This window comes from Lacerta agilis, chromosome 6 (genome assembly GCF_009819535.1).
Source record: "Lacerta agilis isolate rLacAgi1 chromosome 6, rLacAgi1.pri, whole genome shotgun sequence".
NCBI lineage: Eukaryota > Metazoa > Chordata > Lepidosauria > Squamata > Lacertidae > Lacerta > Lacerta agilis.
In genome coordinates, this window is record NC_046317.1 from 80,239,043 (window position 1) to 80,383,221 (window position 144,179).

At 43.6% G+C, this 144,179-nt stretch overlaps 3 protein-coding genes across 4 annotated transcripts; 1 reads left to right on the top strand and 2 right to left on the bottom strand.

Moving 5' to 3' along the window:
* Positions 1-3,357: 3,357 nt before the first annotated feature.
* Positions 3,358-26,540, bottom strand: CBLN4 (cerebellin 4 precursor). The gene is made up of 3 exons (XM_033153579.1): positions 26,006-26,540; positions 15,846-15,962; positions 3,358-4,961 (listed from the first exon to the last, which is right to left on the bottom strand). The coding sequence occupies exons 1-3, from the start codon at positions 26,294-26,296 to the stop codon at positions 4,764-4,766; spliced, it is 606 nt and encodes a 201-aa protein (XP_033009470.1). The 5' UTR covers positions 26,297-26,540; the 3' UTR covers positions 3,358-4,763.
* A 19,714-nt stretch (positions 26,541-46,254) lies between these two features.
* Positions 46,255-119,127, bottom strand: LOC117049020 (disheveled-associated activator of morphogenesis 2-like). Of its 2 annotated transcripts, XM_033153580.1 has the most exons (17): positions 118,984-119,127; positions 94,200-94,334; positions 92,043-92,129; positions 85,166-85,339; positions 84,814-84,962; positions 78,825-78,998; positions 76,733-77,132; positions 72,251-72,413; positions 67,965-68,076; positions 66,363-66,453; positions 64,681-64,767; positions 61,682-61,834; positions 59,523-59,652; positions 59,361-59,393; positions 57,111-57,214; positions 54,317-54,400; positions 46,255-47,191 (listed from the first exon to the last, which is right to left on the bottom strand). In XM_033153580.1, exons 1-17 carry the CDS (start codon positions 119,017-119,019, stop codon positions 47,087-47,089), a joined length of 2,217 nt encoding a protein of 738 aa, XP_033009471.1. In that variant the 5' UTR covers positions 119,020-119,127; the 3' UTR covers positions 46,255-47,086. The 2 variants fall into 2 exon arrangements, 1 of the variants encoding a protein (XP_033009471.1); XR_004426908.1 differs by lacking the exon at positions 57,111-57,214.
* A 15,985-nt stretch (positions 119,128-135,112) lies between these two features.
* Positions 135,113-136,149, top strand: MC3R (melanocortin 3 receptor). Its single transcript, XM_033153581.1, has one exon. The coding sequence runs from the start codon at positions 135,166-135,168 to the stop codon at positions 136,147-136,149; it is 984 nt and encodes a 327-aa protein (XP_033009472.1). The 5' UTR covers positions 135,113-135,165.
* Positions 136,150-144,179: the final 8,030 nt, after the last annotated feature.

The window sequence follows — 144,179 nt, forward strand, 5'->3', positions numbered from 1 at the left end:
TTATATAAAGCTGTTCTTCGAGAAGTCAAAAATTACCATGCCTCATAGCTCATTCAATTATGTGTTGCAATCCTACTTTAATTAACATATATCCTTTTAGAACTTGGTGATGAAGTTTGATGAGATGTAATTACAAATGTGTCAGTGTTTTATTTCTTTTGCAAAATGTAAATCATTGAAAATTCAGCCAGTGTGTTACCTTTCTAGCAACAGAACTTTGCTTGAAAGTTATGGTGCACTTTTTATTTCCCCTGAAAACCTGTAAATACATATAAAATTGCTCCCATTCAGAGTATAGCGCTTCACATTTCATATAAACTTAACGTTTCATTTTTAGTCAATATTCCTCTGCTGAAATCACTGGACATATGAACAAATCTATGAAATGGACAGGGCTTCTGGGGGGGGGGAGTATTTTGTGGGATTGTGCATCAGCTCTCCATGTCCCCAGAATAATGAGGTGAATTGTGATGATTTGGGTCATGATCTCACATTCCAGAGTAATATTGCACCATTAACAAAGCATCTTGAGGTGGATTGGAAACTCCCGAAGTTGCCAACTCACTCTGTGGCCTCATTTCCCCCCCAAAAAAAGTTAAATGCACAGTGCATTTGCACTGCTCTCACAGCCCTAAATCCACCCCAGACCTTTTTCTCCATGGAGTTCAAAATGGCTTCCATGGGACTCTTCCGCTCCTCATTTAATCCCCACAACAACAACAACCTTGTGAGGTAAATTAGGCTTAGAGGCAGTGACAGGCCCGAGGTCACCCAGTGAGCTTCGTGGCCAAATGGGGATTTGAACCCAGATCTCCCAGGTCCTAGTCCAACACTCTAACCCCTACACCACACTGTAGATCCATTGATATCAGATTTTCCTTTTTATATAAAAAGCAGCTTTTTGTTTTGTGTAGAATTTTTTTAATGTTTTTAGAGGCGTTGCCCTAAAAGAAGGATAATTTTTACCAAAATGCTATTGCTAGCATTAACAACCCCCATAAACTTAGGTGGAACACTTTGAATTTTTCTTTTTCTTTTTTTCTAAAAATTTTTTGGACATGAGTTTGGATTAGTATGATGTGAAATTTTTCTGTTATGCTTCATTCTTTTCTTTTTGTTTTTATGTATTATGTTGTTATTACTAATAAAGTTATATTTTAAAATGTTAAAAAACCTTTATTTTGTCTTCTATTATTCTAAAGCATATCGTATATATTTATCAGCTCATCCATTTGTCTGCTAGACTTTTTTAAAAAAATGACACACAGTTGTTGTTGTTTAAAAAATAGCTCCAGCAGATCAATCACTGTCCATAGGCAGCTCGCCCTCACTCAGATTAATCATTTGGAAAAAGTTGCCGAACAGCACAGAAAAAGGTACATTTGAATTTAATCTGGTGAGACCAAATCACCCTTAACGCACTATAAACGTTATATTTTTGTCATCACCCCAAGTCATTTCAGTTTAATCATGTGAAGACATTACTGTCATCAAACCCCTACAGAAACGCCATCTGTATAGTACCACAGTTCCAAACTACAATTAAACCCTGGTGCATTTGGGTGTGCACAGAAAGAGTCGATATTTGTATAACCATCAGGTGTCTTCTTAAATTAATCTAAGCCGGTGTATGCACTGCTGCCTTCTTCCACCTGCAATAATACCAGTTCCTTATGTGCTTCATACCATTTGTAGAGAACTCAGGCTGCTGCAGCTCATAGATACAATAATGTCCAGCAGCTTATAATTAGCTAGACACAGAAAACCCAGGGTCTCCATTTCTTCCTGCTATGAATGGTAACTGATTTATCTTGTATACATTTGAACTTTGCATCTGGCTTTGAGGTGGGGGTAGCACATGTATGTAATGAGGTGGACCCTATTCCACAAAACTATATATGTCACACAGAACATGCTTTTTTGTTTTTGTTTTTACTTTAAGGTGCTACAAGATTATTTTGCTGTTATTGTTGCAGTTCTAACTTTGTCATCCCTCCGGAATATAGTCCCTGTCAACTCTGTGCCTATCACTCTGGTCACTATGCTTAGAAGATCTGAGCTACAGTACCACTTAAGTCCATAAGGTCAAGCTTATGCAAATTTTCTGCTGACCATAGGACATGTGAACACCATGCAACAGGGGCAGCCCAAAACATTTTGCCGCCTGAGGCAAGCCACAAAATGGTGCTCGCAACCCACCCTGGCCAGGAAAGAAGAGGTGAGTGAAGATCTACATCGGAAACAAGGGGAGGAATCAAATCAACATTACCTGATGCTTGAAGTGGGAATCAAAGGCTATCGTGGGCAGGAAAAGGGGCCAGGCAGGTGTAGAACCCAGGAGACCACAGAGGGTGGTCCCCACCATTTCCTCCTTAGAGGTGGGAGGAGAACAGCAGCACCTCTTATTCACTGAGGCTGCTGTATAGGAGGCATTTGGGGCGAGCTGCTAAGGAGGCAGAAAATCTGACCTTGCTACTCCTTTGGGTGGAAATGTGGGATCTAATTTTAAATCCTCATTGTCATCATCTGAGTGGGCTTATGGGTTTATGAGTGCCTGGCCCATGCTGGGTGGAGACTTTGAGTGGTAGGAAGTATGAAAGCAAAACGTGTTCGAATGCATGGTTTCTCTTGTCCATCTATTACACATTCACCCTTCCTCTACAGACCTTAGAGCAATATGCATAATCCCCATCTCCGCCAAAAGAATACTGTGAGGTCAGTTAAGCTAAGAGACTGTGAGGAAGTTTGGGTTCTCGCCCTTTCTCATTAACTCTGAAAGCACTTGGGATTTTTCAAGTATATACCAGTCAGATACATCAAAGGCTTTCTCAAGCATATTAGAAGAACATACATTGAAGCCAGGGGGCGACCACCACTGCCTCTGCCTCCGCTTTCTCTACCCCAAAGCAAAAAACAACACATACCTTAGGGAAGGAGAAGTGGTGGTTCCTCCCATAGACATATGAAGTTCTGACTCTTCTCTCCAGGATTTCTACTTGGAACTGATCCTTGTTATGTCATTTGTTGCCAAGTAGGTGGTCCAAGTTTTTAAAGTTACTGTTCTTCTGCCTCATTTCCCTACTCACAGTGGATTCATGGTGGTTTAATGAGCAGAACTGCTGCACAGGCAAGTACAATTAGAAGACTGTCAAACAGTTCATCAGCCAGTGGGTCTTTGTGAGCTATAAAATTTTAGTTGCTTTGATCGCATGCTGGTTTGCTTTCTGGGATTTGACAGAGTGGACTGGAAAATCTCAGCTGTTTCCTAGAGTTGTTCTTTTATCTTGCACAAAATAATGCTAATTGATACCGTTTTAAAACAATATTTTTTTCAAGAAGCCCAAGGATTTAAAAAAATACACTAACATATATTAACTTTTATTATGTAACAGCAACATAATAAATAAATTTATGAATTCATATGGCCTTTACAAAAAGACAGAAAAGATATTGCACCAAGTTCAGGTACCGGCTATTTGGATTGAATATTTGCTAAACAAATGAGGCTCAGTGCAGTCAAAGCTAAGCACATTTAAGACCTATTGATGTTATTGGAAGAATTAGCTGTACACTTTAACCTCTCCCATTGAGATCAATAGGGCTGCAATTCTATATACACTAACCTGGGAGTAAGTCCCATTGTACTCAGTGAGACTAACTTCCAGGTACATGTGCCTGGGACTGAGCTGTAAAAATGCTTAACTTTGCCTGGACAACGCCCACAATATCTATCATCATATATACATTTGCGGAGTTAAGGCAAAACCAGATGATACCTCAAAATACAACAGAAGGCTTGAGAAACAGACATAATTAAAAACAAGAGGGGAGCATTTCCATCTCCGACTAATGAATTAGCTGTGTCTAAGGAACAAATCCCTTCGGTTTTTTAATAAAGTGGTTATTATCAATCATGTTAATTAAAGGTGAAGAACAAGTGTAATTTTCCTATAGAGCAAGGCTGTTTTGCAGAGCTTTGCCAAAATGATCCCATTTAACCCTGGTAAGCATTTTTTTTTGTTAGCATGATAATCTCTTCCTGTTACTAGAAAATACTTTCTGCAGAATATAAACTCCATCCATGTGCAAATAACATCCATCTGTGACCTACAGACTTTCAGTCGGGTGGTCCTCTTTGAGATACATTATCTGAAGGAAAACATCTAAGTGAATCATCCAACACACTGTACAAAGAGGAGTAATGAAATCAATGACTTATCAATAACCATTATCTATTCCTTCCCAACTGAACATGATGGATTTATGTTAATTTTTAGAGCGAGGGGAACAAAGACATGATATAACTAATATATCAATGAACGGTTCTTTGGCAGCTATGTATTAATCTTGATTGAAGACTGAACTCAAAGATTCTTAAATTATAGACCTGGTTGCCAGTCTTTTAAAAATATAATTGGGGGAAGGGGGAGAGACAACAATAATGATCCACTTCTCCCACAAATCCCATATGTCCAGTAAAGGAACTCTGAATAAATCTTGCAGGCAGCTTTATTCGGCAACATCAAGCATAGATATTTACTGTCTGCTTTAGGTCGTAATCCAAATGCACCGTATTTTAAACACACAAAATTCGGTGAAATCTCAAAGGAGTTCAGAAAGGGTCAAATGCCATAAATAGAATCCATATTCACCCATGAGAAACCAAGAAAGAAAACATCGATCCAAAGGATGAGAAGATGATCTTCGGAGAACAGAAGCAATGACTGGTCCACACCTGGGTGAATGTCATGAAGAAATTGACCTTACAGGGGAAAGACCAGGAAGCCAGAAAATGTAGAATACTGCCATCCACCAACCAGATTACCTTTCTCCAGTTTCAGGTAAACCTTGTCTTCCTTGTCTAGATAAAGTAGGACTCCATTTGTAGCAGCTTCACGAGTGACATCCTTGTCCCCAGCAAAAGCAGAAATGACTGGTTTTCCATTGAGCATCAGGTTAACCTGCAAAAGAGAAAAATCACTGAAAAAAAGCTCAAGGTAACTGGGAAACCCATCTATCATTAGCAAATTCTATGCAAAGGGTCGTTTAAAAGCCACAGATACCTGGAGTCCACAGACTGTTTGCTGCTCTTCCAGCATCCTTTTGGGAAATAGCAGTTACAAATACTTAAGGTATTCCAAATGTGGAAGGAGAGGGACAGGGCAAAATGTGTTGGTGACTATGGGTCTACAACAGGCTCACCGAAGGAATAAAAATGCAAGAAGAGTCCTGCTGAATTAGGTCAAAGGCCCATCTAGTCCAGCATCTTGTTCTCACACTGGCCAACCAGATGCCCATCAGAATCCTGCAAATCAGAGCACAGTACAGCACTTTCCCCACCTTTCATTTCCCTCCTGACACCAATCCCTTTGTAAACAATTTTGCATCTTTTCAAAATGGTGTGCAAAAGCTGCTGACCAGCTGCTGGCCTCATATTGTGGAGGCCAAAATGATCACCAAAGTTTCTTTGTGGCTTAACCAGAGAGATAACAATGTCAGGCCAGTGATGGCTCACTGTTATAAGCAAGCAATTGTGTACAGGTATCTAAGCACACCCTGGAAGGACGCCCAAATGACCGGGTGCCAATGAAATAGCCGTAAGGAAAAAAATGCACACATAACGGCAAACACCCAAAATATGTTAAAAGATATAGGTGTTTATAAGCTAGTGCTAGAATCCTAAAAACCCAAATGGCAAAAGTAGAGTCTCTGATACGAAGGCCTCATCTGCACTATAAATTTAAAGTACTGTATATTGTACCATTGTAAACATTCGTGGCTTTCCCCCAAAGAACTGTAGCTGTTAGGAGACACCTGTTGCTCTCACAGAATTGCCGTTCTCAGAACTCCCAAAGAAGAGGGGTTGATTATTAAACTGCTGCGCTGATTGTAGTACTGGGAGGGGAATTGAGGTCTCCTAACAATGCCCAGCACCCTTAACAAACTACAGTTCTTTTTATTTTGGAGGGAAAGCCAAAAGTGATATGAAAGTGCTTTAAATGTATTGTGTGGATGGGCCCTAAAAGAGAATGTAGTAAATGAGAAACCTGGTAGATCACTGAAATAAAGTGAGTACATGTAACTGAAAAGTCACACTATGTTATTCTGGAGGTGAGAGCAGAGTGTCCAAAACATTTATAATTATAATTATGATTATAATTATAATTATTATTTATTTATACCCCACCCATCTGACTAGGTTGCCCTAGCAAAAATGTCAAACATTAAAAACTTCCTGATTAGAAATCTTTAGTGAAACAAGCTTATCTACAGAATCATGAGGGTAGGAATGATCCCAGGTGCCAAGGTAGGTATTGGAGCATACAATCAAGTCACTCTAACCAAAACTCTAAAATGGATCTTGGGATATAGAATGAAATGAAAAGCAGAAGGGAGGCACTATAGCTCAGCAGTGCATCACCTGATTTACATGAAGAAGATCTCCAGTTCTGCTCCTAGCATATCTTCTTCTTACTTAAGGACTCTTATAAATCCAGATGGTTCTAACTCTTACATAGCAAAATCAGACCTATTGGTATTGACTTGGAACTCAAGTGAGCCATATATTCATCACAATATTCAAACCAGATTAAGGGACATTGAAAAATAAAACACACTGAGTCAGCTGTAAATAAAATGTGCTCCCCCAAGTTCTATAGTTTAAATATGACAGAAAACAGGGTCACTTATATCTCGAAATTAATAATTCCAGTCCAACGACTGAACGTTTCCCCCTCAGCTTTTGTCAAGGGCGGATATTCAAACATCCCCAGAAATGATAGACATTGTGGGTGTTCTTTGAACATGCCGGACATTGTAGAACATATTCTTTTCTACTTTCCATTGTACAACCAGCTATGCAAACACGTGCTATCCCCTTTTTGGGGTAGTCTAACATGAATGAAAATCTAAGATTCTATCTGTCTGACAGTAACCCAGAAGTAACTAACAGGGTGGGTGAGTTTTTGTCAATAGAGTGGTGAATGGCACTATTTAGCAGGAAGAAATTCCAATGAAAATCCTCATTAGTACATATTTTACATGGCTGTTTATTTGTATATTGAAATATACTCAGAGTCAAGTGTGAATTTCATGCTCTTTATTCAGCTCATAGTAGTGAGGAATGCAGTTCCCCAAAAACGTCTGCTTATATACACTATTTACACAATGGGCCCCACGTGATTGGCTAATTCCGGGATACTCCTGTATGCCAATCGGGTTGCGGATTTACTTCCACCTGGAGCTGGATTGGGTGGCTCCTGCGGACCAATCAGACTGCTGCAATCTCAATCCTATTGTTCTAGGACCAATCAGACTGCTGCAATCTCAATCCTATTGTTCTAGGACTAATCAGACTGCTGCAATCTCAATCCTATTGTTCTAGGACCAATCAGGCTGCTGCATTTTGGATCCTATTCAACTCAGTACATAACATATATATATTTAAAATTTTATATATGGATGTTTTATGATGGCCTATACCTGTATTGCCTAATAAAGGTTTGGCTAAGTAAGTAAGTATATCATGTTAGCAGGATCAGGCAGTGGGAAAGACCTCTGACTGAGATTTTAGGGCACAGATGGCCAATGTGGTGCAAATTAGATATAATTATACAACTCTCATCAAACCCAGCCAATGTGTTAGGCGTCACAGTCCATTGACATCTGGAGCACACAGTATTGGTTACCTCTGCCTTAGAAAGCTATCCATAGTCAATAATAGTGATTTAGATCAGGGTAGCTAATATGGTGCCCTCCAGATATTTGCTGGACTACAACTCCCATCATCCTTGATCATTGGCTTTGCTGGTTGGGACTTATGGGAGCTGGAGTCCAATAACATACAGAGTTATTGGCTATCCCTTATATGAGTGGAACCAATGGCCTGGCCTGATATAAGGATGCTTCCTCTGTTCTTAAACTGCGGGGAAGGGCAAAGTAGAAAATGTACTAACAAGTGATTATTTCAATTACTCTCAGATTGACTGGCTAATTGTAAATTTGTGTCACAGCAAGCTGGCAAATAAATAGGCTTAAACATGCTTAGCTCTAAATTGGACAGTGCCCAAGAGTTTTAGCTATAATGAATAAGTGTGCCTTTACCAACACTGAGTCATGGAGCCAGCAACAAAGGAAATGACACTTGATTTAATCCTAAATTATTCCCAGAGCAGTACAAGAAGCTATAAACACTGTTGAACTTCCTGCAAACAGTGAATACAGCACTACCAAGTTCACCATATTATATGACTGGAAAATTGCCCAGAAAATCCAACAGAGTCATATTTCATTCCAAAAGGGGGGTTTTTATTGTCAAAAGTGAGAAGGTTAGCTATGAGGAAACTGGAAAGGTAATGTCAGAAGGGTAAAATCTCTCAAGGGAGCATGGGTACTATTTTAATGCAATGTAACAGAAGTTCGAATAAAATGTATAGCACAGCTTAGAAAACAATCCTAAAGGGATACTTAAGTGAATTGCATTGAAAAGGCACAAAAATTAGCTGTAAGTTCTAAAAGGTGAGAAATCTCACATTACAAAATGGAAGGCTGATAAAAATGAGAGAACTCAGGCAAACCTACAGTAAGACAAACCCAGAAGAAATTTGGGAAGCAAATGCCAAAAGTATATAGAAATAAGAATAAGAATAAAAGAATTTAAATACAACAGAAGCAGGAAACCAGCAAGATTTCCTGCAAGATAAAGTTAGCATAACTTGTTAGCAGGATAAAGTTGGAAATAGTTAAAAGGAGCATTCAATTTCAGTGAAGATGCCCAAATTCTTTGCATCAACCTTCACTGCAGATGTTGGCCGGATGAACTCACCTGTACAGGTGAAAATGTTTGTGAAAGCTTTTAGCTCAGCACTAACCTGAACTGACAGGAGCTGATAATATAAAGTGTCAAAAGAAGGTTTACAACTAATTGAATTAAAAAAAAAAAAAACCCCGGCCATAGGGCTAGGTGGCACTCAGCCAAGATTTCTTAAAGAACTCAGATTAACAACATTTTCTCATAATGCAGTTGCTACAACCCATTGATCATTTTGGTTCACTGAGATGCACAAAGAAGGGTATAAGGATCCTTGAAATTTGCTGCCCAGGATTGTGGTTCTTTGAGAGCAGAGAGCATGACTTCTCTGGGGCACACCTGCATCATTTACTCAGGCCTAGGAGGTTGTAACTCAAGTGGCCACCCTCAACACCAAAAAGATGTGGCTGAGAGGGCAGGGACAAGCAGTGCTCTTCTGTGTATGTTCCTAAAAGCAGGAGTCGGGGTGCATGTGAGAACTGCAGGCTTACATGGAAACTATTGCTTAATGGCACAATGTGTGTTAACTGACTGAAGGTATGGCAGGAAGGCCTTTGCTAAAGTGTTGTGATCACAGAACCTGGGGATAAACCAATGTTGTACCCTCCAGAAAGTTGTGCCCTCCCATCATTGTAAACCATCAGCTTTCTTGCCTGGGGCTAATGAGAGTTGTAGTTCAGCGACTTCTGGAGCTAACCCTGGCCTACGTGATGTGTAGGAAAGACAAGGAATAACAATCAAATAAAATAGGACAACACCCTAGCCAATCAGGGCTGTAAACAGCAGCAAGGAGGCATTTTACTCCTGCTCCAGAGGGTAAGACCTGAACCAACAGCTTCAAGTTACGAGAACGGAGAATCCCACTAAACATCAGGAAGAACTTTCTGATGGTAAGGTCTGTTCAACAGTGAAACGGACTCCATCGGAAGGTGGTGGACTCTCCTTCCTTGGAGGTTTTAAAGCAGAGGTTGGGAGGCCATCTGTCACGGATGCTTTAGCTGAGATTCCTGCATGGCAGGGGGTTGGACCAGATGACCCCCAGGGTCCCTTCCAACTGTACAATCCTATGGTTTCATGAGTCACTGCCATACCATCCTAGCAACTGACGTGTTTCCTCCATATCTAAACATTACTGGAGCAGCAGGAGACTAGGTGACGTAGAAATAGATCGCACACTGCAGTGGCAATATATTCAGTGAGCCAGAGATAGGCTTGGCAAGAGCAGAAGAAAATATGCTGCATGTGACCATTCATTTTTGCAGAGACATCTCCACATTCTTATCTTAGGCAATCTTGCTATTTTCTCCAAATGAGGCAATTGCCTGAATATAGCAAGGGCACGAGGTCTTCCCATAGCTGGTATTTATGATGCTTTTGAGCATGATTTCAGTGTGCACATTACATAGTCTGGAAAGGCACCAAAGGAGAAGTGCAAAGGGGCCTTTAATCTTGCACCAAAGAACACAGTGAAATTTAAGCAAGCAACCCAGGCAGCCGGGATTTTCTTTTAGCATATCACCATCACTTGCAATACCAGCAAAATTTCATAATCATTCTTGATAGCCATGGGTCAAAACAAAGCAAATACACAAGCAGGTGTCGGGTTCTGTGCTCTCAAAGGTATATGAGCATGTTTTGAGAAGTTTGCCTCGAATGGAGTTTAAAATCCTATTAAAATAAAAGGACATTTTAAGAACACGAGGGTGGGCCTTTCTCCACTTACAATTTACAGTGGTGTAGTTGCTGTTTGATCTGATCTTTTTTAAATTTTGCAGCTGATTCGTAGCACCTTTGGTCACATGTTGCTGTTGGCAGTGACTGGGTGTGAGGTCTCCCTTTCTATTCTAGAAGCAGCTTGTATCCGAACTGAGAAAAGCTCCATGGCTGTAGCCACGCCCCTTGCATTCCTCCAACCAATAAATGTTGGCATTATGAGATTGTGCCCTTTTGCAGATTTTATTCAAACAGAAACTATCTAGGCTGGATCTAGACACATAGAAGAAGTGTTTCAGTTTAAAGTGTTGTAAATTTAAACAGGGAAAACAGGTAGAGAAAAATGGGACTCCGTTTCGCCTTGTGGTGGCACAATATTATATCACACATACAACGCATGTAAATCGCTTTTTATTTACCAGTCTAGCTGAGTCATATATGTGCCAGTTGTTGTGCTACACCAAACCTCGTTGGTGTAATGACATTTTGTCTGCAGCCAATGGTGGCTGTTCGTGGGCAGCGCCTTGACTCTGCAGCAGCATCTCAATCTGCTGAGATGTCTCAGGGCCATCAGCTCAGTCTGCGGTCTCCTCTGAACTGAGCTTGTAAACGGGCAGGCCAGAGGGTAGTGGCACAAAGCAGATGCCTCACAAGCCATGCCCATCAGCCCCAACCCCCAACCCCCACTCAGAAAGCAGGATCCATTCTGGATTATTATTATTATTATTATTATTATTATTATTATTATTGCAGTAGAGGAAAAATCTGCTTTTAAAAAGGTAAAATGGGAGGAATTCAATGTCACACTAAGGCAACTGTTCCTTCAGGGGAAGCATTTCAGCTTACTTGAGAGTAGAACCACTCTCCTCCTCCTATATACTGTTCTGGAGGTCCTTCCCTCCGACCTAATTTTGGAGGGTACATGGGAAGAGGAGAGAGAGAGAGAGCAGCTGTACTACTATAAATGGGAAGCATGGGAAGACAATAAGATGATCTCTGTTGTGTAAGTCCAAAGGCTCATCTAGCCTAGCATCCTCTTTCCATCATTGTGGTCTGCCAGATGCATGCAGACATTCTGTGCAAGAATATTCAGAAGTACAAGTGGCATAGGCAACAAAATGTTGCAGTATGAACTAATGCTGATAAGGATTCCAGCCACTCCATTCCATTCCACTTCCCATATTTTCTGTCCCCCTCCACAACAACAACAACCATGAGTCAAAATTCCATGGCCACTGAGCATGTTCAGTTCTCGCTGGTCTGTTATTCTTTGGAAGGGTCCCCGGATTTAAGTCTATTATTATTAAAGACTTGAACATGAGCAGAGGGGGCATGTTCACCACCATCCACACTAGTCAACCTTTGGTGCTGACAATGCTCCACAACCCAGAGATACAATGAGGTGAATGATAAACCTGCCCCTTCACCCTCCAGGGGTCTCAGGGTGTTGCTCAGCTGACCATATCTGAATCTGTGCCTGAACCCCGTGCCAGCATGACCCAACAAATACTTAATTCACAAAGCCATCCCAACTGGCTCGAAAAAGTGGACATGCCCCCAAGCCAACTGGATACAGCCTGAGCAACCCATGGCACACACATCAATCAGTCAGACTAATAATCCAGCTTCTTAATATTTGCCAATTTGGAGTAGGTGAAAAAAGGTACATTCCAGGCACATTGCTGCAAACTTTATTTTATATCCTATTCAGACATGTCATTAAGGAATCCATGTTCATTTTAAAGGTTTAACTGATTCTTTCTGTGTTTTGTTGAAAATTATCTAGCATATGCTCTGGGTTTTTTAACAGCTTTGTGGGTTTTAGATGGGGTTTTTTAAATCCACCACTGTATTATGAACATTTCTTTGAGAGTTTGGGATCAGGTGGCCTATACCAGTGTTTTTCAACCACTGTTCTGCGGCACACTAGTGTGCCGCGAGATGTTGCCTGGTGTGCCGTGGGAAAAAATTGTGTTTATTTGATTCCTATTCAAGAGAATTACTTTATATATAGTCAATATAGGCACAGAGTTAAATTTTTTAACATTTTCTAATGGTGGTGTGCCTCGTGATTTTTTTCATAAAACAAGTGTGCCCTTGCCCAAAAAAGGTTGAAAAACACTGGCCTATACATCTTTCTAAATAAAATTAAAAAAATACAAAATAGTTAATGTGGGTGCTGGAGGAGACTCTTGATAGTCCCATGGACTGCAAAAAGATCAAACTTATCCATCCTTAAAGAAATCAGCCCTGAGTACTCACTGGAAGGACAGATCCTGAAATTGAGGCTCCAGTACTTTGGCTACCTCATGAGAAGAGAAGACTCCCTAGAAAAGACCCTGATGTTGGGAAAGATAGAGGGCACAAGGTGAAGGGGACGACAAAGGATGAGATGGTTGGACAGTGTTCTCGAAGTGACTAGCCTGAGTTTGGCCAAACTGCGGGAGGCAGTGAAAGATAAGCGTGCCTGGCGTGCTCTGGTCCATGGGGTCACGAAGAGTCGGACACGACTGAACAACAACAGCCAAAAAAAGTCCTACGCAGCCCCTTGGAGTGATTGGTTATTCCCACATGATACTAGGCACTAGGGGGAAGGGGTGTCCCACAGGAAACCAAGAGAAAGTGGGACTGGTTTCTAAGGCTGGCTATGTGACTGAGGCCAGCATCACCCCAACATCAGACTGCTAGAGTGAGGAGACCTTCCTTCCCCTACTTTCCTGATGTTCCACCAATCTCCTGCCATAGGCTTACCACTAGGATTCTTCCTCTCAGGCCTTGACTTCAATATCTGTTTCTGGTTGCATTCTCAGTTGCCCAAAATGTGAGGGATCCCCATTCCAAAATGCTCTTCTCCTCTCACCTTTCTTTGGATGCTGCTTTAGAAGGTGCTTGTTAGGATGTTGGACTAGGACCTCGGGGGTAAAGGTAAAGGACCCCTGACAGTTAAGTCCAGTCGCAGATGACTCTGGGGTTGCTGCGCTCATCTTGCTTTACAGGCCGAGAAAGCTGGTGTTTGTCCACAGACAGTTTTTCTGGGTCATGTGGCCAGCATGACTAAGCCGCTTCTGGCAAAACCATAGCAGCGCACGGAAACGCCATTTACCTTTCCGACGGAGCGGTACCTATTTATCTACTTGCACTTTGATGTGCTTTCGAACTGCTAGGTTGGCAGGAGCAGGGACAGAGCAACGGGAGCTCACCCCATCACGGGGATTCGAACCGCCAACCTTCCGATCGGCAAGCCTTAGGCTCAGTGGTTTAGACCACAGCGCCACCCACGTCCTGGTAGGCCCTCGGGGGACCGGGGTTCAAATCCCCACTTGGCCATAAATCTCAGTGGGTGACACTGGGTCAGTCACTGCCTCTTAGCCTAGCCCTACCACACAGGGTTGTTGTGAGGATTAAACAAAGAGGAGGAAGAGCACCCTGAGCTCCTTGGAGGAAAAGGTAGGCTATAAATGCAAAATAATAATAAATAAATAATAATAAATAATAATAATAGTATCTGAAGAAGTGTGCATGCACATGAAAGCTCATACCAAGAACAAACTCAGTTGGTCTCTAAGGTGCTACTGGAAAGAATTTTCTATTTTGTTTCAAATAATAATAAATTATCTCTGTTCCCCCAAATTGCTCTCTCTGCAAATGGGATGGAATGCATTTCCACAATCCATCTCTTTCTCACTCTCTTCATTCTCCCAAGTTTCCTCCTCCTAATGCCTCATCAAGTCCATACATCCCTCTCTACATTCCTGCATCATCTCTGCACCCTGAGAGGAGAAGTGTGATAGCCAGCCTGAGCTCATTTACTGCTGGCGAGCCCTTCTGCAAATATGTGCATAGGCAGAGCAGCACAGTTCTGCTCACACAGGAGAGAGGGGAAAGGGAAGTGGCTTTCATGAATCCCATTCTCTCTCTGCAATATAAGGTAAATGACCCCCTGGATGGTTAAGTCCAGTCAAAGGTTACTATGGGGTTGCAGCGCACATCTCGCTTTCAGGCCGAGGGAGCCAGCGTTTGTCCACAGACAGCTTTCCTGGTCATGTGGCCAGCATCACTAAACTGCTTCTGGCGCAACAGAACACCATGACGGAAGCCAGAGTGCACAGAAATGCTGTTTACCTTCCTGCCTCAGCAGTACCTATTTATCTACTTGCACTGGTATGCTTTCGAACCGCTAGGTTGGCAGGAGCCCAAGAGGCTCCGTGGTTTGGACCACAGCCCTACCCGTGATACTCTGTGTCCCTCAGAAAGGGGTACTTTGGAACAGCACTCCAAGCTTTAGGGCCAAAGGGGAATTGTTTCCCCACATCCTTCTTCCATTATGTAAAGGTAAAGGTAAAGGGACCCCTGACTGTTAGGTCCAGTCGCAGACGACTCTGGGGTTGCAGCGCTCATCTCGCTTTACTGGCCGAGGAAGCCGGCATACAGCTTCCAGGTCATGTGGCCAGCATGACTAAGCCGCTTCTGGTGAACCAGAGCAACGCACAGAAGTCCCTGGAGCAGTACCTATTTATCTACTTGCACTTTGACGTCCTTTTGAACTGCTAGATGGGCAGGAGCAGGGACTGAGCAACAGGAGCTCACCTCATCGCGGTGATTCGAACCACCAACCTTCTGATCGGCAAGTCCTAGGCTCAGTGGTTTAACCCACAGTGCCGCCCATGTCCCACCCTTCCATTATGTAGGCTCCACCATATTCCAGTTCCTTCTGTGAATGGAAAGATCCCTTCTGTTCACAAAGGGGCAAGGCTGGGTCAAACACAGTCACTTTTTAGTCCTACTGATTTCAATAAGAGAGGTCTTTTGCAACCAAATCTTGCTCATGGGCTTCTCGGGCGCATCTGAATGTCCATTGAATTGGACAAGGGACTAGATGTGTGTTTGGCCTGATCCAGAAAGCTGTTCTTATGCTTTTACATCCAGAGCATGCTTCTTTTCATTGTGCTCATAGCATTTATTATCATGAAATTATTTCCAACAATCCCCAATGTGAGATTCACAGAAAAGTTGTATCACATAATTAGAATGCAAGGACTCTCTTTATTTTGAACTCTCAAGGCCGTATCTTGAACTGGTGAGCAACGTTGTTATCTTAAAATGTCACTGAAATCCATTTGTTATTGGCCAAGTTGAGCTATTTGCTGTTTCCTAACTCATCAACATGAGTGCATTTAAACTATTTCTATTTACAATAGAAAATGGATTTTCAGCTATTATCTATTTATCTATTTTTTTATTTTTTTAGGGAAATGGGGAAGGGGAGAAGGGAGGAATGAAATGCTAACAAATGTGTTCCAACAGATTTTTTGAATCAACATACCTGGATTGTTTGGCTCTGGTAGACTTTAATTACATGAAAATTAAAACTGTAAATTCCTTTTCTTGGTGCTACAAAGACAGACTCCAGCGTAAAGAAGTTCCCCACGTTTACTAGGATCTACAAATTAAAGAGAGAGGAAATAAGAATTAATGGAAACATTCTGTGTTCTTGGGGGGAAATATAATTAATTTGCAACAGACACAAATTTCTCACCATGCCTACACATCTAAAGCCAAGGTGTTAATTTTTAACCCCAATATTTATTTATACTAATTTATTGTGTGTAAAATCAAGATTTCCAGACATAAGAAATATTTTCCCCAGCAAGATTAAACAGGCCTAGACATCTTTTCTTTAAGGTTACAATTCTCTGCATGCTTAGTTCATACCCTCCAACATTTCTCCGATGAAAATAGGGACATGCCTTTTGATAATGATAATTTTACTATAGACACCTCACACATCTTACTGGGTTGCCCCAGCCACTCTGGGCAGCTTCCAACATATATAAAAATGTTTAACATTTTTTTTTTAAATTCCCTATACAGGATTGCCTTCAGACAGCTCGGGGGTCAGATAACTCCATACCCTCCTACATTTCTCCAATGAAAATAGGGACATCCTGAAGAAAAGTGGGACATTCTGGGATCAAATCAGAAACCGGGATGGCATCTCTAAATCAGGGGAGTCCCTGGAAAATAGGGACACTTGGAAGGTCTGTTAGTTCAGGTCAATTGGGCCTGCTTTTGAGTTTGCCAGGATAAGGCCCACAATGCACAGGCTGTGCCCTGCAAACTGAGCAGCTCCTTAGTTCCACTAAAGCTCACCTCATCATAGTGAGGGGAGCAGCTCATGTTTTTAAAATCTGTTTTGCAGCACAATTCTGGTGATGTAAGCCCCACCACAGTCGCCAGGTAGGCACAAGCAGGGCACACAGAATGCCGGCAACTACATCATCAGCAAAAGGCATGATGTTACACCAGCATCACAGTGATGCAGCACAATGCTTCTGATACTGCAGGATGATCTGTCTGTGCAAATATTTACAATTAGGGCATACTCCTCAAACCAATTATGTCCTGATGCTTGATGTCAATGGTCCATACCCAGAGTAAAGAAGTGAGCTGCTTGCACATCGGGTTCACCAGGGACATAACTTTAAATACAGCATGGGAGATTTGCAGAATTACTGTAAACTTGTAAAAGAATGATTTAACAAGACAATCCAAGCCCCAGCTAGTAGGCCATGGCAGGACATGGCAAAACTCTGGGTGTATATAGGCTTTTTCTTTCTTTCTTTCTTTCTTTCTTTCTTTCTTTCTTTCTTTCTTTCTTTTTATGTCTATTTATGGATATATATATTTTTGAGTCCAAGTCTCACAGGTAAGTAACAGTGCTGCTACAAAAATTTAGGCACATCTAATAGCTGTAACATTATGCTCGAAAGATGCTTCCCACGTTCTCTGCTGTTGTGCCCAACCTGTTCTGTTAGGTAGATGTCACCACACACTAGTTGCCAATAGCACCACCCAGCGCTGAATAGGTGTGGAGGTAACTGTTTCCCTTATGGCAATCTGATCCATAAAGTGACCCAGAAACTACAACTAATCCAGAAGTGGCAGCTAGACCGGTGACTGGGAGTGGCCGCCGAGACCTTATAACACTGGTCTTGAAAGACCTACATTGACTCCCAGTACGTTTCCGGGCACAATTCAAAGTGTAGGGGCTGACTTTTAAAGCCCTAAACAGCCTCGGCCCAGTATACCTGAAGGAGTGTCTCCACCCCTGTCATTTAGACCAGACACTGAGGTCCAGCTCCAAAGGCCTTCTGGTAGTTCCTTCCCTGCGAGAAGTGAGGTTACAGGGAACCAGGCAGAGGGCCTTCTTGGTAGTAGCACCCGCCCTGAGGAACACCCTCCCATCAGATGTCAAGGAAATAAACAACTATCTGACTTTTAGAATACATGTGAAAGCAGCCCAGTTTAGAGATACCTAGCCAGATGGGCGGGTACTAATAATAATAATAATAATAATAATAATAATAATAATAATAATTTAATATATATGGAGAGATGAGTGGGAACCAATAAGGATCCAAAGAGGTGGATGAGGTTAGGATCTTTTATGCCCCCCCACTATCTCCATCCCACATTGGTTGGTGTGTGGGAACATCCCCACAATAGCCCTTGCATGCCCCTCACCACTTTACCACCCCCACCCCAAGAAGAAGAAGAGTTTGGATTTGATATCTTGCTTTATCACTACCCGAAGGAGTCTCAAAGTGGCTAACATTCTCCTTTCCCTTCCTCCCCCACAACAAACACTCTGTGAGGTGAATAGGACTGAGAGACTTCAAAGAAGTGTGACTAGCCAAAGGTCACCCAGCAGCTGCATGTGGAGGAGTGGAGACACGAACCCGGTTCACCAGATTACGAGTCTACCACTCTTAACCACTACACCACACTGGCTCTCAGAAAGACATCTTTCCAGATTGGAAAAGCAGTGTGATTATTGGGAAGGAAGACCTTCTGATGTCCAGTGGAGTACAGAGCCAATTTGCATTATCTCCAGTGTGGTAAAAGTACTAGATGTGCAGGGGGTATGGGCATGCATGCACACGCACTGCTATGCATGTGTGTAATGTGCCATCCATCACATGTCTATCAGGCAGTACACACATCTGTCTGCTTCACACAGTCTTTCCATGCCCTTGCTGAAATCTGCACGTGCATTTCCTGTATTGCAACACAGAGTGTTTGCATATATCAAATGATGCACTTGTGACATCATATATATTCCTGGTGAGAGCTGCATGCATAAGTCCAAATCACACTCTGTGTAATAGTACACTTGAGCCATGGGAGCACTTATTTTCATAGAATAGCCCCGATTAGCTGACTTCCAGTAAACAAAGGGATTCGGGGATTTATTTGAAGTGCTTTGACTTAGAAGAGCTTGAATGGAAAGGGCAGTTGTGCTTCCAAAGGGATAATAATAATAATAATAATAATAATAATAATAATAAGTGCATGGAACTGAATGGGAAAGCCAATTTCTGCAGGAACTTCACAGGTATATCTGAGCAAGCAACGGTTTTTGGAGCATGGGGAACAATGATCATTAAGGGGACTGCAGGTGTAGTCAACTACAGAAAGATAAGATCCCCTTGTGTCTCTTGCAGACATAAATCCTGGCCTTTCTTTGGGTAGCTTTGGGAATGGCTGGGTTGTGTTACAAATGGGTCCAATCCACAGAAAGTCAGGCATGTGTGAGCCCTATTGATTTTAATGGAATTTATTCCTCAGTCCTAAACACAGCCTTTAAAAATTAGCCTCATTGATCTCAAGGAGGTGTACTTCCCAATAAGTGGCTTTGGGCTGCAGTTTATAACTGGAAAAGCAAACCTATTGATCAAAATGGGGCATGTGTATATATATCGTTCAAGATTCTGACCTTTAAATCCTTGCATAACTTTGGTGTGATTTGCTCTAGTAGATATCTCCCCCTGCCCTTATATCATCAAATGAAGCCCTCATTTTACCCAGCTTTAAACTACAAAGGAGCACAGCTGGACCATTTAAGGTGTTCTTCCCATGGAGGTTAGGATGCCCCCTCCCTCTCAAAACATTTCACCCTCCACTAAAGAAAACTATTTGTTTTCTTAGGCATAAGCTGGGCTTGGAAGAGGTTGTGGGCGGTGCTTTGTTGGTCACTTTGCAGCATTCTGTTTCGTTTTTTATTGTGGATTTTGTTGTGTTTTATTATTATGTACATTGTTGATTTGAGCGCTTCTTGGTTGGAAATTAAGAAAAGGGAGAGAGGGAGGGAGTGAGAAATCTTGATCTGAATTGCAGTACAAAACCTCCCCAGTGTATATGCATGGCTTCCACAGCTGACTATGGGGGTGGCAGGCAAAGATCTATAAACACTCAGGGTGCTTTTCCTTTCTGTAGCCATTGATCAAAGCATCCTTCTTAGGTAAGTTACTTTGCTGAATCATGGGTCAATGTGTTCAGGATTGTGGAACTAAATTGGAGAAATCACTGACTAGCCCCAGGGTCTTCAGTCTGGCTCCAGGAAAAGGATCTGAGGGTAAATTCTTTCATAATATTCTCTCCAATTATGAGAAAAGAGGTGGGCATGTTAATAAAACCCACAAGCTTCACTCTTATCCTGTCTCAATTTTAACCATATTATGGTCCCCAGGTCTTGGCGGTGGCAGCTCAGATGATAAGGACTTTAAGCTCCTCTAGACCCCTATAATTCTAGCACAGCTAGTCTGTTAGACAAGGTGAAATGATCCAGTGCTTCCAAAACTGATCCCTGCATCCAGATATTCTTTCAGATTTAAAAATAAAATAAAAACTATTAATATTTGGCACCCAGGACATGATGGGGTTGTTTCCCCAAGACGAACATTTCCCCCAGACAACAGTGGTCATTCAAAAAGAAAGTGTTCCATGCAGAAAAGTCATCCTGTTTTGTCATCTGTTAAGACTGTCTGCAGATATGCAGTTGAAGACAACTGAGATCAAACTGGATCTGGGAGCATTATATACAACATGTGCTGTAAAATCAGCCCAAGCTTATCAACCTGAGTGGTCTCAGGAGGCCTGTTTGCATCAGATCCCAAAATGCTTCAGTAATAGTGCACATTAATGCACTGTAACAAGGGTGGGGAACATGTGGTCCTCATGGTGTTGCTAAACAGTTCTCATCAATGGCAATGCTGGGTGCAACTGAGGAGGAGCAGGCAGTCCAACCATATCTAGACAGCCACAGGTTCTCCATTCCCCGCTCCAATGAAATTATATTGACATGGCACCTGGCGTGCCCACCTTGAGCTTGCCCATGCTGACCTTAGGATAAGTCTATCTCTATCTGCCTCCTTCACTTATCTCTAATAAAAGCATATTTTCTTAAATTAGCAACAACAGCAACAACAACCCTTGATTTTGCTCTAGGGTATCTCCCACCACCTACTAGGAATCTTTCATGATGAAATGTTCCTTTTCTTTGTTGGTCTCAATTTAAAATGAAAGAAGCAATGAAAATCAACTCAATTGTTGTTTTTTCATTAGATATACATACTTGGGAGACAGGCTACTTATTAGCCACAGAGGAAGGGACCATGATTCAGTGGTAAAACTGCTTGGAATAATTTCATTGAATTTCAAAGTAATGTCACCTTCCCCTTTTTCTTCAAGACCCTCCTTAAAATCCACCTTCCCATGAAGTCTAGAGCTTAACTCAGGGGTGGAGCTCATGTGTGCAGTTCTCCAGACTCTGAATCCCATCATCCCAAGTGAGCAGCGCTAAAGGATGGGGGTGATGGGAGCTGTAGTCCATGTCTGGAGAGCCCCCAGTCCCTCAGCCCTGTCTTAACTCCTTACTGCTCGGCCTCTGCTCAAACGATGGCTAGGTACATATAAGAACCTAAGAAGCGCCTGCTGGATCAGGCCAATTACAGCATCCTGTTCTCACAGTGGCCAACCAGATGCCTGTGGGAAGCATACAAACTGAGCACAACAACATTCTGCGCAACTGCAGTTTCCAGTTACTGGAATTCAGGAGCCACTCAAGTTGATGGCCACCACTGCCTCTAGTGGGAGCAAATTTCATAGTTTAACTATGAGCTGGCTAGAGAAGTACTTTATTTTGCCTTGTGTATTTATTTTATTGCATTTATACCCCACCTTTTTCTCCATGGAGTACAATGTAGCAGCAGCAGCAGCAGTAACAACAACAACAACAACAATTTATACCCCACCCATCTGACTGGGTGGCCCCAACCACCCTGGGCAGCTTCCAGCATAATAAAATGGTTCTCCCCTTCCGCATTTAATCCTCAACAACAACCCTGTGAGGTGAATAGTCTGGGAGACAATGACTGGCCCAAAGTCTGGCATAAAGCTCACTGTGCCAAGATTTGAACCCAGGTCTCACAGGTCCTAGTCTGACTCTCTAACCACTACACCCTACTGGCTCTATAGTTGTATTTGCTCACTTTCATCACTTGTTAGCCATACAGTACTTCTCTTCCCTCTCTGCTCCTTTTTTCTTTCTTGCCAACTGAGGCAGCAATCTTATGCCCACCTGTCTGGAAGTAAACCACATTGAACTCAATAGCACTACTTCTAAGTACACATGAATCGGATCACATTGTCAGTGTAATATGGCAATATAGTGAGAAGGTAAGAAACTGAGCAGTGATTCATGCATTCCTTGGTTTGAATCTCACCTCTGCCAAAAGCTCATCCGATGGCCAGGGGCACACTTTTCTACGCAGCCTCCCACCTGCAACATGGGGGTGATTGTGCTGATCTACCTACCCTACAAGGTTGTTGTACAGATTATCAGGACTGACCCAAGACATTTTGCAGCCTGAAGCAATGAAGAAAATGGTGCCCTCCACTCCACGTTAAGATGCATAATACCACTAACACAAAGATAACTAGCTTTAAAAGAACATGATCATTTAAACCAGTGTTTTTCAACCACTGTTCCGCGGCACACTAGTGTGCTGCGAGATGTTGCCTGGTGTGCCGTGGGAAAAATTGAAAAATTACTTTATATATAGTCAATATAGGCACAGAGTTAAATTTTTTAACATTTTCTAATGGTGGTGTGCCTCGTGATTTTTTTCATGAAACAAGTGTGCCTTTGCCCAAAAAAGGTTGAAAAACACTGATTTAAACCAGTAGATAGGGTAAACATAATCCACTGTAATCCTCCTCTTGCCATAAATTTATGGATAAAATATTCCAAAACCGAAAGAACTGAGGTGGGTCCAGAGATAAAATATTTGCTATGAGGTATAGTATGTTTCTGCATCACACCCCTTTTGCTGCATGCCCAACACACGCTGCTTGAGGTGGCCACCTCCTTTTGTCTAATGGTAGGATTGGCCCTGAAGATTGCAACCAATGTATTACAGTTATTCCGCTTCTTATATTGTAAGCTCCTTGGAGAAGTTCCAATATCTGTATGTTACCTTGTGAAGTTCTCAGTATACACTGATGACATCATAATATATTGATAACACTCTTGAGAAGAAGAAAAGGAAGAGGTAGAAGAGGAGGAGGGGAAAATGGTAGCAACATACATTTTTAACCTAAAGTCTGAGGCCCAATCTACAGCGTCTTTTGTGGAAGACTGGAAGGGACTTAGGAACATAGGAAGCTGACGCATACAGAGTCAGACCAATGGTCCACCTTAGCACTGTCTACTCTAAACTGTTGACGTGGCATATTTAGGGGGAGATGGGAATTCATGTTACACATTTTATATGCTTGTACTTTTGTAATATTTTTGGGAACTGCAAGAATTAATATTATATTTTTTAAAGTATTGTCTGCTCTGACTAGCAGTGACTCTCCAGGGATTCAGACAGGGGACACTTCCAGAGGTACCTGGAGATGCCAGAGATTGAACCCATGGCCTGCATGCAAAGAGGATGTGCTGTCACTGAGTCATGGCCTTTGTGCCATGAGAGCTGCTGGCAATCTGGGCAGACCATACTGAGCTAGATGGCCTGTTAACATGAAACAGTCAAATGCAGCTTCATCACATTTCTGACTCTGCAGAAGTCCAGGGGAAATATTTACAGGAGTTGCACCTTGGTCATTCTTAGGAGACAGCTCACGTACCCCTCTACATGCACTGCTGTCAGCCACACACTATACTGGTGAAAGTGATCTGTCATCCCCCCCCCATTACATCTCAGTCCTAAGTACATTTGTATGAGTTCAGTGGAAAGTCAGTTTTAGTAAGCTTTGCCACTGCCAGCTTCCAACAAATCAGTTGGAATTTCTTCCAAACATAAACGCGCTTTCAGATCTGTTAGTGTGGGGATGGATTCCAGTTGTCGTGGCAATTGAGGAAAAACAATGCCTTCACATACATCACACAACATATGTTGGCTCCTTGCTCAGTCTTGATTGGAATGAGTGTGAAGGCATGAGAGGTGAGTGGGTAGTTTCTCACAAGAAAGCAGGAAGCAAAGAACTTAGTAGGAAGAGGAGAAATTAATTGCATGGCACTTCTAGGTTCTGCACAAGTAATGGGTGGGCACAAACACTTTTAAAATTCAAGGCTCATAACCTGTACCTAAGGGGGAGAAAAGCCCTGTATCTTGCCTTGCACTCCTTTTCAAAAGATACAGGCAGCTGTCTGATGCCCTGGCCATCTCCATGTCTCTTACATATCCACCTGTCTCCTGGCATCTTGAAAAGGTTAATGGCAGTGCAACTGAGCAAGGTACAATATTCCCAGAACTCTTTGTAGTCATGGGAGAGAGTGAAGATCCATCATTCTCTCTGAAGAATATGCTGTGAAAGACTAAAGAGCAACTTCCTGGGGCTTAATTAACCCACTGCGCTAATATTTGCAAAGATAGGCTATTCCACCTGCTATCATACATAATCAGAAGGGGGTGACAGAGAAAATAGCTGAGGGTAGAGTATTAAACAATTCCCAAGAAGGCAGAGACATTTCAAACTGGAGCTGACATGACATAATTACAATGCCTTCCACCACCATTTCTTTCTTTCTTTTAAAAATACATATGTATCTGATCCAGCCCAAACTGCACTCTTGTATATCATATAGATTTTAATGGGAGAAACTGACACACATTTTAAACTCTTGCATTAAAACAAATGGACTTTTTAAAAAAGTAGTGGCATTATCTCGTAGATAGCTGAAAATATAAAGTGTGTTGTTGTTGCTGTTGCTGCTGCTGTTTTAAAAATTCTTCCTTTGTTAAAGGATTCATTCTTATTTATAAATGACTTAACACTGACAATGCAATACCTTACTTTGGAGTGGAGATGAATAACTCTTTTTGTTTTGTCTAACCATTGGTAATATGCCTGGACAAAGGGTATGCTTCGTGTTTGTCTCTGAGAGGTAGGTCAGGGAAAAGTGAAACAGGGTGTCTTTCCAATATTGCAACATTCTGCAGTGGTACAATAAAGGTGCAGTGGATTGCACTCCATATTCCTCTGTTACCTGACTGTGTTTGATTGCTATATACATGGCAATGTGATTGCACCAGAATAAATAGATTGTGGGTTACGAGAGGTGCCTAAATTCCACTTATGGATTTTGACACTTTATAAAGTGATAAAAGGTTTGCACTGCTGTGAAAAGGTGGCTGGAAAGCAAATAGGAATATCCCACAGCGTTAGATAGGATATTTGGCAACTGCACACAATGCCCCTCCTTAGAATCTTAAAAATCTCCACACTTTTCCTTCAGGTATCAAATAATCTGAGCTGGAAGGCTGTAATCCTATGCACACTTAACATGCCCACAGTGGGGCTTACTTCTGGGTGAATATTCTCAGGACTGGGCTACAAGAGTGCAGAAACAATAAGGTCTCTGCATTGGCGACTACCATCACCAATGACTGCAAATAATCTAAAATTGGAGGCATTCCTGAGCAGTCTGGTCTTCCTTCATTAATCTCAGATACACAGACCTTGTTTAAACATCATACCTTTTTTTCATAAGAATGCGAACTTTTAGGTAGTAGGTGATTGTCATTTCTGAATACTGAACTCTGGAAACTTATGTAACCCTGCATGAGTTATAAGAGAGTGGAATGGTAGGAATCTAAATCAATAAGTAGTATAACAAACTGCTGGATTCTCAGAGCAAAGCAGTCTGCATCTTCCTGGTTACAGCCTTATGATTAATTCAACCCAGAGACTTATAATGTGCAAATGCACTCTTGCATGGTAAAGTGGAATGGCTATCAAACTTCACTGGAAAGGCAAGGAAGTGTCGGTTGGAAGGAAATGAGCCTATTGACCGAGAGTTTCCGATGCCACTTGGTAAGTTTCAGCCCACTGCTTGTAAAGGAGCATTAAAGAGTTCACAGTTCGACTCCCACCTGTTGATCCCCACCTCCTCCCCTGAACTGATCTCGTCTCAGCTCTATGACCGGTTGTCTCGCCACTCCACTTCTAATCGAATCCCTTTCCCAAATGATAACTCTTCTATATATATTAAAAATTGCTCCTCCCTTGATCAAAACTACTCATCCTTTGACCGATTCTTCTCTCGCTCTTTTTCTTAACCTCTTGGCAGGGGGAAATGATGAGAATGTCCTGCCTTTTAAGTAAGAGTATGCATTCATTCACTTCCTATATTACCTGATCGAAGTAGATTATCCTGGTTTTGTTGCTCATCTCGGAAGGTTCGTGGTTGGTACTCCTGACTGCCGAGAAAGCAACCTTGGAATTAGCAGCCCGTACGGAGATCCCCAGAGGAGAAGAAGACGATCCCTTAGAATCGGTAGCCGGGTTGGAATCGCACACGACCAAGCATTTCCCTTCCAGGACGATGGGCTCCGTGTCGTTCTGCGCCCAGACGGGGAAAGTGGGAAGCGCCAACGCCAGGAGGACGGTAGGCACCACGGACAGCGCCCTGCTTGAAGCGCCCATGTTCAGCACCAAGAGAGGCGGACAGCGAAGCCTTGCTAAGAGCGCCCCAGCGACGCCTCTCGTTCCTCCTCTCCACGCTTACACACCAAGCTAGCGGTAGCAGCCCTACCAGCAGTTGGGGGGGAAAGGGGGAGAAGAAAGCACACCCGCTACCCGGCGCACCAGCAGCGAAATCTTCCTCTTTTTCACTCTTCCAGCAATTCCATCAAAAAAAGTCAGTCTTCCCTCTTCCTTTTTTCTTCTTTCTTTCTTTCTTTCTTTCTTTCTTTCTTTCTTTCTTTCTTTCCTTCTTTTTTGTAATTTAAAGAGCTCTTGGAAATCCCGGACAAAATCAGCACTTCCCAAAAACCCTGTTCTTCCCGGTCCAACCCCCCCTCCACTATCCACAAGGAGCAGAGAGGGGGGAAGCCCTACGGTGAATTATTGATGAGTGAGAGAGAGAGAGAGAGAGAGAGAGAGAGAGAGAGAGAGAGATCAGGAAGAAATAAAAACATTTGACGTAGCCATGATTCGTTGCATGGCGAGCCTGTCTCCTTTTCTTGTCCTGCAGGAATCTGAGCAGACGTGCCCAGCTCCTGACGGCGGGAGCTTGCCCTCTACGCTGGCTCAGGCACTGCTGGCTGAGCTCATTTGCCAGGATGCTTGCAAAAAACGGAGTTCCCTCGCTCTTTACCACAATTCCCCCCCAGCGTCATGGCACACAGAAGCACGCCCAGCCCTCTCTCTTCCCCTCTCCCTCTCCTCCGCACACCCCGTTGCATTTTAAGCTTTGTGCATCTACCAGCCTTTCCCCGGGATTGCCCTCCTATGCTGTCGTCCCAGACAGAACTCCCACCCCCACCCCAAACAAACAAATAAAATATTTTGGAGAGTGCAGAACAGGATGATTTAACCCCAATGAAACGTTGGCTACGTGCCTTAGGTGTATGGGTGTGTGTGTGTGTGTGTGTGTATATATATATATAGTGGCAAGCCTTTAAAATATTGACCCAATGATCAGGGAGGTCTTTATAGGACTACAACAGCCCGGCAGGCAAATTAACCCTTTCAGGACTGTAGAATAGCTTGCACTCAATGAGACACAAAGTGTGGTGCTCTGCAATACATAACATGTGTAAGAGAAACACACACACACCATGTATCTCATTTAAAAATAGATGAGGAACATTACACTTAAAATCTTCAGCTTCTTGGTAAAACATCCCCAAAATGTCCTGTGTCATACAAAAGTAATACAGTGTTCCAGTGTTCTCCCACTTTTGGAACAGGCTTGGTGAGGTTGTACTCTTAGTGCACTGCCTAGTGGCTCTTGTTTGGAAATGTTACCAGGTGATGCAGGGATTTATTTCCTTAATGTGTGCTGTGTAAGAGAATGGTAAGGTCTACTGACGAAATCTGACAATGGCAATATTTGTGCTTACAGTTTCATTACAAGGCTGGCTCTTTTAGTTTAGCTTCCCCCCTCCTCATATCTGAATAATTATTCAGTCTTTCTATATCACATCCTTCCAGCCACTGACATAAATAAAGTTAACATCTGTTTAAGTCTTTGAAAGAGGCAGCAGGGAGTGTTCATTTATTATTAACATGTTTATGGCCTACCTCTCATTCAAAGATCCCCAAGGTGGTTAAATACTTATGTAAAAATAATAACACACTAAAAATCCACTGTGAAATTGAAAACAGTGCAGTGCAATGGTTAGAGTATTGTACTAAGGTGGCAGAGATGAGGGTAGTAGACTCCACTCAGCCATAAACTCACAGAATCATCCTGGGCTATCTCTCAGCCTCCCGGGACTGAAATGGAGGTGAGGGGAGAACATTGTACAACACTTTGAGCAACTTAGAGGAAAAGCAGGATACAAATGCAGCAAGCAGGTAAATAAAACAAACAAAACACAGAATGACAGAATTCATAGATCCAATATTGTAAGATCTTTACATGTCTCCTAAGCAACCATCAGCAAACACATTTGGTGAGTGAATAAGCGAAGGAATTCCAAAGATGGGGTGCAAAATCTGAGAACACCCAACTCTTCATTGCTACCTATTGTGCCTCCGAAAATGAGGGTACTCTGAACAAGACTTCCAAAGAGGAACTTAGTATTTAGCCAGATTCAAATTGGAGAAGATAACCCTACAAGTGCACTAGGCCGAGGCTGTCTAGGCCTGGGTGTAGAGGACAGTTCTTTGGAATTGTACTAGGAAACAGATGTTCAGCACTTCCCCTAAATGCTAGGGTTTCATTTCCCCTAAATGATCATGCTCACAGTCTTGAGGTGCTTATTGATCCACAACTGCCATTAAAGGCTCAAGTGACCTCTGCGGGCCTGAAGCACCTTTTATCAGCTTAGGCTAATATGCTAGCTGTGACCGCAATTACCCATAATCCAGTAACAATTTATTTAGACTATTGTAATATACATGGCCTTTAAAAATAGTTCAGAAACTGTAGCTGTGGAATAGAGTGTTGTGTCAGCTGCACTGGCCCCTAGCCTGTTTCCAGGTTCGACTTAAAGTGCTAGTTACCAGTAGTTTTAACTGTTAAAGTCCCAAATGAATTGGGATTAGGCTACCTGAAAGAATGCCTTCTCCCACATTTACTTACCTGAACCGTAACATCTTCTTTGGGCATCCTGCTCTGCGGTTTACTGGTGAATGAAGAAGTATGTTCAGTTTAGATTCTTGAATGATTTAATTTTAGAGATGAGAAGTTACTAAAGTAAATTAGATTTGGAACCAAAGGGGAGAAGACGGGGGAAGTCACCAAGTAGTGATTTGAACAAGAAAAGGTTTTTTTTGTGTAAACAAGAATAAGAATTTTTGGTGTGTTTTGTTTTGTTGTGGTTTGATTGTGGGGTTTGTGTTTGGGTTTGTGTTGTGTAGGTGTTATATTGTTCTTTGTTTTGTAAAAACCAATAAATTCTTTAAAAAAAAAAAAGCTTCCCAGAGAAGTTCACCTGGTATTAGGTGAAGCCTTTTTGTTTCACAGACTACGTGAAATAATTCATGTAATCTGGTTCTCCCAAGTTTTCAAATCTATATTTTAACTTTTGGCTTCTTGTGGGTTTTATTTTCTTGCTGCATTTTTGGTGGATCCTGGCTTAATGTTGTATTTTATATTTGAATTTTTTTCACACTCACTTATTGTAAGCTATCCAGAGAACTTTATGGTATCAGACACTATACATTTGTGTGTGTGTATTTATAGATGATAGGTGATAGATAGATGATAGATGGGACTCCTGACCATTAGGTCCAGTCGTGGCCGACTCTGGGGTTGCGGCGCTCATCTCGTGTTACTGGCCGAGGGAGCCGGCGTACAGCTTCCGGGTCTTGTGGCCAGCATGACTAAGCCACTTCTGGCGAACCAGAACAACGCACAGAAATGCCATTTACCTTCCTGCTGGAGAGGTACCTATTTATCTACTTGCACTTTGACGTGCTTTCAAACTGCTAGGTGGGCAGGAGCAGGGACCGAACAACGGGAGCTCATCCCGTTGCAGGGATTCGAACCACCAACCTTCTGATCAGCAAGCCCTAGGCTCTGTGGTTTAACCCAGAGCATCACCTGCATCCCATTTAGGGTTTAAGCACCTGTAATTAAATATTAACCTGATCCCACAATTAGATTCTAGACTGGATTAAAGCTGGATCAAATGTTTCCCAGGTCATCCCAAATCAGGGACTATATTGGGTTGGGGTCTAGCATAAATAATTTTGTGACATAATTACAGGATCAATGCATTCTCTGCATCAAGTAGACAGTGTTTCAAAACTTTCAGTATACAGCTAACAAAAGAACAAGCAAAGGGTAGAAGGACACATTTCAATTTAATTCTTTCCCAGCAACTTTTCCCTTCTATAACTTTAGAATAAAATACAGCTTTGCATCAATAGTGTTCAGGGTGATTTCTAAATCACTTGGGGAAGTGCTTTGAAACATTAACCTCAAAGGTTGCAGCCCCAGCACCACCTTTCCTTTAAAGTAATCCCATTGGCTTCAGAGGATGGCTCTTGAGTAAGATGCTTGAAGTTTGCTTTTTTTTTTAAAGAGGAATCAATCCCAAACTTACCCTCTGTGTTCTATGATCCTAATTTGTTCCTAAGGGCCTTAACAATCCTGCTTACTTTTGGGTAACACGAACCTTGGTTCCTTTCTCATTCCCAAGCTGCCAGCTCCTTTCATCTCATCACATTTCTCTCGTCTTGAGTTGCAAGTTTCTGGCCTTACTGAATTTTTTAACTTTCTTAGCTACATGACTATTCACTATCAGTTAGATGAAATGACCTGGCTTTTCAATAAGTTGGCTTTCCACAGTGTGCATGGGATGATGAAGGGCAAGGGTGAAGAACCTGTGGCCTTCCAGGTGGTTTGAGCTACAGTTCCCATCATCCCCTGCCAGCATAGTCCATGGTCAGAGATGATAGGTTTTGTAGTCCACTAATTCCTATTTGTATTTACTTGCGACTCAACTCCACTAGACTCAGGGGGACTTATTTCCCATAAACATGCATGGGAATAGGTGGCAAAAGTAGGAGCTGTGTGTTCAAATCTTAATGCATAAAAAAAATGTTCTAGGTACCCTTGACTAAACCTCCACTTTCTCTCATGAAGCAGTGTGGATTTAGGGTGATGCAGATAGGTCCCACACACAGGGCACCAAGCTGAGGGGGTGCAAAAGTGAGACAACCCATAACAGAGAAATCCATTTGGGGTCACCAAATTTTGACCTTGCTCAGAGTGCCATATTACCAAAGATTTGCAAACTCCACCATTGCGTGGAACATAGTGATAATATTGTTAATGTATATTATTTTTGTAAGAAACAGAATGTTATGTAATAATAATAATAATAATAATAATAATAATAATAATAATAATTTATTTGTACCCCGCCCATCTGGCAGGATTTCCCCAGCCACTCTGGGCAGCTTCCAACAAAGATTAAAAATACATTAAAATGTTGCACATTAAAAACTTCCCTAAACAGGGCTGCCTTCAGATGTAATGGTGATGAAGATGATGATTTGGGCCCTAAATTGTTTTGCAGTGGGTGTTGATGTGCATATGAATCAAAGAATCCTACAGTGTGGAGAAAGTGAAAAGGGGACATCTCAAAAGCCAATCAGGTCTCTTCTCTCCCCCCCCCCCGCCCCCAAAATTTTTCTTAGCCCCTGGAAAAGCCCACATTGTAGAGGGAGTGAAGCTGGGTGCTGCAAAAGAAGGTGGATGGGTGGAGCAGGATTCAATAACATCCAGATTGCTCCCCTCCCATTAAGCATTCCTGCCCATGTGATCCCCAACACCCTTTCCCTATGAGAGAGAAGCAAATTCACCCCTGCTAAAGAGCAGGAATATCATTACCAGGAAGAAAAAGGCAGCACAGAATGACTGTGTTTCTTCTATGTGGCTTATAATGTCTCGTCCTGAATCTTCCCTGATTGACAATCAACTTTAGTTAAGTATATCTGCCAAAGGTGAAATTCAGCACTTTCCCCAGTTTGGCTTGCACTTCAAGTAGAATATTACTTCCCCAAGCCAAAGTGATTAGTGGCTAATATCACTGGACAGATGGTAATGTTGTCTAAGCAAATATTGCTCGTTAGATCTCCATCCTGAACGCATTTATGTATGTAGTTTACTTTGTAAATATGAGCTGATAATGAGATGTGCCAAGATGCCATGTGTGTAAAGTGGGGCAAACTGGTTTCACTGGCATGCATCCCAAACAAGAGACTTCGGAAAGGGCCTTCTACCACATAAGAGTCACAACAACCCTCACAAAACCACCATCTCCATGGTTGATGTTGATTTAATTGGGGGTGGGGGGTGGGGACATTTTCAGGACAATCAAAGTACTCTGAATTCTTGTTCCAGTTTGTAGCACAGATGAGCACTGAAGCAGCAGTCCTGATCTCACTTACACTGCTAGCATACATATATCTGTCTGAACCTTCATTCCAAAGAGTTCTGGGCAGTATGTAGTAGATTTCTCCTTCCTTCTTTTATCTTCAAAGTAACACTGTAGGTTAGATGGCCCAAGGTCATGTAGGCAGGGTTTGTGTGTCTGAGCAAGAATTTGAATAGGTGTCTTTGTCCTAAGTGCAATTTTCTGACCATCACATCACCTGGGTTTTAATGCTAAAAGAGATTATTGTCATTGATGATCTGAGAAGAGCCCTGTGTGGCTTGGGACCCACCAAGCCAAAAGCAATCTCCTCAATGACCATGTGTGGTTGGCTGCTGGGTGCTTGCTTATTGCTTGCTAGCTAGCTTGCTCATTGGTTGATTGGGCTTACGTATTGCTTCTTGTCAACAAAACTCCCTCTCAAAGCAGTATTACAATCAAATAAGCACATATCAATAAAACATCGAGTAAAAGAGAGAGGTGGGGGTTATGCATAATGACTAGAGAATGTTGAGATAGGCACATTCCCCGAGGCTGGGGATATGTGCATATTAGCCAGAGAATATATAAAATGTGGTCAAGCGATGCAGTTTCTTCAAAATCCTTTGGAGAGTACATATAACGACCAGGAAATGTGGAAGATTCCATCTTCATGAGCACTGCACATTCCCTATGTGAACTGAAGAAGTGTGCATGCACACAAAAGCTCATACCAATAACAAACTTAGTTGGTCTCTAAGGTGCTACTGGAAGGATTTTTTGTTTGTTTGTTTCGTCTACAGCAGACCAACACGGCTACCTACCTGTAACTAGAACTAGGGAGAGACAGACAGACAGACATAATACAATGTAATACAAAGTAATTCACTTAAATCAGCAGCATAACATCCAGCACCCTAAATTAATCCCTAAAAGGCAAGGTAAAGAGGTGAAACTTTAAGGCCCATTTTAAAAAGACTAAAGAGGGAGCTGGCCTGACATAATGCAGAACTGAGTTCCATAATTAGGGGAACCACTGTAGAAAAATCTCTCTTCTGTGTGCTGAGTTTGGTGGATCAACAGTCTGACCTGGTATATGTTTTAGCTTTCTATATTCCTACATTGCTGGGTATATATGTGTGTGTGTGTGTGTGTGTGTGTGTGTGTGTGTGTGTGTAAAGAATTCCATTGGGCTGCATGCTTCTTCCCTTTGTAATTTGCCCTACATCTATACGTGTTTACAAATTAGTTACCTGATAAGTTTGGCACATCTTGTGTGAAATGAATATGCTGTGCTGCTTATTAAAAGATTTTATTTATAGAGATTTTTTTCCAGGTTTTTCTGTTAGGCTGTAAAGAAACCCAAGTTGCACAACCTTCTCTTAACCCTGATGAACCCGAAGCAGCTGCCGTCACCAGTGACAATACGCAGGTACATGGCAAATGAGTAGAGAACTACAGCTATTCTGTTTTTATTTGGAAACTGTACAAAGTTGCAGGCATGCCTGAAGCATAATTTTGCCAGGTGATCATCTCTGAAATCTGGGCAGTTTTCCAGTAGCAAGGTGCCGTAGCACAGTGATAGCACATCTGCTTTGCATGCAGAAGGTCGCGGGTCAATCCATGGCATCTCCAGGTAGACCTGCGAAAGACTCCTTTTCTGAAATTCTGGAGAGCTATTGCTAGTCAGTGTAGAAATCACTGACGTAGATTGAGCAATGTTTTGACTTTTAAAAAAGCATCTACATAGAACCCAAAAGGGTTCATTCCTGCCTCAGCTGGGAAATTTGAAATGCTATCAGTGACAGCAGGAGCTTTCATATGCAGGCACTCACATATATTAAAACTTGCTCCACCTTCCATGTGACAGCTCTTCAGATATTTGAAGATGGCTATCAATATCACTTCTCAGTGTTACCTTCTGCAGGCTTAACTTACCCAACTCCCTCAACCAGTGGCATACTTTGGGCTCTCAAATTTCAGTGGCAACCTGTGCAATGCTAAAATTTGCTCACCACCACCTCTGTTCTGCAGCATTGTTGTGACGCTCACTGCAGTGCAGCACCCAGTGCAAAAGCACTGGTCATGCTACCCTAAAACTGCCTCTGAGAGCCAGTGTGGTGTAGTGGTTAAGAGCGGTAGACTCGTTATCTGGGGAACCGGGTTCGTGTCTCCACTCCTCCACATGCAGCTGCTGGGTGACCTTGGGCTAGTCACACTTCTCTGAAGTCTCTCAGCCCCACTCACCTCACAGAGTGTTTGTTGTGGGGGAGGAAGGGAAAGGAGAATGTTAGCCGCTTTGAGACTCCTTTGGGTAGTGAAAAGCGGGATATCAAATCCAAACTCTTCTTCTTCTCTTCTTCTTCTCTGCCCTCAGCCATTCCACATAAAGCTTGGTTTCCAGAGTAGTTTACAACAATCAATGCATTTGTTTCCTTTTCCTGATCCAAAGGAGCCACATGGCCCAATCCATTGTGTCATAGCATTGTGTCACCCCCAATTAAGTTCTATATGACTAGACCCATTGAAATTAATAGGCCAAATTTGTCATGACCATTAATTCAAATGGGCCTGCTTAGGGTACGGCTAGCATGGGATACAACCTGCTATCAATAGTATACAGTATCTGTGCATTAGCCATTTCATCTCAATGTACATTTACTTTTATCTAGCAATTATTGAGTGTTAGATCAAGAAAATGCCTTTCATATTCACAAACTGTCAAATTTCCCTTTCCATCTCTTTGCCTGCAGCCAAAATTTCTGCCTAATGTATTATTATTATTATTATTATTGCTATTATTGCTATTATTATTATTGAAAAAGAATCGCCAACCCCTTTTAGCAAGAAGGCTCATCTGTTGAAATTATTTTTAAAAAGCAAAGCAAAACAAGACTTTTCAAAGTTAACTAGCCCCTGGCAGCCCGAAAAGACTGGCAGAGCGTTGTTTAGCTCAACTGCTGAATACTAATAAAATGGCAGAACTTTTTGTAGCTGAAGCATTTAGCATCCAGGCAAATAATATGCATATTTTGAGCTTTCCATCCACATGCAGAGACTTCCAGTAATACAAGGGCTTTAGCACTTGCAACCCCCCCCCCCTTCCTTCATTTTAATGCATGTTGCTTTTCCTCATAGGAAAACAGCAGTATGAAACAGACTAGAAGAGTGTGCTTGGAGTAGGGATGGTGGAGAAATCTGAATCAGTTCACACAGGGGCGTAGCAAGGGGGTGGGGGTGGGGCGGGCCGCCCCGGGTTCCATAATGGAGGGGGTGACAAATTATCAAGGAACAATTTTTTTTTGGGGGGGGGGGGAATTGAAATATTTTTTTTGAATTTTTTTTTTTGAATTTTTTTTTTAATGCCTGCTCCGAAGGTCTTATCTTACTATACTAGGGATTATATAGCTATATATGAAATTTCATGCATATCGGTTAATATCTTGACCCTCCTCCACCAAAACAGCTGTTCACTTGGCTGTTTTCCTATGTCATGAAGGCTGAAATTTCAGTTCAGAGAACACTTACTGTTCCCAACCCTAACCCTGTGGAAAGCCATCTAATTAGACTTTAATTTGATTATGAGATGTTTTTAGGGGGTAATTTAATTATTGTTTGACTTTATACTAATGTTATGTATCTGATGTTAGCCACCTTGAGCCCGACTTTGGCCGGGGAGGGTGGGATATAAATAAAAGTTTTATTATTATTATTATTGCTTGTTATTATTCCTTTGTAAGAAAATATGAAATAACGTAAAACCACTTTTGCGGGGGGGGGGGGATCAATGGGGGGGTTGACAAGAAATTTTCCGCACTGGGTGTCCACCTGACCTTCCCATGCCTCGGGGGGGGGGGGTTGACAAAAACATTTTTGCCCCTGGGTACCACTTTACCTTGCTACGCCCCTGAGTTCACATTCAAAGCAAGTTATCTAATTTGTACAGTAGATGAATCGAAACACAACTTATCCTTCAAAATTTGAACTTCTCCAATTTGCAGCCAAGAAATGCGTGCAAAAATATTGGAGTCAATTATACATAAAAATGAATATACGGGTTTAAATTGCGCGCGCGCACACACACACACACACACATACACTTATGTATATTAAGAGAAATTTGCACTTAAGCACTGATGAATTTCTATTGGGGCTTTAAAATAAATTCTCAGACTGATGTAAAAATGTAAAGAATTCAGCAAATGAGAAACTGAGAGTGGGGAGCCTAACAGATCCTTAAGAATGTAAGAAGAGCCTGCAGAATCAGGCCAATAGCTCATTTAGTCCAGATCCTATTTTCACTGTGGCCACTCAGATGCAGGACCCAAGCACAAGAGGAATCTCCCCTCTTGTGGTTTTCAGCAACTGGTATTCGGAAGCACTGCTGCCTCCAGTTGTAGAGGCAGTGCATAGCCATCATGGCTAGTGGAGACCCATACATCCCTAGCTGATATATTGCTGGCATCTGTCTGTCTTGGGAGACAATGGAGGAGTGCGCCTTTGAAGATGAAGTCAAACTGCTGGAGAGTTGCAGTGCCTGCTGTAGCTGTAGAAATGCGAGGAGACATGCTTTGTCATAGCTGGGGCAGATGATGGCGTTCAGTTGTGCTGCTGCAGATGCACCATGACATTTCTTCTCTCTGCCCTCCTCCCAATGGTCATTCCTCCTCTGGATTGTCTGTCTCCAGGCCCTGCAGTCATCTGCAAGGGATTCCCACATGGTGGAGTTGATACTGCCAGCCTTCAAGTCTCGTTTGCAGACGTCTTTGTAACGCAGAGTTGATAGCTGCAGCATGGTTGGTAGCCCCGATCAAAATATCACAAAATAATCTGCAAGCTCTGGAACACTTCATCAGGCAAGATGAGGTTGAGTGGGTGGGAAATGAAATCCTTGTGTCTGCATTGGTTCACAGTCTAAAGGTGGAACGGGGGAGGCAATAGTGGACCTTCAAATGAGACTCTTTTTTTGGGTTGCACCAGTTGAACCAAAACCTGATGTAAACAAGAAGCATAACAACACTGGATTCAGAATCTCTGGAAACACAAGAACTGGTAACCCAGGTCTGCCCCCATTCTTCGGTAAAACACACAAGTTCTGTGGCAGAGCAGAAAATGGGGTTCAAAAGAAATGAGGCAGTTTCTCTGATGTGGATGAATGAAGGTTACACCAGGTCTATAGTGTCAGGTCTATAGTGAATATTACGAGCAGGATTTGGACAAAACTAAAGTGGAACATGGGTGATGCTGTGGTCTAAACCAATGAGCCTAGGGCTTGCTGATCAGAAGGTCTGTGGTTCAAATCCCCGTGTTGGGGGGGGGAGCTCCTTTTGTTCGGTCCCAGCTCCTGCCCACCTAGCAGTTCAAAAGCACGTCAAAGTGCAAGTAGATAAATAGGTACCTCTCCAGCGGGAAGGTAAACGGCATTTCCGTGCACTGCTCTGGTTCACCAGAAGCTGCTTAGTCATGCTGGCCACATGACCTGGAAGCTGTCTGCGGACAAATGCCGGCTCCCTTGGTCTATAGAGCAAGATGAGCACCACAACCCCAGAGTCGTCTGCAACTGGACCTAACGGTCAGGGGTACCTTTACCTTTTAAAGCAATGCTAAGTTCCATTGATTTCACTAGGAGAGTTTAAAGCATGTGCTTAAATCAATGGGACAGAAAAGTGCCGAAGTTTGACTATATTGTGCAGATTGTAGAAAAAGTGGAGAGAGGGGGTTGGGGATTTTCCAAGCATGCTAGAAAGAAAGACAGAGAAATAAGGGATAGGGGGAGCAATGTTGCTAGGCAGATAAGTTGAGGAAGGGACATAACCCAGGGATAGAGCAGGTGAGTTGGATGCAAAATGTCCCTGACTGCTTTTATGTTCTTCTTATTATTAATTATTGAATTTATATACTGCCCTATACCTGCAGGTCTCAGGGTGGTTTACATGTTCTTAGCTGGAGTATACAGCATAAAAATTCTGCAAGCAATCCCTGGCCCCATGCAATACAGTATTTTACCATGTGCAACTCATGCAATCAAATGGAGAGATGAGCTTTGGTTTACCTGTGGCATTTGCATTCCAATAGATTTTTTTAAAAAGACAAAAAAAACCCAATCATATTATTCTTTGCAGGTTCCGGTTTTCACATCTGACAATGCACAGCCTTGACTATATGCCAATGAACTAGTTTCATTGTGTCTCCATCGGCTGGTTTCAATGCTGGAAGAAAGTGAGGCAAACAATGAACACTCGGTTCCTTTTTTTGCGTCATTTTACAGAGTGGGTCCTTCAACTCTGCAGTATGTTAGGGATATTTCCCCAACCCCACTCCTCTCTCTCTCTCTCTCTCTCTCTCTCTCTCTCTTTCTCTTGCGCAATAGCTGCCGTTGGTATCCATTCTTGATTTGCTAGCAGTTCCGAGATGCTTCCTGTTGACCCCCAGTCTGCCTCCTAAGGGGAAGAAATAGTTGTATGCCATGACACACCTTAAATTGTAAGAAAGCAGTTTATGTTCGCAACAACTGGCTTTCTTGGGGAATTTGAGTCAAGAGAGTGACCTGCTACTGCGTGATTTGCATTGCTTTAAATATACAGAGAAGCTGTTTTAAATTCATTGCCATATGAACGAAAGGAATTTCTATAGCCTGCCTGCTCCCTGTTTCCTTTATGCCTTTTTTTGTTTGTTTGCAGGGGTCTTTCTGCCAGTCTCTCTCTCTCTCTCTCTCTCTCTCTCTCTCTCTCTCTGTGTGTGTGTGTGTGTGTAGAAAAACATGCCAACTGGTTTCACAACTGTTAAATAAAAATAAACTCCCCCTCCTCCTTTTCTAAAGGGCCTCCTGGTGGTCCCAATAACCCAGAGGAAGGAAGAAAAAAGAAAATTATCATGACCATAGCTTATGCTGTTTGGGGATGTGGGGAATCCGGATACCATGGAAATAGCAATTGTGCTCAGTGTAGTTTTACATGATTCACATATAAATGAAGAGCATTTCAAATGGGAGGAACTTAATGAGCCACAGAAAATAGTGTGCATGTTGAAATCAGCTCAACTTTGATTAAAGGTGGCATATTGCCACAAATGATGGCAATAAAAACAAGGAGGGATATTGGGAAGTGAAAGGCATGGTCCTGGGTGAGGGGAATAACCACCCAGACCCCTGGTGCGGGGCAAAACCTTTTGTATATCTGCTTGTTTTTTTTGTTGGCCAAACCAACATATTGTTACATGTCACCCTAATCTCTGAGTTGGGAGAGATTTCAGGGGTTCCAGGTTTGGCTTCCTTGGAATGAAGGCCAGCAGAGACTGGGGTTTGTCTTTAGGATGTGTGGTTTTGTTTACACATACAGTGGTACCTCGGAAGTTGAACGGAATCCATTCCAGAAGTCCGTTTGACTTCCAAAACATTCGGAAACCAAAGCGTGGCTTCTGAATGGCTGCAGGAAGCTCCTGTTGGACATCCTCAGAAGCCCTGTTGGACATTCAGCTTCCAAAAATAGTTTCGCAACCCGGAACACTCACTTCTGGGTTTGTGGAGTTCGGGAGCCAAAACGTTCGAGAACTAAGCTGTTCAAAAACCAAAGTACGACTGTATATACAAGCTGAGTACCGTGGTACCTCGGGTTAAGAACTTAATTCATTCTGGAAGTCAGTTCTTAACCTGAAACTGTTCTTAACCTGAAGCACCACTTTAGCTAATGGGGCCTCCTGCTGCTGCCATGCCGCCGCTGCCCGATTTCTGTTCTCATCCTGAAGCAAAGTTCTTAACCCGAGGTACTATTTCTGGGTTAGCAGAGTCTGTAACCTGAAGTGTCTGTAACCTGAAGCGTCTGTAACCCAAGGTACCACTGTATAAGATGGGGGCAGGGGCTCACAGCATTTAACACCCTGAAAACATTGCTTCTCCATTAGTTGCAGCTTTGGATCTAGCACTGAACATGCATGTCTTTAGCTTTCACACACTTCTCTGGCTATAGTTCTCCTACCTAGCAGCTAGGTGGGGTGACGGAAAGGCCCACCCACTTGCTCTATGGCTATGCTAATCATGGTGTTTAACCAATTATGGTGTTCATCCAAGCCATTTCCTAGCCAACCTTGCTCTTATGCATTCTACCCCCCACAGGTACAGGATCCCAAGAATTGGAAGGGACTCGGGGGATCATCTGGAGTAACCCTCCTGCCGCAACTTGTAGCATCATGCTTTCATGGCTCCCCTCCACTTCTTTGTGTGTTAAGAAGTTCCAAGGTAATACTATCCATTACTCTTGATGGTAGACAGCCACCCAAAAATGGCATCTTCCTGAAAAGTTATCTGTTCTCTTGCTCATCACATTTCCCCACCTTGATCCAAGTGCTGGAGAAGAACTGTAGCTCAATGGCAGTGCAGGAAGTCCCAAGTTCAATCCCCAGCAGAAAGGGGGGTTGTCTGAAGCCCTGGAGAGGTGCAGTCCATGTGTACACTGCTGGCTAGGGTAGATAATACTGAACCAGGCACACTGATTGTCTGACTTTTAGAAGACAGCTTCCTAAATCTTACCTTGTCTCCCATTGCCATTCAATATAATTGGCCGGCAAAGAAACATCAAATGCAATGAAGAAGGACTAAATGCTATGGGTGGTGAGAGGAAAGAAGGCCTCAGCATATTGCTGTGTGATGTGTCATCCCGACCTGGTGGAGAACTTCCTGGGAGGACAGAGTATTGGAGAACTGTTGTGCTTTGCAGTTTCTGTTTGCTTACAAATATGCAAGTGCAGCATTGGGGATTAGTGGCTGCATAAATACCTAGACTTTTAAAATGCCTCCGTTTCCTCAAAGATAGACACTATGCCTGTATCGCACACGTACCCTGCAAGCACAGCCGTCTCTTCCTGAAAGGAAATGACCTAATTCTGTCATGTTCATCCATTTCAGTGGGTGGCGCTGTGGTCTAAAACACTGAGCCTAGGGCTTGCCGATCAGAAGGTCGGTGGTTCAAATCCCCATGGCGGGGTGAGCTCCTTTTGTTCGGTCCCAGCTCCTGCCCACCTAGCAGTTCAAAAGCATGTCAAAGTGCAAGTAGATAAATAGGTACCTCTCCGGCAGGAAGATAAACGGTGTTTCCGTACGCTGCTCTGGTTTGCCAGAAGCGGCTTAGTCACGCTGGCCACATAACCTGGAAGCTGTACGCCGGCTCCCTCGGCCAATAAAGCAAGATGAGAGCCACAACCCCTTAGTCGTCCGCAACTGGACCTAATGGTCAGGGGTCCCTTTACCTTTACTCCTGAATAAAACCTAGCTGAATAGCACCCAAAGTGTTATGCTTCAGCTTTCACCTTAGCATCTAATTAGCTGTTAGCCACCAACCATCAATGTTCATGTGAGCAAGCACCTTCTAGTCATCAGTGGCTACTCAGGGTACATATTTGGAGGAAAATGTCATTTGCTATCTTTGCATGGTATAAGCATATGAAGATTTCAAACTTTTAACGTGTTCAGATTGTAGTCCTAGCACCACTTTACCTGGGTGTAAGTCCCACTGAATTCAATAGGGCTTAGTTCTGAGTAGGATTGCATAAAGATGCCTAATTCTGGTCCCCTACGCAACGGCATAGCATTCCTCATCCATTCGATGTGAAAGCCTAGAAAATCCTGGTAGATTATTCAATATCTGTATTTATGCCAAACATATTTCAAAATGTATGCTAAAAAGCAAAACATTGCATTGCTTCAGATAACCATGTGCATTAAGGCTGAATGCTAATTTTAGGTCTTCAAAACTCAGCTGCACTTGAAGATTTGAATCTAGTCATCTTAGTAATGCTGCGCAAAAAAAAAATCCCCACATTTTTCTTCTTCTATCAAACCATTATCCATCAATGAATGAAAAAAGAAAGAAATTAAATTCTAAAATTTGCGAAGGGAAAAGAAAAATTTGGATAACTTCTCTTGGGTGGTGTGTTTTTGGTTTTTGGTTTTTGTTGTTGTTGTTGTTGTTGTTGTTGTTGTTGCACCGGCCTTACTCTTGAGGTGGCAAAGGGGTGTTTGTGAGTGCCCTCATTTTCATTCTGCAATCATCTCTCTACATCCTTGATGGCCCCACTTAATGAAAAACCCTGTCACTTCCTCAGCTAAGGTTACCTGTAGAGGTTGGAAGGTGCAGAAGTTGCTTGTCACGCACCCAACAGTTGTCCATTAGTAAAGGACTTCACTTTTTTTAATAAAAAAAAGTTTCCCTGACTTCCCATCCCTCGGTTTAAGCTTAGAGAACGATATCATGAGACATAATCTACTGGATGGCTCGGCTGGTAAGAGCATGGTGCTGATAATGCTAAGCTTGCAGGTTCAATCCCCATTATGTATACAGTGGTACCTCGGGTTACAAATGCTTCGGGTTACAAACTCCACTAACCCGCAAGTAGTTGCTCCGAGTTGTGAACTTTGCCCCAGGATGAGAATAGAAATTGTGCGTCGGCTGCAGCGGAAGGCCCCATTAGCGAAAGCGTGCCTTGGGTTAAGAATGGTTTCAGGTTAAGAACAGACCTCCGGAACGAATTAAATTCATAACCTGAGCTGTATATGTGTGTGTGTGTGTGTGTGTGTGTGTGTGTATCTGGACTAGATCAGAGGTCGGCAACCTAAAACCCATGGGCCGATTCTGGCCCATGAGCTTCCTGGAACCAGCCCACAGCCGTTCCGTGGATCGGTGTGGGGATTCCGTGCCTTTTTCCCCACAGCGCCATTTTTCTCTCGCCGTGGGGACCAACTGCCGGGTTGGAAGAGCGCTGGAAATAGCATGTGCGCATGCACACAGGCGTTCCTCCATCCTGGAAGTGCACTGGAAATAGCATATGCACGGGCGCTCCTCACCCAGACGCACACGCTCCGGCCCACCGAGAGGTCTGCCGGGGAGTGGACCGGACCGGCCTCAAAAAACGTTGCTGACCCCTGAACTAGATGATCCTCAGGGTCCTTTCCAATTCTATGATTCTAACTCCTCCGGGGTTTGGTTTGGTTTTATTTTAATCCATTTTCTTCCATTTATAGTCAACCTTTTTTCCGTCATAGGATCCAGTGTGGTGTAGTGGTTAGAGTGTTGGACTATGGCTAAGACCTGGGAGACCAACATTCAAATCCCCATTCTTCCCTGAAGCTCATTGGGTGACTTTGGATCAGTCACTATCTTTTAGCTGAACCTACCTCACAGGGTTGCTGTGGGGATCAAATGGAGAGCCGGGGAAACCATTCCTGCTGCCACCTTGAGCTACTTAGAGGAAATCTGATAAATAAAGACCTGCGGCTCCCAAGCAGCTTCCCATCCAAGCACTGACCAGACCCAGGGCTGCTTATATCCCTATATCTTCAAACCACACCTCCAACCAGCTGCAGAGGCTGCAGAGAGCTGGCGATGTGCTTAATGGAAAATAACACACACACACACACACACACACAACCCTTGGCCATCTCATACCGCTAATGAAAGCTGAACCCTGCACCCATCCTTTTTAAAAAAAAATAAAATCTAAATCACCCTGCAAATGAGGCAGTAAAACAAAGGCCACTTTCTCAGGGGAAGAAAGCTTCTAAAAAATTGAAGGGCGAAGCACAGAGTAGCTCTACTTCTTAATGTGTGGGTAGATGAACTAAGGTCTTCCGAAATCTGTCTACCGGATATAGCGCCAACCTATCTAGCTATCTTCTTAAGTTTAACGAAGTTTAATTAACACTCCGCTGAGAGTTGAACTTTGATATGATTTAGCAATTGAGGCTCATTTTAGGCTCATTTTAATTAGCTGGCAAGAAGCGGCTTGTTCCACAAAGTGCATAGGTTTGCAGCCAATGATAGTTTTAGTTAGTTAAGATTTACTTGCTACTCTATCCTAGGGGCTCAGGCTGGATTACAGCTAAGTGAAAATTAGCGCTGAGCTAAAACTGCTCACTCTGCGTCATATTCATGATCTCAAGCTAGAAGGATCCATCCGTTCTCAGCAGTTTAGCATGTTCATTTTTTAAATGTTAGCATTGCTTTGGTGCTGCTCAGCACCCTTTTATTACTCTGCCTGCTGGCGCTTCTTGGTGCCCTCAGTGGCGTAGGAAGGGGGGCAAAGGGGGCAGGGCACCCCAGGTTCAAGACTGGAGGGGGTGACACTCTGGACGCCCCCCCCAGCGCGACGCCCCCTCGCCTCCGCTCGAGCCAGAAATAGCAAAGCGCGCACCAAGCAGGTTAGCCGTCAGCGTGAGCTTTGCTGCTTGGGCTGCGGGCGGAGGCGAGCTGCAGGCCAAGCCCTGCCCCTCCCCTCTGCCTGCAGCCCAAGTGGGAAGGAACGAAGCAAAGTGCCGGAGGGGTGGGCTTCTCTCCTCAGAATTACAAACGTGCGCTTTCTCTTTTCTATCTTCCTTTTCCATTGAAGCAAATGAGCCACAGCAACGTGTGGCCGGGTACAGCTAGTCTTTAATAAAAATACATTTTTAAAAAAGAAGGCACCTGCTGAATTTCTATGTTTTTTTTGGGGGGGGGGGTTGGAGGGTAATATGAAGATTGCAGTCTCCTTTTACAACCATCCCAATAGGCACCAAATCAATGAGGTGCTATCTTGCATGAACATCTAAGGGTTAGCAACTGCCCCCTTGTTCATCTGAGGTTCATTCTTCCTATTTCAGGAGCAGGGTAGAAAGACAGGGCAGAACAACATTTCTCAGTTATCTTTTCCAGTCCCTATAAATACCACATGCAACACCCTTTTCCACTCACACGATAAAAATAATTTTCTCTGTTCATTTGCAAGTCCTATGCCCCCTCCCCCTGATCTCACAGGCAATTTGCCGTCCTTCCATTTATTGTGTGATTATTAAAAGCAACACTCAAACTGGCAAATATTTGGGGGAAGTGCAATTTCTTTAGAGAGGCAAGTTAGTTAGCTGTAAAATGCATTGTGACAATTCTGTGAAACTAATTGCTTTTGTAGCTGTTGCTTCTGTTCCTAACATTTTGCCCCTTCCATCAACACAAAACTAGTATATTGAATCACTCCAACAGTGAACTACGCTAAAACTGGTATTAGCTTCTCTCTCTTTTTAATTAAAAAAGGTAGGGCAATATCATGCAATTGGAACCGACAACGAGACATTTCAATGTATCTTTAGTTTCAAGGTGCTCCTCTTCAAGGTTTCTTCCTTCCAACCAGCCATGACCTCCTCCGGATACTTAGTCTTAAACGGAAGCCCAGGATGGGCATTCCACTCCAAGCTTTTTTTTCTGTTCCACCCTGGATCCATTGCATGTGACACTGTGGCTGTTCTGCTGCAATTCGTCTTCCACCCAAAACTATGCTATTCATCTCACTGCCCACTGGTTTGAAATTATGTAACCTACATGATTAAGTGCGTAAGTGACCTTGTTGTTGCATTTTTCCACTCCATTCATTTCAGTGCAAAGGAAACACAATGCCAATGGACAAAGAAAGGTCATCAGTTACGTACTGTTTGCAGACAGAAAGCAACAACAACCAATCACGTTCACTGGATTGATTTCCATTCCAGGCATGGGATTACTAAGCAAACAACAAACCTGAAATGCAATGCCATAGTTTGGAATTCGCTGTGTATGTATTTGTGAATTTGAATTTGAAGTTGACCTGATATGAGAAATGTATTGCACATCTATCACACATTTACTGCTGCTGTACAGTATGTTGGCAGTCAAATGCTGGTGGTTGCAAGTGAGATTTGGTGAAGTCTTGAGCCCTAGACCTGGACATGAGTATTAATAGTGTGTGTATTCAGCAAAACAGGAGCAAGGAGCCTGGTTATGCTGTAAAGACCCACCTTGATGTCAAGGCGGGAGCCAGGAGCTGGTCAGCAATAACTCACATGTCAGTGAAGTGAACTCTTTATTCCAAGAAACAAAAGAGCTCAGGCTTAGTGAGCACAACAACTCTTCCCAGTAGGCTTTGCCACAAAATCTTCCCACTCACCAGGATTCTGTCTAAGATGCTGGGCTTGGGGGTGGAACTCAACAGCTGAAACAACAGCATTTTTTCTTCGTTTGAAAAGATGGCAATACTTTCTTTCGTGATCAGCATTGCGGCATTGTTTACTTTATTATGAGTACATTTTAAAACAACAGTTGCCCATACAGTGGAATCGGCTTGCATTGAAGTGATCTGTGTGCTTGTGGTCAGGGATAGGATGACGGGGACAAGCTATGCATCCAATCTATGCATTAATCAACTGTGCTGTGAATGCAGTCAGAAAAAAGGTATTCATTAGAGGGCCACTGAGGATGTTCCTCACCTGGGGCAGTCTTTGGTCTAGGGACAGCACTGAGGGCACCTGTACACCTGGATGCTGTTTTCTCTAGTTCAGGATCCCTGAAGTCAGTAGAAAGCACTGCTCTGTTGTCCACATACAATAAGGGCAAAGTGACAGATTTTTATAATTTATACCAAAGGTAGTCCATAGAGGGGCTTTATATTGCTTTCAAGTTGCAGGGCTACAGTGGAACATCACTGTTCTTCTGTGTCTGAAAAAACCTCTGTCAAGCTGATGCCTTCTGGATGTTTTTGGACTACAGCTCCAGAACATCTGAAGGGCAGCACACTGGAGAAAGTGGCAAATCATATATAGTCCATGGTCTTTCACAAAGTTAGGAAGTTCTTGGCTTACATTCAGAGACTGGTTCAGGCCTGAGAACAAATCAACTGTCCTGTTTTCCTTAATTTACCTCTAGCTGGGAGAACTATTGTAGATCCCATTTTGGCCTTCCTGGCAGCAGTGTTTTTTCAGCACAGGGTCTGCAAGGTCATTAAGAAAGTTACATTCAAGCAGAAATTCATTGATGTACAAATGACTAAAACAATAACCCCACAAATCATCCGATTTCTGCTGACACCCTCAAGGCAACACTGTTCAGTTTTGCCGATTCAGTTACTGCACTCATGGTATAATCTCGGCTGAGACTCTTCTGAAATCACTGATAAAAGTTGAAATCCAGGCAAAAAGCTCTTCTGAGTCTCGATCTTCTGCTTCCCCAAATTTCATCTGCAAGATAATAACAATAATAATGACTACTGGTAGCTGTTTAATGTTATTCACATATGAGCCATGTACTGTAAAGATTATTGTGGATTGGCAAAATCAGGCAAGAGTGACGAGCTGAAATATAGCCTGCTTCCTCTATGTGAGTGTAGGATTTGTCACAATGAAGGAAGCAAAATGGCACTTAAACTGTGTTGGAAGGTTCTGTTACAAAAAGCCAAACCCGGATGGTTTACAAGCAGAATTTATTGCTGGAAGCATCTTGAATACAAATGGTATAAGAATGGCAACTGATGGCAGGAAGGTCAAGTTGAGCCGATCTACCACACTGCAGAAATGCTATCCCATCCTCTATGTTCTCTCCTGCATTTCCTGTATGTATCTTAAAGTGAGAATCAGGCCTCTTTATGATCAAAATATACAGGGCCCAACACACTTAAACAAGGACAATTGCCTCTACATTTCTAAGATGCCATGTACTAATTCATTATTGATATGCACTGTTGCATGCCACCCCAATCTCCAAGCAAGTGTGAGATTCCAGGGGTCTCAGGCGCTCACCCAGGGTTCGTGTTTCCTTTTGGAAATGAGGCACAGTGGTGACTGTGGTGTCTATATGATATATGGTTTATTTACACATATATACAACCTGAGCCTATGCGGTGAAATTTTTCATAGCAGAACAGTTAGGGCAAGAGGCACCAGCTTGTGAGGACAATTGTGGGAGGGTGTGTGCACGATGTCACGAAGTTGTGCACGTGAGCATCACACCTCCTTCCCAAGCTGGGCAGAATCTTCTGAGGCTTTGAGAATGAGGCGCCAGGGAAACATTTAGGGGACTGGCCTAATCCTCCTGGTTCACTGACCACACACCATTGTATAGGTCATTTTGGTGATGGAATGGTGGAATTCCCTTCTCCTGAGAGGCACCCTGATTTGATCCCAGGCATCATTTGAAAGAATACTAGATTTTAAAAATTATTTCCACCACTATTTGGGATTAAGTGTTAAATACAGCAATGGGCAGTTAGATTATTTCACTTGCACAACAAAAATTAAAAAGCAAGGATTTACTCTTGAATTACACCTGTAATATATAATCTTTGAGAAATTCTGAATCACATCAAATTCCTTTTTGATTATTGTTCCAGTAATTCAGAAAGGGGGTAGCATTATTGAATACATAAGCACACCTGTATCCTCAATGCATTCCCTAATTAAAATTAGGATAGTTAACTTGTCAACCTCATCTATTTCTCACAGTTTGTTCAACCAATCCACTGCCCTAAGTGAGAAAATCACATTAACATTTTTAAGCTATTTGGATAAATAACAATTTGGCCAGAGTTAACAAGTTAGCCATCAAATCCATACTTGGAATTTGCCCAGTTCTTGGATGCAGCATAAGGAAAAGCTATCTCTGTCTGTAGTTGGTTACATCTACAACATTTTATATGTCTTAACCTGCAATTTCTGCCCCAAAAAGGGAGGTGGAAAGAAATATTGCCATCCTTTTCCTGGTGGAGGCTCTGTGCTTTTCACAATTGCATTACACAGGTGGGATGATGAGGATTGAGGTACAGCTCTTAGGGGTCCAGAATAGCCTTTCTCAACCTAGTGCCCTCCTGATGTTTTGAACTTCAATTCCCATATGCCCCAGTTGGCATTAACATCCAAACCAGCTGAAGGGTGCCAGGTTGGCGAAGGCTTGTCCAGAGTCTATCTCAAGAGAAAATGGTAGAACTTATGGGCAGCTCAAAGGAGGGCAACAAATATTTATTCATTTAGCCAATGTATTTGTTCAAAGGATTTCCCCCCCTAAAAATGGTGACCACTAAAAGAAGTTACATAAAACAATATATAATTCCAAACATCCAAACTGTTCAATACAGTCAAATAAGTACTAATGCAAAAGATGGTGAGGGACCTGGAGTCCAATCCCTATAAGGAAAGGTTGGATATATTTTGCCTGGAGAAAAAAAATGATGGAGAGGCATTGCAAAAGCATTTTTCAGATATACGGGCTATTGTGGCATGCCCATGTTAGAATCAGAGAAACTGGAAGTCAGGGTGGAAGGATCTGTCACTTTTGGTTCTCCCAGTTTCTTATTTTTCTCATCTAAAATTTAGTTCTCCACATTCTGCAGCCATAAAAAACCCTCATGAAAATCCATCAGTGTTTTAGTGCAAATTTCTCCTAATAAACACATCTTTATATGAAGTACACATTTTTTCCAAACAATTTGCTATGTTCTCACCAATATATTTATTTATTTATTGTATTTATATACACCATTGCCCTTAACATATGCATTATTAAAAACATTGCTTGGCGAACTGCAGAGCAAAATTCAGATGAGTGCAAATTTTGAAAGGTTCACATTTATTTATTTATTTATTTATTTAGGAAAGTGAGAATTTGATAGATTCTGCTTCAGATGAAATCAAATTTCTCCTCCATACTGAGTTGGAACCTCACTACTGATCCCTGATCAAATAACCATACAACATTGCTTAAAAAGCAAGCTCACACTATGGAATTTGTTCCTACTTCTAAGCAAAGTAGGGACTGCGAAATTGCATTATGGTCCATCATCAATTGCACAGAACAGTTTCAGCAAAGTCTCCTTATCCTTTGTTCTGATGGTCCATTGATTATTCATTTGCTCTGTTTCTCTTTATTTTGGCGTATCAATAAAACACATAATCTGACAACAGACTCTTACAGGGACCCAAAGCAAAGAGTCACAAATCATTCCAAATCTAATTCACTCACCAATCAACTAAACTTCCTCTATCAGTGACTAATCAATAGCTCTCACAATGAGCTCCTAATTGCACCTCTGGGGTGATGGAAGCCTGTAGATAATAACACAGCCCACGAAAGGCTAGACAATAATTAAGCAGTAGTCAAGAAAAGATACTATTTCTACGGCTAACGACCAAACATCTAGAAGGTGTTGATCTCCAGCAGGGTAAATTGAAGGCAATCCTACGCGAATCAAATGTTAATCCCATCATATTTCCTTATGATGAAGCACACACACATACCCCGAAATTGGGGAGTAACAAGTGCAGCAACCAATAGATTTATCTACATTGTTGATAATGCAGCTGCTACCAATAGCTGTGGGGTACTCTTAGGAGTATTGACAGGCTTGGAAACTCTGTTTGCTATAGATGTTCAGTGGAAAGAGTAGCACATCCAACCAATGCATGTGCTTGTTTGGCTGCTTGTTTTATAAACAGTCCCTTATGAGCATCCTATCAATAATAATTAATAATAATAATTGATCATTGATCATGAATAATTTTATTATTTATGCCCCACCCATCTGGCTGTGTTTCCCCAGCCACTCAGAATAAAATGTTCGAATCCAAGAAACAAAACAAACAAACAAACAAACAAAAACATCTGAGCATTAAAAAATTGAAGAGAGGCAGAGAAAAATTGTGCAAGACAATTTAGACAAATCCCATTCCAGATTTTTTTTAGAATGCTAGTTGCTTAAAGGGTGAATTATTATTTTTTAAGTAGTCATTAGTCACCAAAATGACCACCAGGTAATTCTGTTCTGGGAAGGCAGTTCCACAGCCAGAAGAGTACAACCTCTAAGGGTGTAACATAGTCGTCTGTCGTTGCACAGTTTATTTCAAAAGCTATAGTAATGATATGGCTTGAAGCTTCTGAACAGCTGCTGTGTCAGTGTTCTGCGACAGATTTTTAAGCACCCATTTGAAATGGGTGGAAAATCACAGCCTGCAGGTACAATCCAACAAAGATTAGTCACAACTTACAGTGCAGACTTAGGCACACCTACCCAGAAGTAAACCTCAATGAGACTCAAGGGAAATACAATCTACTAGTGATGCGAAGGGGTTGGATCAGCCTGATAGCTACTTCCTGAACCAATAAGCAAACTGAAACACATCTGCCATTTGAAATTCACAATTCTCCAAATTTTGTGAAGAAGGTCTCCATGATTTGAGTGAAAACAATATGATAATTCAGGAACGTTGCTTGCAAATATGCACATACTAAGAGAAATGCACTTTAAAAGCAAATAATTTGTGTGTGAGAGAGAAGTTTTAAAATAAACTGATGCAGAAATAGGTATGTAGCCATGTTGGTCTGCCATAGTCAAAACAAAATTAAAAATAAATAAAATCCTTGCAGTAGCACCTTAGAGACCAACTAAGTTTGTTGTTGGTATGAGCTTTCATGTACATGCACACTTCTTCAGATACCTGAAGAAGTGTGCATGCACACAAAAGCTCATACCAACAACAAACTTAGTTGGTCTCTAAGGTGCTACTGCAAGGATTTTTTCATTTTTTCATTTTGTTTTGATGCAGAAATGAAACAGAGAGAAACTGAAATCATCAGATCCATCCATCCTTGCATTCTGTTGACTTTCATAGCATTTGCTGCCTATTGAGCATGTGCAGGATTGCAACCTTGAGGTGCAGAGCAGAAAGAGCTTTCTGGGTGAGGCAGAGACCCTGCACTAGCTTCCTGGCAGGTGGATTATTGATACTTACTATGAGGAGGATGGGTGAGGTATCAGGGAGTCTGGTGTGGTGCAAACGCAACAGCCAAACCAATCCAACACTCCTGCCAGGGCACTATGCTGATGTCCACACCACGGTCCGCTTTCCCTCTCAGTAAACAACAGTGACCCACCCTCCAGGAAGCTAGCAAAACAGCTCTGCTCCATCTAGGAAGCCGCTTCTGGCACAGAGCATATTCAATGTTATTTGCAGGTGAGAATGTGTATGTAGAGAGGTGATTGCTTCTCAGTTTCACATAAAACATTACAGAAAGGGATGGTGAGGGCCCTCAAGCATTTGGGAGACAGGAGCAGAAGATTAAAGCAATGCTGGACCCAGAAAAATGCAATTAGTGAGGTTTTGCTGAAAATAACCTTTTCATAAGAATATGTCAAGGTCTTTTTTCAGTGTCTCTCTTGTCTTTTATTTTAAAAAGTGTAGCTACACAGTGGCATAGCAAATTAGATTTGAGAGTTATCATTTGTGATCCAAGGCTGCATCCTCGAAACATGTGATGTGGGGAAAGGAATGGAGATACATGGAATGTAGAAAAAGCTTTAGTGTAAGCAGTTGCCTTTCACCTCACCAGAGAACCCACACAGGGGAGAAAACATTTAAATGCATGCAGTGTGGAAAGAGCTTCAGTGTAAGCAGTCAACTTACTTTACATCGAAGAAACCATGCAGCGGGGAAACCATATAAATGCATAGAGTTTCAGGAGAGCTTTAGCGGGAGCAGAAACTTTACCCAACATTAAGAACCACAGATGGGAGAATTCACCTAAACGGGAGGAATTGCTGTGGTCCAAGAGGTGTCTTTGGGTCGTAGTCCCAGGAGGTAGCCACCTCTCGGGAAAACTCTTGCCCCAGTGGGCTCCCCAGAGCAAAACATTTTGAACCAGGATAGTCTTTTCTTGGCAGGACGCCCAGGAAAGGAGGAGGCGTTTGTAGGTACTAGGGAGAGACTGGGGGAGGGGGGAGTGAGATCCACCTGCTCTCCCACCTTTCATAACCTTTGTTCCCATACTGAGAAAAGCAATCCCAACCAGACAAGTCTCTGAAGGACATGGAGCAAAGCCTCTGATGGGGACCTTTTCCAGTCAGAGGGCCGCAGGGCCTTATGGGAAGGTTTCCAGGGGCCACATGACAGTGGTGGGCAGAGCCAGAGGCAAAAGTGGGCAGGGCAACAAATGTGAATCTTACAGTAGGCTAGTTATTACAAATACTCTCACAGCCCTCTCTGTCCTCCATCCAAACAAGCAAGACACATCACTGGAGCTCAAGGAGATGTTCCAGCCCAGCAACAACACTCAAGGAGTCAACTAGGGAGGCCTGGAAAGCTATGCTTTATCTCCATGCCCAAAGGATAAATGATGGCCTTTTCAATAGCCATGGTCTAAGCCATTTAGGGCTTTATACATAATCACCGACACCTTGAATTGTGCTTGGGAACTTTGGCTCACAGTCTAAATAGTCAAGCACTATGGAGGTTATCATGGGCCTGGTGAAATCTAGCCATCTCAGGCTGGCTCAGATGTCTACAGCAGAAAGTAAGAGCCCTGAACTTCCATGATGGGTGTGATCTACGGAGCTCACCGGAACCTAGTCTTGGAACCCCTTCTTAACAACTTCAGAGTTCATCCTTGGGCTGCATGGAGCGGTAATAAAGAAGAGAGCATATGTAGAGCACCTTTTCTTCTTTACTGAATAACTAGCATCTACCCTGCAAGCTCGTCATCCAGACTTCCTCCACTGACAAACAGAGCAGAAAGGAGCATTGCTGCAGCAGCTCTCACATTGCTAAAAGCAGCATCCAAAGCGGCCTAACCCCAGCAGTCATTGCCACTGTGAGAACATGAACTTGAAACACAAAGTAGGTACAGCATGTTCAGTCAAGATGTGCAGAGAGAGTGCAATGCATTGAGATTTACCGCAGCCGGAAAATTATGGAGAATTGTCTTGCATCCTTCTTCTTGCATACTACTTTGCATTAGCCATGCATTCATCATATTTTTTTTTTAATTGGAGTCATCACCCGTGAAAGGAAATTCAAAGATAATAAGTGTTGATGCAAAGAGTCACTTCATTCAGGAAATGCATTAGGAATCTCCATACAATAAAGGTTTTGTCTGTGTCACTTAGTGTTATTTGCTAGAAGTCCCTGTTACTTTAATTAAGATTTGTTTGTTTGTTTATTAAAAGCACTGAGACACTTTAAGGTAAACTGTGCAATTTGATTAAATGAACAGCAGCAATCTGATTTAAAACTTAGCTGGTGCATTTCTAAGCATAGTTACTGGAACAGAAGAAATGCCTCCTATATGCAATGAGATTTACTCCCATGTAATACATGTATGCAGGACTGCTGCCTTTAATAATTACCTAAGCCAATGCACATTTACTCAGAAGTGCACTGTGCTCAAGAGCTACCTCCCTAGAATGAGTATTTCAGAATGCAGCCTAAACGTTCTGCACTATGAATCGTATTTGTCAAAGGTGATATTTCTCTGCATTTCTAGAGGTCACTGTTGATAAGAAAACAGCTTATTTTACACTTATATTTTAAAATAAAACGTACCAGTATGTTGTGATAGGCCTTTTTCATTTCTTGACAGCTTCTAAATAACTGAGAAAGGTCGCCTTCATATGCCTGAATCAAATCCTGAAACATAAAGCACAATCTGGAATGAGTGTCACATTAAAGTCTAATGCGACCTCAAAGCCACTTACACACATCAATAAAAATAGATCACAAACACTGGGATGGAGGGAGTCAAACTTGAATGTTCAGAATCAGCACACACATGCACCACACTCACACTCAGACACACACATGCAGGCATCCTCCACTCCTTTAACTTCTCCATCATAGTGGTAGGGTGAGAGGAAGGCTTAAGCAAGGAGTGGAGAACCTCAGGCCATCCTGCAGACCTTCTCTGTCAGGATTCTTCTCAGGCCATGCCCTTCTCCAAGCCGCACACCTCACCAGGTGTGCTCTGCAGCCTCCATTAAGGCTTTTGCCTGGCTTGAAGGTGCCCATGAGCTGGGAGAATGCTTCTTGCTCACCTGAATGGAGAAATGTGACTGTGGCCTCCATGTGGAAGGAATGTAAAGGTAAAGGTTAAAGGACCCTTGCCCATTAGGTCCAGTTGCGGGCGGCTCTGGGGTTGCGGCGCTCATCTCACTTTATTGGCCAAGGGAGCCAGCGTACAGCTTCTGGGTCATGTGGCCAGCATGACTAAGCCGCTTCTGGTGAACCAGAGCAACGCAAGGAAGCCCCTATTTATCTATTTGCACTTCATGCTCTTGAACTGCTAGGTTGGCAGGAGCAGGAACCGAGCAATGGGAGCTCACCCAGTCGTGGGGATTCAAACTGCTGACCTTCTGAATGGCAAGCCCTAGGCTCTGTGGTTTAACCCACAGCGCCACCCGTGCCCCTTGGAAGGAATGTAGCCTACCGTAAAAGATGCAGCTTTCCATTTTTGACCCTGGCCCCAGCTCCTGGAAGGTTGCCCACAACGGAATGTAGTCTTCACACTGCAAAGGGTCCCCCACTCAGGTTTAAACAAACTATCCATCACACAGCGCCAAGTTGAGAGCAGAAGTTCAAATATCTCCTCTCATACCAGCACTATGAAGGGGCACAACCCCACCATGTTATCTGCTAACAATCCTAACCAGTGGTCCAGCTCCAAGGGCCTTCTGGCTGTTCCCTCACTGTGAAAAGTGAGGTTACAGGGAACCAGGCAGAGGGCCCTCCCATCAGATGTCAAGGAAATAAGCAACTATCTGACTTTTAGAAGACATCTGAAGGCAGGCCTCTTTAGGGATGTTTTTAATGTTTGATATTTTATCATGTTTTTAATATTCTGTTGGGAGCCACCCAGAGTGGCTGGGGAAACCCAGCTAGATGGGCAGGGTAGAATATATTGTTGTTGTTGTTGTCGTCGTCACAACCACATCTGCTTGGAAGTAAGTTCTATTCTATTCAATGAGGCTTGCTCCCAGGTAGTGGTACTAGGATTGCAGCCATAGTATTTTAATTTTTAAAAAAACATTGTTAAGCTGTGTATCTTTCTTCTCTGTATTCATTTTATGATGATGATGATGATGATATTTATTTTAGCAAATTGACACATGCTAGCCAGCTGCTTATCTCACCATGGTGTAAGTGTGAACTGGGCTGTAAATAGATAATAAATTCAATTCCAGTAATAACCCTCTGAAAAGCTATTCCTCAAGGTCAGAGAACCCTCTGGTGTGGCATTCAAAAAGATGCATATGGTTACAGCTGGAGGAGAAACTGGCAACACACAACCACAGAGACATGAGTCTGTGGCACACGCTGAGGATTATTGATCAAGACTGACAATTGGCTTGGCTATACCAAATTACATGACAGGTCATCTTCAGATCCTGGACAAAGAAGGAAAATGCTCCACTGCATTTGGATGGTGTCTTAGATGGTGGACTTAGAGGAACATAAACTTTGAGCAATAGCAATAACATGCTCTCCTGGAGCAGTAGGGTAATTGGCAGCATCTCCTTGCTCTGGCAAGTGACGGTGAGGCTTTCAAGCTTTCCTCTTATGTGTGACAACTTGAAGCTAGTCATAGGATGAGGAAAATAACCAAACGGAGATTGGATACTTATTTCCTTCTCTTTAACGTTGTTGCTACTTCATGCTAGGAGTTGTAGCCATGCAACTTTCTAGAACAGGAATCTGCAACATGTAACATGAATGGTGTCAAACTGACATGGATTGTGACCAGTCAGATGACCCCTCTGTGCAGAGAGTCCCAGGCAGGGACAAAATCCAAGATGTTTACTGAGTGCATGGTGGGCTGCCAAATATCACTAGTGGACATCCCAGAGTCTGTGGTCTAGATCTTGCTTGGTTTTTTTCATTTTTTGGTGACTTGCAGACAAGTTTCTGTGAACAAGGAGTGGGGAATCCTTTGCATTCCTCCATGGGGAATTTTCTGGGGGACACAGACTGTGGAGGGTGCAAAGCCAGAGGCAAAAATGGGCAGCTCTGTGGATGTGACCCATACCTACATACAGCAGGACACATTTAAGCCATGCAAATCTGTCGTGCCTCTTTATCCTCCATCTAAGCAACCAAAATGCTTTATCTCAGTTCAGTTATTCATTCATTCCAGAAAGCAAATGTACTGTGAGAAGTGTGGCTTGGAGAGAGGGTGGGTGGGTGGTCCAGGAAGAGTCGCAAGGGGCTGTAGGGCCACATTCAAAATTTCCCCATCCTTGTAATAAACCCTTCTGTCCCTACATCCAAAAGAACCCTTTCACATCTGATCTCTGAAATTATGCATGGTATATACCCATTTAAACATACTCCTGACCACAGTTACCTTCAGCTCTTTGTAGAACTGTGACTCCATAGCTCCTGCCTTGATAACCTTGGGTTTGATTAGTCTTCTGCACTCAGCAATGCTGTCTAATTCTTTCCGTAAAACTAATCACAAAATAGAGAGGAAGAAAATGAGGCGTTTTTGCCTACCACACTGCTCTGACTTTATTCATTCTGTTTGTTTCAGGAGCTGATACTTCTCAAGCACTCGCCAATAAATAAATAAATAAGAGAAGAATAATCAGCACATGCATCCTGTTCACAATGGAGTCTGATCCCTGTATGCAGCAAAGGTCATTCATACTGCCAAATTGCAAATATGAAATTATAGCTTAATGTGAATCTTTAAGCATGTCCTTTAAGCATGTGGTGCTTCTCCCTACAATATCCTATTCAACAATTGAAGACAGTAGGCAGCAAAATGGGGAAAGGACGGTCCATACTGGGCGTCTCATAACATGCATAGTATACCTTCTGTACAACACAATATAAAGTAGCCTAATGGCTTTCCCCCAAATCATTGCTTTTTCTTCTTGATCGTTTCCATCCCACCCCAGTTTGAAGTTCTCTGACAGTTTTATGCCTTTGGTTACTTGCAAGCATCTGATCAATATCTCACTGCAATCAGTCAACTGGAGTCTTCCCATCAATCCTAAAGGTTTTTCAATTTGGTTTGAAATTCTCTTTCATAGCTCTCCCAACTTCTATCTTGAATTTGGCCAGCAAATTTGGTCCCTTTTCAACTGGGATTCGATATAAGCACTGGGACCAAATACATATTCAAAAATATGAAACACTGAAAGCTTTGCACTTCCCAAAATGCTTTTTGAAAACTCAAAGTCCAAAAAGCTGGAATTAAGAAGGAATTAGTAAGGAAAACTTGGGTATGGATGCGGATCATTAAACTAACATTCAGAGACATCCAAACAAGGCAGCTGGAATGTGTGAATGGAATCCAATAAAACAGTATATTACAAAGGAATTGGATATATTGCTGCTACAATAATTGATTATATGATGTTATACGTTATAGGAAATTTATAGTTAAGGTAAAAGTACTGTAACTGTATATTTGATCCTATGCTTTTAAAATTAGTAGAAAAGAGGATTAAGTAGCTAAATTATATGAATCTGACAGGATGCATTTTTGGAAATGGTAAATTATTTTGTTGGTTGGTTAATTAACTTCTCTTTCTTGCATGTAATACATTTTGTCAGATACACAATCACACATGTCTCTTTGAATTCCTTCTGACTGTTCCATCTTCAAAGGTTTTGGTGCTCTGAAACCTAAACTCAAGTTGCTAGTAGATCCTTCCGAGAGTGGAATTTTGAGGACTATCTTAAAATTACATAGGAAGGTGCCTTATGCCAGCCGGTCTGACAGTTTCTCCATCTGGAGAAGTACTATCTACTCTGACGGAGGAAAGTATTTTGGCTGCAGTACCCTGGAGATTTGAACCTGGGATATTATGTATGCAAATCAGGTGCTCTATTACTGAGCAATGGAAAATGAAGACTGTGCTTCCTTCAACCTCCACAGTAGGCCTCCTGCAGGAATTGGCACCACTTAGGTGCCTTCTTCAGAATGAGACCAGAGAGATTTTCTGTAAAGACATAAGAAGAGCCCTCTGTTGGAGGCACCATCTGGCCCAGCATCCTGTTTTCAACAGCAGCCAACAAGATGTCTCAGGAACTTTCCTTGCATCCTTGGCCAACACTAGCATCTCTTCCTTACATGCCTAGCAGAGAGCAGAGAGCACTTGAGCCAGGATGGGGACACATTACCTGTTAGTTCAAGGGACAGGAGAGATCTGGGATGAGTTGCTGCATATTTCCATTATCTCAATGCCTAACTCAAAGTTTTGATTTAAATTACTTCCCGAGTCTTTGTTTCACAACCACACCAAGTTTCTTCTGCCTCCCATACCTCTTCTAAAGGTCAATGGAGCACTGGTTTAAGGCAAAATGAAATTGACTTCTCTATGCGCAATTTGGAAACTTCATGGCCATTACTTAGATATTTCTCCTCAAATTCCCTTGCAGCCACATGACAAGTTAAAATATTGGCATGGCAACAACCCCCCTCAGTAGTTTGATTTCTTTTTTATTATTAATATTAAAGAATCAAACAAACCCAAAAAGCTCTTCTCTTTGAGACCTACAAGCTCAACACGGCGGAACCCAGTTCCAGGTGACTTCACAATGTGTGAAAATGCTTTCGGTGAATTCTGAAACCATATTTACATACCTTCAACTTCAGCACTGAGACCTTTGATGGAAGCTGTGGCAAAGCAGAAAAGAAGTCAGATGGTGAACCCAGATAAGTATCACACATATCTAATATGGAAACGGGTGTTTTTGAGAAAAGCAATATTTGCAAGAAAGGAGGGAAGGGAAACAATCCTCTTACCAGCAGAAAGAGCTTTAAATTCTGTCAACTCCTGAGAAAATGTAGCCAAATCAGGCTCATGTAAGAAGATCTGTTCCACAAGGGCATGGAGCAAGGTGAAATTCCTCTCCTTCCCTCGTAGCAAAGATAACTACAGACAGAAGACAGCAATGTAATTGACAGGCATGCCTAGATTTGGGGTGTATTATTTTCAAAAATGGAGGCAGCGGGGAAATGTTATAGCTCCAAGGAAAATTTAATAAGAGCAGAAAAAGTGGGGTTAATGTTTCTTTAAGCTTCTATTCAACCTAACAGGACTCAGAGAGGGGTGGGGGCTTATGCACTAGAGAGACAGAAGCCCCCTCCAGAAATTATTCCTCCACACCAGTTGCCAACATGGCACCCTCCCAAAATTGAATAACTTCAGCTCTCTGCACCCGACCTTTGGCCATGCTGGCTGAGGCTGATGAAAGCTGGAGAACAACAATATCTGAAGGGCATCAAGTTGACTACCAATGCTCCACAGGTTCTCTGATCTTCTGCAGAAAACCTGAATGTCTTAAAGTATTGCCAGCAGGGATGAAGGTATTGGGGGTGTTACTCCCTCACACATGCTTTAAATACAGAGAGGAAAAATATCTGAAGGGGGCTTAACTGACAAGAATAGCTGTACACCCATGTACAAAAAGGAAAGCAGGTAATGTGGTCTTTGGGAGTAACCCACTGGCCGATTTTAACATTGAAAATGTGATATATATTTTTCCTAGACAGTGACAAAAGGTTTCACACTCCAGTGTAAAACAGTAAGAATAGTTCATGTAAAACAATGCTTTAAGTCTCCGCAGTGGGATCGAGAAAGATGTCGTATGGCACAGTAAGGTTTTGTAGATATTTTTCATAATGATAAATGTGGTAGTTCGGCAGAAATATATAAAAAAGGCAAACATCCAAATTGGGGCTCTGAATTGTCGCTTGCATCATAAATCATTCACTCAATATACTAAAATCCCTGGGAAGTGCCCTGGTGGGGGGAAATAACTTCCACTTCTATTTAGAGATGTGGCAGAATTTGATAATATGCTTAAAGGTTCAAGGCAGCCTAGAGAATATGCAGTCAGTAATAGGAGCAGCCAAACACAGAGTTTGAGGAAAAGGAAACTTCTCTTATTGCCAACATTTTCAAAGGCAAATCATCAGTCCTGCAAATGGATCACAGGTAACACAACCAAAATGTCACTGGGCAGCTTCCAATATACCGTATTTACTCAAATCTAATACTCAGCTTTTTTGGCCAAATTACATTGTGAAAATTAGGGTGCACATTAGATTTGATGGAACATTTACATTCACCAGCAAATACTTTTTTGGGTTTCAAGGTTCTGAAAATTGAGGTGCGCATTAGATTCGATGGTGCATTAGACTCGAGTAAATATGGTGTATATACCGTGTTTCTCCTAAAATAAGACACCGTCTTATATTTTTTTTTGCTCAAAAAAAACACAGTATGGCTTATTTTCAGGGGATGTCTTATTTTAACCGTGTCGCATCGGTACGCTGCATAGCCATGCCTCCCCAGGCTGTTTTAATGGGAGGTACCACGTCACTATGGCTTATTTTCGGGGTATGGCTTATTTTTGGGGAACGGCTTATATTTCGCAAATGCATAGAAATCCTGCTATGGCTTATTTTATGGCTATGGCTTATTTTAGGAGAAACAGGGTATATATATAAATATCATTAGGCATTAAACATTTTTAAAAAACGTATCTATACAGGGTTGCCTTCAGATGTCTCCTAAAGGTTGTATACTTATCTCCTTGGCTCAGGGGTCACATAACTCCATACCATACAACATTTCTCCAATGAAAATAGGGATGTCCTAAGGAAAAGCTAGACATTCCAGGATCAAATCAGAAACAGAGACAGCTTCTGTAGATCTGGGACTGTCCCTGGAAAACAGGAACACTTGGAGGGTCTGGACTTTGCCAGAGTAGTTTGCAATGAGTCTCAGCATTTCTTTGAAGGGGTTGGAGCATCTAGAAAACATTCATCTGAAGGGAATGACATTGCTGTATTATTTATCTGCACTCAGGAAAAAGAGAGAGAGATTTAAACACTTTTTTAAAAAGGGAAATTGTACTCTCCTACAATCCAAGCCTTTCCGCAGCAAAACCACTTACTTTAGCCAGAGAAGACAGCTGAAAGCCTTTGGCCTTCTCTCTCCCAGCATTTTCATTTAAGTAGTTCCCAATGGCTAAGATATATTCCAGCACAGCAACAAATCTCGGGTTGTCCTGCAGCTGTTTGCATGCCCTGATCTTCTGGTTTATGAGCTGGAACACAAGGAGGCATCGTTTGATTAAATTGTCAAGGGTGACTAAATGGGGCTCTCTACGTTGTTTCTGGTTGGTCAGGAATTAATCTAGACCTCGGGAATCTCAAGCCATAAAAGGGGTCTCTGTAGGGATCTGCCATGAAGACTTCATAGTCAAGATTGCTACATTCTCACACACTGTAATGGCAGGGATCTTGGCATTCGCTTGTGGGCACATTGTGCAACATGTCATTGATGCAATAATAGTGGATTAGTGGTAGATTTATACTGGACCACTTTATTATTGTTCCTGCAATACTCCCCAAATATTAATAAGTTTATTGCTACAGTATGTGGAGAGGCAATAACACAGGGGCAAGGAAACTGGTGGGCCAAGATTGCCCCACAGGCCTCCCCATTTGTCCTGCAAGGCTGCTTTTCTGTGAGTCCTGTGGGCATCATGTTGGCTACGCTTGACTTGGAAACTAATTGCATACAATAGCAGCTTCAGAAAGGGCAATTTGGAGCAGAAAAGGTGGTGAGAAGGGGTAACTGCTGCTTCTGTGTTCCTAATCTCCCCCCCCCCCTTCCCTCCTCTGTAGGGTGACAGAGACAGATTGAGGGATCTGTGAAGGAAAAAGTCAGCTTTTTGGACCTCACAGGCAAAATAAGAGCTGTGAAAGGGCAACTCTGAGCAGAAAACCAACGGGCAAGGAAAATGTTAATATGCCACCATTGCTGCCACTTTTCCACTTCATGTTACCCCTTTGCAAAGCTGCTTTTGCTTGGAAATAGCAGCCTTTGATGGCCCTTGACACATTATTGGCAGGTAATGTGCCAGTCATTTCATGCTTTCTGTTCTCAAAGAGATACACTGTTAGTTTCAAAAATCAGCAGGAAAAAATAGCAGCCTGAATATTCAATACAGGCAGTAGCTTGTCTTATCTGCCACTTGTGTGCATAATCATATGTTCCCCTGCACCCAGACCACAGGTGTCTCCCTATGGAGGGTTTGTGCAAATCGCTGCTTCTGCAACTACACAGTAGGGCAAAAACAGGATGCAAAAGGTTACTCTCTCTTACTCTCCCAGTGCACTCTTGTCAATAATCCCAACTCATTCTTATTTTGACCCCAGTGTGCTCTTTCAAAACTGATTTCCATAATGAAAAAAGGATGTGCAATTTTAACTTGTTCAGATCTTGTTGGGTTGGGTATTCTTTTGTCTTTATTTCTTTTGTCTCTCCCAATATGGCTGTATATTTTTCACCCTTCCTTATATTGAGCTCATTAATTAAAGAAGGATTGCCTCCCTAGAGCTGCTATTAGCCATAGAGGGAGAAACATGTGGACTTTAAAAATTAATTTTTCATGTTTTCCCATCCACAAGTAATAGCAGCTCCAATTAAATAAGGGGTGTATGTGATCTGGACCAGGGTTATGGTGTGGGGAAAAGTGTCTCTCTCCTCATGCTGTGACCCCAATCAAAACCGGTGCCCCATACCTGCTTTTCCAAAAATAGAATGACATCGGGAGCACCCAACAGAGAGCTGTTATTTTCAACCAGTATCTGGGAGCAATTGGCTCTAGGTTCAGGTTCGAGGCTCAAGAGAGGTTTTAGCATTGATGCTTAGTTGCATTTGACACAATGCAGGGAGTTCTTTGAACCAGCCTTTGGGGTTCAGGTTAAGTTCAGCTCCCTCCCTGCAGCCTCTTGAAACTGGATGATTGGCTGTCTTTTCGAGACTGTAGGCACCTTGAGCCCAAAACCAGATTTTCATTATTATGTAAAACAAAACAGTCGGTGCTGGATGTATTGCTTGGGCACCTAGACTGTGCTTCCATAGGTAAACAAGAATGACAAATATCTCGAAAATTAAATCTCAAACAATATCTACAAGGTATCAGCTGTGCTGATTGGCATGGACTGTGTCATCGTTCATGAGGTATTACCTTCTGGAGGTGCTATTTCCGCTAATGAACTCTCTCAGGTTTTGACTTGCCCAAGGCTATTTTAGATACCCCAGCAGGTAGCGCATATTGTATTTCAAAATCTTAGACGATCTCAAATTTACTTTCATGCTAGTTATGACTCTCTTGGCTATCAAATCCAGGAGCAGCACATAGATCATCAAAACCTTTCCCCACATTTCTTTTGAATAATGCAGTGAAATGACAACTTATACATCAGGCTGCCCGCATTATTACAATATGAATGTCAACGACATGACGGGTGAGTTGCTTTTTCCAAGGAAAATCTCCACTCACACACATACGTAGATAGACACGCCGGCTTTTAAAATTGACATGGAGGGCATCTGGTGCTTTATGGTGCATCCCTAAGCATGTTGACTCAGGAGTAAGGATGGTGGGGGGCGGTGGGCGGGGTGGGAATTCAGTTCAGTTCACATTTAAAGGTGAACCTACCTAATTCTCACTTCCTGGAACAAAACACAAACCAAAATGCAGCCATCTCTCAAAATCCGTGCTTCTCCAAAGCTTGCAATGGTCCAGCCAAGTAACATATACAAAAGAACATATTGAAATGTATAATTCTTCTGTTTATTTTATATTTGCCTGTTTCTGTTTGGCTATAACAGGCATTCCGTTGCCTTAATGATAACTTGGATTTAGCATATCCAAACTGATGTGTTAATGCGGACTTACGACGGGGGGGGGGGGGGACGACACAAAAAACAAGAGAAAGCAAGTTTGACAGATTCATCCCAGTCCACTGAGTACAAAAGGACTTTATCCAATGTACATATGGATGGGATTACAGCAAGCTCAATGTTTAAATTTATTTAAGGCACACACTCAAACAAATATGATATGCTTACCCACAGAAATCAACGCATGATACTTACTGGCCCCAGTTCAGCCATGGATTCTGGTAGTTCACGTATGGAATGCAAGAGGTCAAGTTTCTTGCATAAATTAGGTATTTTACACATCTGCATAAAGGAGAGGAGACTCAAAAAAGATTCCTGTTGTCCTACATAAGAAAATTTAAAACTGTCTTGTTAAATCTGTTCTAGGGGTTCCCACAACCCTCTGAAGCAGCTTTGAAGAGGGTTTGGGGGTATGCATGGAGGAAGGAGATGAAGGGAAATTCCACTGGGCAAGCATAAATCCTTGCTCCTATGGAATGTATTCATCTGATACCACTTTGTCAATTCATGAGAAAATTGTGCTCAAAAATGATCAAAATGGAAAGGGAGAGGCACTGGCAGAGGAAGGGGGTGCAGTGGGTGCGTCCTGCCCTGGGTGTCATCCGGGGGGGGTGACATCCCTGAGGGGGGGCTAGCCCTACCCCTGGGTACACAGCTGTGCGCCACTCCGTGTGCCGGAGCAGCTAGCTCCACCCCTGGGCAGAGGGAAATTGGTGTAATTCCCATGCATGAGCTACAGGGTTGTTGTTTAATTTCTCTCACTTTCAAGGCACCCATTTACAAAGTAGTGAAGCAGCATTTGTGAGTGCCCTTTCATTCAGTCTTCGGTTTAATTCTCCAGTGGTCTGCACTCTGCAGCCTTCCTGAATGTTTCCTGAAAACCCCTGAAGTCTGCTCAATGGCCAGCTTACTCAGAGTAAGATGACAGATCTTTTCCCATAGAGAACCAAGAGACTGCAAAGCACTGGAGAAATGGAAAGGAAAAATGCATATGCCCACCCCACCCACAGACCACAGCGCTTAGGGCTTGCCGATCAGAAGGTTGGCAGTTTGAATCCCCATGACAGGGTGAGCTCCCATTGTTTGGTCCCAGCTCCTGCCCACCTAGCAGTTCAAAAGCATGTCAAAGTGCAAGTAGATAAATAGGTACCACTCCAGCGGGAAGGTAAATGGCATTTCTGTGCGCTGCTCTGGTTCGCCAGAAGTGGCTTAGTCATGCTGGCCACATGACCCAGAAGTTGTACACTGGATCCCTCAGCCAGTAAAGCGAGATGAGCGCCACAACCCCAGAGTCGTCCGCAACTGGACCTAACTGTCAGGGGTCCCTTTACCTTTACCCACAGTCACCTTGCAACAATAACGAAAGCTCAATTCCACAGCCAAAAAATGTTTGTTTGTTTTTTAAATTCTAAAGTGTCCTGAGAATGAGGCAGCCTCTTTTGCAGTGGAAGGAAACGTTTGAGAAATTTGAGGACTGGTTTTGGCATAGCACCAGCAAAGATGTTGCAGGTTGAACCTGGGACCAGACACATGTCAGCTATAGACATGCATCTTCAACAATGCATTGACCTGAAGTCACACAACTGCTGTTCTGTACTTTAAAAAACACAAATGAAATATTTTAGAAAAGCTTTTTAAACATTTCAGTTTGAACTTAATTCTAATCTAACACTCTGCCTTCTGTGTTAAGGAGACAGATCAGGATGTTTGAATAAATAAAGCAACCCGACTGCTGCAAAGGATTTCTTTGTTCCAAGAAAGTTCGATGAGTTGAATTTTCCAAAGTTTTAAACTCAGCATAAAAATCGACAGAGAGCAAGAAGCAGACAATATGGCATGTACAAAACCATGACTTAAACAGTAGATATACTTCTTACTTCTAGCATAAATTGATCCACCAGATGCAGCTCTGAAGGAGACCCTTTGAACGACATGTACATTTCTATATCTTTTGCGGTGGGCTGGTATCTACGGGAAATCGATACAAATTAGCATTCCTGGTTCCAAGACATCAATGTCAAATATGGACATTTTGTAGACAATGGTAACAATTTCAACAGGTTACTTAAAAACATAGATTCATTTGTGTGCTAAACCAGAGTAAACAACAATGAACGTTTGCCCATTTTAATTAATTGGTGGGAAATATAGCATTTTTGTATTGGCTTGTTTCAAATCCACTAACCACTGCCATCTTGAATAATTAACTACATTCCATATGCCTTATTTTTCCTCTTCTGCCCACATTCAGATTGGGAAAACAACAACAGCTAGAACTGAAAGCCTGTTTCATTGGGCTTTCCCACAGGTGGAACAAATTCTAGCAGTGTTCATTTGTTTGTTTGATGTAATACATTTCTATGCTGCCTCATATTCAAATTGCCTGCACTGTTTACAAAACTTAAAAGCCACAATACCCACCATAATGCAATACAAACATAAATGTGGCAGATAAAAGCACAGTTAAATGTCAGAGTTTAAAACAATGTCTTGTTGAATAAACAGTCCTTTGCTTGCCATTGAGAAGACAGAGAGTTGGCACCAATCAAACCTCCCTATTTATTTAGACCAAGCAACACAAACTTGTTCTGACACGCAGAGGGTTCTTTCAGCAGTCTCTGTATTATCCCTTCCCCTTGAGACTGCTAGAGTAGGTAGTGTAGTACAGGGGTACCCACCATGGTGCTCTTCAGATGCTGCTGTATTTAAACTCCCATCATCCCTGACCTCTATTGGCTATGCTGGCAGGAGTTGGAGTCTAGCATCACCCGGAAGGCACCACTGCAAATTCACATGCCTCTTTCACCTGCCTCGGATAGTCTGCAAAGCAGCACCATGGAATCTCCCCAGTCCAAGCACACAAAGCAAGTGGAGAGAGGTGAACCATATTATAGGGAAGGGCCATAGCTGAGTGCTAGAGCAACTGCTTCACATGCAGAAACCCCAGATTCAATCCCCAGCATCTCCAGGTAGAAATGTCCTCTGCCTGGAACCCTGGAGAGCTGTTGCCAATCGGTGTGGACAATTCTGAGTTAGGTGGACCCAATGGTCTAACTCAGGAGGGAGAAGACAGCTTCCTATGTTCCTAAAGCATTGTGGAAAGTTATTTCAATCTGTCTCTGGATGGGTTTTGGGGGGAAATAATGCAACAGGGTGGCCCATAATCATGTCAAGCATGGGATTAATTTATTTTAAATCCAAGCCATTTGGCTCAACTGGATTGAATTGTTTTGTTGCTCACTTTGCTTAAAGCTCAGCATTACAAGCAGCAAGGTGGCTTACGGTTCCTCCAGAGAACAATGAGTAATAGAGCACATGTATTTTTTTAAGTTACATCCCTAATTTCCAATGCAAGGAGCTAGGTACATCAGGTGCTTCAGTAAACACATCCTTTCATTTCTCCTTTCATTTGTCCAAAATGATGCTGTTTTCAAAAAGTAATATCTATCATAAATAAAGAATTCTATCCAAAAGGTTACCTTCTTAGTGCTGTAATCTGCTCAATGCTAAGTCCACCACTGTCTTCATGTATAATGTATAATTTTTCTTTCAGCTGGCTTGGCTTTATGCGGAAACTTTTAAGAAAAATGTCTGGAGGGGGAGAATGGTTCTTTGATTACTTGTAGATAAATGCACAGGGGAGCGGGGAGGGAGGAAGCAGAGAAAGAACACTGGGACATTTATACTGTTGTTCAGCCCACAGAATTAGCTTGTGCTTGTGCCCACTAAAAGCTAAGATGAGTCAGTGCTCTAATATCTTGTACAAATAGTATCCTAGCATTCTAGTACGAATGGCATCGGTGTATCCATATGGATGTATTTGATTGAAGTGCAGTCAATCCATTAGTCAGAAGAATAAATCAAGAGAGTGTCTCCTGATGGTACTTACTTTGAAAATTATTTTAGTTAAGAATACAAAAATTGTGCTGCTGATTCTGGGATTGAGTTTACAGAGCCCACTGTTTTGTTCTCCAGAGTGACCACTCAACTCCCCCTGGGAGCTCACAAACAAGGTGAAAAGGTGACAATCGCTCTCACTGTCATGTGATCAAAGCATCAAGTAAACAGGGGTACACTGCCTCTGAATGAAAAGTGATACCTTTATTGAATTACCCACACCTAAATTTGTCCAGTTTTCCCCCAAAGCCATCTATAAGAACTCAACCCAAGCAAGTTTTGATTCGTAAGTTTGCCAGTAAAGAAGGTGTACATCTATAGAGCTATATATTTGACTTTCCTTCTGATAGTAGTCAAAAGAAGTTGGTATAGAGCACTTGATTGTAGTGTTTTGTCAATCAGTGATCATTACCTTTCTATTTACTTTGCTCATTGTTCAAGAAAACCACCAAATCTTTAAAAATGCAAGTATTAGAATCATACCAGACCATCTTTCTACAAAGGGAAGCCCCACATACATCTGTCATGAGAACTGCTGCTTCTCTCGTTGCAGAGCAGGGGTGAGGAACTGGATCAGGTCAGCAGGCAAGATCAGTATCTCACCCACCCTCTGTGGGCCAAATCTGACAGTGGTGGGGGTCTTTCACGGGGCTTCAGAAGCCCTTTGCATAACTATCCACAAACCTGGCAATCAGCTGTTTCATGGGCCTTCCAAAGCCCAGTGGAGCTGACTTAGCAAACTGCCAGAGTGTGTGAAACCAGCTGATTAATGGTTCCTGGAGGCCCCCTTTAGGTTCAGCTCATATATGACATCAAACATGGGGCAGGTAGGTGTCACCAACCAAAATGGCCTTGTGGGGATGCCTAATTAGGCCCATGTGCTGAAGGTTCCCCACACCCATCTTAGGGGATTCTGGGGCATATTCTGGAGCCCACATGAGACATGACACTGATACCTCATAACAGGGGTGGCTTCCAGTTGGATTCCAACTCCCATTATCCCCGGCAGAACAGCCAGGGAAGATGGGAATTGTTGTCTGGTAATAGCTGAGGATTACCACGCTTGTTAGTAAAGGTAAAGGGACCCCTGACCATTAGGTCCAGTTGTGGACGACTCTGGGGTTGCGGCGCTCATCTCGCTTTACTGGCCGAGGGAGCCGGCGTACACCTTCCGGGTGATGTGGCCAGCATGACTAAGCCACTTCTGGCGAACCAGAGCAGCGCACGGAAACGCCGTTTACCTTCCCGCCGGAGCGGTACCTATTTATCTACTTGCACTTTGACGTGCTTTCGAACTGCTAGGTTGGCTGGTTACTCTTGCCCTATGTGAACTTAGGTGGCCATGTTTCTTATATACAGAGGACTGTCCTCTATTTGAAGGGCTGTCAAAGGTTAAGAGGACATTCCTCTATATATGAAGGGTTTTCCAGTTCAGCTTCCATTCAAAGGTAAAGAAGAGCTGGCACTTGAACAGCAGGCTGTGCAGGCACAAATGTCACCAAGTCACACTGTGGCCAACTATGGTAAGATGTGCTACCTTTCAATTTATATTATGGCAAATATTTTGAATTTTACATCTATCTGTATCAATTTGCATAGGCACATTTCATGGAGATCTGTGATCTCCTTTTTGGTGGTGCATGAGAGGCTATCCTAGTATGACACAGACCATCCCCAACATTTCTCAGGGTGTGGCACAAGAGCAAGGGAACATAGGTAGTGCAGGGCAATCTATTCTTGCAACTTAAAACAAATGCCCATGTAGTCACAGATCCTCCCATCCATTTATCATGTGCACCCTCCTTCCCCTGTTGTGGCAAACGACCTTGCATGTATTCTGCAGGTGAGGATGACAGAATCATGGAGGCAGCTGGAGGACCCATGGCTTAGAGAAATATGTATAGGATTAAATCAGTGTTCTGGTTGCAGTATGTGTCATCAAAATAATCAACTTTCCCCTTGAGCCTTAAGTTCCCAGATGTTGTTGGACTACAAGCCCCATCTTCCCCAGCCAGCTTAGTCAACAGCCAGGGATGTCAGGAATTGTAGTCCAATAACAGCTCTGAAGACCATAGGCTTTGGAGGACCAGGGTAACTTTGAATCAGAGTAAAGGCAGAGGAATTTGCAGGAATATACGAGCCAAGGAAAATAGTGCAATGCCTCAGTGCCAGAAACTCAAACAGAAATAGCTAAAAGCAGGGGCTTGCCCAATTTGCATAGCAGAAAAGAGTGATTTCCTGGAAGAAACAAGACTAATTTGGAGGATTAAAAAGTACTGTTTAAAGATGTCTTTATCCTCACTAACAACATCTTAACATGCACCACCACTTTCAAGTGTCAGTCAATGGATGCAATAATCCTGTGTGTGTATACTTCCCCAGTCCAGGTGTCCCAATTAACATAATGGTTACACCCTTCCAATTGTAGTTCATGCAAATCCTTCACAGGTTTATACTTCACACCAAAGGATTTCCAACTTTGCTTGCTGAAGGCCCCTTGCACAGCTGCCTCGAGTGTTACAAAGGATCCTGGGAAGTACTATAATGAACACATACACATAGTGTTGTGCCAAAATTTTATCCCCCATTTCTTCCTGACCATGTTCCATTACTGAGGGGGGGAAATGCATTCAAAAATTATCAAAGGGAAAAGGAAAATTTGGAGTAATTATAAAGGGCAAGGCGAACTGTTTTTGCTGTGTTTAGCTTACTTTTGAGTAGGCATGGGGGAGAAATTTGCTTTTGTTTGTATTTTAATGAAAAGCTACCTCAAGTGCAGTTTTCAAGCTTACACACAAACTATCCTTTGAAATTTGTATTTCTCTGAATTTTGCACTTCTCTGAATTTTACAGTACAGTCCACTAACCAGAAAATGTGTACAAAGTGTGCCTGCATGGAGGAAGAATGCATTAAAAAGCATACAGCAATGAAAATAACACGCAAAAGTGCAATAAATGGGTGAGATTTGCTTTCAAAAATATGCATATTTGTCAAAACCGAATACAAAATGTCTACAAATTTTCATGAGGATTTTTTTTAAATTAAAAAAAAAATCACAAATTGGTGGAGAAATATGGAGAACTGAAAACTGGAAAAATGAGAAACTGATGTTGACAGACTCATCCATCGGTACTTGAGGGAAGGTCCAAAGTTCAGTGGTGGAACATCTGCTTTGCATGCTGAAGGTCCCAGATTCAATCCCTGGAATCTCCAGAAAAGGCAGGGGGTGACCCTTGTTTCAAATTGTGGAGACTCGGCCAGTCAGTGTAGACAGTACTCAGCTAGATGGACCAATGTCTGACTCAGTAGAAGGCAGCTTCCTAACTCAGGGTCAGCAGATGAAGTTGAATGGCAAGAGATTCAGGACAACAACAAAGCACTCATTGACACAGCATACAGCTAAACTACATAAATTGCTACCACTAAATGTAGTTATGACCACCAGCTTGGATGGCTTAAATTGGGGATTAGAAATGGTGGATAAGGCCATCAATGACTACTTGTCACGGTGGTTGGCTACTACCTCAGGATCAAAGACAGTATTCCTTTAAATATCTGTTACTGTGGATCAGGCAAGAGCTATTGCACTCATGAACTGCTTGTGGGCTTCCCACAGGCATCTGTTTGATCACTAGGAGAACAGAATGCTAGACTGGGTAGACCTTTGGCCTGATAAAGAGGTCTCTCCATATGTTCTTATGTCAATGATTCTGTGATCACAGGATAACATTTGATGGACTGCTCTTCTTATAACTATTGAAATTCAATTGAAATTCCACAGCATTTCCTTCTGAGCCTCTTAAAAATCTCAGGAATCACGAGTAAGGGGGCTACTCCAAGTAAGCAAAGTGACATTTTCACACTTACTGAAGTTATGTGCAACTTTTGGGTTTAACATAATTTGTTGTGTCAGGAGAGGCTCATTGCCATGAGTTCCCACCACTTCTTGAATACGAAACTGGTCGTGAAGCCGAGCCACATCTATGGTTTTCTGGCCCAGGTGGCAGGATGTCCAGATTGATTTCTCTATCTAAAAATATTAAAAAGCCGTAAGTAAATATGTCATGGCATCTCTATAATTAGGGCGGGCAAGTTCCCAAGGCTTGATTAGGAATGAGCTTACCTAATGCAAGCTACTTTGCACGCAGTTCAACTCTTGTCCAAAATTAGTTCATTTTAAGATCACATATTCCAAGCTCCAGGTTTCGTCATATTTTGAGTGATGCTTTTATAAACACACAAAGCAATGAGAAGTATCCCCACTCCCAAACACATCCTCCAACCACTAGGGAATATGATGAATCCTGCAGACCCTTCATAATCCTCTCTGACACATTCCCCCATCCCTGAAAAAAGCATACCTGCAATGGTGAAATGTAGCCTTAATGTAGCAAAAGCACCAGGAACCCTGAGAATTATAGATACCCTATGTATCTTTTGGTAGCTGATTTCTGGTGAACTGTAGTTTCCAGAATATTTGTGAGGACCCCAGAGGCCATGGAAACAACATTTCCCACCAGTCTTGTCACTTAATAATGGTCTAATGAAGGCTGCAACAGCCCTCCTTACCACTGCTGCCAGGTGAGTTTCAGCCAGAAAGGGAAGGGGTCAGCCATGGAAGTGTAATATGCCAGTTTTGAAACTGGGGCTAAACTAATTATGAGCGGAGACCAAACTTGGCTAATAATTAGCCTAGAAGCCCAAGACTAGAGAATCCCATGATTCAAAAAAAAAGGGGGGGATTTGGTGAGCCGGGGATGTATAACTATCTTACTGGACATCCAAGTAGGATCCCATGTTCCTGACTGGGTATTATAACACCTAACTGAGCACATAGGAGGAGTCCTAGGAACTACAAGTACCTTCTTCCTGAGGTCACCCTGTGATGTGCAAATGGTAGTCATGACATTCTTTATGGACAGTTGCAACCATAAAAAGACAATAGATTCCCATAGGGCTAAGAGCTTGGGGATTCTTCTTGAGGAATCCATGTAAAACTTGAATTCCATCATAGTGTTTTCCACTGTATTCCTCCAACTGAACGATTGCCAGGGGACTGTATGTGGGCAGGGTGCAGGGTGGAGCTTGACTCATGAAATAGGATCATGACCCCTCTGTGGCTTGGTGCTACCACATCCCTCAATGGGGTAGAGCAGGGGTCTGCAACCTTTAAGACACAAAGAGCCACTTGGACCCGTTTACGAAGGAAAACAAACAAACTGGGAGCCGCAAAACCATTGCGACATTTAAAACAAATATAACGCTGCATATATTGTTTCTTACCTTAATGCAATAATAATAAATAACGTATAGGAGCCAATGCAAAGTATAACTAGTAAAAACAACAAGAATAGGTTCTTACTTTTTTGCATTGACTCAGGGGCGTACCCAGGATCAAAACTGGGGGGGGGGGCAAGCCATGGTCGTTCAGGTTGTGACATTTCAGCACGGAAAGGCGAATGAAACCAAAATTTTAGGGAAATTATATATAATTATAGCAGTGCTTTATTACAGTAGTTATTATAATTATTTGCTTGGTTTTTTAAAAAAATTTTATTCTAGTTACATGTCTTATACCAGGGGTGGCCAACCCCCAAGAAACTGTGATCTACTTTCAGCAGTGATCTACCCCCGTTTTTGGGGGTTCAGCTCAAAGTTGTTTTGGGGGGGTGTGGTGGGTGGGAGAGAGGGCTTCCCCCTCTAAGATAGGTTGGCAAGCGAACTAATAAAGAAAGAAAAGGGGGGGTGGGAATGGAAAAGTGGGGTGGAAAAATATAAATTGGGGGTGGGGTGGGGAGAATATATATTAAAAATATGTAGTAGTTTAAAAAATTAAAATAAAGGGGGAAAATCTTTTTCTTCTTTTTCCTTTTTTTGAAAACAAAAACAAAAGGGGAAGAGAAAAGAAAAAGGGGGGATAGAGGGAGAAAAGGGTAATAATAAAAATTCAAATAGAGTGGCTGCTGCAGCTGTGGGGGGTGTTTGTTTTTCGTTTGTTTGTTTGTTTTAAAAATGGGATTTCTCCCCTTGGATTAAAAAAGGAGGGGAGGAAGAAAAAGAGAGAGGGGGTGGGAGAGCAAGACAAAAAGCCAAAAAGCAAAAAACAGGTTTGAGGGGGGGGGAATCGCGCCAGGCACTGCAGCGCGCTGGCCTCGGGGCTCCGGGCCCCCGAGCCGCCCTTGGGGCCATCGTTGAGCATGTACACCGCCCGCAGCGAGCGCTGGCGAAGCACTGGTTGGCGGAGGTTTCAGAAGCAGCCCGGACATTTTCGCCGCCGCCGCCCCAAAGCAGCTCTACTTCATCCTGTCGGCGACCATTACCGCCCTCCCGTCACGGCGACGCCTGGCCCGCCTGCTCCGCCCTCCGCGCGGCCGCTTTGAAAAGGATTCCGCCCGACAGGGGCCGCTCCAATCGCCGCCACCACCTCCCGCCGCCTTTATTATCCCGACTCTTTTCTCTCTCTCTCTCTCTCGATAACTCGCAAAGCCCAGCTCCTTCTTCTCCCCGCCCTAATGCCATCATTGGCACGTTCCCCTCAAACAGGAACAGGCATCCCGGCGGCTCATTGGCCGGATGAAACGTCGCTCTCCCGTGCCCGCCTCCCACCTTCATCCTCAGTGGCTACCTCGGTGGTAAGGCCCCGGCTCCGAGCCTATGCGCCAAGGCGGGCGATCTGTCCTGCCAATCGGCACGCCGAGGTGGTAAAAGCTCAGCCCTCCCCACACGCTTATTGGTGTGAAGAAGTCGCTTCCTCTCTCTGGGAGTGGTCAAGGTGGACATCAATCTTGGGTCTGTCCTCGGGAACCCCGAGAGGGCTGAGAAACACCGCCCAGCTGTTCAACGTTGATGCGGATTATTCATGGTTTTTTTGGCCCTTTTTTGCCGATAACCATTTAATTATTATTGAAAGGGCATTGAAAGGGGGCATGCTGGAGCCGCGGGAGACCTGTCAGAGAGCCGCATGCGACTCCGGAGCCGCAGGTTGCTGACCCCCGGGGTAGAGGGTGATTATGAACCATGAGTCATTATGTCTAGGACAATGGTGGGGAACCTCTGGTCTATGGTCCTAATTAGGCCCACAAGTTATTCCCATTTGGCCCAAGGGCCATGTCAGCCACTTGTCCATCACCCAGCATCAGATGACTTCAGCTATGGAACAGGTAAAAGCATGACTTGGAAAAGCACCACATTCAAAAGGGAGAATCAGGAGTTCACTCTAAATGGACTCCTGATTCTTCTTTTGCAGACCTGGCTTGAATTCAAATGAATATTCCATTGCAATTCAAGCCATAGTTGCAGGGGTAGAATTTTTGCAGCTACAGTGTGACTTCTTCTTGAATTCAGGTCGTGTTTCTTTGCAGTTCAAGCTGTGACTGCAAAGGAAGAATCTTGCAGCTGCATATTGAAGTTACCATTTCCTGGCACCCAATGCCATCAGCTGATTAGCAGGTAGCCAGATCCACCCACCTGTCACGTGATCTATGGAATGCTGACTGCTTCTGCTCAGCCCTCCTCTAAGAGGATAGGGACTATGGTTATAGATTATTCCCAGCATTTATTTATTAACCAATGGTGTTCTTCTCTTGCCAATTTTACCTCCTAAGGAACTCAAGACAGCAAGGATAGGTTCCCCACCCGCCAATTTAATTCCATTAAATGCCTACCATGATCACAATACTCTCCTTTGCAAGGAGGCTTACATCACGTGGGATGTCAGGATTATCTGAATGGGCATGTGAGGGGGACATGGTGTATGTACTACAAGGGTAGCCAACTTGATGCCCTCTAGATGTGGGTGCTTTCTCCCATACTCCCATACTGAGAAACGATGGGAGGCTTGGTCCAAAACATCTGGAAAGAACCTCAGTGGTCACCCTGGTGTACTACTTGCTTTCTACTTGCACCAGAGAAGCGGACACGGGGCAATGGATTCAAACTACAAGAAAGAACTACAAGAAAGAAGATTCCACCTAAACATTAGGAAGAACTTCCTGACAGTGAGAGCTGTTCGGCAGTGGAATTTGCTACCAAGGAGTGTGGTGGAGTCTCCTTCTTTGGAGGTCTTTAAGCAGAGGCTTGACAGCCATCTGTCAGGAATGCTTTGATGGTGTTTCCTGCTTGGCAGGGGGTTGGACTGGATGGCCCTTGTGGTCTCTTCCAACTCTATGATTCTATGATTCTATGTTTTGTTGCTAAATTCCTACATGGACAGCATTTCTGTTCTGTAGAAGGATGAACAATCTCATGTTAAACCACATTATGATTATGATGATGACAGCTTGCAACAACAGAGAATCAAACACTCATGGATTTCATGCGCCCTGTTCTATGCAACATATCATTTCAGACCTTTTCCTGAGGAACTACTTCCCAGTGGAACGCTTTTGTTCTTGTTGATGTTGGAGGCTGGCTGGACAACTTGAGAAAAGGAGGCGGGGCTTTCCCATCTGCTGTTCTTCCAGGAAGCTGACCCGATGCTGAAACCAAAGGACGGTTCTCCTGGAGAGTGTGAGCTAAAGTCACAGCCTCTGGAGCTGTAGGAGATTCCAAACTGAAAGAGATGGGCTGTTCCATCTTCCCTTTATTTAAACAGTGAGCTTCCTCGCACACCGCTTCTGAGGCATTCCCCTGAGTCAGGGATTCTGCCTTTGGCAATGAGCAGTATCTGTCTATGAGCAGCATCCACTCATTTCGGAGCTTGGTAATGTCCTCTAGTTTGTTGTTCTGGACAGTAAAGGGTATTTGGAATCTACAATTCAAAAACGGTGAGTCTGTGAACCCAAAATAGTGCACATGAAATGCCAATAAGCACAACCACAACCATTTCTGTTTCATGCCCATTGATGTTACAGACAGTTTTACTTGTCAAGAAGGCCAGCACTGCTGACTCTGACCTTTTCAGGCTGACTTAATTGCTAAGACTTTGAAGGAAACAAGAGTGCTGAGATATAAAGATATATATTGCAACATATTGACTCAGGTGAAGAATTTCCACATAATTTTGTGGCCTCCGGGGTCAAGTGGAACATTTCTACATTCTGAGAAGACACAGCTACAGCTGCACACTGTCTCCAGCATTTAGAATTTTCACATGAGCCAATTTACTAATTAATCCTTCTTTGGTTTGTGAGCAAGGAACAGAATGTTTCTGACATTGAGATACCTCGACTTGGCTAGTCACTAGGAACTGGAACTGAAATATATCCAGCATATTAACATGCTTTTGAGCATGCACAGAGTGTCCTTCCCACATCAATAAATGATGAAAACTTAGCACCTCTTATTTTAGAAATGAAACATACACATCCAATCATACATTCAATGTAGAAATTGTGTATCTGGATTCAAATGACTAATCTGACATGCCTAGCTTTACTTTTAGGGAAACTAAAAAAGCAAAACTTCTAACAATTCATTTATTCCCAAGCCTCCAGCTCTTTCACACAATCTCCAGGGTAATATTAGAGCCTATTGAACTTGGGTGTACATGTATATGGGTGTCACAATGTGACATCTAATGTGTGGTAACTGATGTGTGTGCAGACTACAACTGGCAAGAAAAGGTGAACCAACATATGTGAAACTGATGAAGCAATTCAAGGAGAAATGGCTTCAGGAGTGACTCCCCACAGCTTTGTTTCACTGACTCGTCTCACTGACTCCTATTCCCCTATAAAGGTAAAGATAAAGGGAGCCCTGACCATTAGGTCCAGTTGTGGACGACTCTGGGGTTGCGACACTCATCTCGCTTTATTGGCCTAGGGAGCCGGTGTACAACTTCCAGGTCATGTGGCCAGCATGACTAAGCCACTTCTGGCGAACCAGAGCAGTGCATGGAAACGCTGTTTACCTTCCCGCCAGAGCGGTGCCTATTTATCTACTTGCACTTTGACATGCTTTCGAACTGCTAGGTTGGCAGGAGCAGGGACCGAGCAATGGGAGCTCACCCCATCGCGGGGATTCGAACCACCAACCTTCTGATCGGCAAGCCCTAGGCTCTGTGGTTTAACCCACAGCACCACCTGCGTCCCCCCTATTCCCCCTTACAGAGCTATAATTTCTAGACTGGTTTAACAGTCAATCTCTCTTCCCAGGAATATCTGCATATTGTAGCTCTGTGAGTTCCTAACAATTCTCAGCACCCTTAACAAACTACAGATCCCACAATTCTATAGAGGAAGCCATGACTGTTTGAAGTGGTATCAAATACTTAGAATGTATGGTGCAAATGTGGCCAGAGTAATTTTTTGTTACTCACCAATCTTGGTGTGTGTGTGTGTGTGTGTGTGTGTGTGTGTTTCTCTTCCTCCCTACACAGCATCCACAACAGAACATTACGCAAAGCTCACTAGCATCATTTAGCATGGTTGGTACCACTTGTGCAACCTTGACTTAGACCCTCTGGGCTTCCGTTTGTTTCCGCTGTATTAGGTACACTTACAAGTACTTGGCTTCCTTTGTTCGAAGCATGAAGGTGCCAGAACCATCCTCCTTGCTGACAACTGCATCTCCACTTGACAAGTTAATTGTTTTTGCTACAGGAACCGCCGTCTCCATCTGGCGTTGGTCGATGCAATGTAAGCTCAGCTCCCGTTCGCTCAGCTGCACAAAGTGTCTAGAAGACAAAAAAAAAGAAAAAGAAAAGGTGCTGGCACACCAAGGTAGTTAGGTGCATGTGCTCACTCTCATAGATCCTTTGATTCAATGCAAAAATACACATTTCATACCGGTGAAAATAATTTCTTTTAAAAGGGATTTGTGAAGGACCTTATTGTTTTATGGTTTGCGAATCAACTTGGGAGGTTAAAAGATTTCTCATTAATGGAGCCTCAAACATTTACAGTGTTTTGATGTATCTTGGTGCTCCATGCTTTGTATTTATTAGGTTAAAAGGGTTTGTGAATTGCTAGTCTGTCTTAATGGGATCCGAAACATTTGAAGTGTTTGGTGTTTCACTAATATGGGCCTATAATGCTCTGTGCTTCCTCAGTTAAATTTATTAAGTGAACTATGTTTTTCTAATTGAAATGAACACTGTAATTGATAGGATGTTTGTTTTTCTAAAAGAACTTCAGGATAGAAATTCAGGGATAGGCATCGGACTGAAAACGAAGAAGAGCTATTGCAAGGCATTGTCTTTGTTGCACAAACTTGGGGATGAGGCACCTGTGGCCCACCAGCAGACACTGTAAATGTCCGATGGTTTGACTTTACCCCCAAAGGTGAACTCTTCCATTGTCTCCCAAGACAGACAGGTGCCAACAGCAACAGCTCCAGCCAGCCTAGCTTATGGTCAGGGATGACAGAAGTTGTAGCCCAGCAACATCTAAATAGCTATAGGTTCCCTAGCCCTAAAATAGAGTAGCTGAGTTCAGTTTTCTCCAAATCTGTCTTTCTGAAATTGTTAAATGTACTCTTATTCTGGCTATTAATGGTGGGGAGGGGTCTTCTCAATGACAGCTCCCTGGTTATGGTATAACCCAGGGATGGCGAGCCTCTAGTTATCCAGATGTTGTTGGACTACAACTCCCATCATCCCTCACCCTTGGCCATACTGGCTAGTGTTGATGGAAGCTGCAGTCCAATGATATACAGAGTGGCACAGGTTGCCATCCCTACATTAAAAGATAACACTCAAGATAGCTCTGCCCTTCTATACTTTAAGTGGCTGCATTGTTTTATTATTATTATTATTATTATTATTATTATTATTATTATTATTATTTTGCTTTAAACCTCTCTTAATTGTTATATTTTGTACTGGTTTTAAAACTTTTCAGTTGTTTTTATATAACTCACCTCATGGGGAAGGTGATTCATAAATTAATGAAATAATGGATGGTAGCAAACTAACTTGTCCCATCAAGTTACTGAACTTTCCCTGCTTCTCCTCCCCCCATAGCTGTCAACTTTCCCCTTTTTTAAAGGGAAATTCCCTTATTCCGAATAGGATTCCTCGCAAGAAAAGGGGAAAGTTGACAGCTATGCCTCCCCCCACCCCCACGCCCTCCTCAGATCTACTCCGGAGGGTTGAGGGAACCCCAAGAACAGATTGTGGGGGCATATGGGGAAGAGGCGGGAATTCAACTGCAGAAGCAGAAATCATTTGTTTTCATTAAGACCCGTGTTCGTCACATGCAGCGCTGCTTCCATTCCACTGCAGTCCAGCTTCTGACAAAAAAAAAAGTTATTCATCTTGCTGTCCACCTTGGCAGAATTTTACATACTTAAGTAATAAATTATGTTATTCCACACAATTCATTTCAGTGCAAAGGGAAGGGGGCTGGAGTCATCAATTAAGCACCATTTGCAGACTGAAAACAACAACCATGGATACTGATTGTATTTCTGTATTTCCAATCTGGAGATGGAACTCGTAAGTGAACATCTCTGACATCCCCGCACACAACTCACACTCACAATCATGCAGAGTTCTGGATTACATGGGGTGCTTTGCATGTACAGCTACATGTAGGAAGACCCTGTCACTACAGATGGATATGAAGTCTAGGGCTCAAGGGTGGATTGGCAAGAGCCCACCCCAACGTGGGGCAAACACTGGAGCATCAAGAGGACTCCAGTTGACTACTGAGTGTGTACGTTCTATCCAGCTAAGCATTACTCAGAGTAAACCCACTAAAATTAAAAGGCCAAAGTTAGTCATGGTCATTATTTTCAATGGGTCTAGTCTGAATACAATTAGCATTAGATACAACCCTTTGTGTTTAGTTCTGATTTATTTAGTGTCTCTCCTGAAAGCTTGGCTGAAAGATAAAGAATTCAAGTCATTTTGGCTACCATTCCTAACTGAAAGCATCCATTATCTCCACATCTGTGTGCAGAGTCAGAGTTCTCTGTATTGCTGAACAGAGCTGGCCGTCTTATTGCATTCGAATTCCTTTCACACAGAACTTGCAGCTTAATTGTTCACTGTTTACCAAACAGTTGCTTTGATGAAGGAAGCAACTTGGGCTTTGCTCCACAAGGTGAACAACAAAAATCCATCCTGTTCCCATGGCCATCCATGTATGGGGAGAGAAGTGTGGTGCAGTGGTTAGAGCATTGGACTAGGACCTGGAGGACCAGAGTTCAAGCCTCCACTCAAGTCATGAAGCTCACCTGGGACCAGTCACTCTCTCCCAACTTAATCTACCTCATGGGATTGCTGTTAAGAATCAGAATCGTGCTTGCCACTCTGAGCTCCTTAGAGGAAATCTGGGATATAAATGCAATAAATGAAGAGCCTGCTCTATATATGTAGGATTCGTGTAAATGTAGAACCCTGTGCAACCAGGGTGCTACATCACACAGGGAGCTACATAACCCCCTTCTTCTCAAACACATGGAGGGGAGGGATGTGATGGAGAAAGAGAGACCAGCAAATATAGACTCACTCTCCCACTCATGTGAGAAACTGAACACCTTATTAGGTCTATTGTGTCTTCTGCTTTTCAGACAATATATAATTATTCATCATCATTAATCACATGAAGCATGCTTCTAGATGGGGCCTTAATATCGTTAACCAAGGTGAGATATTGCAAATGGATCGCTTCCAACGGGTGATGTGTTGTTGTTTATCGTATTATATATTCAACCAGAAAGGGTAAATCCACATTAAGGGGAGTGGGCATTTTGATGGCAGCAGTGCTGCATGGATGCTGTGAAAAAAAATTGCATGCATGAGAAGTGCTCATCCCACAATTAAGAAACATTTGGAAGCACCCCAGGTCACTGTTTCACTGCACGACTTTGTTATAAAAAGCCAAACAGAGCTATGGGCCACATTGAGGTAGCAAGTCCTGCTGGCGGAAGCCCCCGTGCAAGGACCTTCACTAACACAATTGGGCTTTTCCGCACTCCCCCCCCACCCATTCTCCCCTGTGCCCCTCCCCCCCCCACAAAAAAGTAGCTCAAGTGGGTCCAGAGAACAGCATGTTGGGGAAGGAGACTGGGATCCGCCAGGCTGTAACTCTGGTGTCAACAGAACGATTGCCATAGGGTTATACTGAATTCTTCCCTGTGTATGACAAATGCACTTTTTATTAGGGAAGACAGAAATCCTCCTAGTGAGGGAGGGAAGCCTGTTTGTTATTTGTTTGTTTGTTTTACAATTTATGTTGATGGCATTGCTATATATTTTTTTTTAAATAGCCTCACCAAATGTTCCTTTTATGTTATTAAAGAAATATAAATTTACACCTAGACAAAGAAAAGAGGGAAAACATAGAAGAAGAATAAATTACAACTACTGCCATATGTGTATACAGTATATGATGTTCAACTTTATTCTTTACTCAAAGCAGGGCCATTGAAATGAATGGACATGACTATGTTAGGCCCATTGATTCCTGCTGCTCTGCTCTGAGTTGAACGCCACCCTAGATTTCTTATTCTCATCTCTCAAGGAAATTATGCCTAGCCATTTATCTATGTCCTCCTGAAGCTTATTTATCATTTCAACAATGAAAATGCATCAAACTATATTGAGTTGTATTTACTTTTCATATAACTGATGGATCATGGACTTTCAGACTGCTCCGCCTTATGCCATCCTCTCAGTCTTACTATCTCAGTAATCTTTGACACGCTCACAACATGCCAAGCTTTATTCAGCCGTTCTCATTCTCTGCTTAGTAGCCAACTACATTTCGGCAGATCTTATTAAATTCCCAATCAATAGTGTATAATGCTGCTTTATACTGGCTCAAGCCAAAAGGTCCATCTAGTCTCACATCCTGTTCTTGCAGTGGCTTACCAATTGCCTATGGAAAGCCCGCAAGTAGGACATGAATGAAACATCCCTCTCCCCACTTGTGCTCCCCACATCTCACCCCGCCGCAGGGATTTGAACCGCCGACCTTCTTATCAGCAAGCCCTAGGCTCTGTGGTTTAACCCACAGCACCACCTGCGTCCCTTGCGTCCCGTTGTATATATGAGTAAATAAAACCATATATCCTAAAGACACCACAGTCTCTGCTGACCTTCATTCCAAGGAAACCAAACCCTGAGTAAAGCTCAGCCCCACCTGGTGTCTCCTGGAGATTGGGGTGGTGCATAAAAATACTCTCTCCAGTGAAAGATTCTCTACTGCTTTAGTTGGAATATATAACGTCCAGGAATAGTCTGTAGAAAAGCCAGGGAGGTAAAGAGCTCTAGGAATTTAAATCATATCCCTTGTCTTTCTTCTAAAGGTTGTTCGTTTTTCCAGGTTTACTCCACACCTCCATTCTAACACAAGGCAACAAGCTGCAAAGAAAGCTGGTGGAGACAGCAAAGAATACACCCTGGGTTTGTGGGGCAATGGAGTGTAATCAAAGAAGTCTAGTTCTGAGTTTTGGGTGGCCTTGGGAGCGTTATATAAGCAGCTATGTAAAAGAGCCCAGAGGGACAGTGAGCGTTTTCTCCCCAAGCACCCAAAATGTGTTTGAAGACATGTCTGGCTCAATTAACCTTCATCTGGTATTGCAGCAAAGCACACAAATAACGAAAAGTCTCCCATGGCTCCCATGGGATGCCGTTTTGCTTGAGTCACTCTTTTTTTAACAGTTGGCTTCAGTGCATGAAACTATTGCATTTTGGATCGGATCTGCAGAAAAGGACCAGGTTATCTACAAATTGGAAATGAAGCAGTGTGACCACCCCAAAACTTTTGCAGTGGCAAACAGCACTGAAAGCAGGGTCATTTGTGACCCCCGTAGTAGCATCATGAGCATAAACCAACATGGTGCACAATGAAAAGGGTCTTTGGGGAGCCCAAGGTTACCCCTCAGTGTTTAGCAGTTGGACCACAGACTGAGCATGCACTCATGTCACTTGGTTACAGTCTTCCCTATAACGAAAACATATTCACTAATTAATATTGGCGTTTTATCCCAGTTTATCAATGTGATTTATTCTATTTTATGCTCTCATTATTATTTTAATGCTGTTGTTTAAAAGGAGTGTTTTAATGGTATTTGATTTTGATTTTTTTAAAAAAATGCAAGCCACCTTGGGAATTTTATTAATTTAAATGGGGTTTTAAAACATTCTCAGTAAATTAATTAATTGAGTCCGGAGTCCTAAAGAAACTTAGGGATTATCCACACCTTCATTTGTCACACTGCGTTCCCCCAGGGAAGCCCAACCTTCAGAGCTGAATCAGGTTTTCCAAAGATGGGTGTTTGTTCTGATTTAGCGCTAGAGAGCAGGTTTTCCAGGAGGAAACAGCAGGGCAAAGGCAAAACTGCTGGGACCCATGCCTTGAAAGCATGCGATAAGCAGAAAACTGCTTGGGTCCATGCTTTCTAAGGATAGGGCAAGCAGAAATGTGAATAGGCCCTTACCTGAGAGTTCAATGGGACTCCCTTGCAAGCAAACATACATACATAGGAATGCACTGCAAATAAGGCACTGTCGCTACTTCAGTTATCTCTAAGTTTCGTACTTCACCCATTTAATGGACTTTGGCGTCTCTAACTGTAGATCCAAAATTCCTTCGTGGATCACATCACATTTTTCAGGGTCACCACAGCAAGGTCCTGCCAGCCCTCGGCAGGCGTTACTCTGTATAATCTTACTCACGAGATGTGTTATCTGCAAAGCAAACATTGGAAGAAGCAGGGTTCGTAGAATCATGGAATTGTAGAGTTGGAAGAGACCCCAGGGATCATCTAGTCCAATGCCCTGCAATGCAGGAATCCTGCCCCAAACCGTCCTTGCGTGGGCTTGAACTACCAACCTTCTGGTTAGCAGCCAGACTAGATGGGAATTGCTGGGAATGTTTCAACATCACTTACCTTATTTTTATCATCCACCGATGCTGCTTCCAGTATATAGTCCTGGTGTCCATGGAAGTTAATTCTGAAACGTCTTCCTTCACTGTATGCACAGGATTTGACTTGGGGAAACGGGAACTGTTTTTTGATTATCCCTTTCTCTATGTTAAAAATTGTCTTGGTGCTCAGATCAATCTGTGGAGGAAACAGTGTTTTTCTCTGTGAGGTATTTTTCACGGCCAGTCTTTTCTCCCTAGCGAAGAGCCAACAGCCTCTCCTCAAATTAAGATGCACAGCCATTTGGGTTTTTTAAAAAATAAAAATAAAAATAAAAAAGACTGAGAAAATGTATCTTTTTATTGATGATAATAATCAAGACAAACATTCTCTTCATCACTTAGTCACCATAACATATTTATTTAAGTTAGTGACCGAATAGAGATTGATTCTGTCTGCTGCTTCCTTATCCCGTTTTTTGTGATAAATATGCATCGATTTATCATTCTGAAGTGTTATTTCCTTTGAAATTTTCCAGCCTCTTGCTCTACCTAAGGCAAGAACCTCAGCTTGTATGGAAGGATATTAGCCAGATGCAAATGCTTGATTCGGTCTAGTACCTTCACTAGCACCATCACGGAAGGATTTGGGGGCAGATGTCCAGGGGCCCTTTAACAGAAAGGACTCCAAATGCAGCTAGGCTGCCTTGCCTCATTTTGAAGTGAAGCAAGATGCATTGCAATCTAAAAGAGGGAGACCATTAAGTCTGGACTCTGAATACCCTGCTTCACAAAGAGTGGCATGGACACAGGGCTGTCTTAAGCATATGCGGCGCCAGGGTGCAAAGATCCACCCGGCGTCCCCCCACCCCAGTTGCCCAGTCCCAGGCATGCAGGAGGGCGGAGCTGGCCAGCCACCTCAGCGTCTCACTGGCTCAGTCGCCCTCGAACTCGCTGCGCAGAGCCGCCAGCAGCAGAAGAGACCACCACAGCGCTCCGACCAATGGGGGGGGCTCTTCCCCGGACTCAGCTCTCAGACCCCGGACTCTCAGCCTGGCACCCCTGAGAGCCCGGCATTCGGGTGCCCCGCAACCCTAGTGCCTATGGGTAATACAGCGCTGCATGGACATACAGTCATACCTCTGGTTGCGTTCGCTGCATGTTGCATTCGTCACGGGATACGAACGCGCCGAACCCGGAAGTACCGGAACGGGTTACTTCCAGGTTCGGTGCTTCACGCATTTGCAGAAGCACCAAATTGTGCCGTGCACATGCACAGATTCGTGCTTCAGGTTGCGCTCTTTTCATGTTGCGAACGGGCCTCCGGAACAGATCCTGTTCGCAACCAGAGGTACCACTGTACTTGAAGATGTGGGGAGCAGCTGGTGGGGAAGAACACACAATTCCCTCTGCCCTCTGTGTTTTCTCTCTCCTCCCCCCCCCCAGTTGTTTGTATTTAGTTGTTGGCATCTGTCTGTCTCAAGAGACATTGGAGTGCATCTCCAGTCAAACCACTATGTTAGCAGCACCAAAATGACCTCCCTGAGGCACGAGGCTGAGCAGTGTGTATGGAGGTCCTGGGATGCCCAGATGACAAGACACGGACACCCCTCGACCTCACTGATGTGGTGCAAAGTTTGGCAGAGCAATACGTTTGGCAAAAGCACTCGACACACACGGGCACCCCATCTGCATCTCCTCTTTGTCTCATATTCCCCAAAGCTGAATTCAGCTCATACTTGGAGAAAAATGAAATCCAAAGAATCACTCTAGTATCCCATGCTAGCACATTTTCTAAAAAGCATCCTTCACCGAGGAATATCCTTCACACATTCACCAAGGGGCTTATATTACTATACTGCTTCTGTTACGAGGACATTCATTCCTTATGTATTACACCCATTTTACAAATTCCCAGGTAGATAACTTTTACAACTCCCTCCTTTTGTCGCTTTGAAATCACTAACCAAGCGGCACCATTCTGTGCGTCAGCCCTGGGGGATGGTTAAATCCCTTTACCCACCAAACCAACACTCAGCGATGCATTCTAAGAGTGACAACACACACACACATTACTTAGTCCTTTTTTATGGTGTGCTGCTAATTCCTAACACTCTTTTGCTGCTCTGTAGACTGCAAAAGAAGGCTGATCGCCATAGAATTGATGCTTTTGAATTATGGTGCTGGAGGAGACTCTTGAGAGTCCCATGGACTGCAAGAAGATCAAACCTATCCATTCTCAAAGAAATCAGCCCTGAGTACTCACTAGAAGGACAGATCCTGAAGTTGAGGCTCCAGTACTTTGGCCACCTCATGAGAAGAGAAGACTCCCTAGAAAAGACCCTGATGTTGGGAAAGATGGAGGGCACAAGGAGAAGGGGACAACAGAGGATGAGATGGTTGGACAGTGTTCTCGAAGCTACTAACATGAGTTTGGCCAAACTGTGGGAGGCAGTGAAGGATAGGCGTGCCTGGCGTGCTCTGGTCCATGGGGTCACGAAGAGTCGGACACGACTGAACGACTGAACAACAACAACAAGACTGCAAACCGCAAACTGCATTTGTTTGACTGTAACTTAGTTGCTGATGTGTGGCCATAATAATCATAATAATAAAGATTGAAAGATGTACCAAGGTGCAGAAAACAGGGATCATTGGAGGGTTGGGTGGGGGTTGTTATCTCAGCTTAATAACTCACAAAAATAAACTCAAGTTTGTTTGTTTTTAATTGAACTGAAATGAGCTACATTAGGCTGCAATCTTACACAAGCCTCATTGAATGCACTGGAACTTTACTCCCTCCACCTTACATAGGATCGGGGCCCCTGCCTGCCTGTTTCAGCAAGAAGGCAAAATGTGCTATGTTCCACCCGCTTAGAAACTACAGCTGAGCAGGCAGCTTCCAAGCTAGCCCCTATCAGCTGAAATCCAGGTGCTTCAGATCTTGGGTGTCTGTCTTCTGCCAAGCCCAGTGGGCTTGTACACCACCAGCCATGCTAAAGGGCAACCTTTTGCTGCTTTGTTTCTGCTTTGATGTTGAAAGCTGAGCCTCCCCACTGATCTTCCCTGCTGAGCTCAGTCCGGAACTAAATTAACCCTGTATTTGCTAGTGCTTACTATTAGCAAATGAATTATCCATTTGCCATCTGGCTGTGAATCCTTGAAGACCTATTCAGGGGTTTAGGAAGGGGGTGCAGTAAGTGCAGCCCGCCCCAGGTGTCCCCACTGAGGGGGGTGGCAAAATGGCACTCACCGTGGGACCTGCAGCGTGCCCGAGTCACACGTCTCTCCTGGGAGTGACGCAGTGGCTTGAGTGCCCGCAGGCTCCACGCTGCCCCAAACAGTCCGCCTGTTGCCTTCCCCTCAGCTGTAGGGCGACTGAGTGGGAAGAGGCAGGCAGACTCCTTGGAGGCCCCGTGGTGCCCCTGTTGGCAGCTGGCACCACCCCCACCCCCCACCCCCCGGTGCAGGGCACCACCCCAGGCACCCGATCAGCTTGCTCCACTGCTGGACCTACTCCCTGCCTTGCAAACCATTTCCCACCTGGCCTGGAAGGGAGGGACCCCGACTGACTGACTTATTGACTACAAAAGCTGAGGTTGGGAAACAGACTCTTGGGCTGCGGTGTTGTGGCTATTGGTTGTTTAGCATCTTTATTTTAGATTTTGTTGTGATTTATGTGGAAATGCTTCAGTTTGGTTTTGTATTTTTTTTTAAAGTTTAATTTATTGCTTATGGCTGCTTTTGCTATGCTGTAGCTATGTATTTTTTATGTTGCAAATTGCCTTGAGAGGTAGACATCTGAAACTTTCCCTGCTGTGGGAATTTGCCGGGAGGGGGACAGGGAGGCAGGGGCGTAGGAAGGTGGGGGCGATAGGAGCTCACCGCCCCCATTGGCGCGATCCCGGGGGGTTCCATTGTGGCTGTCCCCCCACCACCACCTGCACTGGGCGCCCTGCCCCCGCAGGCTGCGCACTCCTCCCCCAGAATGCGCGCCACACCCCTTTGGGCGGTGCACCACGCCCCCGGGACGCGTACCAGCCCCGCCCCCACCTGCTCCCCGCCCCCAGTGCCGGAGAATGAAGTTCCGCCACTGCAGGGAGCTGGAGAGTTAGTCTTGAATTTGTACTCTTGAATTTGGCTGGGCAGCTGCTTAAAGATCCAAGATCGCTTCCAGAGGGAGGGGGGGAGAGATTGCCAACTCTGCTCCACTCCAGAATGGCTTCCTTCCATTTTTGTTGTTATTATGGCAAATGAATTTATTGTGGTTGAGTTTTCCTGGGCAACCGCACTGGGTACCGACTGACAAGCCATTCTGACTCTAGTTGCTATCCAGAACCTGAAAAGAGGTTAAGGAGTTGATTATGACTGTACTTCCCAGGACAGCAGTATTTGCAGGCTGTTGCTTATAGCTAGACAAGCCATTATAACACCAGTCGGTTGCTATACTTTCGCACAGTTTGACTTCTGCTTTCCAAGATAGATACCATGCAGAAGCAATCTGATTATCTGAAGGCAACTCACTGAAAGTTTATCCATGGTGTATTGTTTACAAAGGGCCAGAATATCTTGTTTGTGTGTTGAATAAAAGTGCTGACATCGTGCCTCGCCCTAAGGTACTTTCCACCTCTCCACCAGGGTAATTCTGCTAGGAATTCACCAATGAAAAGCAAGCTAAGGAGGTATCTTCAAACAAAGAATTCCCCTGTGCTGTGAGTTGTTTGCACAGCATGATACAGTCAGAGATGAAAATCACAGTCAGGAGTATTGACTGTCTCACTCCAGTACACAGCATTGATTTCTAATCATGTGTGAAAATGTAGTAAGTGGCTGAAAGAGAGAACACACTCCAGGCTGGACGGCTAAGCAGTAGCACTAAACCTACACACTGTGATTTCCTGCCGACTAATTATTAAATACTTCCAAGTTTCAGCAGCAAGGGAGGCAGAGCTTCTAATCAACCTGATGGCAAACAAAGGTTTGGTTGGTAAGCCATTGACTGGAAATTGATTAGGGGTCAAAGTATGGATGATGAGAAAGTTTCTTTTTTTTTTTGCTGTTTGTGAACATTCAAACTGTGCTGAATGCCAACTTTAACAAAACAATCCTAAATTAATTCTGCAGCTGCCTGTTGTTGTTGTTGTTCAGTCGTTCAGTCGTGTCCGACTCTTCGTGACCCCATGGACCAGAGCACGCCAGGCACGCCTATCCTTCACTGCCTCTCGCAGTTTGGCCAAACTCATGTTAGTAGCTTCGAGAACACTGTCCAACCATCTCATCCTCTGTCGTCCCCTTCTCCTTGTGCCCTCCATCTTTCCCAACATCAGGGTCTTTTCTAGGGAGTCTTCTCTTCTCATGAGGTGGCCAAAGTACTGGAGCCTCAACTTCAGGATCTGTCCTTCTAGTGAGCACTCAGGGCTGATTTCTTTGAGAATGGATAGGTTTGATCTTCTTGCAGTCCATGGGACTCTCAAGAGTCTCCTCCAGCACCATAATTCAAAAGCATCAATTCTTCGGCGATCAGCCTTCTTGATGGTCCAGCTCTCACTTCCGTACATTACTACTGGGAAGACCATAGCTTTAACTATACGGACCTTTGTCGGCAAGGTGATGTCTTTGCTTTTTAAGATGCTGTCTAGGTTTGTCATTGCTTTTCTCCCATTGTCATTGCAGCTGCCTGATTCTGTCCAAAGATGGATGTGGAAGATGCCTGATTATTACAGTATGATTGCGTCTTAAATGGGTTTTCAGTTGCAAGGGTTCTGTATATACATGAAAATCACATATCCAAACCCTTGGAGCTGCCCCGGTACTAGCAGATGAGGGGGAAAGAGAGAGAGAAAGCTAGGGATGCTCTCATGAGAACTCTGAGCACCCTTGAGATCTTGAAAAAGCATCACAGAATCAGCATGCTGAGCAAGCCTTGACCTCCACCACCCAAAGCAAGGCAGAGAGCTTAAAAGCTCTTTCTGCACCAGTAAACCCAAGCAGGCCCAGTCCAAATACAGCTTGCAAAGTCTTCGCCTTCCTTGGATTTAACTTGTGCAATTGTATGAAAGTGCACAAGTTAAATGCGAGTAAGATGCAATTGTACTGTGCTTGAATTTGTTGCAAAGATCCAGGTCAGTTTCTCCTACTCCTTGGGAAATGGTGTGAGGTTTGCTGCTTTACCTCCCGTTCCATGTCTTGACACACTGTTTTTGGATCAATACTTTTGACTGCATGCATGAATGATACCCTATGAAAAAATAAAATCCCTGCATAGAAAAAAAAGTAAATCAGGAAGTAACGTTTTCATTGGCATGCCTGTTCTGTAGGTGCTAAAATGTTTTAGATGGGAAATTCCGTAGACACACATACCACCTGCAACTGGAAGTCCAGGAAGAGATTTATGTTAGCAAAGTCACTTAAATAACACAGATGGAGACAAGAGAGAAAATAAATCCTGGTAACACTGTACTGTGGTAACACAGGAAATCTGGACAAAAATGTATGATTTGAGGAGACATAAGCAAAGAGGTTTTGTCTTTCTCACATTGCAGGCAGCCATTCAACCAAACATACAGAAGAAAAACTCCCTCAAGGTGCATGCTACCTCAGTGAATATCATGCCATGCTGCCAGGTCACTAAACACCACCACCTTCACTCTCTTGGGTAGTTGACTAATACAGTGAAGGCAATTCACCCTTAAGTTACACACTGAATGATCTCTTCTGTGGCATGTCCAACACTTTACCACTTATAATTCGGTGGAACGGAATGGCCTGGCCCTTTGACTTTGGCAAGACTCATCATGGATATCCATCACCTAACCTGCAAGTTAGAACACACGAATCATGGGGAGTTTCACCCATAAACTGTTGTGTTTGGAAAAGGGGGGAAGTTACATTTGTAGAGTTACCTGCAAAATCCTTTTCTGCCACCGGTAGCGGTTATATTTGTAGACAATGAAGTTGAATTGCGAGCTGTTTGGCAAGTCCAGGGAATCCTGCAAGAGATTAGCGTACTTGAATAAGTCATTGCTCTCCTTCTGTTCATCTTACTGCACTGTTCCCTTTTGTGTCTCCATGATTTGCAGCACATCTGCCCTGGGATGAATTGTAGCACCTTAATGGATTGATTTTTGGAAGTCTTCAGCATCCACAAATCCTAATGATTTGTGAGCAGTGGGAACTTGGAGCATAAAGGGGAGAGGAAGGGATCTGTAAGCAAACCAGCCAAGACAGATAAAGGGCAGGCCGATAGTTCAGAGTAATGCAGAAACAAGGTGTTCCACATTCACAAATCAAAGTTGCCTATTTAATCCTATTTATGTTTGCAATCTGAGTAACTTGGCAAATTGTAAACACTTTCAATAGCTCTCCTAAGAGCTATTGATAGAGCTCCCGATTCCATGTGCTGCTGTAGGAGCCAATTACTGTGGCTGCTGTATCAATGCAGTGGCGCAATTTTTATGTACTGTGCTTGCAACTCAAGCTGACCCGGAGCTGCCAAACACATGCAGTAACTTTCATCGTCAGGTACGCTGGGGCGACACCACACAGCGTGTGCAGCAAACAATTGGTGGAAGTAGCAGCAAGAGCAGCAACAACAACAACAACAGAAAAGAAAAGAGGGCTGCAAGAACCAGGTAGGAGGAAAAGGAACAGGCAATGAACAATGATAAATGGGGTTCTCCCCTGGGAGAGCACGTGTTGCAGTGGGGGCTTTCAAGCCACCTCCCTGGTAGCTGGGCGGGGGTTAGTTAGCTGGCCCAGCTCCAATAGGACCCTGGGGTGTTGCTGGGGAGAATTAAATGTTGCAATGTTGTGATGGACAGCCCAGCATCCTTTATATTGCTCTGCACGCAGAATGAGCCCTCTCTTGGCTGCATGCTTCGGATCCCCCACCCTCCCTCCCTTTATTTTAGGCCTCTGCGTTGACCTTGCAACTGCCTGTCATGGGGTCATCTGCTTTTGGGGCAAGGGACCAGTAGGAATTTTGTCCATTTGGCTGATTGGCTGTTGCCATTTGGTTTTCTCCTACTGCAGTAGCAACTAGTCACAACTTGTAAGGTTGGCGGTTAGGCATTGGTTATTGTGTTGGTTACTGGAAGGGTGGCCCCCCCCCCCGTCCAGAATGATGATGGTGTGCAGGGAATTCCGTAAAAGGAATCCTGGGGCTCGACATGCTTTTGTCCGAACCCCCGGCCATGCAAGAGCCCCTGGGACCTCTGGGAAGAGGGAGGGCTCTGCCTCCAGCCTCCTTAATGCTCCCCAGGTGGCATTCTCCCGTCACTGACCGAAAGTCAGCTCTGTCCCGGCGGACAGCTAGTCTGAACCAATGCCTACCCAACCACTCATATAATTTATATTCTAATAAAGTTGTGGACTAAATTATTGCCAAAACCCCCCAAAAAAATTATGTCTGAAGTGTGAATTTTTGGGGGGTGGCTTGGGGACCTCAACACACAATCAGTAGCTGCCATGTATGAATTGCAGCAATGCCTTATTAGATTTCTCTGTAGCATTTTCCCAAGGAATAGAACATTGAAACAGAGCAAAATCTCAGACTGTATGATGGGTTCAGAGCCCCTCTGGGGGATGGGTGAGGGGCACCTTGAAAGGGGAGGAATGGCCAAGTTCCAGGGAAGAACGAGATTCTGCGTCAGAGACAGTCTTCCTTCTCTCACCAGGCAAGATCCGGATGGGTTGAATGCAGCCCTGCCATCAACATGTGGAATTTCTTGGGCAGCTGTTTGGGTCCCATTATGTCGCAGACTGGTTGGATGCAGAGGAGTGGTGGGAGAAACCAGCCGGGGAATCCCCAAGGGAAGAAGGCTCAGAGGCCAGGGTGGTGGGATGGCAATGAATAATAAGAGGGAGAAGCTTGGAAAGAGCAGGTGCCAGAAGATGAAGAGGTAACCGGGCTTAGTGAATTGGGAGAGTCTGTGGCAGAGAGAAGTGGCAACTTTTGATTATGTATGATTACTGTATAAAATCATACATAAATATAAATAAATAAAATATGTTTTGTTAGTAAAAAATATTGCACATGGAAGGAAGGTGGGGTACCTTACCACCCACGATGCAATCTGCTTTTCTTCTTTTTCTTCTGCATTTCTCTCTCTTTCTGCTAAATCCAGGGCTTCTTCAACACTCAGTTCTTTGTTTTTTACCATGTTCATAATTTTCAAGATTTTTCCTTGGCTTAGCTTGAGAGAGAAAGAGAGAGAGAGAGAGAGAGAGAGAGAGAGAGAGAGAGAGAGAGAGAGAGGTATGTTTTTGAACAAAAAAAAATCATTGAGCAGGTAGAACGATGTTCGCCCTACCCACCTGGCAAGTCCAGCTACAGCAAGGCTTGTGACAACTGCATTGGCAGTGTATCGGTCATGAAATTACTATTTCATTCATATTTTATGTTTTATCGACAACTTGCCCGGTGAATGTAATCTCCCTTTGAAGCCAAGCAGGAGCCTACAAGATATCAAATATACAGGGCTTTGTATGTTTTTGAAAGACAGGGTGGTAGTCTTTGGCGCTCAGATTGCTCCGAGGAAATCTCCCTGGCTTGGCTGAGCCTAGCAAGAAGGAAGGATATCAATTCTGAATGCTTTGTGCCGAGGTCTCTCTCTGCATGCACAAAGCACTGCATAACAAATAGCAAGAAGCTAAACTGGTAACATCAGATATTTAGAGGGAACACAGCTAGTTTTGTGTATGGAAATGCATTGGCTCCGGGTTTTAGCTGTCTCTGAAACTTGTCGGGAAATGTTACACTTTGCCCGTTGAACGTAAACAAAACCAGAAAACCAGGGGAAGCTGTTAATAACATTACTCAACAGGAGTATTATTTATTGCTCTTAAATCTACAAACACAATCCTATGGCCCTTGGGAGAGCATCCTGGGGGCAATAGGATTTTGCAGACAATGGAAATCTTTTTTTAAAGGAACAACTTGGCTAACTCACACTCCACCTAACCTTCTGGTCTACCATGGCAAGACAAGCAGTGCTTTGGATTGGGGGGGGGGGGTCATCTGCCTTCAAGTTTCCCCTTTCCTGGCCAGGTAGGATTACACAAAACAAGTTAAAGGTTATTCAATAGCCCTTGATGAACTTGGTCTTTGCCAATTCCTGTGCAAAATGATCTCTAATCTGCACATCTTGAAACTAATAGGCAAATCAATATCCACTGGGTTTCACACTTCTCAAGTTTTATTGAGACAAATATTCCTGCCTGTTCAGAAGTAGCGGAACACTGTTATGTGGTCCCCAATCCTCCAACTGGCATGAGGTTTCAGGGACACAACACTACTTGGGTTGGGTACCCATTGCAAGGTTGTCATTGGAGGGCGACTGGCATCTTGTAATATTTGTGTTTGTTTACAAATATGCAGACTGAGCACAAGTGGAGATGCTGCACATCCCTCCAAAGGTTTGGCTTAGCATGTCATCTGAACCCAAGGTCATGGTTAAAGTATCTCCGTAACCACAGGATAATCCTTGACTACAGGTTAAGGGGAGACCTTAACCATGCTCCCAGGTTCAGACATGGCTTAACTTTTCTGTGCACTGACCTAAAAAGCTCGGGAAGCAGCTGCAATCTCCTTGAAAGCCTGAACATTTGCACATTCATGCTCAGCCATGGTTTGGCTTACCGTGATGTGGAAAATGCAGCCTTTGTCTTCTTGAAGCTTCCAGCCTTTTCTTTTTGTTTCCTACTTACACACAGACCTGATTTGCCACATTCCTTAGCTGGGAGATGGGGAGAAGAGGCATCCATATTTTCCAAAAAAAAGCTATCTACCCATTCCCTAGTCATTGTGGAAATGAGCTAGAGAAAGCCAACAGCTAATCTGTGTACTACAGCCAGCACCATTAATTAGTCCAAGCAACTGATAGAAAATCCATTTGCAGAAACATAGCATCAAGAACCACTGAGTGGGAAGGGGCACAGAGAGGCCATCCAGACCAACCCCCAGCCTATATTGATATTCCCTTGAATACATACTGAACACATGGATATAAATATTTCAACATGTGCTGTGAAATAATTGGGTCCCCCCCCCCCCGGAATCAGATTAATGCTGAAACAGACTGGATTAGAATAAGCACATATTTCAAAACATTTTTTCAGAAGCATATTGGAGCAGAAAAATGGGTAAGAAACATGCAAAAGTGATCGTGATCATAGATAGATGTCCATCCCACAGCTTATTAAAAAAAAATAGAATGGAACTAGATGTTATCTTGGCAGAGATGTGGTGCCAGCACAAGGGCTCAGAGGAGCATATTTAGGGAAGGATAGAGAGACAAGAAAGTCTCATTTTGGAGCCTGCATTGGGGGGCAGATATGAAAACACATGGGGAAACAAAGAAACATATCGTCTCTCTCCTTGCCATCTCTTCCAATAGAGAGAGCAAAGCAAAAGCGACAACAACACAACGGAAGTTCTGCTTGCACTAGCAAACAGTACTGGAATGTAAACAGACATGTGACATATAACAATCCCATGTCTGTGACTAAAGGTGAAATGGAAAATTCCAACAAAGCAACCTGTGTGTGGCTGTGCACACCATGAAGAATTAGCCTGCAGCCATAGTCTTAAGCTCCCCTTTCAAAGATTGAAGCCTTCAGTGATTATCAGATTGATACTGAGGTCTTACCAAACCTAAACAAAGAACAAAAATCAAAGCTGTCCCATTTTGAAAGCCCTCCTTCTCTGTGTAAGGTGATCCATGTCTGTATTCCAGACGGGATTAATCCAGGTGTCCATTAGGGGCTCCAACTTGGCTTTCCAAGGAGGAGCAACAGTCAGTTGCGCTGCGCCAACAATGGCCAAAAAACAACAACAGGAGGTTCTTTTTCTAATTTCCGCTTCCTTATATTCTCCTCCCTGGGGAAGGATCGGAGCACATGCTTAGAGTGAAAAAAGTGATGGGAGGGTGTTATATATTCAGTGGTCTGTGTTTGCCTAAGATTGAGTCTGGACTAAAGATTCTGTGCCCCTGTGTTCTGATTCGATACATGATATCCAATCACAGAACATTTCAGGATTTGGGACTCTGACTTATGATTTGCAGCTTAGAAGTTTGGACAGCCAATCACGTTGGGAGTGGGAGTGTCCAAAGCCTTCAGAAATGTATATAAGCAGTTGCTTTGCCCCTGTTGTCCTGTTCTGTTTGTTCTTGCTGTTATCACTGTGTCTTGTCTTGTGGGAACCCACCTACACTTCAGAGGAAACTTCTACCCATGATCCACAGCAAGTCAGATTAGAGAATGCTGAGCTAGCTCTGGTGTAAAGCAGACAAGAACAGATGAAGTCCCCTGATGAACTGAACCAAAGGCCCATCTGTTGTTGTTGTTGAGTCGTTTAGTCGTGTCCGACTCTTCGTGACCCCATGGAACAGAGCACGCCAGGCACGCCTATCTTTCACTGCCTCCAGCAGTTTGGCCAAACTCATGCTAGTCGCTTTGAGAACACTGTCCAACCATCTCATCCTCTGTCGTCCCCTTCTCCTTGTGCCCTCCATCTTTCCCAACATCAGGGTCTTTTCTAGGGAGTCTTCTCTTCTCATGAGGTGGCCAAAGTACTGGAGCCTCAACTTCAGGATCTGTCCTTCCAGTGAGCACTCAAGACTGATTTCTTTAAGGATGGATAAGTTTGATCTTCTTGCAGTCCATGGGAGGCCCATCTACCCCAACTTCATGTCCTCACAGTGGCCAATCAGATGCTCATGAGAAGCCCGCAAGCAGTTTGTTTGGACTAGATGATTGCCAGGGTCCCTTCCAGTTCCATGATTCTATGAAACGGGACCTGAGTGAAGTGGCACACTGCCCAACTTTGATTCCCAGCAACTGATATCCCTTTTTTTTTTTCTTATTTGGAGATGCTCATACATTTAATTGAAACAGTTCTGCTTCTCTGCGGTGTGACTGCAACATGGAGTGGCCTTCTTAATTCTCTTCATAATGTATGAAAACAAAACATTTTCGGGAATGAAACAAGTCTCTTTTCCCCACTCTTTTGTAGATTCCCCCCCCCCCCTTTGAAAGATTAGTTATGAAAATTGCTTACTGCTGTTGGAGGCATTCCCCAGAGACAGAGGAAAGGAAAACAATGCAGTGGGGAGTTCTCTTAAAAGATGTCGCTTTTTGTTCACAATCTCAGTGCACATCTGTAAGCAGATGTTGGAGGGATAAGAGAGTGTTTTGGTGTGTGTTTGTTTTTAACAAAATAAGAGAAGGAAATGACACTTCTGTCCGTGAGATTTTTCAGAATTATTTGCCTGAAGACTTCTGATTTAACTGATCTTTCTGACAGCAATAAATTAATTCAGTATTTCTTTTTAAAAACTTGAAAACAAGTACTTGAAAGGAAGAAGTACGTCCTGACATTTTTCATTTAGCAACTAGACGGTGTGTTTTTTCTTCTCCGCTCTCCTCTCTGTTGTGCTCAGAACATTTCTTTTCCTCCCCCAACCACCCCGTTCTTCAATGGATAACAGGTTTCTTCCAGTGAAATGTCACAAAGACAGATGATTGTTCAGAGGTCTAACAAAATGTGACTGGTGAAACCAGATGTAATGAACCAGACACAGGGCCGCGAACTCAACTTGGTGGCAACTTGTTTTCAATCGAGCAAGCCTTGAACTGTAGCGCCGGGAGGCACCTGAAGGTCTTCTAGCTCAACCCCTGGAACAGAGGCTGGCTGACGCAGGCTCAAACTTCATTAACTGACAGGCGATTTAAAGCATCTTCCATGTTGCAGTACAATCTGTCACTTCTGTAGCTCCCAGCCGCATGCATTTCCCATCCCTTCCTGTTCTTTCTCCTACTTTTCCTTACAAATACTTATTTCTGTTAGGCTGGCATCATACACCTCACCAAAAAGAAAAAGAGGGGAAGAGACATCAAGGCACACTTTCCCATAAGCTTTGCTCATTTATACGTACAGGTGAATATTTAGTAATAATTGCTGTCCTTCAAATAGAAATACAGTACCTCCCATGTGTAGAAGGCAATGGCTTGTGGGACAGCTGTTGATTCAGAGGACATCTGAAGACAGCCTTTTATAGGGAAATTTTTAACGTTTGATGTCTTACTGTGTTTTAATTTGTTGCAAGTGGCCCAGAGTGGCTGGGGTAACCCAGTCAGATGGGTGGCATATAAATAATAAATTATTATAATAATAATATTATTATTGTTACTTCAAGTTGTGCTCCCTTCTAAGGTTCTTTACCATTAAACCAGACTCAAACCCCACAACCCTTCAAAAAGAGGGCTAACCTTTGCAAAGTAGGTTGTCTTCCATAAGAACAGTTTTAACAGTGGGTCCGTAAGTGGCTGTGGAGGCCAGTTCTGGATCCACATGTCCCACAGTGGGGACATAGGTTTCTGGGCAAGAGTTGATCACGGTGAGAAGAAGAAGACAAGAAGAGTTTGGATTTCATATCCTGCTTTATCACTACCCAAAGGAGTCTCAAAGCGGCTAACATTCTCCTTTCCCTTCCTCCCCCACAACAAACACTCTGTGAGGTGAGTGGGGCTGAGAGACTTCAAAGAAGTGTGACTAGCCCAAGGTCACCCAGCAGCTGCATGTGGAGGAGTGGAGACGCGAACCCGGTCCCCCAGATTGCGAGTCTACCGCTCTTGACCACTACACCACACTGGCTATCAGTGAAGATTTGCCAAGCATGCCTTCCTGTTAGCATGTTTCTCCCTTTCAACCTGAGTTCGATCATCTTCAAAGTATTTGAAGAGGCCTTTGGTAGAGGCTGTTCTCCAACTGGAGCACTCACAGGCCACTGTTTCCCAGTTGTCAAAGTTTATTCTACATTATTTTTTTTTATATTTGCCTTGAGAGAGTCTTTAAATCTCTTTTGTTGAACGCCAGCATTACGCTTTCAATTTTTTGGATTGGAATAGTTGCTTTGGAAGGCGATAATCAGGTATTCGCACAACATGACCAGTCCAATGAAGTTTAGGTTGAAGAATCATTGCTTCAACACTGGTGATCTTTGCTTCTTCCGGTACATTGGCATTAGTTCGCTTATCTTCCCAAGTGATGTGTAAACATTTTTGGTGACACTGTTGATGGAATCTTTCGAGGAGTTAGATTTTATAAGTGGTCCATGTTTCTCCATGCCTTATTTACAACCCTCTAATCTTTGGTTCTGGAGGAGACTCTTGAGAGTCCCATGGACTGCAAGAAGATCAAACCTATCCATTCTTAAGGAAATCAGCCCTGGATGCTCACTGGAAGGACAGATCCTAAAGCTGAGGCTCCAATACTTTGGCAACCTCATGAGAAGAGAAGACTTCCTGGAAAAGACCCTGATGTTGGGAAAGATTGAGGGCACAAGGAGAAGGGGATGACAGAGGACAAGATGGTTGGACAGTGTTCTCAAAGCTACTAACATGAGTTTGACCAAACTGCGGGAGGCAGTGGAAGACAGGAGTGCCTGGGATGCTCTGTTCCATGGGATCATGAAGAGTCGGACACAACTAAACGACTAAACAAATTTTTGGCACTTTGTCCCTTGGTCTGGTCACTGGTGTCTTCTCTAGTATCTCCTATTCTGCCATGCCTTTTCACTGCCACAGGCTTTTAAACCACAGCCAACATCACCACTAAGGCCACGAAATTAGTTGGGATTCCTGCATGGCAGGGGGTTGCTCTAGATGACCCCTGCATCCCTTCCTACTCTATGATTCTATGATATCTGTTACAGCAGAGGTGGCTAATCCCCAGCCAATGAGCTGGATGACCACCCATCTCCCCATCAAAGTATATGTAGTACTGAGTTGGGATTAGAGGTTTAAATCTGTCCTGTTAGGGATGCAGATTGTCCCCTCTTCAGTCAACAGATGTCACATTTGGTAATTATTTGATGCATTTGGGGGGCCTCCAGCTCATTCCACTGAGTGTGGACCTGGGCTTCTGCCTTGAATTTCTACTCTGACAGCAATACTGCGCACCTTGCTTCTTAGCCAGATTGCCTCCATGAAGCATACAAGCACCTGCTATATCAGGGTATACTGCCATGGATCAAGGAGGTTCTACTTTAGATGCAAATGAGCAAATGCCTTTTGTTGCTGTCCTTTTGTAACTCTGGAGAAGTAATGAGTCTAGAAACAATGGTGCCAACAGACTGCAGACAATGAGAAGAGAACAAATGTGGAATTGTCTGGCAAACAAACGTCATTAATATCAACCAGCTTTTTAAGCAAGCAGATGAAGCCAGCAGACATGTATATAAGCAGTGCCAGAAATGTTAATAAATGTTGCTTTTCATATCCCAAGACTATAAAATGTAAAATATTCATGCCAAATGTGTGACTCATGTAGATATAACAATATCTTCCGTTCAGCGATCATCAAGCTAGTTTAGTCCATTAAAACCATTTACAGTACAGAGCTATCACTGAAATTGTTTGTAGATTTGATCAGCGTGTCAGCTGAGTGAGGAATTAAATGTGCAAAGTTTATTTTACCCTTTTTTAATATTCAAAGCACAACCTAACATGTCACTGAAATAAGAGGCAAAAACATGCCATTGTGTTTTTTAATGGAACGGGAGAGCATCTACGATAGACCAATATGTGTGGTCCTCGCTCCAGAGGTTGCCGGTTCCCATTGTGGCAAAAGCCCACAGCGAGCCCTCCAAAATTAAAAGCCCTCCTAGGTCTGCTCTTCTATTTCATAATCTAGGTGGGAGGTGGCAGAGACAAGTGATGGCGCCCCCAGTGGCTGGTGGCTGCCATCTTAATTTCCCACATTGCTCAGAGTGCTTAGCACAGTGTCACTCCAAGGCATTGTGGGAAATTTAAATGGAGCCTGCCCATTGTAAGGGGCTCAAGGCACACATCAGAACTGGGGGGGGGGCCTCTGCTAGGGCACTGGGGTCCAGGCAGCTGCCATAAGCTTCCAGTTGCTGCTGGCAGGCCTGGGAAACTGCATTGCTGAGTAGCCCCTTACAGCAGAGCTGGATTTAGGGTGGTGTGAGCTATGTAGACGCACCAGGCGTGCGGCCGAGGAGGGCACCTTCTCAAATCCCAGTAAGCACTTACTTGGCTTAAGGAAGGAGGTGTGAGGGCTCTGACAGGGTTCTGGAGTCTTCCTTCCTCCATCCCCAAGCTGGGCAAGTGCTTACTGGGCATTGGGGAGGAGATGGGAGGGCTCTAGGACCCTGTCAGAGCCTCACGCCTCCTTCCCAAACCCCAACGGCAGCAAGAGCCCATGGCCTCACATAAGGTGGCATATTACCAAGGTCCACACCTGCTTACGGGGGAAAAAACACTCCCTGCATATAGGAAACTAGCAAGGAACCAGTGCACCTTCAGGTCACCTGGAGGTGGTGCCTCAAAAGGCCTCAGTCTACTTCCAGTCCTTTTTTGGAGCAAGTTGTTCATGAGGCGCTTTGCTCCTCATCCTCTTCTTGCACCTCTGAACTCCCTTTTACCATCATTTTGGGTTTGCCCCAATGTCTTCCCCTCCCTCTGTCTTGGGCAGAGCATTTCACTCCAGCTCTGGCTCTAACTTCTCTTGCCACCTTTCAATCCCAGAATGGTTTCCCCCCCCCCTTCCCCTGTGCATGAAGGAGTCGTTTGCCTACATATAGAGACATGCATCTCATGCAGCATGGCGACAAGGAATCCAGGCTGGGGGCACCATGTTTAGGAGAGTTTTAAGGTGATGCACCCTTTGCTTTGTGCATTTATTGTATTTCCATTTCTCAAATGGTTTTGGCAGGTTTTTTGAAGTGCTACCCCCCAAAAAAGCCTGCAAAGCCTGTAAATATGAAATAAAGATTCACTCCATGAACACTGATGCTTCTCCATGGACAATGGGGCTTCTATGCTTTCACCTTTGGTTTGCACACTGCAGTCTGTCTCCTGCCATGGAGAATCTGCCAGCCAGCAGCCACCACCCTCGACAGCATGAATCAACACCATGAGATCAACAGGCAGCTCATTCAGTAACCTACATTGCAACATTCTCTGCATATGAATTAAGTCCCAGAACTGAATACTGTACTAAGATATGACCATGGGTTTCCCCCCACCCCCAAGCAAAGCTTCGAAAAGAATCTCCCTGGCATATCGCCATTTATTAAACCAGTGCACATTCTCTGTGCTGTCAGAACAGGATGCAAGGGATGGTGTGCTTTGCCACAATAACAACAGGGAGAAAGAGGTAGGGAAACAGTTTTGTTACAATTGGAGCTCCAGAATACTTCATCAGAGCTGACAGTGCATGGCTGGGTTTTACGCAGCCTCAGCATTACTGGAATGATAAAGTAGCAAGGAACAAGGCCCATTGGAGAAGCCCTTTGCAGCAAAGTGACCCATCACGAGAAATATGCTGAGGTTCCCCCCACTCTCATTCCACACGGACCCAGGTCCCATTTGAACATGGCATGAAATATAGCCTGGGCAATTGGGAGCAAGGGAGAAGATGATGTGCAGTCCCCTTTCAAAAAAAAAAATGGGGGGAGGAGAACCTCTTTGAAAAATTGCATTTTGATGCACAAGCTCCCAAGACAATGCTAGTTTGTGCTGCACGATTTATATATAGGTGATCTATTTAAAAACAATCTCCCCACAGGCAGGCAGAAGGATGAGGAGGAGGGTTGCAAAGGAGAATGTGGTGGCTTGTAAATTGTCTCCATCTTTCTTTTGCCCTTTCACAGAATCATGTTAAAAATGACAAAATACGACCCAGATGGACTCCTTGCTGCAAGGAGTAGGAAGCTGCCGAAAAATGCAACCAACTATCTGTCCATCCAGTTCAAGGGATGCGGGTAGTGCTGTGGTCTAAACCACTGAGCCTCTGGGGCTTGCTGATTGGAAGGTCGGCAGTTTGAATCCCCGCGATGGGGTGAGTTCCCGTTGCTCTGTCCCAACTCCTGCCAATCTATCAGTTTGAAACTATGCCAGTGCAAGTAGATAAATAGGTATCACTGTGGTGGGAAGGTAAACATCGTTTCCACGCACTCTGGCACTCATCACGGTCCTCCGTGCGCCAGTAGTCATGCTGGCCACTTGACCCAGAAAACTGTCTTTGGACAAATGCTGGCTCCTTCGGCCTGAAAGCAAGATGACTGCCGCAACCCCATAGTTGCCTTTGACTGGACTGAACCATTCAGGGGTCCTTTACCTTTTTTTACCTTTTACCATCCAGTTCAGCACCTCTCCAGAGCTACCTGGTCCTTTAAAACTGAAGGTGTCAGGGATCAAAGCACACATTCTGCCACTGAGCTATGGCCCCTTCCCTAGGACTGCTCACCCTTCAGCAGACAGAGCTACCCAATCCAAATTGCAGTGTGCCGCGAGCAAGCCCTCGTCAGAAAAAGTGCTTGCAGAGCAAATTGCTTCAGGCATAACACAGCAGGCAAGACAAAGTCAAAATATAAATGAATGGAGATCAGACATTATTAACACGATGCTCGGTTGCTGGTTGGCCATTTCTGTGTTAGGTAGATCAGAGTTTGGGAGGTAGCCACCTAGGGATTGCAGAATCAACATTTGCTTTTAAGCACTGCAATAGGGAATGAGTTCACTCACACTTTCTGACACTGGGTGGTGCAACCTCCACCAGCACAGATTCCATGGATGTTCGTAGAGTGCACAAATTGTAGCCCCCATAATCGCCTCCACAACTCCACATACATCCAGCCCATGATAACGATGAGCATTTTGCTAGCAATCACATAATAAACAGGCAACTGAGCATTCAATAAACAAAATATTGACTGGTCAGCATGACTGGCTTCCTAACACTCGATTACTATCTTTTTCCTTCTTGCCAGCAGACCACAAACTTCATTGATTTTGACAGAACAGCCACAATACCTCTATAACATCCCTTGTGTATTTTTATTTTTGTTTTCATTTTTTGTAAATTTTAACCCCGTCTCCAAGGCAGAACGCGGCATTCCGTAATTGTTTGCAAACTGCTAAACCTTCTGCTGCTGGCTCCTCGAGCCGTCACAGAGTTCCCCTGTGCAGTTTCAAATGTTTATTACTTAATGAACTATGCGTAAAATAATATAGAAAGCTGTTGACATATCACTGCATCTGTTCATTACCTAGGTAATAATGCCCTGTGCCTTTTAATGAGTGATTAAAATTATCCAAAGTAATAAGAACCGTATTATCATATTGCTTATTAACATGATAATCCAATTAGCCTTGTGTTGAAACAATGATTATCAGGTTGTTAAACAGTGGCACCTAATTATTTTTAGAGACAGTTTGGTGCACTCTTAGCTCACAGGTCTGTATACTTGACCTGCCTTGTTCAGTGGAAAAGAACCAGTCTGTTAAGCACTAAAACAGATATGTGAAACTGCAGTTCTCTGGATGTTACTGGACTACGGCTCCCATGTTCCCTGACTGTTGGCTGTGTTGGCCAAGGCTGTGAGACTTGGACTCCGGGAGGGACAGAGGGGCTGCTTAGAAGTTCACTCAAGGTATTAAACAGAAGTTTCAGACCCAAAACCAGGAAGCCACAGGGAAGCATTGTGCTGACCTTCCTCCAACTTAACATAGTGGTTAGAGTGATGGACTACGGCCTGGGAGACCAGGATTAAAATCCCCACTCAGACATGAAACTCACTGGGTGACCTTGGGCCAGTCACTGTCTCTCAGCCTAACCTACTTCACAGTGTTGTTGCGAGAATCAAATAGGGAGAAGGAGAACCACATACAACATCGTGAACTCCTTGGAGGAAATAAGGAGGTGTAAATGTATAGCTTACTTGGGCAAGTGTCGGAGGACCTGTGTAACTTAAAAGAAAAAGGACAAGATCCAGCCTAACTAGGTTTCAGCAATCCAGTTTTCATTTGGCCACTCAAAGTTTATCCACTGCAAGATGATCAACTGGAGATGACCTTTTCAACAGTGTTGTTGAAGTGTTCAAATCAACACATATGGCTAAGAAAATCTATAAAGAAACTGGTCCCGGGCTGTTAAGTGGCAAGCAGTGGATATATTTGAGCACAAATGTCAGTGTGGCACACTGGTTAGAGTGCTGGACTGTGACCTGGGAGGCCAGGGTTCGAATCCCCACTCAGCCATGAAGCTCACTGGGTGACCTTGGGCCAGTCACCATCTCTTAGCCTAACCTACCTCATAGGGTTGCTGTGAGGATGAAATGGGAAGGAGGAGAACCCAGGGCTGGAGGAAGCCGATCGGGCACCTGGGGCAGCACACGTGCCCTGTGCCCAGGGATGGGGTCAACCACCTGCAGGGGCGGGGGCAGCCACCTATGGGGTGGGGTGAGCTGGGGCAGGACGCTTCGCGGGGACTCCGAGGAGTCTGCCTGCCTCCTCCCACTCAGTCGCCCTACAGCTGTTTGGGGCAACGCGGAGCCTGCGGGCACTCAAGCCATCTCGTCACTCCCAAGAGAAACATATGGCTCAGGTGTGCTGCAGGACCCGTGGTGAGTGCCACCCGCCATTTTGTCACCCCTTTAGTGGTGATACATGAGGCGGACCACCCCCCACTCCCCCCACCCCTGGGAGAACCATGTACACCAGCTTGAGCTCTTTGGAAAGAAAGGAGATACAGAAATGTAATAAACAAACAAACAATTGTGCCGACAGCATTTTGTGCTAACTGCAGTTTACAGGCCAGAAGAACTTCAATTTCTGTTCTTAGTTATCCTGCCTCTTCTGGATTTTCCAAACCTATCTGTGCATGAGTCCTGTTGTACAGTCTCATCACTTATGAAACCCTGCTCAGCTTCTTAACCAAGGCAATTTGTTGCTTTGTTTCTTAAGTTGTCAGAATACCATACTACTCCCAACACCTGTTTAAGCAAGCAGCAGCAGAAAAAGCTCAACAACTTTCGGGGGAACGGAAAAGAAGCTCAACTTTTTCTGTCTGGATTTTCACTGTTTGAAATATGACAAGCCTAATTTTGGGCAACCAGTGTTTGCAGTATTCTTTGTAACTGCATTTTCCAGATCCCGATCTGACAACAAAGCATAGTAGACAGCAGAGATTAATGTGTTTGGAATTGGGAAGGGCACCCAATATTTATTCTCACCCTGAGACCACTATGAAGCCTGTCTAGGCCCAAGAATCACCCGAAGCTGGAGCCAGTCCTGGTATAATGCTAGAGCTGAGAGAGAAAATGTTATTTTCTATGCCTGACATCCAGCCATCTCCACAAAACCAGCTATTGCTCACTCATCAAAGTGAATGTTCAGATTAGCAGTTCAGCATCTACTTATCGGGACCCAGGTGGCGCTGTGGGTTAAACCACAGAGTCTAGGGCTTGCTGATCAGAAGGTCGGTGGTTCGAATCCCTGCCACGGGGTGAGCTCCCGTTGCTCGGTCCCAGCTCCTGCCCACCTAGCAGTTCGAAAGCACATCAAAGTGCAAGTAGATAAATAGGGACCGCTCCAGCGGGAAGGTAAACGGCGTTTCCGTGCGCTGCTCTGGTTCGCCAGAAGCGGCTTTGTCATGCTGGCCACATGACCCGGAAGCTGTCTGCGGACAAACGCCGGCTCCCTTGGCCTATACAGCGAGATGAGCGCTGCAACCCCAGAGTCGGACACGACTGGACCTGATGGTCAGGGGTCCCTTTACCTTTTTATCTACTTATCACAAGAGGTTGAGGAAGGATCTCCTTGAAGTTACTGAGCATTCACCAAATGATGCTCCCTCCAATATTTCATTTATAGCTCATTGAATCATTGAGTTCAAAGGAGCCCAAATGAACTCCCTGCAATGGGGAATGGCAGCTAAATAATCCCCGACAGTTGCCTCCCTCTGTATCCCATCACCTGAACTGGGCAAACCTTTGGAAAAGATCCAACAGCAACCAGCCTAGCACATTCAAGAACCTGTGATTCTTCCCAGTGTCTAATACTCAAAGGTGTGCTGAATATGCTTTATTAGCCTTATCAGTAGTCAATGACACTGTCAACATAATGGGTGCTTCCAGGCAACCTGTTAATGGAGCACTCCTTCTGATTTGCTTGTGCAAAGTTTGCAGAAAGGTTGTATGAAGTTAGCTGTTTATGGCACATGTCGTTCTGATTTGTTTGGCAGGGAAGGCTTAAGTGGTGTCACATCAAACACTGGTCGTCCCACACTCTGCAGGGGGGCACTTTCCCACTCACTTTCCTTACTGCAAAAGTCCATTTTCCCTTTCTTTTCTTGGAAGCAGGTTTGTAGCCCAAGAGTGCCAGGTCCACACTAATTGTGTACCCTGAATCTGGGCGTGAATCCCACCCATGAAGCAAGGACAGTCTGGAAGTGTGAAATGTTTTAGCATGACTAAAGCAGTCCGGGAAATTTGCACTCCTAAAGGGAGGGGAGGGGTTTTGTAATCCCGCCACGTCCTCTTTGAATTCTTAAGCAGTCAGTCAACACTACATCCGATCTGGCTCTATGAGCAAAGTAATAATGACAAAGGACCTGCAGGTCTCCCCTCTCTTTTCTTAGTTGATAAAGGCTTGGGATAATCTAGTCAGGCATAATAAAACCAGAAGGTGTATCACATCTGCTGGAACATAGCCCTGACACACTCACAACACCCCGTTTGGCTGTTTCTCGCTGCTTGCCTTTCTGACACTAGTGGCAAGCAATTTCCTTGGAGATGTTTGATCATTATTTCTTGCTTCGTTTGGCCGAGCACTTTAGCTGCCAAATGTTTTGACGAAGTGTAGCTGCCGACTAGATCAGCAGCATAACTCCACTCATGGAATGACCCTGTTGCAAAGGGTCTTGTGACACCTAACCAAGATTCGCAGTCCATCTGGCTTGTGAGCGTTGTAGAAATGTGAGTAAAGAGACAGGGATGAATTGACAGCCAGCCCAGCACTTGAGTTTAGCCGAGTCATTTTCGAAGGGGTATTAAATGCTTGTCTCATTAGACATCTTGTCCAATTTCGACCTTGTTGCCACAATCGGAGTTTGGTATAGAGATATAGATTGCGGTGGAGTGCAGAAATAAATAGTCTGGGAAGACTGCAGGTTGAAAGAATAAAGAAGGTTTAACACTCCTGGCAAACAAAGCCATTCTGAGTACAAGCTTAACTATGGCCACCGTGGAGTGATGGGGTTAATAAAAGGAAGGCTCAATACTAACAGGCTGAAGAAGAAGCAGGAAAGAAGTAAAGAAAAAAGAATCTGTAAGAAGTTAGGAAAGAATCAGCGAGGGAAGAATAGCTACTTGGCTACATTAGTAAAGAAACAGCCAACTGGATGCACTATAAACATGCAACACCAGATGGCACCAGAGAGCAGGAAATTTTAAATGCAGTTTTCCATATATATATTTTTTTCTTTTGTTAAAACGATCTAATTTCTGGCTTATTTAAAGCGGGTTTTTCCTGTGTTTAGATCCACCCTAGATGGGGACTTCCAAGCAGCTCCTGAAGCCAGCCAGAGACAACTGCTGAGACTGCCGCTGCTGCATTTCCTGGGGACATTAGATGAAATCTGGGGACTTTCCGGGGATGGAATATGTCCAGGGACTTATTCGCAAATCCAGGGACTGTCCCAGGAAATGGGGGACATCTGGTAACCCTACCCTGGATTGCCTTTTCTATCGGTCCCCTACTGGTTCATGTAACTTACTGCAAGCACTGCTGTTTTACTTCCAACAATCAGAAGGGTTGTAGTTCATTGATAGAGCACCAGCTTTAAATGCAGAAGGTTCCAGGTTCAATCCCTGGCATCTCCAGGTAAGGTTGGGAGACCCCTGTCTGAATCCCTGGAAAGCCATTGCCAGACAATCAGTGTGGACAATACTGAGCTAGATGGAGCAATGGTCTGACTCTGCATAAGACAGCTTTCTGTGTACTCTAGCAAGTGATATCTCTGCACTCAAATGCATACGGATGCAGATGTGCATTGCCATTCATATCCAGTCCCTACAGACATCGTGGAGGATGTTGTTATCCGCACTATTAGTGCATGTGCACATGTGAACCAATATCTTACAGATACATTCAAAGAAATATCGGTCTGAGGATCTTTTCTGGAGATGATTGAACTCTGCAGACCTAGTTTCAATGCACATTTTTAGTTTAGAAACTAAACTATATTGCCTTGCTTATTTCTCTTATAAGCAGGAAGCAACAAGGATCAACCTAAATAAATGTAAGTGTTTATTTATACAAAATGTCTGCATGTGAAACTGCTTTATCAGCTTGAAGCACCGATACTGGAAGTGAAAATAGCAAAATGGATAATGGATGTAATTCACACAGGCTACCTACTCCCACATGATATGGATCATAAACTTCTAAAGTTCATCTCATCAACCATGCACACTAGTTTATGGTGGGAAAATTCCCCAGGGAATTCCCCAGCTATTATGGATAAGCTATTTGGTGGGAACCACCAGAGCAGGCATAGGCAAACTCAGCCCTCCAGATGTTTTGGGACTACAACTCCCACCATCCCTAGCTAACAGGACCAGTGGTCAGGGATGATGGGAGTTGTAGTCCCAAAATATCTGGAGGGCCGAGTTTGCCTATGCCTGCACTAGAGCTTCTCTGGATAGGAGTTTACTTAGCTTGAACTATCACATGCTTTCCTTCAATGGTGCCATGCTCATTGCTCGCTCAGAGCAAAGCCAAAGTAAACACATTATTTGAGAACATGAGCAGAGTTCCAGTTGAACTGAGTTTCTTAATAGCAACTAGCCCACCCATGGCTACTGGTCACACATTCAACCTGCACATTCATATCCAGCATGGAACTGAATACCAACTGCTGGGACCAAGAACTGCCTTTGTGTCCTGTTTATAGGCTTCCCAGAAACATCTGGTTGGAGAAGATGAAGCACTGATCTGATCCAACGCAGCTCTTGTGTTCTTCTATCCCTATCTGGAGCTGCTAGCTAGGTACCACAAAAGATAAGTAGGGTTGGATAAAGAACTTCAATGCATTTCATATACAGTACATTAGAACATCAATCATTCTAATGCTAGAAGGCTGATCAGTATTATTGCAATGTAAGGGGGGAAGGTAAAAGTGGCACATTCTATCATATGTAGTGGACATGTAAGGTAGTAAAATAATTTTGGGAAATGATATATAATGAATCAAGGGGGAAATGTTTAAAATAACTTTTGTAAATAAAATAAAAAACCTGAAGCCTTTCTTTTGGGAATTCTAGGTGCCGAAATCCCAATGGAGCAGACAAGACTATTTATGTATGCGACCACAACTGTGCGGATGTTATTGGCCCAGAGATGGAAAGAGGACAAAGTCCCAACCAGAGAAGAATGGCAGATTAAATTGATGGATTATGCTGAAATGGCAAAAATGACTAGAAGAATCAGAAATCAGAAAGACCAAAACTTTAATAAGGAATTGGGGGTGGGATTTATAATTTACCTTAAAAACCATTGTAAACAGTTGGAATCGTTAGCATGATTGGAATAACACTTGTATTTTAATGGCGGATCTTGGATATAATGAAGATGTAAAAGATTTGGATTGTTACAAAAGATGCAGGAGGAAACGATTAATAATAGGACCCACAAAGGGAAGGAGGGAAGTCCAGGAGATTCCTTGGAATCTTGTTTTTACGTTCTTTGTTGGATATGTGATTGTAAAATTCTCATTTGAAAAACCAAATAAATAAATTTATAAAAAATAAAAGTGGTTTTTTTTTTAAAGCTAACAAGTCCATGACTGTAGCGAAATCTGGACTCCCCAGTTTATACTCTGAGCCATCATTCATTTACTACAGCTCCCTTAACTCTCCCCGATGTAGACTCCACAGCCACAGTCAGCTGCAGTCTCTGCTTTGCCAGCATCCTGTTATAACACAACTGACCTGACTCTTCAGCGCAGTCCAGCCTTGGCTGCTTCTCTGAGTTAATAAGTCCGTTTGGCGTCAGCTCCAGCTCCCTCAAGGGGTTTGATAAATTGAAAGCCTCCATGTGAAATGCAAGTTACGCCCATTATGTCAGTGGAATGTACTTCCAAGTGTATTTAGGATTATATCTCCAGCAGTTAAATCAAACATGGGCAGACTTTCTGGAAATAGGTGTAATGCTTCAAACCAACTTTGGAGCCACAATTATCTAAATGGCTTTTAACCAGCGGTCTGCCAAAATTGCATCAACACAGAAGCACTTTCATCAGAGGGGATTATGCGTTGAACGATCTACTTGTCACATGGGGGCTTTTCTGCCAGCGATACAACCCCAAAATAGCCCCCTGCCATTTTCTTGGAGAATTATGTATTGGAAAAGAAATGTCTCCACTTTATCCTAAAGTTTGCAGCTTGGGATGCAGGAGAAATTTGGTTTAGAAATGTCTCCACTTTATCCTAAAGTTTGCAGCTTGGGATGCAGGAGTAATTTGGTTTAGTTTGGATTTTAATGCAAACCTACCAAATGCTAGGAACATGGGTGGCTCTGTGGATTAAACCACAGAGCCTAGGGCTTGCCAATCAGAAGGTTGGTGGTTTGAATCCCCGCGATGGGGTGACCTCCTGTTGTTTGGTCCCTGCTCCTGCCAACCTTGCAGTTTGAAAGCACAAAGTGCAAGTAGATAAATAGGTACCACTCCAGTGGGAAGGTAAAAGGCGTTTCTGTGCACTGCTCTGGTCTGCCAGAAACGGCTTCGTCTGCAACTGGACCTAATGGTCAGGGGTCCCTTTACCTTTACCAAATGCTAGGACAATATGCAAACTGAAACACAGCTATCTTGCAAAATTTCGTGCTGCTCCAAATTTTATGACACAGTTCTCCAACCAAATAATGCGTACAACAATGTGCATATTGGAGGGGGGGAATATAAAAAGGCATACATTCGTGAAAGTAGCATATAAGAATGCCATTATATTACAGGAAATTACATGCAAAAAAAGGAGTAGCAAGCAAAATGACAAACAAAAATGTTTATATTGGGAGAAATTTGCACTATGATGCTTACAAGTTTTCATGAGGACTTTAAAACAAATATTGCAAAGCCATGCAGAAATGTAGAGAACTTAAGACTGAAAAAATGAGAAACTGTGAGAAACCAAAAATTGACATACCCCCCCCTTATTACAACACAGTTTGTTGTACTGTAGCTTTCAGCATCAGCCACACATCTCTCAGCATGCCTAGCAGCCTCACTGCTGTTGTGAAGGTTGCTTTTGAAGGTGTCCCTACATTGCTTGAGTAATAGGTAAAGCTTCCACCCGCATGATCACAACAGATGGCCTGGTTATGCACCACAGATTATTTGGATTATTTGGATATTTCGTGGCCTCATTTGTAGATCTCTTCCCTTAACCCTCAGCATAATCTTGTGAATGCTGAGAAGATCACAGCTCTTGGTATCAGGGCTGTAAGCCAAATGACCTCTTCCTCCTCCCTTTATAGTTCACTTAGTTTTAATCAACCACTTTGCAGCACCATATTCCCCAGGCTTCTTATCAATTTTGTTAGACTTTTAGTTAAAGGCCACCTCTCCTATGCAATTGATTTCCCCCCACCGGTCCTTGGCAAGGTTGTTTGGGGTTGATTTTTTTCACTGTATATATACAGCAAGTGATCGATTGCATTTAAATAAGGCAAAATTAATCTATATCTCTTGGTATGTATATTCATGGACTCCAAAGAGATCTTTCGCAGCTCGGTTCATAGGCTCTCTCTTTTTCATAAACGCTACATTTCAATGTAATTTTGTTCAGGGACTGGAGAAATTGTTAAATAAGACCTTCCAGAAGAGCTCGGTTAGTAGGAAGGTCTTGTAGTGAACTTAAATGGATGCTCACCACTCCAGGTTCACATGAAGAAGCCAGTTTACATCTGGTTTACCATGGGTCAACCAGGTATCACTGCTAACATTGATTGGTGCCTTCTGTGCATGAATAACATGGAGGCTCAACAGTGGTCGGTCAATGGTAGATATGCTGTCCATGTTCCTCTAATAATATTTGCTTCCATGGCTATTGTTTGCCTGTTGACTTTGCTGGTGGTGGAATACTGTATATGATTGCAACTGCTTTATATCACTGTTGGCCATGGTAGAGTGACCACCAAGCAATCCAGGAACTTTGGATTGACATGCCCTGTTGCTACACATTGTTACAAGGAAAGACCATCTTCCATATTTATTTTCTTTTCAATTTACTATGACAGTAGAACACCGGAAGCAAAATAGCATCACAGTAGAACACCGGAAGCAAAATAGCATCAAAGCATAAACCGGAGTAGCTCTAATTCCCAGCCCCACCAATTATTATTTGTCTTCGCCAACTAAAACGAGTTTACATTTTTCAAGATAAATCATGGCGGATTGGAAGCTAAGGATGCTACATGTTTACTAAGTGGGTAAGCCAGTAATGCAAATAAGTAAATAAATAAATCACAGACTGTTAGCAAAAGGGTAGCCTTGGCTAACAGGACAGGATCATGAACCAACATGAAGCAGAGATTCACCAGCTCTCCACCATCCAGCAAAGAAAAGGAAGGGGGGGACATTTCAGAGACATGAGTACTCTGTAAAGTAAATAAATAAAAGTTTAACTGCAACCCTGGTTTAAATTAAGCTGGTTTAAAGCTATTGACAACCAGTGTTTCTTTCGGGGGGCAGGGGTACACATACCCCTAAACATTTTGTGAATCTAAGTTTGTCTCATTGAGGGGCAGTATTTTAATATGAGTAGGAAAATGAGAGTACCCCTAAATATTTTTTGAAAAAAATTAAGCACTGTTGGCACCAATAGGATTTGAGCAGCCAGTGTACATATTGGCAGCTGAAAGCTTGATTAATCTACTACTGTATAAACTAAGAAAACCCACCATCCCTGATTTCAGCTAATTAGAAAGTACATGGGAATCAAAATAGTGTGGGGCATTTGCTTAGATGGATAAGGGAACTGCAGGATGACAATTGGAAAGGAGGCACAAAACAGAAAATTTAAATGTTTGCATTACTATACAGATTAGCTGTGGTATTTTGAATGAGTGCATTTTCTAATCCAATCCGCTGATCTGCACAGATATGTTTTCCATCATACCAATATGATGTTACCCACTTAGAGGTTTTCTAACCATCAAGCATGTGTGTGTGTGTGTGTGTGTGTGTGTGTGTAATAAATAAGATAAATAAATAACAGAGTACAAAACCCAATCTAACTAGTTAATTGGAAAACCATTTCAAATGCATCACCTAAAGCAGCAGCCCAAGAACCAGAACCAGCCCTGCGCAAAGAGGGTTTGGAGTGCTCTGCCAGCAAACATTCTGTTTTAGTGACACTGACTCCAACATGAAATACTATCTCGTGGGGAAGCATTTCTGATTAAAAACCAATTTTAAAGCTCTCATTTTTAATCTGTGGTTAATGAAATCATCGGCCCGCTGCCACAATTAATCAAATAATAGTAATCTGCATTATGGATCGTATTTCAAGTAGCCCTGAGGGAAACTTTGCATCAGCACAAGGATTTTTCTTTGCACAAGGGAATGTTCTCCCCCCCCTCTCTTCCCTTCACATGCCCCCTACAGCTGCTCTGGGGGAGGGCACTGCACATGTGTGGGGTGGGGAGGGGGAAAGTCCCATTGTGCAAGCAGAACTTGGTCCATTTTAACCATGAGTCCATCTAGCGCAGTACTGTCTACATTGACCGGAATCGGTTCACCTGGGCTTCAGACAGAGGTCTCTCCTAGCCTTACTCTGAGACGGTGGAAACTAACCTGGCACCTTCCGCATTCAAATCAGATGCTCTCCCTACTGAGCTAAGACCCTAAGTACCAAAGATTGCTGATGATCCTACAGCTGTTGCACTCCTGGATCTGCTCACTGGAAGATGAAGGCACTAATGGCACTAATGTGAAGATCCAGCCATATCCATATATCTGTTAAGCAGAAAGTGTACCTTTCATTTATAAACATGTAATGGAACATGCAGGTCCATTGCTCCAAGCATTTTTATATATATAGTTATCATTAAGGATTTGTGTGTGTGTTACGAAACAGATGGACAGGGAAAGGTACATCCATCATCGCCACTTTCAATTCATAGTTTCCCCCCTATCTTTCCCCCCTCTCTTTTCTCCCAACCTCAAGATGTCTATGATAAAAGTGTCTTTCACTAAATGTAAATGAACGGCTCCAAGCATTTTATTTTAATAAGAATTTATTAATTTTCCATAACAAACAAATAAAACACCAACATTAACCCAACACCTAACTGAAAATAAACAAATACAAATATACCAATAATTCTTCTTCTTGTACCAAAAAAAAAAATTTCTTGTTCGAATCTTGGCTCAGACTTCCCCTGCCTTTTCACCTTCGGTTCTAATTCCAAATATTACTTTAATAACTTCATATTCCAAAAAAACTCAAATTCATTTTAAAAAGTTCACATCTAAACATTCTTCTTGAAAAATCTTATTTTCTAATATACAATATTTTTCCCGTTCTTAACTTAACAAAAATCAAATCATGTTATAACTTCATATTAATTCGACACAAAATTCTAAATCTTAACGCATTATTCTCAAAACAGATCATAACAAATATCCTCTTTCCCTAAAACTGCTGCTAATAACAAAAATTCAAATATCCCTTTTCTTATTAAAAAGCTCAAAGTCTTGACACACCGGTTTCAGAGTACCATAATAGATCAATTTTTCTTTACCCTTAATACAGTTCACCCTATCCCCCTTCTGTCCATTTTCTTTGCTCGTCTTGCTCCGGTGCCGCTCCTCGAAATGTCCTTTTTCCTTGCAACTCCACAGATCCAGACAAAGTCCATAACAATCCTTGCATAGAGCATCTGGGTACACGTATCCTCTTCTTCCAGCTTCTCCGGTTCACAATACCATTCTTCTTTTATTTGTAAACATAGTAATTTTTTCACCAACGCTCCCGAGCTCTCACCTCGAGAGTTAGATATAACAAATTTCCCCGTCCTGGGTCTGCCACCCCCGAAGGACGTTTCGTTTTCCCGGAGTCGCCAGACCATTCTGCCCTGTTCTTCAGCCATCCCTTTCAGCTCTTTGCCAAGGTTCTCTTCCAATGCAGCCATTTCCTGAAAAGTCTCCTCTGTGGGGTATATCTTTTCTGACATATCCCGGTTCAATATCACCAATTTTTGATTGAGCAGTTCCAGTCTCAAAAAAGTAATCCTTTGATCATCACTTAGCTCATAGTTCGTAACCAACTCAAAAACGAAACCCAGCATGGCAGAAGCGGGCATAGGTGTCAAATTACAGTTTCAACTTCCAAACTTCTCCATCTTAGTGCCAGTAACTTTCCACTCAGTCACAATCTTTCGCAGCCATTTTCCCTGTAACCAGGGCGCAAGAACCACAAATTTTAAAAAGAGACGCCATCGCGGGCGGTCGTGGGTTGCCTCGGCTGCGAGGCGACCCAGTCCATCCCGGGGGTTGGAGCCCCGCTACCGCAAAGCGGGGCTCCGGTGGGGTGCGGGAAGAGCGTCCCGCACCCTGGGCTCCCCGGCGGGCCCATTATGGCTCTGAACCCTTCCCTCGTTCCCCCGGTAAAGGGGGAGTGGGGGTGAAGGGACAACAGAGCCGGGCTATAGGGGACATGCCCCAACCGGGACGTGGAGCGGCGGCCGCCGCTCGCGACGAGCGTCAATGTTCTACCTGTCAAGATTGGAATTAAAGAAACCCGGTGGTTGTGAGTATTGGATTGGACTTGTTTTTTGTTCTATTTTAACGATCCGGGAGGTATTTGGAAAGGAAGCCTGCCTCCCTCCCCTCGGAGGATAGAAAATAACCGGTTTAAGAGACTGCTGTTACAATGATGGTTACAAAGTATTTGAACTTTGACAAGTGAGACTTTTTCGATCTCCCTTTGGGGAGCAAGTTTGTGGCTCCAAGCATTTTAACCTTCCCACTCCCACCCCAGCTCAGCTCACTTTAGTCAGAGAATTCAACTAAACATTAGGAAGAGCTTTCTGACAGTCAGAGCTGTTCTACAGTGGAGTGGGACTACCTTGGATGGTGGTGGACTCTCAACTGGAGGTCTTTAAACAGAAGTTAGATGACCATCTGTCCGGGATTCTTTAGCTATGATTCCTGCAAACTTAATCCATTCCAGAAGTCCATTCTTAAACCAAATCCGTTCTTAAACCGAGGCGCGCTTTCCCTAATGAGGCCTCCCACTGCCAGTGCCCTTCCACTGTTTGGATTCCGTTCTTAGACCGAGGTAAAGTTCTCAAACCAAGACACTAATTCCGGTTTTGCGGAGTTTGTAAACCAAATCGTTCTTAAACCGGACTCTTCTTAAACCGAGGTACCACTGTATTGAAGCAAGGCAGGGAAAATACAAAGCAACAGCGAGCAGTGAGGGAAGAAAGGAGAGGGGGTCTCACTCGCCTTGCCTGCAGGATCCACTTAATGTAATGCATAGGCGCGCACACTTGCACACACACAACTCTCACTTGATACATGAATGAAGCAGACACAGGAATAAATGCACATGTGCCCATCACATCTACTTTGGTCCCTAACAGTTACTTAATGATTATCTAGGCTCTTAGGCTGCTATCTCCAAATCACTTAAGCTTGCCTAATCTTGACAATGGGACAAAAGTGGATCCTGTGAAGTATACTGCATTAAGAAGTCTGTATGATCGCTCTATAAAGAGCTAACTCAAACTGATACTTCTTATCCACCAACAGGCATGTAAGTGAGGTGCACAGGAGTGCAGTCTTAATTCTTAATTGATGGACTCTTCTTCCTATGTTAGACAATCTAAAATATCCCATGATATTTTAGGGCTTCCATATAACAAAATCCCAGACAATGCTATTTACAAGTTGCTTGCAAGCAGGCTCATATTAGTTGTGCCTAGCAAATGCCACTGGCAGCTAAAGGGAAAAAGAATGTGTTCCTTTACCTGTGGAACGACATCCAGTGCTTTTGCATTCTCCATCGCGTCTCCTTATTTCAGCCGTTTCCCACAAGAGTCTATTCTGTTGTTTATTTATGAACACTTGCTTTTCCACCGTACAGCTTTTCCCTTTTCCCACTCTGCTTCTCAGAAGTTTTCGACCAGAACAATTATTAATTAATTGACCATTTCTTCCTCGTACCTCAACAAGAAAGGGAAGTTACCCAGAGGGTTTCTGGTAATCACCTCTGAAGGGAGGGAGGACAAAGCTTGTTTGCTTTATTTCTGGTTTCCCTTTTAGTTACTTCCTGTTAGTGGCTATATCAGAGACATAATCTAGTAATACACCCAGGTTTATTTGAGAGCAGTGCCTGTTGGTTGCTGGAGCAACATTTGAGTCGGGAGAGCTGTAATCTATGGGGTTGCTCAGTTCTCCAAGCACAGGTAAAGGTCTAGGAGCAGTAACGTCTTTAGCATATGTGCCGCCAGGGTGCAAAGATCTGCCCATCACCCCCAAATTTAGTTTAGCCACCCCCAAAGGTGCCAAAGGTGCCACTGACCCCACTGCCGCATAGCAGCTCAATACAATATGTAGCATAATATTTTGATATAAGAGTTAATTTCACGTGCATGGTGCCATTGAGAATGACAAGTGCTGTCATTGAGTCTGACAAGCGCCGCCGTTGTGAATGACAAGCGCCGCTGCTGGTGCGGCGAGTCTTTGGCAAATGAGCGCACAAAGTCGAAAGTCCTTTCGTGAAACAGTAGGTATACATTTCGGTAATACCTAGGTATATATGTATTTTGTGTTTCTAGCTTGATCAAAAATATTTATTATTTCATAACAGGTAGGGAAGTCCACCACCTTTTGAGGGAGTCTGTTCCCCTGTCAAACAGCTCTTACTGTCAGAAAGTTCTTCCTCGTGCTTAGTCACAATCTCCTTTCTTGTAACTTGAATCCATTGGTTCAGGTCCTACCCTCCAGAGCAGGAGAAAACAAGCTTGCTCCATCTTCCACGTGACAGCTCTTTAGATATCTGAAGATGGCTGTTGTATCTTCCAGGGAGTCCTTTAATGCAGTTCACCACAACCACCTGAGGTCAAAAAACACAGTACTCCTAGTTACCAGCTCAGTCTCATAGGGTTGTTCTGAGTCTAAAATGAATGGTGCAGAGGGAACACTGAAAGAGCAACATAAACTATATTTCCTGTTCATCAGGATACTCTACGCTGGGAATGCAGTGTGTGGAACACAATGCTTTGATTCTTCCAGAGCAGCAAAAAAGCTTTTGCTGGGTTTTCCCCAAGGGCAGTCTTGGATTTTTTTTTCTAAGGGCTTTATGTGTGTGCTTCTCCTGCTCAACCTGTATTTGCTATACCTAAAAACAGCATTATGTGTTGGCTGCTGAAGATCTTCATTTACTTCCTCGTTCCTAACCTGAACTTCATCTGTTGCCATAGGCAGTGCCTTCTGTTTTGATCAAAGGGGAAGGCACTCTCTGTCAGCCAAATGAATGCACACAGCAGATAGTTAACTCTTTATTGTCAAAAGCAGACAGCTACAGTAGTTTCTACAGCTCCAAACACCCATGCACACCAGTCTAGCATCCAGGAGCTAGTCCCTGGTCTGCCCTCTATGGAGCAGTTGCAGCAATAGGGGGCTGCTCTCCTTCCACCAGCTTACGTACCTCCCCCTGACGGACTGCTCACACACATGTGAGGAAGCTGTCTCTGTTCTTCCCTAGTCTTCAATCCCCTCCTGGTTCTGGAAGACAGGGATGGAGGAGGGGGTAGGGAAGCACCTGGCCCCTCACATGCATGGCCTGCCTCTTCCTCCTCTTCCTCCAACCCATCCTCTGCTCCACACTCCAGCTCTGAAGCTTCCCCAGCCTCTGTCTCTTGCCTCCCTGACACTCATGCACAGCTAAGGCTGAAGAAGGGAAGACTTTCAAGATGGGGTTATATTTGACATCTTTTCTATAACAGTCAGGGTTTAAGGTCTTGCAGCACAAGCCAAACCTAAGATCTGCTGAAGTCAATGTAGATTCTGCCAGCTTCCTAAACTTAGTATTGGAACATTTACCTGTAGATCGCATTGTTCATATATTTATCAATCATATTTTCATAGAATCATAGAGTTGGAAGAGACCACAAGGGCCATCCAGTCCAACCCCCTGCCAAGCAGGAAACATCATCAAAGCATTCCTGACAGATGGCTGTCAAGCCTCCGCTTAAAGACCTCCAAAGAAGGAGACTCCACCACACTCCTTGGCAGCAAATTCCACTGTCAAACAGCTCTTACTGTCAGGAAGTTCTTCCTAATGTTTAGGTGGAATCTTCTTTCTTGCACCTAAACACTAGGAAGAACTTCCTGACAGTAAGAGCTGTTCTGTTGTTATTTTGTTGTTCTCCAGTAGGGCAAATTGTTCCAGCAACAGCCATCACCTGCCTTGTCTCTTTCTTTACAACCAGTCCATTGAGTGGTACTGGCTGTAAGACGTGTCAGTCTTTCTCTTGCAGAACTCAACAGGGAGAATGGGGACAAAGCCAGGAATAGTTGGCTCCGCCAGGAAAATTGGCTCTTCTGCTTCTGAGCTCCCTGCCTTCCGCCCTACCATTCCCAATAGCTATCACCCCCACTGCTTGTTCTCCATGTTAAAAGAGGACTCTTTCTTTCTATGCAACAACTGATTATTTCCTTCTATTGGTCCACGATAGATAGTGTTCTCTCATAGTGTATTACGGTGTAGTACACTGGTTTAACAGCCATGGACAGAAAGTCCCTACAGAGGGTGGTGAAGACAGCACAAGACATCATGGTGTTGTCCCCTGAGTCCGCTAGACGTCATCGCAGGAGACCATTGCCTCAGAAGAGCGAGGAACATTCTCAGGGATGACTCACACCCTGGCCAGCACCTTTTTAATCTCCTGACCTCGGGCAGGAGATATAGAAGCGTGATAAGCCCCACCAACAGGTTAAAGAACAGTTTCTACCCATGGGCTGTGAGGCTGCTGAATGGAAGGCAGCAAAATTGCAGCTGACGTTCGGGGTTGGAGGTTGTATGACAGCACATACCTGTAGAGTGTAACAAGGACTGAGAGATTGTGGGGGAGAGGGGGACTCATTTAATCTCACTGTAAACATGTGGTACAGTGACAATAAAGTATTTCTATTTCTATTTCCATAGAACTGGTGGTTACTGTTGATTATAAAATGCTTGCTTAAAATAGCATTGATAGCTGGTGGCTACTAACTTTAGTATGCACCCAGTTTGCTTGGGTGAGTGCTGGAAAAGAAGAGATGAACTGTTGCCAGACTTCAGTCCAAGCAAATACATCTGGGAGGTGGTTGTGAGAAACATCCCACAATAGAAATAAGATGAAGGGTTATGTGCTGAGTTGCCCTATGAGAAAGAGCAATCCTAATTTCAGAGGCATGTCATGTGACTCTTTCCCACACTACCACCTCCTCTAGGCACCAAACAGCCAAAAAGGGGTGGGGAGGGAGGTTTGGAGGAGAGAGAGGTTTCTGGTCTGTTTTATTTTTGTTTCCTGATTCCAGTGAGGAAAAACAAAGCTCAGCTAACAAGGATCAGATGGGGAGCCTACATGTACTGAAGCAAATACATATTGCACTTGGAGGGGGGGGAGAGAAAATCCATCAGTCAGTCAGTCCTGGCTAATAGGTACTTGCTGCGATGCAGGGTACCAGTTCAGTGACACTGTGGGTCTCCAAGGACAGCAATATCACAAGGAAGGCTGGCAATGGACCACGCACCAAATAAAGCAGAGACTTTGCATTGAACCGCAGCACACAAAGAAGTGGAAAGCAATACATTTAGCAGTTATGGATCTCCAGGGCAGGATAAAGAGGCAGGTCAAGAAACATTTACAGGAGGAGAGGGTGTGAAGGGCGGCGGGAACGTCCTCCCACTCTTTGGGTTTGCTGTACTTAAATGCCACAGTTCAGCAGCCTAGCTCCAAATGGGATAATCATTGGCCCAGATCTCTTCACTCAGATCTCGGCTTTACCACTTCAGAATGTAGGTTGGGGATCACACTATTGGATTTCATCTCTATACAAAAATAAATAGGAAGCTGACATGTCAGGAAGAACCTTTGTTCTCCTTTTTTTGAGGGGGGGGGTGAGGTTTTATTTTTAGTGAAGGAGCAAGCATTCAATCACTTTGCCACCAAAGTCATAGAGTAGAATGGCCACTTATGCACTGCTGAAAGGAAGAAAAAAGTATGCACATTTGGATAAAATATGCATCTGAGTATTTATATAGGTAAAGGTAAGGGGCAGAGGAACCAGAGACCAAATTGCAAACATGCGCTGGATTATGGAGAAAGCCAGAGAGTTCCAGAAAAACATCTACTTCTGCTTCATTGATTATGCAAAAGCATTTGACTGTGTCGACCACAGCAAACTATGGCAAGTTCTTAAAGAAATGGGAGTGCCGGATCACCTCATTTGCCTCCTGAGAAATCTCTATGTGGGACAAGAAGCTACAGTTAGAACTGGATATGGAACAACTGATTGGTTCAAAATTGGGAAAGGAGTACGACAAGGCTGTATATTGTCTCCCTGCTTATTTAACTTATATGCAGAATTCATCATGCGAAAGGCTGGACTGGATGAATCTCCAACCGGAATTAAGATTGCCGGAAAAAATATCAACAACCTCAGATATGCTGATGATACTACCTTGATGGCAGAAAGTGAGGAAGAATTAAAGAACCTTTTAATGAGGGTGAAAGAGGAGAGCGCAAAATATGGTCTGAAGCTCAACATCAAAAAAACTAAGATCATGGCCACTGGTCCCATCACCTCCTGGCAAATAGAAGGGGAAGAAATGGAGGCAGTGAGAGATTTCACTTTCTTGGGTTCCATGATCACTGCAGATGGTGACAGTAGTCACGAAATTAGAAGACGCCTGCTTCTTGGGAGAAAAGCAATGACAAACCTAGACAGCATCTTAAAAAGCAAAGACATCACCTTGCCGACAAAGGTCCGTATAGTTAAAGCTATGGTTTTCCCAGTAGTAATGTACGGAAGTGAGAGCTGGACCATAAAGAAGGCTGATCGCCGTAGAATTGATGCTTTTGAATTATGGTGCTGGAGGAGACTCTTGAGAGTCCCATGGACTGCAAGAAGATCAAACCTATCCATTCTCAAAGAAATCAGCCCTGAGTACTCACTAGAAGGACAGATCCTGAAGTTGAGGCTCCAGTACTTTGGCCACCTCATGAGAAGAGAAGAATCCCTAGAAAAGACCCTGATGTTGGGGAAGATGGAGGGCACAAGGAGAAGGGGACGACAGAGGATGAGATGGTTGGACAGTGTTCTTGAAGCTACTAGCATGAGTTTGGCCAAACTGCGAGAGGCAGTGAAGGATAGGCGTGCCTGGCGTGCTCTGGTCCATGGGGTCACGAAGAGTCGGACACGACTGAACGACTGAACAACAACAACAGCAAAAAGGTACCCCTGGCCGTTAGGTCCAGTCGTGGACGACTCTGGGGTTGCGGCACTCATCTCGCTCTATAGGCCGAGGGAGCCGGTGTTTGTCAGCAGACAGCTTCCGGTTCATGTGGCCAGCATGACTAAGCCGCTTCTGGTGAACCAGAGCAGTGCACGGAAACGCCGTTTACCTTCCTGCCGGAGCAGTACCTATTTATCTACTAGCACTTTGACGTGTTTTGGAACTGCTAGGTGGGCAGGCGCTGGGACCGAACAACGGGAGCTCACCCCGTCATGGGGATTCGAACCGCCGACCTTCCGATCGGCAAGCCCTAGGCTCTGTGGTTTAGACCACAGTGCCACCCACATCCCGACCATTTATATGTCTAGCTGCAAATTTAGAAACAAATGGAAATGCAGTCCTTCTTATAACGGGAAAGACTGTAGCTGGCTTGTTCTCCAGCTGCAGCTACAAATATCCATGGTATCTCTTCTTATTGGACTGGGTGGCCCTTCTGAGAAAATAGTCTTTGAAACATGCAACTGTCCTCTATCAGCCCTTCAAGTAGAGAACAGCCCTCTGTAAAGTTGAGCACATGGACAACATACAAATGGGCTATATTCAGATTAGCAAGCCACAAGTTGTGAAGGTCTATATCTTCTACTGGGGTGGGGTAGGGCATGGAGAAGCACTTTCCACCCAACTTTTTGAGGGCCACATTCCAACATTGGGAAGGGCAAAGGTGGGGGGGGGGAGATGAAACATTCTCCCAACTATCAGTTCCACTCATCCATACATGCAACATTCCAGGCAAATCAAAGCTGCAATCAGAACATAGACCATGTTCTACATTAGACATGGCAGCTCCAGCCAGTATGGCCATCGGTCATGGATAATGGGAACCGCAGTCCCACAACATCAGGAAGTCCAAAGGCTCCCCATTTCTACCCTAGAAAGTGTATACACATTTATCTGGAAGCAAGTCCACCTGAATTCAGAAGACTTGTACAGAATTGTGCTGTGAGCCCCATTTACCGTATTTTCCCGTGTATAACATGCCCCCATGTATAACACGACTGCTATTTTTGGGGACTCCAAATAAAGAAATCCCACATATGCACTATCTGTGTATAAAATGACCCCCAATTTTAAACTTGAAAAAAATGGGGGAAATACAGTCTTATACATGGAAAAATACGGTACTTTAATAAGAAATATAGGCTTGCTTTTATCTCTTTCCCACTGAAATCTGTTGGTTCATGTTCAGTATGATATTCGTGCATCACATCATACATTTTACACACACACACACACACACACACACACATGTTTGTCTTGTCAATGAAAATGTAATTTGAAAGTTCATCTATGTGTGCAGTTAAATTATGATCCAATTTTCCCCAAAGAATCTTGAGAACTACAGCTTATCCCTCACGGAGCTACAATTCCCAGTGCCTTTAACAAACTACAGTTCCCAGGATTCTCTGGAGGACACCACGTTTTGTCAATATACTTTTAATGAAGGGTGGGCGGGTGCGTGACCGTATTTTGCATTACAGCTTGAGGATGATCGAATCAGGGGGATTTTATTGTGCATCGTGTTTGAATAAAGACGGGGGGGAGAACCTGGCATTTAATTATTTAAATTATTGTTGGTGTCTTGTTTAAATGTAGAATAAACTTTTGGCAAAGCTCGTGAGAATGAATATGGAAAGCCAATAGAGACATCTAGTGGACAAGGCATTCCATACCGTTTTAGATTTAAAAAAATACAATTCACTCAGGATGGCCACTTTTTAAATAATAAAAAATAGGAATCCTGTTACTTTAAGGTTGCAGAGCTAAAGATAATCACCAGTGCTTCACAGCATAACCCTAACCATGAATAAAGATGAACTGGCTTCAGTGGGAATTACTCCCAGGCATGTGTTCATCGATATTTCTGCAAGTTCAGATTTTTTTCCCCCTCCCGTTTTAACACTGTGGCATGGCAAACTGCAGTTTCTGAAATTCCCTCTAGTACAGAGCTGGGGAGCCTGTAGACTCCAATGCCTAGCAGTCCCCAGACAATGTGGCTCAATGGTCAGGGACCAAGGCTTTTTAAAGGCTCTCTCTCAACTCTCCTTGGAGGGAATGACCTCTGGCTTTTTCTAAACAATGAGAGCCAGAATTAGTTTGCCATGCAGGCCAAGTATCCCAGGTGGGCATTCTAAGTACCCCTTTGTATTTGGATAGAACTGGAAGGAGACACCCCGGCTTAGAGAAGTGTTGAGGTCAGGAGACCAGGGTCCTGTGTGACAAGCAGTACTTTATCACTGGAGGCAATGCAACCCAATTCTTTCAGCAAAATCAGAGTTCCATTTTCCTACTGGAGGTAAGACTGCCACTACCCCTTCTGTCTGTTCATTCAAAAAGCCCAAGGTGTCACCAAGTAGAATCATAGAATTGTAGTGTTGGAAGGGATACAAAAAGCTATGTAGTCCAACCCCCTTGAGTGCAGGAATCACAGCTACCCCCAAATTATTTCCCATCTTTCATTCATTTTTTGCTTTCAAACCTAAGCTTGCATTTTTATCTACTTAGTTGGTCTGTACCATTGTTGTTGTTGTTTGTCGTTGTTGTTATATATTTCTTGGTTTACAAAAGTATTGCAATGTCTCTTTTTCAAGTTACATTTTCTACAGATCAGTTTCATTTGTTGAGACATTAGTGTTACATTAGGAAGAAAAGGGGGAAAAGGTGGAGGGGGCATGGTGAATAGGGGTGGGGTTGGGTGGCGATGTTTCTATTTTAATTAATGTATGTGTGGGGTTTTGTGCCACCGCAGCTTGTGCAGGTTCTCTTTACTATTCGCTTGTGTTCTTTTGGTGGTGAGAGGTTGGGGTTGGCCTGGGGTAGCCTATGGTTGTTTGTTTGTGATTGGCTGTGGTGAACTTTGTTTTCATGTGTGAGTGGGGTGGGCGGGCAGGTGTTTTTGTATCAGGTTAACCATATTGATTTGTATGCTGTCAGGGGATTCTTGACATAGTCTTGTTGGGCTGTGTATGTGATAAAGGGGAGCCATACTGGGGGGGGGGGGGGAGAAGAAGAAGAAGAAGAAGAAGAAGAAGAAGAAGAAGAAGAAGAAGAAGAAGAAGAAGAAGAAGAAGAAGAAGAAGAAGTCGAGGATGAAGTGGTGGAGGAGGAGGAGGAGGAGTTTGGGTTTGATATCCCGCTCTATCACTAACCAAAGGAGTCTCAGAGCAGCTAACATTCTCCTTTCCCTTCCTCCCCCACAACAAACACTCTGTGAGGTGAGTGGGGCTGAGAGACTTCAAAGATGTGTGACTTGGCCAAGGTCACCCAGCAGCTGCATGTGGAGGAGTGGAGATGCGAACCTGGTCCCCCAGATTATGAGTCTACCGCTCTTAACCACTACACCACACTGGCTCTTCTTCTATTTGTCCTTGTGTCAGTTTCAGTCTATTGGTTAGTTTTTCTAATAAGGCTGTTTCCCATACTATTTGATACCATTGGCCCATGCTTACTCCTGACAGGTCTCTCCAGTGTTTGGCTATCGTGTTTCTAGCTGCTGGGAGAAGGTGGGTTATGAGCTCTTTGTGTTGTGAGTGGGCATTATTATCTTGAAAGATGTTTAGTAGGTCCAGTTCTGGGGTGACTTCTAATACTTGCTTAGTTATTTTGCATATTTCTTTTATGATTGCTGTCCAGAAGAGCTGGATTTTGGGGCATTCTCACCACAGGTGGAAAGTATGTGCCTGTGGAGGTGCATCCTCTCCAGCATTTTGATGAGGATCCTGGGCATATTAATGCTAGTTTCTGTGGTGTTAGGTACCATCTGTAAGTGAGTTTCAGAGTGAGTTCTTTCCTTTTCACTGATAGGGATTTAAAGGGAGGTTTAGACCACATTCTGGTCCATTGGATGGGGTTAATCTCATATCTTATGTCGTCCTCCCATTGTTTGTTGATTATGTCTAGGGGGTCTGTGGGATTTTGGAGTAGTATTTTATATATTGTGGATACCATCTCTTTGCTGTCTCCCTTTGTTGTTAGGAGGAGGTTTTCAGAGGTTGTCAAGGGTCTAGTTGCTGCTGATTTTACTACTGGATTGTTTAAGAAGGCATGCAATTGGTGATGTGTTAGCCAGGGCACTTGGGTGTCTCCTAGTTTGTCTTTTAATTCTTGTGTTGATAAGGGTTTGTTGTTTTTGTAGAAGTCTGCTAGGCAGTATAAGCCTTTGGCCTGCCAGGTTTTTATCTGGAGGTTTTGTGCTGTGTGGTGGAATAGTGGGTGGTGTGCCAGGCCAGGGGTGTTAGTGGGGATGGGGTTGGGGGCAGTTTACCTTTTTCTTTCCATGCTTTAAGCACGGTCTGTGTAAACCTGTTTGTTGTTGTGGGGATTTTCCTTAGTTTGTTTGGGAGAAATGGGTATGCTGTGTTGGGGGACTTAGTTGGTCTGTAGAAGTCCTTGCCTTCTCTGCCCCCTGTGTTTCTACTCTTGTGGGTCTAATGCAGTGACTACCGTATATTCTCAATCCCCAGGAAGTTGTCCTTTAAAATAAATGTGAAAGCCAGAAGATGGCACCAAACCCTTCTTTACTGTCATTAGAACTGGTGTGAAAACTGAGCTGACACAGTAGGAGACGGGCAGAGCCTGAGACTTAGACATTTAAAACCACAGTGTCTTCAGATGATTGCAGGCATTTAGGGATGGCGCCAAAGCTCCTTGGCAGAGTTCTTGCTTTGCGTGAAGAAATGAACTCTCTGTAACATTAATTTCCATCAGCAAACCATTCTGGACTATTAACCAGAAATTTGCCTAAAAACGAAATTATCAGACAGAAGGAAACTGTAAGAACATAAAAGGAGCCCTGCTGGATCCAAGGAAGCAGTAAAGGTGGAAGGTAAAGGACCCCTGGATGGTTAAGTCCAGTCAAAGGCGACTATGGGGTTGCGGCGCTCATCTCGCTTTCAGGCCGAGGGAGCCAACGTTTGTCCACAGACAGCTTTCTGGGTCATGTGGCCAGCATGACTAACCTGCTTGTGGCGCAACGGAACACCGTGACGGAAGCCAGAGCGCAAGGAAACACTGTTTGGGTGTCGAGGTCCCCAAATCACCCATCAAATAAAACACACTTCGCACCAGAATATAAGTTTAAGGTTTTTGGCATTATTTTGGCCACAGCTTTATTGAATACAAAATAAGTGAGTGGTTGCTTAGGCATTGGTTAAGACTATCTGTCCCGCTGGGGACAGAACTGACATCCACCCACCTGTGGAGTCAGTAAAGGGAAAACACTTTGGGGAGAGAATGTGTGCCCGTTCTCCCCAAATGCTCCCAGGGGCTCTTGCGTGGGCCCTGGCCCCTGACCGGGGGATACGGACAAGCATGGCGAGCCCCTGGATTCCTTTAACGGAATTCCCCTTGCAGCAGCAGCCTTGAAGGGGCAACCACAGCCAACCTGCCCCTTCGCAGCATAGTAGGGGCAACCACAGCCAACTCTGCCCCTCCTCCAACCAATTTATAACCAGTGCCTAACTGCCAACCTTACAAGTTGTGACTAATTGCTACACAGTAGGCGAAAACCAGATGGCACCAGCCAATCAGCCAAGTGGAAAAATTCCTACCAGGCCCCTGCTCCAAAAGCAGACGACCCCGTGACAGGCATAGCAAGGTCAACGCAGAGGCCTAATAACAGGGAGGGAGATCCAATGCATGAAGCCAGGAGAGCTCACACACTGAGTGCAGGGTACTTTATAGGCTCTGGGCTGTCCATCAACAAATTGCAACATATGAATCTCCCCAACAACACCCAGAGCCCAATCATAGTTGAGGCCATCCAGACTAACCCACCCAGCAACAGAGGGGTGACTTGTTAGCCCCCACCGCAACACGTGCTCTCCATGAAGGAGAACACGCTTTACCTTCTCGCCGCAGTGGTACATATTTATCTACTTTTGCACTGGTGTGCTTTTGAACTACTAGGCTGGCAGGAGCTGGGACAGAGCAACGGGAGCTTAACCCATCACGGGGATTCGAACCAACGACCTTCTGATCAGCAAGTCCAAGAGGCTCAGTAGTTTAGACCACAGCACCACCCACATCCTTGCAGTAGGCACTAGAGAGGCAGAATGGGTCAACAGTCAGGTTCAGTGTCTAGGGGATTTTCTTCTTATATCAAGTTCTGGATCAGGTCCCCATCCAAGAAACCTGGGACTCCAGCCTGGATGTCTGACTAGCAGCCTCGCCACAATGCACAATATTTACTTGGATCAAAAAAAGTGAACAATATAGGGAGCTGTACGCAAATAGATATTTATTTATTCCATAAAATTTATACACCGCTTGATTGTAAAACAAAAACTAAATAAAACTTCAATGCGGTTTACAAAAAAAGAGGAAACAGTAAGATTATAAATAAGAGGAGTTAATAACAGTAATTTAAGATGTGCAGAAAGTTCAGGGAGGCAACCAATGAGAGGTGTTCTTCTACACACACCGAATTTGAGAGCAGCACAATAAGGAACTCTAATCAGCAGGTGGCAGCAGAGAGGCAACTGGGGTGCATTGCAAGCAGGAACTCCAGAGAAGCGGACACGGGGCAATGGATTCAAACTACAAGAAAGAAGATTCCACCTAAACATTAGGAAGAACTTCCTGACAGTAAGAGCTGTTCGACAGTGGAATTTGCTACCAAGGAGTGTGGTGGAGTCTCCTTCTTTGGAGGTCTTTAAGTGGAGGCTTGACAGCCATCTGTCAGGAATGCTTTGATGGTGTTTCCTGCATTGCAGGGGGTTGGACTAGATGGCCCTTGAGGTCCCTTCCAACTCTATGGTTCTATGTAGCAGCAGCAGGTGGTGACTCCAGCTCCAAACCATTAAGAGTTGCTGAGTCAATTTCCCTCCAAGGTAGATTTCAGCAACAGTGATTTCAGCCAGTGAAGCTAAGCAATCCCCTAACTGACAAAGATCAGTTCAACCCTTCAATCTTCTCTCCTTCAGAAAGAGAAAAACTCCCCCTCTCCCTCACAAAATCTGTGACCTCTGGCTCTCTCCAAGATGCCTGGCTCGAGGTCAGCAACCACATTACCTGGGTAATTGTGGTAATCTTTGTACGAAATGTTCCTTTCATATCTCCAATTTTCTTGAATAAATCTCTGGTTTTTCCCATTCTGTTATTTTCCTCTATTTCTTTGCATTGCTCGTTTAGAAAGGCCCTCTTGTCTCTCCTTGCTATTCTTTGGAAATCTGCATTCAATTTCCTGTATCTTTCACTATCTCCCTCGCATTTTGCTTGCCTTCTCTCCCCCGCTATTTGTAAGGCCTCCTTGGACAGCCACTTTGCTTTCTTGCATTTCTTTTTCATTGGGATGGTTTTCGTTGCTGTCTCCTGTATAATGTTACGAGCCTCCATCCACAGTTCTTCAGGCACTCTATCCACCAAATCTAAATCCTTAAAACCTGTTATTCACTTCAACTGTGTATTCATAAGGAATTTGATTTAGATTGTATCTTACTGGCCCAGTGGTTTTTCCTACTTTCTTCAGTTTAAGCTGGAATTTTGCTATAAGAAGCTGATGATCTGAGCCACAGTCAGCTCCAGGTCTTGTTTTTGCTGAGTGTATAGAGCTTCTCCATCTTTGGCTGCAGAGAATATAATCAATCTGATTTCGATGTTGCCCATCTGGTGATGTCCATGTGTAGAGTCGTCTCTTGTGTTGTTGGAAAAGATGGTTTGTGATGACCAGCTTGTTCTCTTGACAGAAATCTATTAGCCTTTGCCCTGCTTCATTTTGATCTCCAAGGCCAAACTTGCCAGTTGTTCCTTTTATCTCTTGACTCCCTACTCTAGCATTCCAATCCCCTATAATGAAAAGAACATCCTTCTTTGGTGTCATTTCTATAAGGTGTTGTAAGTCTTCATAGAATTGATCAATTTCAGTTTCTTCAGCACTGGTAGTTGGTGCATAAACTTGGATTACTGTGATGTTAAAAGGTCTGCCTTGGATTCGTATCGAGATCATTCTATCATTTTTGAAATTGCACCCCAGTACAGCTTTCGCCACTCTTTTGTTGACTATGAGGGCCACTCCATTTCTTTTACGGGATTCCTGCCCACAGTAGTAGATATGATAGTCATCCGAACTGAATTCGCCCATTCCTGTCCATTTTAGTTCACTGATGCCTAGGATGTCAATGTTTATTCTTGCCATCTCATTTTTTACCACATCCAGCTTTCCAAGGTTCATGGTTCTTACATTCCAGGTTCCTATGCAATACTTTTCTTTACAGCATTGGACTTTCCTTTCGCTTCCAGGAATATCCGCAACTGAGCGTCCTTTCGGCTTTGGCCCAGCCGCTTCATCAGCTCTGGATCTACTTGTACTTGTCCTCCGCTCTTCCCCAGTAGCATGTTGGACGCCTTCCGACCTGAGGGGATTTGACATAATGAGTGGCTAATGAGCTTTGACTTAATGAGTGGCTAATGAGCACCAGAGCAATCCTAACTCTGGTCAGGGAGCAGAAAGGCAGAACGGAGCAGGAGAGCCACTGTCACATCTGAAGTCTAGCTGCTTATGACAGCCACAGGAGAAGAGGGCAGGGGACAATTTCTGCTGCACCAGCTCCTAGGTGGTGCAGCCATGATGCCTGAATCTGGCCCCATGCCAGGAGCTAGACTGCCTTAGGATCCAGGGGAACCTATGGTTGGCCTAGCTCCACTCTTGCTCCCATACCATTCCTCCTCCTCTTCTTCTTCTTCTTCTTCTTCTTCTTCTTCTTCTTCTTTTCATGAGCATCCATCCTGATTTATTCACGGGGAAATTAGACAGCAGTTGTGTCAAAGCAAGTGTTTTCCCACATTTTAAAAATGTATATACTGCCTTTTACCCAAGGATCACAGGGTGGTTTACAGTATAAAAGCACAAAAATACATAACAGCAAACAAAGAATAAATCCTTACCTGCAGTTCTTTGGAAGAAAGCATGACAGTCAACAATGGATGTGACCTCAAGCTGACAATAATGCTGTATACATTATCATGTTATTAGGTTAGATTTCTTTCTGCTGCCCTTAGTTGTTGGTTATTATTATTATTATTATTATTATTATTATTATTATTATTATTATTATTATTAAAGATTTCCTTTTTCTGAGCCATTCTGGGCCACGTTTTCTGCAGCTGCAGTGGGCGGCCTCCCTAGTGGCAGGGTGCCCTCTGCTGGTGGAGGCCAGAAACACATAGGAATGTCTACTCCATGGGTAAGCAAACTAAGGCCTAGGGGCCGGATCTGGCCCAATCACCTTCTAAATCCAGCCTACGGACAGTCTGGGAATCAGCGTGTTTTTACATGAGTAGAATGTGCCCTTTTATTTAAAATGCATCTCTGGGTTATTTGTGGGGCATAGGAATTTGTTCATTTTCAAAATATAGTCCGGCCCCCCTACAAGGTCTGAGGGACAGTGGACCGGCCCCCTGCTGAAAAAGTTTGCTGACCCCTGGTCTATTCTATGGGTTCCAAAGTGGGTGCTGTTGCCTGCGGGACACAGGGAGATTAACTAGTGAGGCACTAAGAAGACAAGGGTTGGCAGGGGTGCTTGAAGTGTAAATGACTACCATACTTTGAAAAGCTAGTATCACTGGAGCAAGTTCATTAATTTTGTTGAATTAAACTAAATAATTAAAATGGGATTTCGAATAAATTAGTTGTTACTGTTTCAAATTTTATTACGTTATTATCTTCCTTACTGGGCCATGCAAAGAGCTATTTTAAATAATGCGTTTTATAAGGTAGGGGGTGAGTTTATGGAACCAATGGGGTGGTGGCCTAAAAAGCTTGGGGACCTCTGCTCTATTCAATTCTAACCTCTTCCAGCAACATGGATTAGGTGTTAAGACTGCATCTTTAGTTTATTGCTGTGATACATATATCCTTGGATCGGCAAAATATGATGCATTATTCCTCCTGGAAATCTGGCAACCACTCACAGCCTTTTGGAATGAAAAAACAACAGTGATGAGTGAATTTTGTCACAGATGCACTTTAAATGTAGATTAATTATACACCCAGAACCAGTAATTTGAATGTTTTTCTCGGTTGTCATGTAATAGACGAATGACAGGCTTTTTTTTAAAAAAAGGAGTACAGATTATCTTTCTGATCTGCAGAGGGCACCAAATAGTTTTGCAGCCGAGACTTGGAGCAATGGGAATTGTAACTGTCAGTCAAAGAGGTACTTGCTCTCCAATGGTCATTGTGAGGCACAGAAGATTAAGTAGGAGTGTTTTCCCCCCATTCATGAATGTATAAAACCCAATGCTCTTTTACTGTTTCTGCCCGCCTTCTCTCAGATGAATCAGGAAGAGATGCTGTGAAGTTCTTTTTAAATCTGCGCTCCAACTGCAGTCCCAGGACATGGGAGCCTACCACAAGGACAGTCACTTTAAATTCAACAGGTGAATCATAAAGGGGGCTATTGTTGCCATGATTTCAACTTCCTTTCATAAAATTTCTGTACCATTTGCTGTTTCATCTGATTTCACTGAAAGAGGGGGCTTTTCTTCCCCCAGCAATGGCTTCGGTGGATTGGATGAAGAGGACTTTCCCCCAATCAAGTATTCCTTGATCTCATTGAATAAAGAGCACTAGAGCCATTCTGAACGATTCTCTCTTTTTACAGATGCTGTTTCCGTAACCGCTTGCAAAGCTGAACGCCGTCTCTTAACGATGAACGCGACGGTACGCTGGGCTCTAACTTTTCAGCCTGTGTTGGTTAATGCCACTGAAGAGCTCAACGATTCGGTCCTTCTCGGCAGCAGGAGCGACAATGGATTCTGCGAAAAGGTGTTCATTAAAGCCGAGGTCTTCTTGACCCTGGGGATCATTAGCCTTCTGGAGAACATCCTCGTCATCCTTGCCGTGATCAAAAACGGCAACCTGCATTCCCCCATGTACTTTTTCCTCTGTAGCCTGGCTGCAGCAGACATACTGGTGAGTATGTCCAATGCCCTGGAAACCATCATGATTGCCATCCTGAGCAATGGCTATCTCATCATGGAGGACCGCTTCATCCAACACATGGACAATGTCTTTGACTCAATGATCTGCATCTCTTTGGTTGCCTCCATATGCAACCTTTTGGTCATAGCCATCGACAGGTACATTACCATTTTCTATGCGCTCCGCTACCACAGCATCATGACCGTGAAGAAAGCCCTGGCTCTCATCGGGCTCATCTGGGTCACGTGCATCTTTTGCGGCATCATGTTCATTGTCTACTACGAGAGCAAAACTGTCATTGTTTGCCTCATCACCATGTTCTTCACCATGCTTTTCCTCATGGCCTCTCTGTACGTCCACATGTTTCTGTTTGCGCGCCTGCACGTCAAGCGCATCGCAGCCCTCCCAGTGGACGGAGCCCCCCACCAGCGTACTTGTATGAAAGGGGCGGTCACAATCACTATTCTCCTCGGGGTCTTTGTTGTCTGCTGGGCTCCTTTCTTCCTTCATCTCATTCTGATCATCTCCTGCCCAACCAACCCACACTGTGTTTGCTACACCTCACATTTCAACACATACCTGGTCCTTATCATGTGCAACTCAGTCATCGATCCACTCATTTATGCCTTCCGGAGCCTGGAGATGCGAAAAACATTCAAGGAAATAGTTTGCTGCTGTTACGGCATGAGCTCAGGACAGTGCATGCTCTGAAATGCTAACCTTATGCTGTCTATGAAGGCATTAGGTGGTTAGCTTTGAGGCAAATATCCTAAACACTGTCTCAAAGTGTCATTGCTAAGAATGGTGAAGGGGAAAGGCTTCAGGACTGAGGGTAACAGGGGGAGAGCTATGATGTCCTTGCGGCTTGCCACCTTTCAGTTTAAAAATTAATAATAATTGCAAAAGAGTACATTAATACAGTATGCTTGCACTTATGTAGCGATCACAGAAACAAAATTAGACTGTTCTGGAGAAGGGAGGGGAATCCCTCTGTTGCAGCACTTGAGAGGAACTGGGGTAAATTTCAGTATCCCAGCTCCCGTGCTTCTCACTGTTGCATATAATAAAATTTCAGCAGATATGCTTTCTCATGCTGTGTGACACTGCGAGCACTTGGCAAGTTGCACCTGGCAAGGACCTCCCATCTATGAAACCTCTAACAGTGGCTGAAAGTTTGGCTATCATTTTAATGTATTTTTAAATCTTCGTTGGAAGCCACCCAGAGTGGCTGGGGTACAAATAATAAATTATTATTATTACTATCCTAGCTACACATACTGGGGGTGGGGAGTGGGAGCTCCTTTGAATACAGTAAGACTTGGTTTTTAAAAGATGTACAGAACAGTGTGACATGGCTGCAGTCCCATGAACATTACATAAGGGTAAATGTTACTCTTTATGCAAAAGAGAAAACCTGATTAGGATTACACTGTAAATAATATCCTTTTTACTATGTGCTAGCAAATCATAGCTGCTGCTGCTGCTGCTGCTGCTTTTTCAGTGCATGCCATCAGCACTGTGCTAAAGGTCTTATCTGGAGCAGGCTGTATGATGAATGTCACACTTTTTTTGCCAGACAGACAAAAAGCTAGCAAGTCACAGAACTGCTATTGAAAAAGACTTTAGATGCTCATCCTTGTGTTCTCAGAGCAAACACGAGAAAGATACAGTCTGGTGACAACATTCATTGACTGCAAACATTCTAATTCCTTAAAGGATACCAGCAAATCTCAGATCACATATGTTTCCTAAGAGTGTATTCTATTGCTGTTCCATTATTGTGTGTGTGTGTGTGTGTGTGTGAGAGAGAGAGAGAGAGAGAGAGAGAGAGAGAGAGAGAGAACAAACAGTTCTTTTCTAGCTTCTTGGATGGTGTGTTCGCTAAGCTTTCCCTGACAGTAGACTTGTTCAAAGAGTGAACACCTGTTTATTTGTACAACTCAACTCTTCTATTGTATACATATTGTTGTACACAGGCCTGCTATTTTATGGCATGGTGGTATGTAAATAATATAATTTAATAAATAAATTATTGTGCACACGGGTACGCGGACTGTACACTCATTGAAGGTTACATGTGAATAACTGTAGGATCATGCAGCTCATCTATTTGTGTACCCAGAAGGCTTGTACACAGTGAACACAGGCACAAGCTGTCTCTACATGTATGCAAATGTCTGTGTGACAGAGTGCACACTTGTTCAGCTCAGCTATTTTGTACACGGGTACACAAATTGTACACTGGTTGGATGCAATGTGTGAGCACCCCAACTTAAACAAAATGCACACTTGTTGAATGTAATATAGTTGTCTTTTTAAAGGATATGACTAAAGGGGTAAAAGGTAAAGGAGCCCTGGACGGTTAAGTCCAGTCAAAGACGACTATGGGATGTGGCACTCATCTGACTTTTCAGGCCAAGGGAGCTGGTGTTTTTCCACAGACAGCTTTCTGGGTCATGTGGCCAGCATGATTAAACTGCTTCTGGTGCAACGGGACACTGTGGTGGAAGCCAGAGGGCACAGAAACACTGTTTACCTTCCCACCGCTGTGGTACCTATTTATCTACTTGCACTGGTATGCTTTCAAACTGCTAGGTTGGCAGAAGCTGGGACAAGGCAACAGGAGTTCACCACCATCGTGCAGATTCAAAGCGCCGACCTTCCAATCAGCAAACCCAAGAGGGTCAGTAGTTTAGTCCAGAAGCTCCACTCACATCCCAAAGGATATGAGTAGCAACCCCCCAGTAAGGATTGAAAATGCTGTTCCTTTAGCTGCTTGTTCTCTGTAACAAAGTGCAGGAACAAATCCATGCTACCATGAAGGAGCGTCTCCACCCCCATCGTTCAGCCCAAACACTGAGGTCCAGCTCCGAGGGACTTCTGGCAGTTCCCTCACTGTGAGAAGCGAGGTTGCAGGGAACCAGGCACAGGGCCTTCACGGTAGTGGCGCCCACCCTGTGGAATGCCCTCCTACCAGATGTCAAGGAAACAAACAACTATCTGACTTTTAGAAGACATCTGAAGGCAACCCTGTTTAGGGAAGTTTTTAATGTTTGATGTTTTATCATGTTTTTAATATTCTGTTGGGAGCCTCCCGGAATAGCTGGGGAAACCCAGCAAGATAGGCGGGGTATTAATAAATTATTGTTGTTGTTGTTGTTGTTGTTGTTGTTGTTGTTGTTGTTGTTGTTGTTACCAAATAATAATAAGTGTAGCTAGCATAGGAACAAAGGAATCTACCTTATACTGAGTCAGATCTAGTGGTCCACTTATCTCTATATTTTCTACATGGATTAAAAGAGAGGAGACTTCCTAGCCCTATCTGGAGATGCCAGGGATGAAACCTGGAACCTTCTGTGTGCAAGACAAAGGCTCTACCACTGAGCTATGGCCCTTCTCTAAAGGTCATTTTTTTACCTCTTCTGGACAACCTGTTCTATGTTCCCCATTTTTATATAAAACATAATTGTAATGTTTAAGACAATGCATTCTCTCTTTTTTTAAAAAAAATATTAACAAAATTTCAATACATACAAATCAATCAATACCATCATACAAATCCCCCCCCCCCTTTTTGTAACAATATACTACAGTGGTACCTCTGGTTACGTACCTGATCCATTCTGGGGTACGCAACCAGAGTGGCAATATTGTTGCAAGAGGCCTGAAAAGGCCTATCTTCTGAGCTATGCCAATAAAACACAGAGACCTGAGAGGAGCTTGGAGTCCATTTTGTTTTCTTTATTGCAAAGCAATAAGGGTTACAGTCGAATCATTTCCGCAAGCCTGCAACCCCCGCCCAAAGGTCTGGGCAGGGGTATTTATAACATTTCAAACAAAGGATTTCAGTTTAACCAATCATATTTCATTACCTCATTCTAGGTTAGTACGTATGTCCATCATTACCTCATTGTTAGTTTAATACGCATGCGCAAAAAGCATTGCTAACTGAACCTTTTCAATAATCTGTTACATTCTGTTAGTAGGCAATGCATGGGAACCTGCATGTATTCATGTATCAACTTATGTTCTAGCTTATGAATGGCATCTTTGTGTGATTGACGTATTCACTGTACTACTTTCCCTGTAGGGAAGTTGCGTGTCGAGGTCCCCAAACCACCCCCCAAGTAAATCACACTTCACACCAGATATAAGTTTTAGGTTTTTGGCATTAATTTGGCCACAACTTTATTGAATACAAATTAAGTGAGTGGTTGCTTAGGCATTGGTTAAGACTATCTGTCCCTCTGGAGACAGAACTGACATCCACCCGCCTGTGGAGTCAGTATAGGGGAAAACACTTTGGGGAGAGAATGTGCGCCCGTTCTCCCCAAATGCTCCCAGGGGCTCTTGCGTGGGCCCTGTCCCCCGACCGGGGGGAAACGGACAAGCATGGTGAGCCCCTGGATTCCTTTAACGGAATTCCCCTTGCAGCAGCAGCTTTGAAGGGGCAACCACAGCCAACCTGCCCCTTCGCAGCATAGGAGGGGCAACCACAGCCAACTCTGCCCCTCCTCAACCAAATTATAACCAAAGCCTAACCGCCAACTTTACAAGTTGTGACTAATTGCTACGCAGTAGGCGAAAAACCAAATGGCAACATCCCAATCAGCCAAGTGGCAAAAATTCCTACCAGGCCCCTGCTCAACGCAGACGACCCCATGACAGGCATAGCAAGGTCAACGCAGAGGCCTAATAACAGGGCGGGAGGGCGGGCGATCCGATGCACGAAGCCAGGAGGGCTCCGACGCTGAGTGCAGGGTCATTTATAGGCTCTGGGCTGTCCATCAACAAATTGCAACATATGAATCTCCCCAACGACAGCCAGAGCCCAATCACAGTAGTGGCCATCCAAACTAACCCGCCCAGCAGCAGTGGGGTGACTTGTTAGCCCCCACCGCAACACGTGCTCTCCATGAAGGAGAACACGCTTTCTCATGCCAAATCATCTGTTTCTTAAAGCAGCAGGTTACCATCTTCTATTAGAAGCATATTCAAAGATTTATATGGGTTCACATTAACACATTTATTATGGCCCTTTGGGCCACTGCGGTGCACTTCTGTGCATGTGTGCGCGGCGAAACCCAGAAATAAACACTGCCGGGTTTGCTGCAATCGTAACCCATGCCATTCGCAACCCGCAGCGAATGCAACACGAGGTACGACTGTATAAGCATTCTTCAACAGCTTTACCTTCTCTTCTGCAACTTCTTTCTGAAATCTAGAAACAGTGTAGCTGAACCCTAAGACAATGCATTGTCAGGACTCCAACTATATAGAGTTGCTCCTAAAGAGAACTGATGCACAGCTGATTCCATAATCAGCCCCACCTTCCTACCTCCTTGGGGGGGGGGGTTAATTTTCTGTTTTCAAATTAGAAGAAAACCCTACAAACACTGTGATGGAAGCCAGAGTGCACAGAAATGCCGTTTACCTCCCTGCCACAGTGGTACCTATTTATCTACTTGCACTGGCATGCTTTCGAACTGTTAGGTTGGCAGGAGCTGGGACAGAGCAAAGGGAGCTCACCCCATCATGGGGATTCGAACCGCCGACCTTCTAATCAGCAAGCCCAAGAGGCTCAGTGGTTTAAACCAGAGCGCCACCCGGATCCCATATTGTGGGTTGTATTCAATGTTAGTTAGGGAAGCTTTTAATATTTGATGAATTATTGTACTTTAATATTTTGCTGGAAGCTGCCCAGAGTGGTAAACCCAGCCAGATGGGCGGAGTATAAATAATTTATTTATTTATTTATTTATTTATTTATTATTGTTATTCAAATTAGACCCACTGAAATTAATAGGCATGACAAAGTTATCTTTATTAATTGCAATGGGTCTCCTCTGAGTGAAACTTATTTGGAATCAACTGTATTAATTTAACATGTTTATAAACCATTTCACAGCCAGAAACATAGCAGCCAACTCCTAGGGGCTGAGGTCCCTTTGCTCCCCCCCCCCTAAAAAAATGTTTTAATTATATTTAATGAAATTTTTTAACACATATAAAAAATACATACATCCACATTTTAAACCAACAAAAACAAACATAAAAACATACAAATATATCTTATACCTAATATTTATTCCTCACACTGTCATAACTTCCTCCTATCTCCCCTTCCCGCGTTCCTTGTCTATCTTCTTTAGTAATTTCTAAACATCTTACCAAATCATATTTACTATAAAAACTTACCTAAATATTCAATCTTAACTATTTTTCTTATCTTCCCCCCTAAAATATTTAAAGGAGCTGCCCTCCCAAAGCTAATGAACATTGCCATTCAACTAGTCGTATCATGTGGTCGATTATGTGCGGCATTATTATTATTTCCATAAACTGAATACGTCAGAGGGAAAGCCCTCTCGAACAAACATCTACAGTAGCTACTTAAATGATAAGAGGCTAGGTACCTGTCTAATTATCTGGTAATTGATTCCAGAGGGCTGCAGCTGCGACACTAAAAAGCCTGTTGCTAGTGTAAATTAAGCACACCTCTGGAGCATGTGGTGGTACTCTCAGCAGTGCTTCTTTATCTAACAGAATTTATATGCTGCAGAATCATCGATAACCTCTGAAGAGCACAGTTGTGAGACAGAGATATATGGAGCAAGGTGGTCCCTTGGATAGCAGTTTCTTGTGTGGCATCAGCCTGATACCACCGAGTATCAGGTTCCACAAATGCTGCAGGGCGCCAATATCCCTGTTTGGGGAATGGCTGCAATTCTGTGGTAGACCACATGCTTTGATTGCGAACTGTCCTGGATTCAATCATCAGTATCTCCAGGTAGGGCTGGAAAAGGCCTGTCTGAAACTCTGGAGGGATAAACTCATGGGGGATAAACAAGGTTTGTTTGACAATGCGAGCTCTGTATGTCCCCATTCTTAAGATTCTTTATTGCAATCCTGCAGCCTTGCTTGCTATATACTCTGCTGTAACCCAATTGCATTTGGGGGAGTTGTCATTTTAATAACATATTTGTGACATTCATTTCACTTGTACTTAATGTTCTCTGAAGCTCCTTTGCTGTAAAAAAGAAGAAGAAGAAGCAATGAACTCTCGAATAAAACTGCTCTGAAATTACCTGCCAACGGTTCTGTGCTTCATATACGACATTAATGAGCATGAGCTTGATAATTGACAAGTCATTCTAGTGTGCAGAGACAGGGAAAGTTTCCAGTAAGGGGTAGCTACTATTGCATCCCCCTAGAGCAAAGTCAATTACAGTTATATTGGCTCTTGAGAGATCCTTACCTTGTTTGCGTTTCTTAAAAACCTTTCACCACATTCCTTTGGCAATTGCTCATTCTCTGAAAATGTTCTTCGTGACATGGTGTGGTGGAAATTACAAATTCCTCGGCAATGGAGGTTGCTTATAACTCAAAAAGCTGTGTAATGACTCTTAAGACGAAATTACATGTTGCATTAAATGTGATCATGTAATTTATGTATATGGGAGTTTTAGCAGTCGTGTGGGAGGGGAAATGATCTTGAGGTTAACAGCACATAAGGAAGAGGGTTAACCCTTTCCCTCATGAGGCAGTCCTGGGTGGAATCTACACACATATATAAAGCGCTGTGAAAATGCTTTTAAAAAAAAAAAAAAAAAAAGTTTTGAAAAATACATTGGATTTTGATTGGTTACTGTCACCATCTAGTTTCACATTTGTATATTGCACTTTACAACACATTTAAAATGTTTTATTTGCAGCTGTGTAACTGAGTCCCTGGTGAAAAAAATCACACATGCACAGAAGATGCCCCTCATTTGAGAAGAAAAACTGTCCTTACCGAGGCAAATAGCAGCTAGCAAGGGCAATTTTCATTGCAACCATGCCTCTGGGGAAGAAGAAGAAGAAGAAGAAGAAGAAGAAGAAGAAGAAGAAGAAGAAGAAGAAGAAGAAGAAGAAGAAGAGTTAGGATTTGATATCCCACTTTATCACTACCCGAAGGAGTCTCAAAGCGGCTAACATTCTCCTTTCCCTTCCTCCCCCACAACAAACACTCTGTGAGGTGAGTGGGGCTGAGAGACTTCAGAGAAGTGTGACTAGCCCAAGGTCACCCAGCAGCTGCATGTGGAGGAGCGGGGACGCGAACGCAGTTCCCCAGATTACGAGTCTACCGCTCTTAACCACTACACCACACTGGCTCTCATCCTTTCCTGCCCACCATAGTCCCAATGCTTAACAAATCCCCCACCCCCTCCCCAGCATGGCTGCTAGCGGAGGGGAGCAGGGACCCATACAACCACATCCATTCAATGGGCTCTGGAACTGCAGGGACACAAACTTAGTTGTGATTCCTGCATTGCAAGGCTAGGTGACCCTTTGGGTTGCTTTTCAACTCTACAATTCTGTGATTCTAAGATTCAGTGCATGGGTGTGGAACCTCAGAGCCAGGAGTCAAATGTGCCCCTCGAGGCCCTTCCAAGTGCCCCTTGGGACTCTGCCCAGGCTATGACCCCTGCCAAGGCTATACTACCTGCTTGCCCTCCTCCCCACCCACCTCACATGCTTTTCTTTGTTCTGGAGCTGTTCTTGAAATACATTATACTGTTGTGGGCAGTGCTGTTTTTCTAGAAAAAGAGGTGCCAGAACTGACTGTGAAAAGCTCCCTCGTTCTTTTAGAATGGCAATGGATCCTACTTGTGAGTTCTGGTGAGTTCCGGCTTGGGGGGGGGGGAGCCCTGATTATGGGTTAGTTGGGGAACAGAGATTCTCTAGGTCCCTGGGTGCCA

Coding starts and splice junctions, on each gene's coding strand:
- CBLN4 (XM_033153579.1), bottom strand. CDS start 26,296: ATGGGCGCTTCAAGCAGGGCGCTGTCCGTGGTGCCTACCGTCCTCCTG. Junction 15,963..26,005: donor GGATAATCTACTTCGATCAG/GTAATATAGGAA, acceptor TTTAATTTGTAG/ATCCTAGTAAACGTGGGGAA. Junction 4,962..15,845: donor ACCAGAGCCAAACAATCCAG/GTATGTTGATTC, acceptor TCTCTTTTGCAG/GTTAACCTGATGCTCAATGG.
- LOC117049020 (XM_033153580.1), bottom strand. CDS start 119,019: ATGGAGAATGCAAAAGCACTGGATGTCGTTCCACAG. Junction 85,340..92,042: donor GGCAGAAAAGGATTTTGCAG/GTAACTCTACAA, acceptor TTTCCTCCACAG/ATTGATCTGAGCACCAAGAC. Junction 64,768..66,362: donor TGGATCAATTTATGCTAGAA/GTAAGAAGTATA, acceptor TCCTTTATGCAG/ATGTGTAAAATACCTAATTT.
- MC3R (XM_033153581.1), top strand. CDS start 135,166: ATGAACGCGACGGTACGCTGGGCTCTAACTTTTCAGCCTGTGTTGGTT.